General features: G+C 38.5%; 2 protein-coding genes across 3 annotated transcripts; one reads left to right on the forward strand and one right to left on the reverse strand.

Moving 5' to 3' along the window:
• Window positions 13747-67610, forward strand: RGS5 (regulator of G protein signaling 5). The gene is given in 5 exon segments (NM_214356.1): window positions 13747-13871; window positions 45794-45904; window positions 52322-52383; window positions 61230-61396; window positions 66029-67610. Coding segments are annotated over 5 exon segments (546 nt in total). The 5' UTR covers window positions 13747-13827; the 3' UTR covers window positions 66191-67610.
• RGS4 (regulator of G protein signaling 4) lies at window positions 110130-117272 on the reverse strand. Of its 2 annotated transcripts, NM_001185184.1 has the most exon segments (5): window positions 110130-112534; window positions 112954-113120; window positions 113734-113795; window positions 114107-114211; window positions 117096-117258. In NM_001185184.1, coding segments are annotated over 5 exon segments (618 nt in total). In that variant the 5' UTR covers window positions 117140-117258; the 3' UTR covers window positions 110130-112294.

The following is a 144179-nucleotide window of genomic DNA, read 5'->3' on the forward strand; positions in this document are numbered from 1 at the left end:
TTCATCTATCCAAAAAGGCCTCTCTTTCTTAATTCTTGTGAAGGTAATATCCCTGGACAAGGCTATGAAGTTTGGAGATATAGCCATCTATTTAATTATTTCATGTATATTTTTGTTAACAGTTTTTTTTTTTTTTTTTTTGTCTTTTTGTCTTTTTAGGGTTGCACCCATGGCATACAGAGGTTCCCAGGCTAGGAGTCCAATTGGATCTGGAGCTGCCATCACAGCCACAGCCACAACAACCCAGGATCCAAGCCACGTCTGCGACCTACACCACAGCTCATGGCAACGCCAGATCCTTAACCCACTGAGCGAGACCAGGGATTGAACCCGCATCCTCATGGATGCTAATCAGGTTCTCTAACCACTGAGCCACAAGGGGAACTCTGTAACACTGATTTACAAATAAGCAGTCTATCCTATGTTCTTTGGGAGACCCAAAGACAAAGGGTATTCCCTAGTTAGCCGCAAGAAACTTAGACAATGGTAAGGCTATAAGATACAAATTGTTGTAATCCTCCAGATTTAAAGAACCCTAGCATGTTAAGAATGGAAGGGGACTTAGAGATCACTGAGCCAAATCCCTCATTCAGATATGGGCACCAACAAAACAAAGCACAAAAACAAAAACTTAAGTGAAAAATAGAGATTAAAGATTGAAAGATTAATCCTCCATCTAAAAGACACTGCTTATTTCACGTAAAGAGAATTAAGTACAAGACTTTTTGGCTGAGAAAGATCAAAAAAGGCTTTGTTTTTAAATGTCCTCCAGTGCTAAGTTGGATAATATTTGTAGTGAGAACATGGACTTACAGAATGTTCTTCCAACAGAAATTATTTGTCAGGGGAGGATGCTGTTCTCCAGGGAAAGGGACAACCTTTTTAACAGCCACTACTGACCTTGAAGATAAATGCTACATAAGGGTAATTATACCAGAAAACCAGCTCTCACAGAACTATGTTGACTGTCTGTTCCCTTTAGCAACAAAATAGGACTCCTTGTTTTTAATGCTTCTAGATGCAGAAAAGCATGGGGTCTAGACCTCACTCCATTCGGCTTCTGATTTAACATATCTAGTGAAACCTTCCTAGAATTTCCATGGAAGTCATCTTCTTCTGTGGCTAAGCGGTATCTAGATACAGTGAGGCCGTCCTTAAACGAGAATTCCATCTACCAAAATATTTAATAATTTAACTAAATATGGGGTTTCTGTTTGCAAGTCTGCCATGAATCTATTGAAAAGAGTGAGGGAGCATCTTTCCAAAGATTTTCTATACCTTCACTCCTCCCCAATGGGTAGATAGGGGCTACCAAGGAAACCTCTTTATCTTCTGTTCCCTTTGCCATAAATACCCTTAGAAATATCATTCTTTCATTTTCCTTCCACTTTGCCTTAAATGCATCTACTTTTTTTAAAATTAGAGAATAGTTGATTTATAGCCCAGGCATATACATATATCTATGTCATATATGTGTATATATATATATATTCTTTTTCTCATATTATCTTCTGTCATATATATATTCTTTTATTCATATTACCTTCCATCATATATACATATATATACATATATATATATCCACACTCAATATTGTTTACCAGAAGATCCAAGAAGGAATAGAGACCTTTGAGAAAAGAAGCCATGTGCAGAGAAGAACGGCCAAGAATTCTTAAAATCGAAGAAAGACATGGAATCTCATTTTAAAAAGTCCTTGATATCAGGCAGATTAAAAACAAAGCCACAGGATGCCCTCTTTACTGAAAAATAGAGGGAAACCCTAAAGGTGCACAGAGAGATTGCTCACAACAGAGAAACAGCATCCACTGGAGAGTTTGCATCAGGAGCAGGAAAACAGTATCTATTTTCAAAGTGCTCAGTGCAAAAGATTGTGAACTAAAATTCTATGACCAGCCTGAGTTTTTTTTTTTTTTTTAGAAAAACAAGGATTTGTAAAGTATATTCCCACAGATCCTTGCCAAAAGAACTACAAAAAGAAGAAAAATGAATACAAAAGATAAAATAGGAGATGAAAAGCAACAGTACACAGAAAGCCAGTATGACCTAAGAATACACTTCCTTAAATAATGACTGTAAAATATTTTAAAGGAAACAATAACTTACTGTTTTATGTTTTTTTCTTTTACCTGGAAATTATTAACATGAAAGAAGGAGGTATTGTACGGAAGCTAAGGCTTTTGTTTTATTTGGGTGGGAGCAGAGAAATACTAAGTAGTGTTTAGACTGTTAAAACTCATTTACTATGTATATTAAAAATATATTGGTGGCCATTAAAATAATAGAATGTATAGCTGTTAAATAAGTAAAGCTTAATAGAAAGTGGTTTGATACGGGATCTCAGTTTCCAGACCAGGAGTGGAACCCAGGCCACTGCAGTGAAAGCGCTGAGTCTTATCACTAGGCCACCAGGGAACACCTCGCAGAGATATGTTTTTGAAAGAAAGACCCAGAAATTTAAAAACTCAGAAATGAGGAATATAGGCAACTACTAATCAAAACAAAAGTGAGATAGAAATGTTAATATTGGATAGTGTAGATCTTGGAGCAGGCAGTGACAGATATTACACATAGTTTTTTTTTTTAAAGCCCACTCAATTAAAAGATATAACAACTATGACTTTGCAGGTATCTAAAAATATAAAGTCATAATATTGTCTCAGTTGCTAGAATAAATTGAAAAATCCTTGGCATATTGAGAAGTATTAAGATATCTCCATGAGGACCTGATAAACATATAAAATAAATAAGCATAGCAAAAATTTGAATACAATTAATAATTATAATACAGGTGTATAGAAACTTGCCTATACCCAACAAAAATAAAATATATATTTTTCAAGTAGGTAAATATTTATCAAAAATGTGCTAATAGACAAGTTTCAACAGAATTTGAAATCTACAGACCACGTTATCTTGAATGTGATGTAATTAAAAGTCCACAATAAAAAGTTTTACGTTAAAAATTATACTTTTAGAAATAAAATACATAAACTAAAACTCACATATCTTTGTTATCATGGATTAAGAGAATACTATAATAAAAATCATGAAATATTTGTACTAATACATTAATACCTGTACAGTAAAAATAATGCAGGTATTTAGAAGACAATGTATGGCTTCAAATGAAAGAAAAACAATATAAATTAGCTGGGAGTTTAAATCATAAACCAATTTAAAAAATACACACAATAGAATAAACGTTTGCAAATAGAATATAGGAAACAATGAAGGATACAAACTCAAAGTAACAAAATAGAAAACAAAACAAAAGGGATGGCCACTGCTAATAAAAATTAGTTCTTTGTAAAGGTTAATAAGGTAGATCAAACTGGAAAACTGATCATAACAAAAAAAAAAAAAGAAATATACATTAGGAGCAAAGAGACGTAAAAATATGAAATAGAGATTTTTAAAAAATCAATAGACACACAATAAACTTGGACATCTAGATGAAATTGATAATTTTCCAGAAAAATGCAAGTTGTAAAAACAGATCCAAGAAGAAATGAAAGACTAAATTAAATTTGTAGTTGTTAGTGAAACTAAAGAGGTTAAAGTTATAACATAGTCAATGTATTTCAGAAAACATCAAGCCCAACTAGATTTTCAAGTTTTACTTATTAAAATTTTACAGAACAGATAATCTTTTATACAAACTTTTCTATGAAATAGAGAGGAAAATTTACTCTTTACCTTACTCATTCAAAATATTTTCTTGTTTCCATCAGGATTTTTTTCTTTGATCTATTTAAAATAGCACTTTAAAAATGTGTTGTATCAAGGGACAAGCCTTATCAAATGCTTATATTACTTAAAAGAGAATTAATTAAAATTTACCAAAGATCAAAAAGAAGATTAAAATAATAGAGAGTTCTTTTAACTTCACAGTTGGAGTGATGCACCAGGGGTTTGGGATGGAAATGCTATAAAATTTGGTTGTGATGATCAGTGTACAACTATAAATGTACATGAGTAATAATAAAAAAACTTTGCAGTTGGGATGCAGCAGTATGAAAACTGATGTAAATTGGTTTAATCAATTTTACTTTTTTATATCAGTCCTTAAGAGAGTGATAGATCAATGTGATTTGAATGAAAATACCAACAAATTCTTTAGGAGAACTTTAAAAATTGATTCTAAAAATTATATGGTCAAGTAATTATGTACAAGGGTATTTAGGACAATTCTGAAAAAGATAAAAAGATGCATTTACCTACTAGTATTCAAGATATTACAGATGTATACTAAATAAAATTTTGTGGTATTTGTCTAGGAACAGGAGCAAATAAATTGGTGCAATAGAAGACAATGGACCAAGTATATAGAGAAATATGATTCATAATAAAGATATTATTACAGATTAATGGATTAAAGATACTCTAAAATAAACAAGGTTGGGGAAAAATATTCCCTGTATGGAAAAAATATATTATCACTTCTCTACCTTATTCTATAAACCAAAATTGACTTCAAGCAGATTAAAGACCTAATAGTGAACAGCAAAAAATCAAATTATCAGGCAAAAATATAGAATATCTATGAGTTTGTTGTAGTGGAATCTTTTTAACATAAGATCAAAAACTTCATGTGATAAAGAAAAAACTAGGTACACTTGACAAAATCAAAATAAACTCTGCATGAGGTAAAATGATACACTACAAACTGGAAGAATATATTTGTCAAACAATGGATGAAGATTAGAATATATAAATAACAATTTATTATACCTGATATAATCTACTGGTGGGCTATTAAAATAATAGAATGTATAGTAATATATGTACTATACCTGTATACACTTTACCCAACTTCCCTTAATGTTAAAACTTATATAACTTAAGTACAATGTTCAAACCAGAATTTTAACATCTATAAAATATGGTCAGCTGATCTACAGACCTGATGTGAAATTTGCTGGTTGTCCCACCAATGTCTTTTTCTTTACTTAAGATCTAGCCAGGACTCCAGGTGGCCCATCTCGTCCAGTCTGTGAGGTCATCTCAGTTTTCTTCGCTTTTCATTCTCTAACACTTTTGAAAAGCAATGACCAGTATGTCTTTGCCCAGTTTTTTCCATTTGATTTTTGTGTTTTGGCCCTGTCAATTTTTTAAAGTTCATTATGGGGACTGGGGTTTGTGCTACAACTTTTCTTCTAGTTTGTCAGTCTTCTTTTGATTTCAGTTTTGAGATTTTTATCATGACATTATTTAGTGTAGTCAAATTTACCATTTTATTTTCTTTATTGTCCTTGAGTTTTGAGTAGCAGAGAGCTTTTCCCTACACTTTCCCTATACTAAGGTTAAAGAGGAATCCACCCATGTTTTCTTCTAGTTTTGGGGTTTCATTTTGTGCTTTTAGGTCTTTAATCCATTTGAAGTACATTCTTTTTTAAAAGTTTTATCGGGGAGTTCCCCTTGTGGTGCAGTGGAAATGAATCCGACTAGGAACCATGAGGTGGCGGGTTCGATCCCTGGCCCTCCTCAGTGGGTTAAGGATCCTTTGCTGCCGTGAGTTGTGGTTGTAGGTCACAGACATGGCTCGGATCTGGCCTTGCTGTGGCTCTGGTATAGGCCAGCAGCTGTAGCTCCGATTAGACCCCTAGCCTGGGAAACTCCATATGCCATGGGTATGGCCCTAAAAAGACAAAAAGCCAAAAGCCAAAAAAAAAAAAAAAAAAGTTTTATGGAAGGATAGTTGATTTACAATGCTGTAATTGAAGTATATTCTTCAATATGAGGTATGGATCTAATTTTACCTTTTTCCAAATGGCAAACATACTCTCTGGAACTATTTATTATGTCTATTTTGGTCCCAGTGTTTTGAGATATCTTTGTTATATACTAAATTTTCATAGGTACTTGGGTCTGTTTCTGAGCTACTTTGTTTTTCCTGTATATTTGTCTTTGGACGTACTCACACCTCACTGTTTTTAATTATACAGGATCAGTTGTATGTATGATGTCCTGGTATTCATGCGTGTTTGTTTTTTTTCCAGTTGAACTTTAGAAGGCTAACTCCTTAAAAAAGCTTGTGGGAATTTTTATGAGGATCGTGTTAAATTTAGAAGTTAATTTAGGGAGAACTGACATCTTTATAATGTTGAGTTACCCTAGTCAAGGAGAAGGATATCTTTTCATCTGACTCAACTCTTGTGTCTGCTAGAAATGTTTTAAAGTTTTCCTCGTGGAATTCTCTTATTGTGCAGTGGGTTAAGATCTGGCTTTGTCACTGCAGCGGCTTGGGTTGCTGCTGTGGTGTGAATTTGATCCCTGGCCCAGGAACTTCCACAAGGTGCCAGGGCCACCAAACAATAGTCTCTTGTGTTAGTTATATGCATTTCTTGTTAAGTTTGTTCCTAATTATTTAGTCGTCTTTGTTTCTATTGTAAGTCAATTTTCTCTGTAACATTGTGTCCTCTAGACAATTTCTCACTAATTGTATATTATAATAACTTACTGAATTTTTTATCATTGGAGTTGGCTTTATCATTGATTCTTCAGTATTTGAAGCCTACTACCTACAAAGATACTTTTCGAATTTTTCTTTAACAACTCTTATGCCTTAGATTGATTTCTCTTGATTACATTATATAAACAGTACAAAATTGAGAAGGACAACCTTTTGCACTATTTCTGATTTTAGCAGAAAATTTCTATTATTTACTCATTGAATAAGCCCTAGATTTATAGTTAATTGGATCTTTAATTTATTTTGGGGAAATATGCTTTTATTAAATGTGTGTGTATGTACATATAGATATGTATATATATTATATATATGTATACATGTATACATATATAGCACAAAAAATACATTAAAATATATGTGTACATATATTCCTATTAAGAAAATGTTATCAGTTATCCTGTTTTTTTCAAGAGTTTGAAATTTTGCCAAAGATATTTTCCAAAGCATATCTGTGCTTCCAGTGTAAGTCTATGTGATTCCAAATGTGAATGGTGGAGGCGGGGGTCATGTGTAAGTGTGTGTGTCTGTGTGCATGGAAAATTTTGCCAAAGATATTTTCAGCATCTATGGAGGTAATCATATAAATTTTGCCATTTAGATTTATTAATATGTTGTATGATATTAATGGGTTTACTAATATTGAATCAACCTTGCATCCTGGAATAAATTCCACTTTGATAAAGTATGTTATTTTCTTATGTTGATTCTTATGTTATTTTCTTATGTTGAGTCTGTTTGTTAATATTTTATCTAGTATTTTCATGTTTATATATTTCATTTTACTGTTGCACATGAGGCATGTGGAATTTCCTGGGCTAGTGGTCAAATCAGAGCTACAGCTGCTGGCTATGCCATAGCCACAGGAACACCATATCCAAGCCACATCTGTGACCTATGCCACAGCTTGCCACAATGCTGGATCCTTCACCCACTGAGCAAGGCCGGGAATTGAACCTCCATCCTCACAGATACTATGTTGTGTTCTTAATCTGCTGAGCCACAACAGGAACTCCCATATAATGTCTATAATTTTCTTTTTTGTTTCGTCTTTATCACATATAGATATCAATATTAAACATACTTCATATAAGGAGTTAGAAAGTTTTCCTTAATTTTCAGTGTGCTGAACAATTTAAAGAGCACTGGGGCTGACTGGTTTTTGAAGATATGGTTGAATTCCCCTGTGCAATAATCTGGGCCTTGTGCTTAGTAATTTATATTACTTTTTTTCTATGGAAATTGGACTGTTTAAGATTTCTAACTTGAAGTTCATTATAATAACTAATGTTTCCATTGAAAATTATCATTTCATCTAGGTTTTTAGGTTTATTTGTACAGAGTTCTGAAAATAGTCTCATTAAAAAAATTTTCTTCTCTTTCATTAGTTCTTTCCTCCTTGTCAATTCTTATTTATTTGTGCTTTCTCTCTTTTTATTGTTTGCTAGTTATTTACCATTTTTGTTCATCTTTTTAAAAACAGGAATTTGTTTATAAATTGTGTTTACTGTTTTTCTCTCACCACCCATTCTTCTGCTTTCATCTTTATTATTTCCTTTCGATCTTTTTGTTTCTTCTATTGTTTCCTTTTGCAGTTTTTTGAACTGAGTATTTAATAAGTTATTTCTGCTTTTTCATTAAAAATATTTGGTGCTGTGATTTTTTTCTGATCACTACTTTGATTATATCTTGATAATTAGAATAAGCTAGTGTTTTGAAACTATTATTTTTTAGACATTCTGTAATTTCAATTTGTATTTTCCCTTTTATTTAGCAGTGTTTTAGTAGAAGGTTTTTAGATTTCTTTTTTTTTTTTTTTTTTTTGTCTTTTTGTCTTTTTGTTGTTGTTGATATTGTTGCTATTTCTTGGGCCGCTCCCGTGGCATATGGAGGTTCCCAGGCTAGGGGTCCAATCGGAGCTGTAGCCACCGGCCTACGCCAGAGCCACAGCAACGCGGGATCCGAGCCGCGTCTGCGACCTACACCACAGCTCACGGCAACGCCGGATCGTTAACCCACTGAGCAAGGCCAGGGACCGAACCCGCAACCTCATGGTTCCTAGTCGGATTCGTTAACCACTGCGCCACGACGGGAACTCCAGGTTTTTAGATTTCTAAGTGAAAGGGCCATCTTCTTTTTGTTAGTCATTTCTAATTTTATTTCATTGTGATTACAGAGTGTTAAAATATTTCTTTCTGTTTATTAGAACATTAATTGCCTTTGTAAATAATTGTTTGCTCTTTTTTTTGTGAATATGCTATCTGCATTTGAGGAGAAGGAATATTCTCTGTCATTAGGGTATAGAGTTTGATATATGTCCACAAAAACTATCTTTTGTTTTTATGGTTTTGGACTTTTATCTCCATATTTATTTTTTGCCCTTTCACCCTTTTTCTTGTACTAAGAGTAATGTGTTAGTCTCTGATTATTACCATGTTTCTGTCTATCGGAAAGATGGCTGCTGTGTTATTTGGTACAAAATATTTAATTTAATTAAGAATTGTGGCTTTTTGGCAAAAGATACTTCTTTATCATGTTTAATACTTTTTTTATTTTTGGCTGTGCCCAAGGTATGTGGAAATTCCTGGGCCAGGGATCAAACCCTCACCACAACAATGACAATGCCAAGTTTTAACTGGTTGAGCCACCAGGGAACTCCTGTTTAATACTTAAGTCCTTTATCTTATATCAGAATTACTTCTCTTTCTTTGTCACTATTTTCATAGGTCCATTATCCCCTTGTCCATGTCTTTATTATTATTATTATTATTTTGTCTTTTTGCCTTTTCTAGGGCTGCTCCCATGGCATATGGAGATTCCCCGGCTAGGGGTCTAATCAGAGCTATAGCCGCTGGCCTGCACCAGAGCCACAGCAACGCGGGATCCGAGCCGAGTCTGCCAACTACACCACAGCTCACGGCAATGACGGATCCTTAACTCACTGAGCAAGGCCAGGGATAGAACCCACAACCTCATGGTTCCTAGTCAGATTCGTTAACCACTGAGCCACAACAGGAACTCCAATGTCTTTATTTTTAACCTTTCTAAATAACTTTTAGGCGTGTTCCTTGTAGACAGAATATAGTTGGGTCTTACTTTGTAAGCCTAATGGAAACTTGTTTTAGGAAATAATTTATGCCTATTCATGGTTTTCATATGACTTACATGTTTGGCTTGAACTCTATCACAATATTGTAAAATTATGTGTATTTTGTGATATGTCCTATTTTTTGTTTTCTACAAAATGTGTGTTTTTTTGCTCTTTAATCTATATTTTATCTTTAATTTTGGTATTTATGAGGGTTTGTAGTTTTGTCCTAATAGTTACCTTTGTACATATACTATTCTTAGTGATATTCATCTCCTGTTTCTTTTTCTTTTTGCTTTTTTTTTTTTTTCTGCTTTTTTTAGGGCTGCACTGCTGCATATGGAGGTTCCCAGGCTGGGGGTCCAATTGGAGCTACAGCTGCCAGCCTACACCACAGCCACAGCGATGCCAGATTCGAGCCACATCTGCAACCCACACCACAGCTCAGGGCAACACCAGATCCTTAACCCATAGAGCAAGGCCAGGGATCGAACAGGTAACCTCATGGTTCCTAGTCAGATTCATTTCTGCTGCACCATGACGAGAACTCCTCGTCTCCTGTTTCTTATTTAACTTCTTACTATCTGGCTTATCAGATTTTATTGGTCTCCTTTAACTCTCACCTATTGCCCATACAACAATCAATAATCTAATTTTACCTTTCTTTTTCTTGTCCCTTCTCCCATTTTTAGTTTCATTATTTATATAAAGAATTCTTGGAGTTCCTGTTGTGGCGCAGCAGAAACGAATCCAACTAGGAACCATGAGGTTGAGGGTTTGATCCCCGGCCTTGCTCAGTGGGTTAAGGATCCCATGTTGCCGTGAGCTGTGGTGTAGGTTGCAGATACGGCTCAGATCTGGCATTGCTGTGGCTCTGGCGTAGGCCGGCGGCAACAGCTCTAATTAGATCCCTAGCCTGGGGACCTTCATATGCCGTGGGTGCGGCCCTCAAAAGACAAAAGACAAAAAAAAAAAACAAAACAATTTTTCCACATCAGTACTGAAAAGTCAAACAGCAAAATACTAAGATTGTTCAAAAAATGTAAAAATACAACTAATGGAAGAAAAGAATTGCTGTGGCCAATACAAATATGAACAGAAGCTCAATTTCATCAGTAATCAAAAAGATCCAAATTAAAATATATATTTTTTTGTCTGGCAGTTGCAAAAAATTAAAGCCTGGCAAATGTTTTGTTTTGGGAAAAATCAGAAGAAAGCAACGCAGTCATACAGCTAATTCCTGTCCCTGTAGTTTCTAACATTTGGGCCTGAACCCCCGTGGCATCATTTATGGTGTTTTCTAAATTCTTTTCCTTGTTTCTTTAGTTACTACTCCTAACCATGTTTCCACCTCTCACAAAGAAATCATTCAAAACATGGTAACCTGTTTCCTTTTCTCTCTGTATTATAGTTTTAATCTTGTTTCATACATTTCATACATTTACTATCATTTTGAGGGATATTCAGGAGGGAGAGGAGAAAAAATGTTCATTCATTTTAAAAAGAACTTCAAACTTATTTTACCTGAGTATGATGGCTAATTTTATGTGTAATGTTCACTGGACTACTACGTGCCCAGGTATTGCGTCAAACATTCTGGGTGTGTCTGTGAGGCGAATGTGATAACCACCACACTAGGAAACACTGATGGGAAGATGTTTCTGGATGAGGTTAACATTTGACTCTGAAGACTGAGTCAACATGATTGCCCTCCCAATGTGGTGAGCCTTGTCCAATCCGCTGAAGGCCTGAATAAACAAAAAGGCAGAGGAAGGGACTATTCATCCTTTCTTCCTATCTTCACTGGGACATGGGTTTTCTCTTGCCCTCAGACTCAGACTCAATCTGGAACTTATATTACTGCTTCTGCTTCTCAGGTATTTGGACCAGGACCCAATACTATTGGCTCTCCTGGGTCTTCACCTTGCTGACTCCAGATCTTGTGACTTCTCAGCCTCCATAATCACGTGAGCTGATTCCTTATAATAAATCTCTGTAGATTTCTCTGCAGAACCCTAATACAATGAGCAGGCTCTTTTACGTGCTCTCTGGTTATCTCATCCTTATGAAGTTTTTAAAACAAATATATGCTGGATTCATACTTACTTCTATTGAAGTTTTTTCTTTTTTTTTTCATTTTGGGTTCTCATCCATCTTTGAATATGATTGATATAATTTTGATTTTTGAATAGTCCACTTATCACAATCAGTTCTGGGACAATCAGAAAACTGCTTTGATCTTCAGCTCTGCCTGAGGCATGGGTCTCTAATTCTCTACATTAATTTAATTTAATATTCTCTCTTCAAAGCCCCTTGGGTATCAAACAGTAATTTAGGCACTTGCTCCAAGAGTCTTCTCTACTAATTTTATGCATATTCCCACTATGAGACCCATGGTCAACAACAGTGTTCATACCTCTATGAAAACTGAGTGTCCTATCATGAAGATTAATTGGTTTGTTGCTGTTTATGTAGCCAGTAATGACAGAACTTGGATAGTTGCATTTAGTTCAAGCAATATTTGTAAATGTCTTTGTGCTTGATGTTGGATAAAGTGCTTGGGGTACAGAGGTAAACACAGTAGGTGTCCTTATTTTTAAAAATGTAAGGTATAAAGCTATGGCTTTCAAATCTTTTTGATTATGATTTATAGTTAGAGATACAGTTTATCTAATGACCCCATTCACATATACATATGGATAATTAAAACATAAATTTAGAAAACAATGTCTAAGTTTCTTCATGCAATGTAATTGGATATTTGCTTATTCTATTTATTTAACTTAAAGCACTAGGTCATAATACATTATAAGACTTTATAGGTCCTGATCGACAGTTCAAACAGTTTCAAACCAAAAATTTCAGATGACAGGGAACACTGTAAGAACCATCTTTAACTCCAGATTTTGAGCTTTTCTTACAAGTTATGTGATGCTGCTTATTTTTTTAGCTTGGACTCATGCCTACCCCTTACGCATTTATATATTAATTTATCAGCCCCAGGGGTCCTGACAGGATGAAGCACAAAGTAAATTTTGATGGAAATAATCCTTGGACGATGGAAGGCAGGAAAATGTTGGAGGGAAAGGGATGACAAATCTAGCCGAGGATGAGTGGGTTGATGAAGGTCATCCTCCAGAGAACTACTTAGTCATCAAAGTAAAGGATAATCAGAAGACCATTTATAGAATTTGGGGAACTGGGTGGATGTATGTGTAAAATCTAATAGATAGACTCATGTAAGTTATTTTGTCTCTTCCGTTACTTAGCTCAGGGGGTATTTCCTCCCAAAAGCTTTTAATTTCATGGTGGCCCTTGAAATTTCATAACGTCCTGGTCCTGCCTCCATCACTCACTTATATTGTCTTGTTATGATGTTTTGGGGTCTTGAGACAGAGGGAATGCCTTCTGCTTTGAATTCCTAGAACCCAGCTGAGTGCCTGGCACATCATAGGGAGTCACATACATGTCCCTTGGATGTCTTTAAATCTGTTTTTTTTCTGGAGTTCCTGTCATGGTTCAGCAGTAACAAACCCGACTAGTATCCACGAGGACGCAGGTTAGATCCCTGCCCCACTCAGTGGGTTAAGGACCTGACATTGTCATGCCTGTGGTGTAGGTTGTAGACATGGCTTGGATCCTATGTTGCTGTGTCTGTGGTGTAGGCCAGCAGCTGCAGCTCCGATTGGACCCCTAGCCTGGGAACCTCCATGTGCTGCAGGTACGCCCCTAAAAAAGCAAAAAAAAAAAAAAAAGTGTTTTTTTCACTATGAAACAAAGTTGGGCACAAGATCTGCAAGGGCCCTTGCAGTCCTAAAAGTCTATGACTTTGAGATGCCTGATGTAGCCCAAAACACTCTGTTTTATAACAAAGCCCACTTCTTTGCTGTGGTTGGCTCAAGATTGTTAGTTAAAACATGATGACCTGTGCACAGTTTAGGGCCACCCCTGCCCTGGCAGAATAAGCAACCCATGTTCTGATAAGAGCAGTTGAAAGCCTAATGCAGCAGCATTGCTCACAGCTGAGAAAATATTCCAGCCTCCACCTCCCACATAACTGCTGCTGCTCTCCAGCCTGCAATTTCCTCTGAGGCTCTGGATTGGTCCACAGAGTGACAGAGGGCTGGGAAAGATTCTCTATATAATCCTCAGAGAAAAAGGCAGTCCCAGACCATTTTGAAGTTTTCAAAGACTTGCTCTGCTGATAAGGACTTGTGCTCAAACCTGAGGGACTAAGCCACTTGCCAAAATGTGCAAAGGACTTGCAGCCTTGCCCCACTCATGCCTGGAAAGGTGAGAATGAGTTATTTTGTTTTAAGAGATGGAGATAAGGAAAATCTCCACCCAGGGGAGGATACCCAGAGGCAATAGAGGGCCATTGTAGTGTGTGTCAAAACAGGTGAAACAGGTGCTTGATTCAAAACTGGGAATTACCTCCTCTCTGTTAGTGACAAAGAGGTTTTGAAAGATCTGTGCTAGGAGACTGATACAGTATGAGATAGATCATACATCATTTAATATCCAGAACATCATTTCCTCTGAGGAGATGCCTATTTTAGAGGTGCTCTTTCACAGTCAAAAGTGTATGGTTAAGAGTGTGGAATCCATCATCAAACTGGCTGGGTTTGAATTTGGCTCCACTACTTACTATTTGTGTGGTATTGGGCAATTTATTTAAACTCTCTGTATCTGTTTCCTTAACAGTAAAATGAATCTGCTAAGTATCTACCTTGTTAACTGGTAATGGGGATTGAGTGAATTTCTGTATATGAAACACTCAGAACACTGTCTGGCACATATTAGAACTATATAAATATTAACTTTATTACGTACATGGACTAGGAGAGGAAGACTCAGGTTTTCAATGGGGCAGAGAGGATTTTTTCATTGTTCTTTGTATCTTGATTTCATCAGATAGAAGTAGCTGGATTGTTGGATAGAAGACAGCCCTTGGGACATAGAGATTATTTATTATCTAACATTGTTTTTTAGAGAACATCTTTGAGGCTCTGTGGTTGTCCTTATACTAGACAATATTCTGGAGGGAATCCTAAGCATCCAGACTAAATAAACAGAAGGAGAACAGACATCTGACTTGTTAGAAAATTTAACCTAACATTCCTACCTGATGCAGAGAAGTCGGGATGTTTCTCTCCTTCCTATTTCTTAATAATGGATTTGATTAAATTTTGTTTGCTCCAATGCTATTTAAAGGAAATAAAGGTGATCCTTGTACACCTAACTTCACCTCTAAAGGCACTGGCAGTAGTTGCTTAAGAAGGTTTTGTTGTTCAATGGATCTGTTCTCCTTTCTATTACAGGCTCAGGTTTTCTTTTTGATGACTTTGACTCTAGAAATAATCTCAAAATAATTCTTAAAGAGATAATATAGCAAAGGAATTTTTCTCTAGCAATGCTGGCTAGCAACTGCAAATTAGACCTATTCTCACTTCCTGCTGTCAAAAACACAGATTATTTTTGAAAGTTGTATGTAAAAGAAAGTAGTAGGACTTAGGTAACAGCAGTGAGATTGTTACTAGGCAGTTGATAATGACTGTTGGGCCAACCTTGGGGAGGAAGACAGATTTCAATGCTGGGTAACATTTATTGCTATCAGCCTACCCCTATCTCCATAGAAAGCCTGAGAAGTAGGCAGAACACAGGGAGATGAAAGACATTTCCTTGAACATGTATAATTCTGTCCTTTTCCATTTTTGCAACACTGAGAATTGCAAATTCGAATTTTACAACAATCTTAATGCTTGCCTTTAACCCACTTATTGTCGGACATGTTTGTACTGCACTATAATGGATAAATCTTACCTTATTAATTGGTGAACATTTGACTCTAGAATGATTATACTGGTCTGCCAATAATTTTGTGATCCTATGACCCACTGTTGGCATTTAGTGGAGAATCAATAATTGTTTGTTGAAAGTTTGGTATCGTTACTAATATTGTCCTGTTTGTTCTTGTAAATATGCATAATGTTTACTGAGACATATGGATGGAACATTCCTTTTATTGATTCCTATTGCTGTTTTATATCTGATTCATTAACAACATTGATGCTGAATCACTTTACAAATCTTTAAATTCTTCTGCCCCAGGATATAACTAATGTTCATGTAGAATACTATGGAACTGTGGAGCTGGGGAGCTGTCAGCACACATTCATATAAAGAACCTAAGATTGTAAGTTCTAAGGGAAAAATGACACCTGCATAAATCCTTCCAAACTTGCCTTCCCTGGTTCTACTCTTTGACTCTCACCTCCCTCATCCCCACAGGCTCCTCACTTCTTCATTTCTTCTCTTTAAGCTACAAATGAAACATGGATATGCCACAATGCTTAGATAAATGTATTTGTAAATCCATAAAATAAATTAGGGCAACATATAAGCATTATAAAACAAATCTGGTGTGTGTGTGTAAAGCTCTGCTGAAGAGGTAAATTGCAACTTCTCTATTGCACTGGAAATGGAATTCAGTTACAAAAATCTGCTTAACCTTGTCATTCATCACAGTGGAAAGGGTACTGGTTAAGGAGTAAGGAGCAAACAATTTTGTCTTTATCAGCAAGGTATGTCATTTACCTGGGATTTTATTTTCTTATTTAGTGAATGAAAGTTGGGTTAGTTGTTCTTTAACATCCTTTCCAGTTGTTACATGGTTTAAATAAAGTGAGATACACCTGGTTTCACTGACTAGCGAGAGATGCAATTAAAGGAAAAAAATTCCTAATTTACTTTAAAAGTTTGGGAGTCCATTAGTGCAGATCATTAAGAATTCAGTCCTGGGTTGAAATCATGGCTGTGGCAGAAGCAACCTACTCAGTGGGAGTCTGACTTAAAAGAAAACAACAGTTACTTCATCCAAAGGGGAGCTTTATAAAATAGACTTTCTCAATGTTTAGGGAAGCATTAAGCCAGAGTCAACTTTGACGTATTTGTTGAAACTATTCTTTCTTTATTTATTTAGACTTTTAAGACGATTGCTCATTAAACTCAAAGTTGACCTCACATATTTTTATATATTTAAGGAGACCAATAATCCAAACATTTGAGCAATAAATAGCCACTACCCCACAATTTTTACCTTCTGTCATATTGAAACCTGTGCTGGATGGGCGGAACTCTTAGAGAGTCAATGGAAAAGGAAAGAGTTGAGTCAGTTTAAAGTCTTATTTTTACCATTGATTCCCTGATTTTGAATTTTAGTCTTCTCCTAAAAATTCATTTTATTTTGTCTCTTGAATTCCTCTAAACAAGCTTAATTTTTAAGGTAAATACTGCTCTTTGGAAAAAGACGTAAGTATTCTAAAATAAAAAGTATTACTTTTATTCCCCAAAAGTTGTCATCATTATGTAAAGCAACCAGTGTGATTATTATTATTTTTTGTCCATCGGTGTTGACTACTCCTGACACCAAATTTACATTCTTTCTTTTTTAATTTAATTTTATTTTTTGTCTCTTCCAGGGCTGCGCCCATGGCATATGGAGGTTCCCAGGCTAGGGGTCTAACCAGACCTGTAGCCATCAGCCTAGGCCAGAGCCACAGCAACTCGGGACCTGAGCCATGTCTGTGACCTACACCACAGCTCACAGCAATACTGGATCCTTAACCCACTGAGAGAGACCAGGGATTGAACCTGCAACCTCATGATTCCTAGTCGGATTCGTTAACCACTGAGCCACGATTGGAACTCCCAAATTTACATTCTTGACTAAATTGGGGAGTAAAAGAGCAATGAAGTCAGCTACTGACAAAGTATTTTCCCTAGGCTTTTATTTTGTCAGTAACTTCCATAGATGTATCTTTAACTTCCACAGATAATCTGACATAGATCTGATTTCTGTTTAGGATTATAAAGTCTGCTAGTGGCTGAAATACATTCACACATCTGCCCATCTCAAATGTGTGGTAATGCTGGAAATTTCAGGGGCTATGGAAAGTCAATGGGGAAAGCAACGTTTTGTTTTGCTGTCTAGTATTATTTTACTAAATATTTAATTTTCCCCATCTCTAATTTATGTGGGTTTAAGTATGGACAATTTAGGGTAAAAAGACGCCTAGTAATCAGGACCCCGAATCAACTAATCTTTTAAGGTTGTCAAGCCACACAGAAGCAACAGAGTGAATCAAGTCTCCTGGGTCCATAGGATTAAGTAAATACAGCTTTTACCAAAGGTGTGAGCACATCCTTGGGCCAATTATAGAGAAAAGATAAGCACCTAGTGAATTAAAGACTAGCAATGAACTTGACTACATGAAAAATGAGTCAGAATGGACAGAGGATCATCGAAGAAGCCTAAAGAGTTAGTAGGGTTTAATATCATGCTCTCTGGAAGCAAGTGTGAATTTGAAGCTTGCTATTGTGGATAAAGTCTTGTGACACGATTGCAGATACTCCAGTGAAACTCTGTGATCTTAAGAAAGTGAATAAACTATTTAATAAAATCGAGGGGGGTGTCACTAAGAAAAACATTGTTTCAATTCTTACTGATGAAACAATTTCGATTGACTCTCTGGTTTGCCTTTCCAACCACCATACTTGCCTCATGCATACGAATGAAAGACCTCTCAGGGAAATTTCAGTCCAGGTAAGGAGATAAAGAAGAAGAAAGTTGCCCTCTGTGTTGAGATCCACTATGGAAGGAGAAATGCACTGATGGTTAAGAAGCAAAAAAGTGTGGGGGTGGGGGTGTCATAGAACTTTCGGTAATCAGGGAAGACTGAAAGAAATCACAGGGAATGATGCATGACTAAGGTTTATATTTATGAACTAAGCCTGAAAGGGTAGAGGGGTTGGTCAGGTCCAGATAAGAAGAGAGAAGGAAGGTATTCCAGGCCAAGGGGCAAGGACTGCCTGGGCAAAGACTTGAAGGTAATAAGGGCCCAGTGAGTTTGTCCGATACAGTGACATCTCTGTGTAATCCCTATTCTCTCCTGTTCAAGCAAGGAGGGAACTGTGAATTTCCAATAACAGTTAACCTCCTATGCAGCTCGTCCTGCATACTGTTTCCGTGGAACTTGTCCAGTGCCCATCCACTCTGAAGATTGAAAAGATTTTGCCTCAAGTCTTCAATTACTGAAAAGACAATCTGCACTTGCACATACATAATGGGGACTTAAGAAATATTTTCTCGGAGTTCCTGTGGTGGCTCAGTGGTTAACATGCCTGACTAACATCCATGAGGACATGGGTTCCATCCCTGGCCTCGCTCAGTGGGTTAAGGGTCTGGTGTTGCTGTGAGGTGTGGTGTGGGTTGCAGATGCGGCTCGGATCCTACATTGCTGTGGCTGTGGTGTAGGCCGGTGGCTACAGCTCCGAATGGACCCCCAGCTTGGGAACCTCCATATGCTCTGGGTGCGGCCCTAAAAGACAAAAAGACACAAAAAAATTTCTTAAAATAAATAAAGTGTAGCAAGCACAAATAATTGTGTAGGAAGGAGAGATAGACCTGCTTCCAGGTTGGCCCAATGCTTTTTCTGCTTCAAAGGAATAAGGAAGGATGATAGCAGTGATTTTCAGGCTACAATGGGAAAAAGAGTGTATGTTTCGAAAGGAAGAGGAATTCCTCTGGGGTAGAGTGGGAGTGGGGTTGGGAGAGGAAGAAAGCCTTTCTATTTTATCAGGAAAACCTTGTTAAAGAGGTGAGTCTTTCTGTTAATTTTGTTCCTAATGATAGCCTTTAGCTGTGGGGGAACCTCACAAAATTGTATCCCTTCCTCTGTTTCTCCTGCCCTTACTGTCACAGCTTCTTTAATGAATTACATTCTGTATTTAACTGTTGCCTCTTCTTATTCTTTCTTTCATCTAGTCAGGGCTATGTTGAAACACCAGACATCAAGTCAAAACACTTTTAGATCCCGGAATCTTAAGTCTGGAAAGATCCTGAAAGGTTATCTAGTTTGTTTTTCCTTCCTTAGCAAGGACTGCAGCACTGCAGTTATTGGCTGTTTAGCACTATTATCTAAAGAGGGAGTTTATATTTCTGGGGCCAGTGTTAATGGCTTTTGTCTGTTCTGATGGCCCGGAGGCAAAGGAACTAAACTTTAATTAGTTCAGTCAGGATCAATCCTTAGTAACAGGAACCAGAATGTGGCTGGGGGCCAGACGATAACATGTCTCCATCTCTTCTTTTCCTTTGAAGTTCATTCAAATAGGGTCTCAGATAACATTAAACCTACACTCTAGCTGAAAGGCTGAGTCACCCAGAGGATAAAGACAATGAAAGCCTTCATTCCCAAGATTACAGATTTTAGGAATATTAAAGAAAACCCAGAGTAAGGAAGGATGTAAGTTCATGGTCTGTCCCCTGCTTTAATGTCAGCAATGTGGTGGAGTGGAAAAAACATGGAAATGGTAACTCCCCTTCTATTCCTTCCTAGCTGTATGAACGTGTAAAAATAACTTCTCTGAGTTTTATTTCCTTGTCTGTATAGGAGGATATTTATCTTGTTGGGGACAGATGCTTTAAGAAATAAGTGAAATTGGAGTTCCCGTCGTGGCGCAGTGGTTAACGAATCCGACTAGGAACCATGAGGTTGCGGGTTCGATCCCTGGCCTTGCTCAGTGGGTTAACGATCCAGCGTTGCCGTGAGCTGTGGTGTAGGTTGCAGACGTGGCTCGGATCCCGCGTTGCTGTGGCTCTGGCGTAGGCTGGTGGCTACAGCTCCGATTAGACCCCTAGCCTGGGAACCTCCATATGCTGCGGGAGCGGCCCAAAGAAATAGCAAAAAAAAAAAAAAAAAAAAAAAAAGAAAAAAGAAATAAGTGAAATAATGTATATAAGGTAGATAGTTTTTAGTAATGTGCTCCTATTGAATATTTAATTTCCTTTCATCCTTCTTTTCCTCTTTATAGTCAGGAAAACATCATTTAAGTTTCAGTCATCTGCCAAGGCCTTTGATAAAACATTTCTTTCCATCCTTCCTCATCATAATCTCATCATAACTTAGTAATGATGAGTTTATATGATAGTACAATATTATTGCCATTTCACTTACGGTAGATATCTGTTTTTGAAACAATAAATCAGTTATGTACAAAACGTTAGAAGACATGCAAACCATGACCATGCTTAAGAAATTACAATCCTTTAATATCCTTAAATAGTCCGTAAGCCTCCAAATAACCTCAAAGGTCTTTTTGCAGTTAGACTGTTTGAAGCAAGATTCAAACAAGGGTCACACATTTTTGTTTTGTTTTGTTTTTTTGGACTACTACTACATTCTATTATTAGACTGATTAACACTAGTCACTAATCTAGTGTTCTTTCTACAATTACTTGGGCTCCAGTTATGGAAAACCATTTCTTGCAAACACACTTCAAGGACCCTTAGAGATTGAAAGACCAGTGCCTTCTATCTAGTGGGGGGACCTTACCCATCTTAATTTGGGCCTGTTTGTTAAAGCAGAATGTAGCGAAGCATCCATGGCTCATAAACAAAGTGATTTGAGGAGTGACCTCCGGTGCCTTTTTACCCAGCTCTCACATCCTGTTACCGAGTGCAGAAAGCCCCTCACAAGGCTCCCAGCAGCTCTTCTACCTCAAATCATGTTTGCTAAGCTCCTACAGTGTGTAGTACACCATGCCTGGAGGTGGAACACAGTTGGGGCACAGATCCTTTCCCTCCTCTTTCACTTCACGACAGTGATGAAACTAAGCCCTGGTCCCCGAGGTTGGTTTGCATGAAATCAGACCACTCTCAAGACTGAAAGAGTTACCCCAAGTCACCACCCCAGTACTGATATCCCATAAAGCCCAGGGTCACACATTGAGATTGGTCCAGAGTCTCTTAAATCTCTCCGAATCAATAGTCTTTAGTTTCTTCTTTTCCTGCAATTTATTTGTAGAACACAGATTTTTTTTTAGATGTAAGTCTCAAATGTTATGTAACACATACTGGGTGGCGAACTCTGGTATACTGAGCTGTAACCAAGGTTTCTACTAAGTGACAGAGGGCAGTCATGAGCCAGATCCCTTTCCAGGCCTCATTATTGCATTTGCAAAAAGTGAGAAATCAATTTCATGATTTGTCGCACTCCTTCCAACTCCACTACTTAATTGTTCTTGATTTGGACACTGTGTATTCTGAAGAAAGACTGCATTTTTTTTTTTTTTTTTTGTCTTTTGCCATTTCTTGGGCTGCTCCCGCGGCATATGGAAGTTCCCAGGCTAGGGGTCTAATTGGAGCTGCAGCCGCTGGCCTACGCCAAAGATTGCATTTTTATTCTAATTTTCCCAGCTCTTACCAAGTCCCATGAGAAGGCCATGGAAACACCAGAATTCTGGATGCAGCTTAAAGGCAGCAATGAAAAGTATTGAATTTACTTCCAGTCACTTAGGATCTCAATGGACTAAATTCAGTACCCTGTATTTCTTTTCTTTTCTTTCCTCCCCCCTTTTTTTTTTCTTTTGACCATGCCCACACCATGTGGAAATTCCTAGGCCTGGGACTGAACCTGCACTACAGCACTGACCAGAGCCAGAACAGTGGCAATGCTGGATCCTCAACTTACTAAGCCACCAGGGAACTCCTATATTTCTTAAAAATACTAGTATCCAATTCAGAATAAACTTCTGGTTTATGAAAAATATAAAAGTAGTGACATGTGATTCTGTTTTTATTTTGGTGAAATCCATGAAAGGAACAGTTGGTCTCAGTTTCTTATAGAATTTGAGGGTGAATTAATAGGATCAAAGATTATGGATTATAAGTCTATAATTCTGGTACTGTTGAACCTTGAACAACTCTAGGTTTAAGGGAGCCAACCCTCCATGGAATGGAAAACCCACTGACTCCCCCATATCTGTAGTTCTTCATCTGCGGATTCAACCAACTGCTGATGGGGTAGTACCATAGTATTAACTATTAAAAAAAATCTGCATATAAGTGGACCTGTGCAGTTCAAACTGTAGTTGTTCAAGGGTCATTGTATGTTATTTACAGTTAATTTAGTTCTCCCTTGTTTTAAGAGCGTAAGGTCCTTGAGGGCATGGAGGAAAAGTGAACCAAGGACACAGACACCCCCAACTTTGTGGATGTGGTGTCCTAAGCTTCTTTCACACTAAGTCCTTACGTGTTTCTCCAGAGAGTAGAAACAGTGGCCCACTTATGCCCTTCTGAATGCTGCCCAGAAGGAAGAAGGAGACTCATCCTTCAACTTAACTGTGAGAGTTTCCATCCTTGAGAGTGGAGAAGAAGGGCAAATTGAGGTTTCTACACCTTTACATAACTAGCCAATTTTCATATACCAGTTGAGCAGATCTTGGAGTACAGACAGTTCTTGATGTGACATGAAGACTGCTTCTGACTACATAAATCCATGTCAGACAGACTAACAGACAGACAAACATGCATGTATACATATGTACTGTGTAGTGACTGTGATTTCCAACTAGAATGAGGACCTATAGCTTGCCTCTAGACCGGGCATTAGAAATTGGATCTTTCCTAGAAAATCTCTAGGTGTGGCCAGCCTAACCATAGTTGCATGCACCACCGATATGGCTAATGCATATGCGACTATGAGCTTACTCACCCTGACCATCATGCTCCTGCAAAGTCCAGACAGGGTATTTCCTTTCAAAGCATGGTAATCAGTTGCCATGTTGAGATAAAATAACTTGGCCTGACACTTTTTTTTCTCCTTCACAAAGGAAATATTTTGGAGTTGAAAAGATGCAGCTTTGCACAGTAGGTACCTGATAATCACCTTGGCTTCATGAATAGCAGATAATGCTACCGTCGTTTTATATTCTACTTCTTTTTCTTTCTCTTTTCCAATTGCTTCCCCCAGACACCTCTCAAAACAATACCTAACCCATCTGCACAAAATATCCCTCAGATCCTAAGTTTACATTCTAGAGCAATGTTAGAACTCTCAGCTTAAGGTCAGAGGAAGAGATAAAACATGAAGTAAAATACTTGAAAAATGTGAAGTGCTCTACTATGCAAGTGCTCATTACTGGGAGTGAAATGTGTGGAGCTGTTTTTGTCAAGCTACTACTCTTTGACTTTTTTTTGTGTGTGCAGACCATCTGTTTTTCGAAGAGGGACTTGTCTTTGGGGATTCAGGAAGTTTAGAAAGAATGAAGATGTTTCATTACCAAACTAATTTGTTGTATTTTGGCAATTTATTTTAAGTATTTTAAGTTCACAACAGACACCTGGGTCAACAGGAGCGTGGGACTGAATGACCTGTGTGCTTTGGGACAAGGTCAGTAGTGCAGGTCACACTGAAGACTTTCCCAGGAGAGACTGCTCTCTAAAGTCTGGTGCTTTCTGGATGACAAGCTTCCAGAGTCCTGGACTTTGTTTCTGAATCCCCAAGAACAGAACATGTATGTCACTTGAACACACGCACATGCATGCACAAAGCATATGTGCAACCACACCCACACACATCAGATAATTTTTATGACCTGGAAAAAAAGATGGATTTGTTGTTGTAATCAGGGATCCATGCAGACAGAGTGTCTGAGCCTGTTAGGAGGAAGTAATTTTTTTCATATAGATGAATGCAGATAGATGGGGGATTATTTTTCTCCCTTTTAAGATTAAATTTTACACTTTCTCTTTCAGCTGGCAAGAGTGAAGAAAAGTACCTTCTCTAAGTTGGGATTTTCTGAAAATTCTAATTTGACAGTTCCAAAAGCCTTTAAAAATTTTTTAAATTGCCCTCTTTTATCTCCCAGATCCTCTAAGAATAGTTTAAACTTTCTCTCTATGCTTCAGACAGGCTCTGAATGTTTGCAATTATGCAAAATTTGAGTGCACATGGCTGGACTGAAGCTGAGGGAAAGGAATATGTAAGTTTCATCAGCTACTTATGGAAGATATTTTATTAAATGGATACCGGATTAAGAGCACAAAAAAGACAAGAATAGCAAAGACAACAGACAATTCTGACAGCGTAGAATTCAGTGCCTAGCACAATTTTGATCACATACATGCACACGATAAAGTTCTGGTGACTTAAATTCATAGATTCTGTCCTTTAAGATAAGATGGGATTTCCCTCCCCCCCTCCTTTTCTAATATGACCAGCTTAGAATCACAGAGAGAGAGAATAGCATCAGGGTCACAAACCAATTCCTTCTCTTAAAATAGATGTGGAAACAGGTCCAACTGGAATTCCCTCTGTAGCTCAGGCGGTTAAGAACCTGACATAGTGTTCATGAGGATGTGGGTTTGATTCCTGTCCTCTCTCAATGAGTAAAAATTCTGGCATTACTGCAAGCTGTGGTGTAGATCGAGGAGGTTGTGGCGTAAGCCTGCAGCTGCAGCTCTGATTCAATCTCTAGCCAGGGAACTAAAACAAACAAACAAAAAAGGTCCAAACTGTTTGGTAGCTTGTCCAAGACTACATAGCTAGAGTTGGAGGTAATTTAAAGTCTCTGGATTTACATACCACCTTCATTTTATTTTATCTGATGAACTTTAATTTATGAATTTTGGCTGTCTTCACTTTTGAAATATTTTTTCTTAACCCATAGACAACATCTTTCAAAAGGTTTTGATTAGGAAACAACCTGTAGTCTTTAAGAAAAAAGATGATTTAAACATTTTTAATTACCAGATGCTTATAGCTGTCAATTACAACATTGGAACAGCATGAAAGAGGGGCTATCTCATAGTAATTAAGGGCTCGGGAGCTGATGTGAGATTGGGTTGGGACTCCTACCACTCTCATTTACTGGATGATTTTGGACAGATCCCCTAGATTTTCTGTGACAAGTTCTCTCATCTACAAGATGGGGAGAACATTTACACCTCCCTCAGGATTGTTATGATCCTAAATAAGGTTATGATTATATGTGTTGAATGACTATCAGCTGGGGAACGTGCACTTTCTCTAAGTGTGTGATGTTTCTTAGTTATCTTCATGTTGGGAGATGTAGCCAAGTGTTAAGATTGGAGCCAGAACAGAGGACTGGAAAGCATCCAAAACTACTTTCATCTCCCTACAGAGCTTAATAGGAAGTATGTAAATGAGACTCAAAAGGAAGGGCCCATTACAAAGAACATTAGAAAGCAAATGAGACAACTAGATGACAGGAAGCAAGAGGGAAGGGGGATCAAAGGTAATCCTTCTGAGCCTGGGGGGTTGATGGAATAAGGACTATTGGCAGAATTTGGTTGCTTGCCAGGGATGTTCTTTTTAGGAGTATGTAATGAGTTTATTCCTCTGAACTCTGATCTTCTCCTTTAGGAATTCTTAGATGATGGCAAGTCAGAACAGCTTATCTTGACTTTCTTGACAGTTTTATAGTTACTAAATTAATTCAATTAAAGAAAAACCCAACTGTAACTTTGGGGAATAACTCCTAGATAGCTATGCCATAAAAATTAAGCCTGTAGGACACTGTGTCTGGTTTGAGCTTTGGGGGCTAAGGGAGAAGGTGCAAAACTAGAAAAAATAGCTGGTCCAGGGAGGACATTTAGATAACTAAATGTTGAAATACAGAGCATTAGGAAAGGAGAAAAGAATTAATGCTAACTAAAAATAGAAAATAGAATGCAGAAAAGAAAACAGTCTGACTGCCTTGTCTCTTTTCTGTAGTGAATCAACTCTGAAAAACAGAAGCTAGGAGAGGGTGTATTTATTCTCTATATGCTGCTGTAACAACTGCCAGAAGTTTAGTGGCTTAAAACAATGCCAACTTATTCTCATACAGTTCTGTGAGAACAGAAGTCTAAAATAGGTGGCATTCTTCCTGGAGGGTCTAGGGAAAAAGTCATTTTCTTGCTTTTTCTAATGTCTGGAAGCCACTTACATTCCCTGGCTCATGGTCCCATCCTTGATCTTTAAAGCCAGTAGTGTAGTATCTTCTATTACCTCTCACTCTGCTTCCTCTGGCACATAACTTTCAGACTCTGCCCTCTTGCCTTCTTCCCTCAAGGACCCTTGTGATTACATTGGGTCCACCCCAATAATCCAGGGTAATCTCTCCACCTAAAAATCCTTAACTTTATCAGCAAAATCCCACATGTCCTAAGAATTAGGATGTGGACATTTTGGAGGGCTACTATTTAGCCTTCCACTGAGGGACATGTGGGAATGTAACTTCTGTCTGTGACTCACTGCCCTTTCTCCTTCTGTGCCTGTGTCTGTGCCTTGCAGACCGTTCTTCTGTCATCTTAAGTGAATATTTAGATGGTAGTCTATGTCTCAAGGGTTTATCTAGATATTTTTCCTATAGAAGACATTGTTCTTCCCTTCTTTTCTTCCATGGGATATCCCAGGCACCCTCTCTGGCCCTGCTTCCCCAAGTTCTCAGGTCTTTTTTCTCTTGTTGCATTTTATAGTTGATGGTCTTGTATTGGCTCTGACTTGCATCTGCAATACAGAAAATTATATTTGCATTTCTCTAGGATTGCTGTGTCTTCAGTCCAGAGGAGAGAGCTCAGCTCAAAGATGGCTCTTTGGCATCTTTCTTGCATTTCGGTGGCTAGATAACCATCTGCTTGGTTTCTGGACCTATCCCCACCCTGAGTCCAGATTTCCAATTTAGTAACCCCTAACCCAGGAACCACACAACTGGGAGAAATCCAAGTCTCTATGTGTGAGTGCCACAGGGCAGAATTCATTGCTTGCTGGGAGAAAAAAAAAAAAGAAGGAATGCTCTAAAAATAATGGAGAGAAATTTCCAGGATTATGACCCTGTGACATATGCCTGAACCTTGAAAACGTCTTTGAAATTTTTAGAAAACATATTAGGACGATCGAGACTTCCATATTAAGGTTTGGGAAAGATTGCTGGGGAACTGGAGAAAGACAAGAGGAGAGCATCCACATCATTCTCTCTCCTCCTCTAGCACACAGGATTCCAGCCAAATTGCACATCCCACATCGCTACCCCTCTGAGAACCTCTCCCTTTTTTCTCTCAGGGAGAAACTAAGCTCTACATCCCTTGAACCCTCACGGAAAATTTTCATCTTGTACTTTTTATCACTTCTTCCCCTACTTTCCTCAGATTCAACTTTGGTTGGGTATTTGACAGTGTCTAATTTAATTCATATCCTAACTCTGCAAGGAAGAGGTTATCAACATTACTATTTTACCAGTAAGGAAGCACAGATAAGTTAAATGCCTGGCCCAGGGTCAGATAATACACCCCATGTGCCTGAGTTCTGGTGTTCTGATGTTCTTTTTTTCTTTTCTTTTTTTTCTTTTTAAGGGCTGCATATGTGGCAAATGGAAGTTCCCAGGCTAGGGGTCAAATCGGAGTTACAGCTGCTGGCCTATGCCACAGCCACAGCAGCACAGGACCCAAGCCACATGTGTGACCTACAGCACAGCTCACGGCAAGGCTGGATCCTTATCCCACTGAGCGAGGTGAGGGATCAAACCCACATTCCCATGGATGCTAGTCAGGTTCGTTGCCATGGAGCCACAATGAGAACTCCTGCTGTGCCAATTTCAAACTTGGGACTCATTTCCCCCATACCTTAATTCCATCCCAATAAGACTATGTATGTATCTGAGGCTTGTGCAGATTTGAACAACCAGGGATCAGAAGTATTCGGGGGAAAAAAAAATCCAGAAATCTCCAAAACACTTAGATTTGCTCCATGCTGGCAACTATTTTTCTAATATTTACATGGTATTTACAACTATTTACATGGCATATACATTGTATTAGGTAATATAAGTATCTAGAGATGATTTAAATGGGGATATGTGTAGGTTATATGCAAATACTATAGCATTTTATCTAAAAGACTTGAGCATTCATGGATTTAGTATAAGAGTCTATATATATGAGATTGTTTTAAGTTGTTGGTCTCTTAATTGCAAGTGCATCTCCAGTGTCCTGCATTCGTACACTCCTCTTCTCATGATTTCTGATTTTGGTGGCATAATTGTGCATGGATGATTTCATATCTTTACTATATATACCTTTACTGGTGAGCCTTGTCATTTGTGGTATTTTTGTTTCCTGTTGCAGCTTTTCCTTTTCTACCTAGAGAAGTTCCATTAGTATTTGTTGTAAAGCTGGTTTAGTGTTGCTGAATTCTCTTAGCTTTTGCTTATCTGTGAAGGTTTTGCTTTCTCCTTCAAATCTGAATGAGAGCCTTGCTGGGTAAAGTAATCTTGGTTGGGGGTTTTTTCCTTTCATCGTGTTAAGTATATCGTGCCACCCCCTTCTGGCCTGCAGTTTCTGCTGAAAAATATACCAATAACTTTATTGGGGTTTCCTTGTATGTTTTTTGTTTCTTTTCCCTAGCTGCTTTCAAGATTTTCTCTTTGTCTTTAATTTTGGTCAGTTTGATTAATACGTGTCTTGGGGTGTTCCTCCTTGGGTTCATTTTATGTGGTACTCATTGTGCTTCCTGGATTTGAATGAGTGGTTCCTTTCCCATGTGAGGGAAGTATTTGTCTATTATCTCTTTGAATAATTTTTCTGTTCCCTTCTCTCTCTCTTCTCCTTCTGGCACTCCTATAATATGGAATTGGTGCATTTAACGTTGCCCAAGAGTTCTCTGAGACTCTCTTCATTTGTTTTCAATCTTTTTTCTCTTTTCTGTTCCACATCCATAATTTCCACTAATCTGTCCTCCACCTTGCTTATTCATTCTTCTGCCTCCTGTATTCTGCTGTTGGCTGCTTCTAGTGAATTTTTTATTTCAGTTATTGTACTTTGCATCTCTTCTTGTGTAAGTTTTATATCTTGTATCTCTTTGCTCAGTGTTTCCTGTAAGTTATCCATCTTTGCCTCCAGTTTATTCCAATGTCGTGTGTCATCTTCAGCATCAACAGTCTAAAGTCTTTTTCATGGAGGCTGAGATTCTGCTGATCACTTAGCTGATTTTTGGGGGTTTTTTCTTTCTCCCTCATCTGAGTTATAGTTCTCTGTCTTTTCCTTTTTATAGGTTTTTGGTGTGGTGACCTTTTTACAGGTAATAGAGTTGTAGCCTCTCTTACTTCTGGTGTCTGCCCCCTTGTGGCTGAAGTTAGTACAGGGGTTTGCTGTAGACTTCTTGTTGGGAAGGACTGATGCCTGCCCACTGGTAGGTGGAGCTGATTCCTATCCCTCTGGTGGGTGGGGCTTTGTCTCTGGGTGAGATTAGAGGTGGTTGTATTCCTGGGGAGTCTTTAGGCACCCTGTGTACTGATGGGCGGGGCTGTGATCCCACCTGATTATTGTTTGGCCTGGGGCTTCTGGGTGGGGCCAGATTTTCCCAAAATGGCCACCTCCAGAGAAAGGCAGGCTGCTGAATATTCCTGAGAGCTTTGCTTCCAATGTCCTTTCCCCACAACAAGCCACATTCACCCCTGTTTCCCAGGAGGTCTTCCAAGAACTGCAGTCAGGTTTGACCCAGATTCCTACGGAGACTTTGCTTTGCCCTGGGACCCAGTGCACATGAAATTCTGTGTGTATCTTTTTTTTTTTTTTTTGTCTTTTTAGCTATTTCTTGGGCCACTCCCATGGCATATGGAGGTTCCCAGGCTAAGGGTCGAATCGGAGCTGTAGCCACTGGCCTACAGCTAGAGCCACAGCAACGCGGGATCCGAGCCGCATCTGCAACCTATACCACAGCTCACGGCAACACTGGATCGTTAACCCACTGAGCAAGGGCAGGGACCGAACCCACAACCTCATGGTTCCTAGTCGGATTTGTTAACCACTGCGCCACGATAGGAACTCCCTGTGTGTATCTTTTAAGAATGGGGTCTCCTTTTCCCCTGTCCCGTGGAGCTCCTGGGCACAAGCCCCACTGTCCTTCAACGCCAGATGCTCCAGGGGCTCTTTCTCCCAGTGCCAGATCCCCACATGTGGGGCTCAGAACTCTCACTCCTGTAGGTGTGTCTCTGTGAACCAGTTACTTTCCAGTCTGTGGGGCTTCCCACCTGGGAGGTATGGGGTTGCTTATATCAAGTAATCACCCCTCCTACCTCTTCATGTGGCCTCCTCTTTGTCTTCTGGAGTAGGATATCTTTTTGAAAGTTTCTGGTCCTTTTGGTTGAAGATTGCTCAGTATTTGAGCATTCATGTATTTGGATATCCACAAGGCAGGGGGGGGGGGGGTGGTCCTGGAACCAATTTTCCATGGGTACTGAGGGATGACTTTACATATCTTCTTTATAAAACTGGAGCTATTTGAAGTTCTGAAACAATCTCTTACTGATTTTGTAAAGCACTCCCTATGCTATCTAGTAGACTTCCTGACAAACAGTGGTTGCTCTATTTGAGTCTGACAAGCGGATAAATAGGAAGTGAATTTATGACCTCTTAAATAGGTAATTCCCATTTTTTTTTTTTTCTGTGCCCATGACACATGGAAGTTCCTGGGTTAGGGATTGAACCCACACCACATATATAACCAGAGCCATAGCAGGGACAATGCCAGATCCTTAATCCACTGAGACATCAGGAAACTTCATTTCTTGAAAATACAGATTTTGAGAATAATAAAGTATTGTAATAATATTTTCAGGGAGGGAGAGAAGAAGTGATTTGAAATAGAATTCTATGCTTCAAACAAGTAACAGTCCTCTTTTTCCTCATTGTTAGTCATTTTTTTTTTTGCATAACAAATAATTTTAATAATTTGGCAAAGATAAAGCTTGACCAAGTGTTCTGATATTTGAGGTAATAAATTGTATCTACTACCTAAATTCTTTGGGAGAAGACACTCTAGGTGCTGGGAACTGTAGTTTTATTAAGTGATGTATGATATGTTAACATTGATTAAGGTTTAGGCACCTTTTACTTATTCTTCTTTCCCTCCCTTCTTCTCCAAAAACCTTTATTTATTTATTATTTTTATTTATTTATTTATTTATTTATTATTTTTATTTATTTATTTATTTATTTATTTATTTATTTATTTTAGGGCTGTACCTGTGGCTTATGGAGGTTCCCAGGCTAGGGGTCCAGTTGGAGCTACAGCTGCCAACCTACCCCACAGCCATAGCAACATCAGATCTGAGCCCTGCGTCTGTGACTTACACCACAGCTCTGAGGGAGGCCAACGATCAAAACTGCAACCTCAAGGTTCCTAGTCAGATTTGTTTCCACTGTGCCATGACGGGAATTCCTCCAATACCTTTTATTACCCTTTTTATTTCCTTCTTTTCTAAGATATAAAACAGCTAGCGTCCATGTACAACTAGAAGCCTTCATTCGAGAAAGTCCCTCTTTATAATTTAAAGCAGAACCACATGGGGATGTTCAAACGCTGTGGGTCAGCCAGTATTCAGAGAAACTCTCGTGGGAATGCCTTCTGACCCCTCCACTTTTGGAACTCAAAATAAATCATAAAACTCAGACTTCCTCCACTTGAAGACCATTTTCCCACTGCTCATTATCTGGCTCCCAAACTGAATTACCAAAAGTCCAGAAATCCTGCCAACAAAATTTTGAATAAGGCGGGGAATTGAAGGTCAAAGAAAAAAAAAAGACTTCTACTGTCTTGTCCCTCCACTGTCTGTTTCCTTACCCCTAATAACCTTTTCTAAGTAATGACTTTCAGAGATAGGCTGTAAAAGCATGGGAAGTAGCTCAATTTCCACGGGAATCCTTGGGTAGGGAATAGCCAGTGTTTGGGAAAAAACAATACTATTTTTTTTTTTTTTTCATTTTAAAATAGCAGCACAAGGCAGACGATATTACAATGTAACTCTGAGCTATGCTAGGCAGCAGCAGAGGTCTCCCAATTTGCTTTCTTTGCCACTCTTTAGTAGTGTTCTCCAAAAATGAATATTCTCTCCATTTTCAGAATTAATTGCACTATTTCAAGGTGGAGAACATCTGAAAGGCGCTTATCTTACATGTCAGTCAAAAAGATCTTTGTTGAGATCTATTCCATTCTATTCATTCAATAAAGATTTATCCAACACCCATGTGTAAGATACTGTGATAGGGTAGTAGGACAAATACAGTAGCATGGTACTAATAATAGATACCATTTGTAGAATATTTACTATGTCCCAGGTGCTCTTCTAAATACTTTAATGCCTTAACATATTTAGCTCCATAACATGATATGGTAGGTACTATATTATCACTATTTTACATAGAAAAATGGAACCTTATAATTTAAATAACTTGCCCAAAGTCACTCAATTGGTAAATAAGAGTTGGGATATAAACTAAAGCAGTATAGATCTGTACTTTTATCCTCTGTACCATCCTACAAGTTAAAGCAAATTGAAAATATTTATTTATTTTCAATACGTTTTGGAAGACCAAGGAAGTAAAATTTGGTACCCACCCTAAAGGGGCTTGCTATCTTACTGGAAATACATACACATGGAATTCATATATACATTCATGAGAAACTAGGGTAATTAGTGAAAACGTGCTGTGTCCATAAGTTGAGCAGAAGAAAAACAGTCTATCTCTTGGTCTGTATTTATTAAGGATCTAATAATAAGACCTTATGAAATTTTTGAAAAATATTTTAATTTATACAAACCTCAGTTTTGCTACTTTTACATAAGGGGAGGGTAAATTAAAAGCTCTGTGAGGTCCCTTAAATATGCCTCCGGTTGGTGATTTTATGTTAGAGAAGAGAGAAAGAAGTTTAGGCTGGAGTAGTTACAGAAGTTTCAGGGGGAAAGTGACATGGTTTGGGAACTGGAGCATTAGAAGAATTTTAAATGTGTGAGTGGAGGGAGGCAGAGATAGTGTGTGTGCTCAGGGATGAGAAGGAGGCCAATGGGACTAGGTATACAAGGAGTTGTGGTGAGTCAAGGAAATAAAGCTAGACACAGAAGACACTGGAGCAGGAAAGTGGTCTTTGAGATTGATACAGGTGATCAGTGATTCTCAAAAGCATGAGTATAAACTCTCTGGTTTCACTTCAGACCTCTTGAATGAGACACTCTGGGATGGGGCTGAGAAATCTGTGTTTTAACCAGATGTCCTGGTGATGAGGGTGCACGTTCACGTTTGGGAATCTTTCCGGTAAATAATAGAGAGCCATTACAAGCAAGCGGGAAATTGTAGTCTGAGAGTGAGTGTAGGCTATATTAAAACAGAATGAAGGAAATGGTAACATGGGCTGTCCCGGTAATTTGGGCCTGGAGAAAGGTGCTAAATTTAGATATGGAGAAGAAAAGTCACTTTTAGAACAGGAAGAAAGGATGTTTGTGACAGGTTAGCTTTCGGGAATGAAGAAGACCTTTTAATGTGAATCAGAAAGTTTATAAATTATGAGAAGGAGCATATTGTAATTACAAATAAAAATGGGAGGTTGGGATAGAAAGGGAATCCATGGCACCATTCACAAGTCATCGTGCATCTCAGATCCTCACTTTCTCATTCATATCCTAAAGATGTTGAGTGTGATAATCTTGAAACCTTAGTGTATAATAGCTTAAGAAAATTTTAAAGGATTTCTCTAAACTTGGTTCCTTCTTTCCTTCCTTCTGCTCTCTTTTCTTGTCTTTTACTGAAGACAAGAGACCTCAAATAATTTTTCTCAAGATTGCCTGGCAATGGAGTTCCTGTCGTGGCTCAGTGGTCAACGAATCTGACTAGGAACCACGAGGTTGTGGGTTTGATCCCTGGTCTTGCTCAGTGGGTTAAGGAGCCGGCATTGCCGTGAACTGTGGTGTAGGTTGCAAATGCGGCTTGGATCCCATGTTGCTGTGGCTCCGGCGTAGGCTGGCGGCTATGGCTCTGATTCGACCCCTAGCCTGGGAACCTCCATATGCTATGGGAGTGGCCCAAGAAATGTTAAAAAGCCAAAAAAAAAAAAAAAAAAATTGCCTGGCAAATTAGTGATCGAGTCAAACATAGGGTTTAGTCAATTGCAAATGTTACCGTCATTGCGGTTTCTTCCCTAAGGTTTCTTCCCACTGTTATATGTTGTCTTTTTTTTTTTTTTTTTTTTGTAAATAAGCTAGATTTTTTCTTTCATTGCCACAAGATTTTCTATAAGTAAATATAATAATACTACTCTATCATTTATGAATTGCATTGTCACTATGCTCATCATTAATATAAATTCTTCACATATAATAACTCATTTCATCTTCATAAGAAAGCTTTGAGGCAGGTAACGTTGTTATCTCCATCATATAGATGAGAAACCTGAGACAAGGTAGGGTTTAGAAACTTGCCAAAGTCACACATGTAGTAAGATGAATCTGGTCAGTTTGGCTTCAACATCCACACCCTTAATCACTGTGCTAAACCAGCCTATTGCCTTTTAGGAAAAATTGCCTAGTTTGGGGATTAGCTGGATTCTCTGGGGGAAGAGCTCAATGGTCCACTTTACTTTCTCTCTAGGAACAGCCTTTTTGACCTGTATCCTACTGGCTTTGTAAACTCTTCCAGTTATATAAAACCAGTAGTTTTGCCACAATTAGGAGTAGGATATTTTCTCTGCCAAGCACGAGGAAAAGATTGAACACAATTCAACATGTTGCTTATGACTATAATAATGGACTAGGGATCTGGAAACTATCTTACAAAATCGTCTGGACAGATCCAGATGTCAGATGACTTAGCCGTTATCCAAAATAGCTGGTGTTGTCTTTTCTTGACGACTTCTCTTCAGCAATGGAGAGTTTGTCACGTATAGTTCACTCTTTCCATGGTTTCATCACCATATGGTTAGTAAGTTCTCCTGAACACTTCCTGTTTTTTTCTTTTTTTTTTTAAATGGGGGAGCTTTTTTTCATTTTAGGGACTGGCTTTTGAGCAATTTTTAATGGACGCATCATTATTTATATGTTTCTTGTTTGAAGCTTCACATGCTTTGAAGTCATTCTGGGAACACTTGCTTGGGTCTGGGTATCAGCTTGGGTGAAGCTGGGAGTTTGGGGCTAAGGGTAAAATATGGGCGCCACCACATAACTCTCCTCCTCTATAGTCCTGCCTCCTCCCTGGACTCCCACAAATGTCGGTGTGGCAGGGGAGAGCAGGGTGTTGATTTGTTGGAGAACCCTAAACCACAGTCCTCTGACCTTGTCTCAAGGATTACCTGTTTGATTGCCTCTCCATTTACCACTCTCCAAAGGCCATCCTTCTCTTTGGGAACAAGCCAGCTTATTTCCCCAGCTAGTACAGGGTCTTGGAAACAAAGGGGGGAAATGGGATACTGTCTTCAACCAATAACTGCTTCTGGCCTCATAACACATCTCCTTCAGAGGTAAGAAAGTGCAAATACCTACCTACCACCTTGAAAGTAAGAGGAAAAACTATAAAGGAAAACAGGAATTAACACCTCAATAAATTAATATTTTAAAAGCTATTATTGCCTTTAAGAGTTGCTACAGACCACCTGTTTTCTGCCTGTGTGCCCTAAGGGGTGACCTCTCACCCACAGGTGGAGTCCTTGCCTCTAGATTTAGGGATAATGTGATTAAAGTAAACATCCAATGAACTCACATGGTCTTCCCCCCTTGCAAGTAGCAAGGATGTGGGGAAACTGTGTTTCTCCCGCAGGTACAGGGGAAGAGAATACATCATCAGGTAGGGCCAGGCTCTATAAACCTGCGCACATCCGATCTGCATTTAACCGACAGGGAACAAACAGAGGTGCTGCAAAGACAGACTTTGCCACAGGACCTCACTTTCTTTTTTCATCAATGCTTTGCAGCCCGATACCTTTCTGGCTTTTCCATGTAGCTCTTCCCTTATCTGGTCTCGTCTCAAGTCGCCAGAAATTGCTTCTGACTTTTTCTAATGGTCTCACTGATATATCTTTGGGATTTCATCAGGAAAGCAGTGTATAAGGCACATAACTCACTCGTCCAGTGAGAGAACATGAGCTTAATGCAACCAACAATTAATATTCCAGTAGTTAAGGGAAACTGCTTCAAACCGTAGTACTGGGTGACATAGGATGGCTGTTAAGTAGAGGTGAGATGGTGATGGTGGTGATGATGATGACAGCGTTGTTGATGGTTACCATGTATGGCATATGCTATTCACCTGCCAGGCACTGCACTAACTTTTACACGTAGCATCTTGTGCGCGCCTCACAGAGACTTTTTCCAGCAGATGCTAATGTTACCTTCATTTTACAGATTATGGAACTGAGGCCAAGAGACATTGTTTACCTTGTACAAGGTTCCCTTGATTTTTAAGTGGCTATTGAAAACTAGCCTCAGTCAATTTAGTCATGTGAACTCTTAGGTTCTTTTTGGTAAATAACTGTAGCTATTAATGGTTAGTGGTGGGTGATGGTTAGTTAATTCTCCACAACTTCACTAACAGTTTATGAGAGAAAGACCACCATACATACAATGAAACCCAATTGTGCCATACTTTTTTAGGCAGAGAGTTATGAACCCGGCACAAAATATTTATATAATTTGTTCTGTAATTCAATAAAGGACTGATTCTTTGTGCTCTGCCTATAGCTTGAAGGAAATTTTCACTCTAAGGATAATGTTCTCAGGTGGGATTCTGATACTTTTGTAGCTGGGATCAGGCAACAAGAAATCTTCAGGATCAAGCCACTGGTGCCTTCTCTAAGACAGAAGAGCGAATTACATCATTCTTACAACCTTTCTTTTTTTTTTTGTTTTTTAGGGCCACACTGGCAGCATATGGAGGTTCCCAGGCTAGGGGTCCAATTGGAGCTGTAGCTGCCGGCCTACACCAGAGCCACAGCAACGCGGGTTCTGAGCCATGTGCGTGACCTACACCACAGCTCATAGCAATGCCGGATCCTTAACCCACTGAGTGAGGCCAGGGATAGAACCCGCAACCTCATGGTTGTTCGTCGGGTTAGCTAACCACTGAGCCACGGCGGGAACTCCTCTTACAACCTTTCTATGGAATGGGTGTGAGTTTCTACGTTAGTGTCTCCAGTACAGACGACTTGAATATCATTATTGTGACTAGAGAGAGTCCATTCCCTAAATGAACAAACCTGTGTGTAGAAATTCATTTCTCACATGCTTTGCCAATTGGCAAAGCTTCTCGTGATGCTGTTATGAGGATAGCTGAGGCACCTACAGCAGCCACCTCTGGAGCGTGGCCTTTTTAAAAAGCCTGCTGACCCCCATCGGCATTGACCCAAGAGCTGACACTCCAACTCTTACGCAGTGTCGTACTGTCGCAGTGACGAGCAGCTGAACATTTTCCTTTCATTGTCTGTATTCCTTATTTTGTGTTTGTCTTGTCCAACTGAAACATAAACTCCACGAGAGGAGGACCTTGTCTTTTTGTTTCACTGGGAATTTCAAAGCCTGTTATCGTCTATGGAACATGACAAGCATTTAATAAACATACTTGTAATTTGTTGAATAAATAAGTGAGCAAAAGGAGAAGCTAAGAAGGCCAGTCTTTTCTACCTCAACAGCGATCCTGTGGAAATAAAGTCAGTCAGTTTTTGGAAAGAATCCCTAGTCTTTTATTACAGATTGCCTAGAAGGGGCCCTGATAATGGGTTAATCGGGGCAGCTGAGGTAAGAGCTTGAACATTAAAATGAACCTAAAAATGAAATATTAAGACAACTAACTGAAAGGAGAGGTTAAAAATACCAAGAGTTGGAAGGTTATAAATAGACAAAGTTTCCGTCTATGCACACATTTACAACTAACCTAACCAACATTGTCAATTCCACTTTTTCAGCCGTCTTATAGTTTGACATGGCTGTGTTTTTGTGTTTTTGTTTGTTTTGTTTTGTCTTTAGGGCCACATCTCTGGCATATGGAAGTTCTCAGGCCAGGGGTCGAATCGGAGCTGCAGCTGCCAGGCTATGCCACAGCTACAGCAATGTAGGACCTGAGCTGCCTCTGTGACCTAACACCACAGCTCACAGCAATGCTGGATCCTTAACCCACTGAGCGAGGCTAGGGATTGAACCCATATCCCCAGGGATACTAGTCAGGTGTGTTACTACTGAGCCACTATGGGAACTCTGACATGGCTTGTTATGTAATTAACAGCTCATATAAGTGAAAACCTAAAGCATGACCAAGGAATGACCCAATTGTCGTTTGGAAACAGAGTTGTCATTTCTGGAGTTATATCCTAATACGTAAATAATAATAAAACCATGTATTCTTTAGCATTGTCTTCATCTTATCAGTTGGACCACCAGCAAGTATTTTATATTAACTAAAATTGGAGTCCTTTTCCATAATGTATCACATAATAATATATGTCAGGTTAAAAAAAAAAATACAAACTTTAAGATGGTATCACTAAGCATTAACAAAGTACTCTCACTTTTTGCTGAAGCAAAAGTTGGTTTTCTTCTGTTTAAAAAGAGAAAGCAGGTTAATTCAGGAAAATGGTAGATGCCAAACTCATACATTCTCTCTCCACCAAAATGACCAGGCACTGCCCTCTCCCTGCACTTGAGGGTCAACCTTGATTTTGTGGAGGACGTTTAGAGGAACCTGGGGAGTTGAGAATTTCAGTTCTAGAATTGACCTGGTTTTCCACGGATGTTTCTTTATATTCCATGAAGGGTTTTCAAGAGCACTTTTAAACTCCTGTGTCTCATGAACCATCTATCAGCTACAAAGTCTCTTGATTTCAAGTTTTCAACGAGCAGCCAACAAGAAGGCCTTTTCAGTCTTCAACAAAATGAATCTCTTCAGATGGGTCCAGCACAGTGAACACACGCCCTCTGGGCTCGCTGCCCTTCATCAGCCTCTGCTGGGGTTCTGTCTACGTGACTTGCATCTCGGCTGCAAGCGGGAACTCAGAGGAGTTCATTTCTTCCTCTGCTTTGCAAATCCAGCTGCCAGTCTTGTTTCTAACAAGCGTTTTAGGAACTTTTATTTATCTTTAATGGCAATTTATTCCATTTTTTGGAGCCAAGAAAGGGCATGTCTTTTTTGCTCCTGTAGAAACAAGCTTTGTGGTGTTTTTTTAGAAGGAAGCAATGGGAACTGAGATGCGCCTTTTTTTTTTTTTTTTTTCCCCTCACTGATTCACCTTCCCACAGTCAGGAGCGGGCGTCAGTAACACAGATTTAAGTTGGATTGAATTTAAATTGGCTTATCCTGGACATGGCATATGTTGGGACCTCTCTTTTGGAGATGCATTGTAAAACTCCTGTCTTACACTTGCCAAGTTTTCTCCATCCTGTCTTCCTTCCTTCCTTTTTTTTTTTTTTTTTTTTTTTGTCTTTTTGCCATATCTTGGGCCGCTCCCGAGGCACATGGAGGTTCCCAGGCGAGGGGTTGAATTGCAGCTATAGCCGCTGGCCTAGCCCAGAGCCACAGCAGCACAGGATCCGAGTCGCATCTGCGACCTACACCACAGCTCACGGCAACGCCAGATCATTAACCCACTGAGCAAGGCCAGGGATCGAACCTGCAACCTCATGGTTCCTAGTGGGATTCGTTAACCACTGAGCCACGGTGGGAACTCCCTGTCTTCCTTCTTGACTCTTCCCAGCATATGTCCAACCACAGTACTAGTCTGTGCCTCAGGGCTACTTCTGTTTCTTTTGAGTCTTCATAATTTATGGTCTCTTAATGGGCTCTGGTCAGACTGTTAATTATTGTGATTGCCCTCCCTGCCTCTTCTCATCAGAGTATGACCTCTCTGGTATAAGGGTCTGAATGAGCATACGCAGTTTGAAACTCCCTTGTCCATTTCCAACTTCTCTAACAGACAGAAACTGAATTCAGTTACTTTAGAATCCTTGTAGTCATTTAATGGCTTTACCTCTCCCCCAGTTAACCAAATCAGAGACACCCTAGTCCTTGATGACTTATTTTGTGCTACACCCCAATATTTCACCCACCCACTTCAAAATGCAGTTTTAGACAACCTCGCAAGTCAATTCCTTCATTCATTTACCGTTTCATCAGTTTATATAGTACATCTTTATTGCGTGCCTGTCAAGTGCCAGGCCCTGGGCTAAGTGATGAGATGGGAGTTGTGAGAAAAATAGATAGTGATCTTGCTCTTGGGGACCTGACATTCTAATGGGAGAGACAGACAGTATTCAAATAAATACACAGAGAAAAATGCAAATTGACAAGGGCTGTGAGGGAAAAATAAAGAGGGTTCTGGAGTTCCCATCGTGGTGCAGTGACTAACGAATCTGACTAGGAACCATGAGGTTGTGGGTTCGATCCCTGGCCTTGCTCAGTGGTTTAAGGATCTGGCGTTGCTGTGAGCTGTGGTGTAGGTTGCAGACGCGGTTCGGATCCCGCGTTGCTGTGGCTCTGGCGTAGGCTGATGGCTACAGCTCTGATTCGACCCCTAGCCTAGGAACCTCCATGTACCACGGGGAGCAGCCCAAGAAATGGCAAAAAGACAAAAAAAAAAAAAAAAAAGAAAAATAAAGAGGGTTCTGAGCCTATAGTAGAGGCAACTGTCAGAGCACGTCTCCTATTATACTGTCTTCGTGTTATCGCATCTGAGCTCCTTGAGGTGAGGGTCTATGTTCTTTTATTAATATTTCCTTTCCACTTTTATCAATGACTAGAAAAATATCTAACATAGTTTCCATGTATGTGACTTAATTTTCCTTTATTCCATGTGTCTCTGAGGCACATGTAACCCTTGTAACCCTTGAAACACCTAGCACTGGACTTTATACAGACTTGGTTATTGGTACATTTTACTTGAATATAATTGTATTTTTTAAAAAATCTGCTGTTTTTGTTTTAGTGATTACTTGTACTGTTTCCCACCTTTGCTCACCTCAAATAATAACTTTGACTCAATTCACCAATTAGCCAAAAGGACCGAGGTGGCCCAGGGCTTTTTGAAAGCATACCCTCTCAGGGCACAGATTTTAAATTGCACCACCAGACAATTATTCAAACCCTTTTCAGCTTGAAATCACTAACGTGAGTCATCTAATGAAAGGATTATCTTCCTCTGAACCCTTAATCAAAATTTCAGCGAGGCATTTCCAATGATTTTATTTCAAAACAAGTTTTTCTTTGTAAAACCAGAGGAAAACAAGGTTGGGGGTGGGACAAGAGGAGATAAGAATCATTTCTTGTTAATAAGCATTAGTGTCACATAGCCAGGAAAACTGCCTGGTGGGAGGTCAAATAGAGGCAAGGACTGAGTTGAAATCATAACTACATCAGAAAGATTTCATCTCTGGATAGGGTTGTTTTTGACATTAAATGAATATCAGATACATTCAAGTTTATTTGTAAAAGGGAAAATAAAATTGTAGGTTTGAGGTTTTTTTTGATTTTCCATTTGGGTTTTTTTCATTCCCATATTTGTATGTGTCATTATGGTCGGGAGGAAGAGTTGGGGTGGGAAGATGAAAGAGTATTCTGGGAACCTTTAAGGAGAAAAACAAATGTATTACCACCAATTATTCCTACACAAAGAGTAAGCTGTTTCAAGTGGTTTCGACTTCAGTATAGGTCAGCTCTTCAGCTTTTAAACTGTTTTGTAAGGAGAGAGACAATAATATTATTCGTTCCCTGTATTCTCTCAAACTCCTAATTCAACCAAATGGGCTTCTTGACTTCTTGACTTATACATTACTCTGTGACATTTTAATATCCTACATTTGTCCTACATTTGAACCTATTCTAAAACCATAGAAAAAAGTATTTTCTGAAGCACTGCATTTCCTCTCTCCCTTACATTCCCGGGGCAAGTATGAGGAAAAGAGTAACCTGATGTTCTGGGATGTTTCTCTACTTTGAGGAAGTGGAATGTAATTTTTTTTTTTTTGTAGACAGTGTTATAAATGGCAGTTGATTTCTAGATTATCCTGCAAGAAGACAATTTGAATACTGATATAGATGAATTATACTAGGTTTCTGATTCATTCTGGTTTTAAAAGACTTTTGTGGGACACCTCAGAGAATGTAACCACCATTTATAGACTGTTTTTATGAGAAAATCCATCCTGAAAGAGTTTGCAAAGAAAAATTTGAAACAGATTTGTAAGACAGGATGCCACATGTTCATCTAGAGACAGCCCTCAAAGGCACCTTTCAATAGTTTTAACTCCTTTTTGTTTTCATATGAAATTTGCTGAAGCTGTGTAGTCTGCAGAGGTTCTTCCATCATCTAACCCTCCAAAAGGAAGGGAGGCAGAGGGAGCAGTCTTCATCTGACATGGCTTTCTGCTCTCCTCAATCAAACTTTACATTCAGCAATACAGAGGAACTTTTGCACCCCTTCAAATGATATGACTATTCTCCTCTTCCTACCTGGAAGCTTTAGCCCTTTCTTGTCCAGCTAGCTAACTGCCATTCCACCTTTCTCTCCTCTGAGAAGCCCCCTTTGACTCACACTTGTGGACACTGGCATCCTCCACCAGTGCTCTGCTGCTCTCTGGGCATCTCCTTTGTGAACAGTTGCTTGTGATTGTTTACAAGAGTTTGAGGCTGCAATAGGCTATATGCACCTTGCGGGCAAGGACCAAACCATTTACTGAGGACATAGTAAACATGACCAAGGAGTAAATAAATGAATTTTTAAAATGCTCAACTCATTCACTCTGATGACCTCTTTGTATCCAATTTACTCTTTTGGAGGCAATCAAACACAAATATCTCTCCTGATTTTTACAGAAGCAAATAGTTCAAGTGGAGCAAAAGAGAAAAATAAAGAAACAGATATTGGAGGGGGGTGGAAGAAGTGAAACAAAAATCTAAAAAAAAGCCCAACTGAAAACAAAGAAAATGATAAATATTCATTAAATAATATTTTAATATTGGTGAGTGAACTACTGGGTCAAGGTTGAAATGGAAAAAGTTGCTTCATGCAGGTCTGGATGGGATATTGGTTTCTGATGGAAAAGCTGAACCTGGTGTTTCTGGCTGTAGTACTGCATAGTAGCCAGCAGAGGGCAGCCATATGTATTGCAGGCTTCCCCCCTACATACTGTTTTCTACATAATTCAAATAAATATAAAATTGGCAATTCTTGTCTTCAGAGGTAGTATATGAGAGGTAATGGGTGTATTAATTCTTAGTAACATGTGGGAAATGTTTGTATATTTTAATTTGGTACTCAAAGCTAGGGAACGTGGCTTGAGTTTGGCTAGAAAAAAAAACAATTATGCAGTTAGAACTAAATTTGAAGAACTTAGAATAAGTATTATATGCCAAATGATGTTCTAAGTGACACACATGCATTGGCATATTTAATTATCCCCCAAAATTCTATGGGTATGTACTATTTTATCACTCCCAATTTCTAGGCTTCTAAACCAAACATTAGATAGTTTAATCAACTTGCAGAGCCTAAAATCAAGGTGACCCTTATTCTCATTTTTTTTCCTGTTGTTTTGGGGCTGCACCCATGCCATATGGAAGTTCCCAGGCTAGGGGTCGAATGGGAGCTGGAGCTGCAGGCCTATGCCACAGCCACAGCAGCTCTTGGCAATGCTGGATCCTTAACCCACTGAGTGAGGTCAGGGATCGAACCTGCATTCTAATGGATACTAGTTGGGGTCTTAACCTGCTGAGCCACAATGGAGATTCTTATTCTCATGTTTTGCGTAAGCTCCCTCAGCAGAACTTTCTCAGTTTCAGCCATAACATTGTACTCAGCTGAGCTTGATCTGCGGTAGTGTGGTATCCAAGTTGGCTTAGCAGGAGACAGGGTCCTGGGGAAAAAAAAAGAAGCAGGAAGAAATGAAAAGGAAATAACATTGTGGAGGTGACTCGTTCTAAATCAATATTTCAAAATACTCTTTCTATACTAAAGGTATCTATGATGCAATATTTATGTTTTTTCAAGTTATAGAGTATATTTCTGTAAATTTCTCTCCCTAATATCCATAATTGTTAATATCATGCATTTTATTTATTTAAAATGTCTCACTACTGTCTCTGTGTGAACGGGTGAGGAAAGTGTATTTATAGTAACAAAAACCTCTCTGGCCACTACACATCATCATCTCATTACAGCTCAAAGGCTTTGGTGATGATCAGCATTGACTAGGAGATAATTGTGAGCAGTTTTTTGAGGAACAAAATCAAGATATTTTTAATTCACTTTGGCACATATTTTTGAATGGTCTATACCGCTAAGCATTGTGCTATACACAGGAGTTAAAATGTATTTAAGACTCAATTTCTACCTGCAAAGTGTTATATCCAGCTTAGAAAACAGATACATAAGTCAGTAACTATAATGTGATATGGTAAACCCAGTCTCTCTCTCTTTCTCTCTTTTATTTCTTTCTGGCTATGCCTGAGGCATGTAGAAGTTCCCAGGCCAGGTATCAAACCAGCTCAACAGCAGTGACCTGAGCCATTGTGGTGATAATGTTAGATCCTTGACCTGCTGAGTCTCAAGGGAATTTCTAACTCTCTCTGAAATCATATATGAAGTGCCAAGGTGACAGTGAAAGGACAGCATTTTGGGTCTCTCAATATGTAATGGCTGGTTTTATGGATTAATGCTTAAGATTTGCTTGATGCTCTTTGAAGTCAGACTCGTGATGAAATAATGGGTAACTCAGGAGGTTAGTTTTGATACTGATCATGAAACAGTTGAATCCTAGGACATAGAAGCGCTTGGAATTCTGACCACATCTATTCACTAAAATATTAAAGATAGAAAGGAATAGTATAATGCTGCTCTAGTCAGTCCACTGGTAACTAATACTCATCCTATGAAGACTTATTGCCTGTAAAACATGACAAGAGCCATTGTGGAAACAATGGGTAATAGATTGGAAAAAAAAAAAATCAAATCCATATAAATGTAGAACACTTTTTAGAGAAGTAAGCATCAATCAGAATAATTTAATATTATAGCTGGGAAGGGCTGAAGGAAACATCTAGATTTAATCTGTCATTTTACAGATGAGAGAACTGAGGTCTGGCAATGAAATGTGATTATTTTTTTCAAATGTTACATTTCTAATTAATGGCAGAGCTGGGACCAGAGCTCTCAGAAGACTGGTAAGCAATTCAGTGAGTTCCACCTTTGGACTCAAAAATCAGACAGCTTGGGGTCAAGTCCCCATCCCTATCACATACTGTCTGGCTTATTTTAAGCAAGTTATGTGAATTCTCTCTCATTGGTTTCTTCATCTAATGGGAAATGGGAATAATACTATAGTATCTGCCATATGTAACATGAAAGTATATGCATAAAACAATAATTAATATTTAAATGCATATTATCCAGAGACATAATAAGAACTTGATAAATGTTAGTAGATCTCAGGTATCCCAATTTTCACATCAGTACTCTTTCTGCCGCAGTAATGAAATGGCGTTTTGCTTATTTTTGTTTCTCTGACAAAGAAAGAAACCTCTTTTTTAGAACTTAATGCTTATATGGTGCATCTTGTACATCTTTCCTTTCAGGGCCAAGGAAATTAAGATCAAGTTGGGAATTCTCCTCCAAAAGCCGGAGTCTGCTGTTGACCTTGTCATTCCGTACAATGAGAAGCCGGACAAGCCAGTCAAGATCCAGAAGTGAGTCATGATTATGGATTCCATTCTTTTCCTCCAGAGGATGGCTACTTTTCAAGTGCATAGCACCATCCCTCCTCTGTAGAACTCCCTCCTTCAATTACTCATTGAGGATCATAAGAGTCCTCAGGGAGTTGGCTAGTAAATAGGGTTTTTTCTTCTTTAACTCTCCTGTGTTTGGAACATAATATTATTTACTGGGAGGATACTTAAAAAAAAATGAAGATGAGGTCTTATCTTGGGACATTGTTGGAGAGACAGACCATCTCTTATAAAAGAGTATCAGCCACCTCATAGGTTATTGACCACACGGAAATGTAGTTAGAAATAACTGTTCACTTGCTGTGTGTCCTTGAGTCAGGTAAGCTTTCCTGACCCAATTAATTATGATCCCTGGATGCTCACCTGCTCAGGAAGTAGTCAAGACTTCTTCTTTGGCAGGGAGATACAAGTGGGAACATTTCTCTCAGGAAGACGTGAAGATCAAGGCAGTCAATTTAAGTCTAATAGTTCCTTTTCTGAGATATTGTCCCTTCAGAGGTCCAAGGGAGAAAGAGAAGACTGTTCCTTGACAGAAGAATGAGGACTTGACCAGATACTTCTCTTTAATGCACATCAAGCTATTTTCCCCCAGCCCATAAATGAACATCCCTGACAGGACTTTTTCAGTCCTCTCCCACCACCCCACATGCTTCTATCAATTTAGGCACAGAGGGGACTACAATTCCCAAGATGTAAGATGTTACAGCCATGAATCCAGCTCACGCTGCATTGGCTGTACTCGCAATAACTCAATGCACAAAATTCACAGTGTTTGCTATTGTTCTGCTAGCTACACAGTCCAGCATTGACTAGACAAGTGCATTGCATCTTCCCTTCAACGCAGAGACACCCCTGAGAATCAGGAAAGGAGGGGGGGAAGAAAAGCCAAATGTATTAAAAACTCCTTCACTCTACTACCTAAGACCTTTGAGGAGATGACAGAAGTGTGGTAAAAATACCACACTTTAACCTCCCCTTTCAAGGCATCCCCTTTAACCTCAATTTCTTTTAAGATTTAACATTCATATAAATTGGCCAATCTTGCCTCCGAATAACCTTCAAATTAGTATAGCTGGTTGGGAGATAGAGAGACAGGTTATTCCTTTTAAATATTTTTTCATCAACCGAAGTGGATATTTCCCCTCTCTTCCTTTTATTACTTCAAAGTGATCCCAAAGCGGAAGTGAGGCATAATTGGGTTTTCTGGGTTTAGGAAAGAGAAACTAAAATTCAACGTGGAGTGGCAGGCACCAGGCACTGGTAGAGAGTAAGAACCACATTTCATAATAGCGAAAGATCAAAAAGTCTATTTCGAAATAAACAGTGTGGTTGTTATTGATCTGTTGGAATTAACTTTTAAAAAATAAATATAGTGCTTTGTTTCCTGCTTTGATTCTCTGCTTTAATATCCCACACAGACACTTGAACTATTTGGCTCAATAGGGATTCAGAGAGAAGCAGTTTTGGAAGAAAACCTGGGGCTGACATTTATTGGATTATTATTTTTTTTTCTTGCCTTCCACCCACCCCCTTCCTTTGAGGAGTTTGAATTGTTTAGGAAAAAAATCCATCTTTTCCTGTGAGAATATTTGTGTGTCTCATTTTTAACAGTGGCCACTACAAAGCTTTCCCATCTTCTTCCAAACTCCTAAATCCCATTTCACCACCTCATATTTGGCAAATTTCCATGCCTTTTAACTGGCAGAAAAAGACTGTCTTGCATGAGCTCAATTGATTTCTCCTCTCCTCACTTTAAAGTTTCTCTGTATTTTTTTTGCCCATGTTCTTCTCAAGGAGAAGAAAATAAACCTCAGAGGAGAAAATAGACCTTCTCCGGATAGAAGGTATTTTTAGCTCCTCTCATCTTTTTTTAAAAAGCAATCCCTTCTTTAAAAAGCATTTTCTCTTTTTTTAAATACATTTTTATTCTTCTCATTTAAAAAACAAAAACAAAAACCAAACCATTGAAAAATAGAAAAAACTTTCCTATATCTCTACTGCCTAAAGCCAGATGCAGTTACTATTTTAGTGTTATTAACTGCTCGTTTTCCCTCTGGACCGTCTTCCACCAGAACAAACAAATACGATTTCCACTCTGAAAAACATTCTCCCAGCCGCTCACCTCTTCTATTCCATCCCTTCCTCTTGCTCTCACTGCATAATTTTAGAAATGGAAAGTCACTGCTTTCAATTTCATCTTTAACTCCCTTTATCACGTTTAAACCTTACTATCTCACTGAAATTGTCGTCACTAAGGGCTACCTCCTGCTTCATGGGCAGCATTGGGCTCTGCTCACCACTTGACCTCCTTAAAACTCTCCTCCTTAATGTCTCACCTTAAATTCTCCCATAAGGGCTCCCACTTTTGCCCATGCTCTCTACGTGAGCATTCCCTCAGGCTCTGCTCTGTGTCCTCACAATAAACAATAAACATATTACTAAACCATACAAGTTTAGCTTGCAATGGCTGTCATCATGGCTCATAATATAATCAATTGCAAAATTCTCAGGAGCTGATGATATGTTTATAGTTTATCTTATATGTTAGACGTTCTTTTTCTATGTGTAGAAGTCACTAATTTTTAACTACATTTTTGTTGTGGTGGTTTTCACCTCTTTAACTCTAGATTGACCTCCAAACAGAAACAGTCCCTCAACTGTGCACAGGGGAGAAAACATTACCAGATGTTGTGCTATGCTTACTCCAGCCAGGTAAACTGCAGAGTGAGCCTTATTGTAAGGATTAAAAATGGATGCACACTGTTTGGCTCTTGGATAGACATCAAAAAGTAGCAGGCGTATTTATCTGCAACCCCATCCATGGTGTCCAGGTCACCATTGGCCGTGGGGTGAGGGCTCAATAAATAACTATGGAGTTGAAACAAGACATGAGCAGATATATTGCAGGAAGGAAAGCAGAGCTAAGCAGGCACTTAAATGCCAATAAATAACTTGGATTTCATTTTCTTGTCAAGAGCAAGAGCTTGTGGGAACATTATCAGGAGTGCTTAAATATGTGCCAGGCACCATGTAAATTTTTTTTAAAGAAATAAAATAAGAAAGAAAGAAAGAAAGAAAGAAAGAGAGAAAGAAAGAAAGAAAGAAAGAAAGAAAGAAAGAAAGAAAGAAAGAAAACCACTGGTGCTTAGAGAGATTAAAATATTTTCTCATGATTACGGCTAATAAGTGCCAGTTACCTCTAGCTGTAGTCATGGGGCTAGAATTTTTGTAAGTTTTGGGTTATTAGTGTCTTTCATCAACCAGACTAACCCTGGGCAAACTGAACCATGACAAATTTACGCATTAATCTGACATGTGTATTGCAGGCAGATTAATGCTGCAGGGAATGCACCTTTGGACAGGGTGGGATGAGGGAAGTTCTCCAGGGCTGACAAGCTATATCTCTAGGCAGTGAGTGCATTGCAGTTGCCATGTAAAAGATTCAAGAAGTAAATGTGGAAAGAGTACAGTAAAGGGAGAGAGAGTGCTTCCTGGACCGGGTGGCATTTACATGGGCCATTATAAAATCGTTAATCATCTCTATAAATGTTTGTTTTGCCTTTCATTTGGACTGACTTCCTCCTTCCCTCCACACCCCCACACAGAAACTCCATGCCCACTCTCTGTGGTCAGCTATGACCTTGCAAACAAGGATACTTATGGGTCATTTAGATCTGCATCTATCTTGTTTCAAAGAAGTCAGACTTAATGGCAAATTCTGAGAACCAGGACAGGATGAACTTGTGGTCCTTTCTAGGCTGGTAATCAGCATACTGGGCTTCATGCTGTGGGGGATGTATTCTGCTTTACTGTGTCCTTGAATCAATTTAGACTAATTTTACCCCCAATCAAACTCTGCACAGGTCCTTTTCAGGAATTTAATCTTGGCTGTGATGTGCTTCGGATAGTGACCATTAGTCTAGTTCTAACAAGACCATTTGGGACAAATTGGATATGGTAACATGCTTAAGTTTTGTGCACCTGCTCATATAATTTCTTTTTCCTGTGCCCCTCCATATTAACTAGAGGAAAAGAGGGGAGGGAAGGTGATTTCATTTTACAGGGGTATTTACAAAATCAGAAAGGCTGAATCTTCAGCCTTCCCCTTTCTCTGTGGCTTTTGTCCAATTAATGTCTTGTTGTTTTTGAAAAAAATAAAAAGACTTTCTGAGTGTCATATGCAAAATACTGAATCCACTGCAATGAAGAAATTAAGGTGTGTAAGGCCATGTGCTAAAAATATGGGTACAAAATAATATATACAGAGGAAAAGTTCTCAGGATGAGGTAATATAGAAGAGCCAAAAGGTGTTATTGACCGCTAGAAAACGGCTCCTTTTCTGGTTAGGAATAAAATGAGGCAGAAAAATATAGGGACATGCTTGTAATCCCTTCTTCATGTCATTTCTCTTCCCTGCATTCCTTCATACTAACCAGAAGAAAACAAGAGGAGAGAAGGCAGTACACTCATTAAAAATAAATTTCCAAGGAATTAGCGTGGAGTTTTTGATCTATGATGCCTATGTTTCTAGCCAGGAAAATGAAACCACTTTTAAGATGATTTCACCAGCGTTGGTTGCTCTCATTTTTGGCATGTTTTAACCTTCAAGTAGTAAAAACATAAACCTTTATAAAAATCATATATTTAAGACTCAAAATCTGCACGTGTTCTGCAATGAGGAATAGAGAAGTGAAGAAATTATTCACAGTATTTTAGCCACAATGTCTGCTGTCACCTTGGATTCTTTACATCGATTAAATGAGGCTGACTCTGAGCCATGAGAGCAGAATGGAAAGTAAAATCAGCAATTATCTTATCAATCTCACTGTTAATTTAAATAATTAAAACCCCAAGACATTATTTTTTATTTTTATTTTTTTTTCTTTGGCTGTGTCCTTGACATGTGGAAGTTCCCGAGCCAGGGATCAAACCTGCGCCACAGCAGTGACCTACATCAATGCAGTGACAATGCTGCATCCTTAACCCACTGTGCCACAAGAGAACTCCAATATATTATTTTTTTAAAAACCAGAAGTAGGAATTTTTCCTGGGTTGTCTGAAGAGTAGATAAACAAGTTAAGAGCTAAGGCAATTCCAATTTAGGAAAAACACCTTCATGGGTCTTGCCATTCTGGTAAATGGCTTGTTAGTCTTTCAATTTGACAGTGAAGAACTCATATCATAAGGGAAGAGTTATAGCGGGGGGAGCCCCGGGAGAGCCCAGCCGTTTCTCCCCAACAACAGTAGCCCCACTTGACAAAATTACTAGTTAAAACGAAATAGCCGCAGGGTGTCTGTATATATAAATGTCAAAATAAGAACAGCCTAAGGGGAAACTCCATGTTAACTATTATCTTCTCCTTTAGAATCAGCAATCCAGAACATTTGCCGACAACCTTCTCATTCACAGTGTCTGACCACTTTTTTGGTCAGGAGGAGTCAATCTTTTAAAAGAATCATTGTCCTGTTCTACTCGGGCAGGAAACTGCACCTAGGTTTTTTAAACTGTAGATGTACTGTGATCACATTCCCACCATGAGGCAACTTCCCACCTTCCGTCTTCTATCTGCCCCAGTGAGATGGCAAGGGGTGTGGATATGGAATCAAGCACCCTTTGCAGATTAAGTCCGTGGTTAAAGTGCCACACAAGTGAAGAACAGGGAACGAGAGCCCAATCCCTATAATGGGACAACTGGATTTTATTCAGTTACATTTGGACAAAACAAACAAACAAACAAACAAACAAAACCACAATGGGAGGTACTGTCATGGGATGTACAAGAATATCAAGACACAGCTTCATGACAAATAGATTCTACTTGTAAAAAGGGTCAGTACTCTGTATTTCCCTTGTGGCTCAGACTATTAAAAACTTGACAGACCTAAAAAAAAAAGGATCCCAACACAGTGTCTGTGAAGATGCAGGTTCTATCCCTGGCCTCCTCCAGTGGGTTAAGGATCCTGTGTTGCTGCAAGCTATGGTGTAAGTCGCAGAAGTGACTCAGATTCCACATTGCTGTGGTTGTGTCATAGGTAGAAGCTGCAGTTCCAATTCAACCCTTAGCCTGGGAACTTCCACAAGCTGCAGGTGGACGTTTTTCTTTCTTTCTTTCTTTTTAAAGATAAGAAAAGAGAAAGTGATAGGACTAACCAAATTGTTCAACAAGGGATGAAACTATGCAAGACAGATGTAGGAAAGCAAACCCAGCTCATTAAAGCCACTTGTTTAGAAAAAATAACTCTACTTCCTTTGTCCTGAGAATGGGTCATTGGTTGTATCATTTGGAAGAAAAGCAGGTTTAAGTCACTGTTGGTGTATGTGGTTAACCAAGGGATTCTCATGGCCATCATCTTTTTCTTTCTTAATGTTCGATTTAGACCCTCACTGGATGAGGCCCTGCAGTGGCGTGATTCCCTGGACAAGCTCCTGCAGAACAACTGTAAGTCTGAAGGTCAGGGTAACAGCCTTTGGTTGCCCATGAATTCTCCCCCAATTTGATGTTTCTTTGATTTTGGAAGGATGCCAAGGGAGTGTGGCTAAACAGCTCACTGCGGGAGAATGTGAAAATAAGGTGTCCCGAGGACTTGGGAATGCAGATTGTATTCCCATCTGTCCTGCTTACTTGTGCGAGCAGAGCTAGTGGCTTGACCTGTGTGCTTCTTAAAATTTGCATCAGTAAAAGAGAGATACTGCCTCTTCCAGTTTAGCCTCATAGTGGCTTGATACAGATTGGATGTAACAGTGTAATTATCACTGTCCTATGAGGTGTGGGTTGGGTGCTATGTCCTAGTTCAAAATTCTATTAATTGCTTTTGTAACCTGATGTGGGTTGTTATCTCCCCAAGCCTAAATTTCCTCATCTGGCAGCAAGCCTTTTGTATCTTCATTCAAGACATGACAAAATTGCCAACAAGAACCCCTCTCGAAACTAATGCCAAAATACCCGAGCGCTATTTGCCTTTTCCCTAATGCAAAATCTTTACTGATTCCCGAGGCCTAAAGTGTCCAGTTCAAACTTCCAATGTTTAGGATTCTCCATAATAACTACATGGCTGGTCTGCAGTCAAATTGAACTGTTCTCCATCCCACCTAGGATTTCTATATGTAGTATCTTTGGCTAAAATAGTTTTTATTCATATCTCTATCTGTTGAAATTCTCCTCTCCTATAGAAGCTAGTCTAAATACTAAATGCCTAGTCTTCTTGACTATCCAGAATGACTTTTCTTCCTCTGAGTTTCCAGAGCAATTTGTCTGCACAGCTTTTATGCCGCTTAATACTTGCCACATTGTACTCTATAAAGCCATCTCCCTCCTATGACAAACTATAAAATCACTGACAGCCAGGGCTTAGTAACAAATATTTGTCAGATTGTTCACTCTGCAAATATGATTCAGTGTAGGACATCTTACCTATATTTTCGCCACAAGAATGGAACATGAAGCTTTGTTAAATGATTTGCAAAAATAAGGATTAAAAAAAAATACCTCTCACAAGACTATTATGATTAGTAGACAAAGAGTAGATAACAAAGAATGTATGTTGAACTATATATGAACATTTTTTTTTTGTCTTTTTAAGGCTGCACCTGCAGCATATGGAGGTTCCCAGGCTAGGGGTTAAATCAGAGCTGTAGCTGCCAGCCTACACCACAGCTACATCAACACCAGAGCCGAGCTGCATCTGCGACCTACACCACAGCTCATGTCAGTGCTGGATCCTTAACCCAGTGAGTGAGGCCAGGGATCAAACTAGCATCCTCATGGATAGTAGTTGGGTTCATTAACCACTGAGCCATAATGGGAACTCCTGTATGAACATTTTTTATGTCCTGTTTTTGGTAGGTTAAGTTTCGCTTACCTGTTATAGAATCAATCTCTTGTATTTGGAGGCAGAACACCAAAGCCTATATTTGGAACTTTCTCAACATTATCCATCTTTGATTTTCTTTTTATTTCTTGTGCTAAACAGTACCTGGCCTGGACACATATAAAGTGTTCATTTAATAAATGCTTATTGAATAACTGGGTTAATGAATGACTTTGTTACCCTTTTTGGACACAGAAATTCCATGAAGTCAATAAGGAGAAAAAATATTTGTGTTTATTGACTTATTTATTGTGTTACACAGAAGGTTTTAGGGCCAATAGCAACCTGATAGATAACGTATTATATATTATGAATTCTAAGTACCCTGGGCACAAGTATTTATTGTTACACTCAACACATCTGAAGATTAGCAGAAATATTTTCTATGCTTTTAAAACCATTAAGCAGAAGAATATATTTATGTGCCTGTATACAGTGCTTTTCAGTCATACTAATCCTTAGAGCCACACAGGCTTTATATGTTTCAGGCTTTTAAGAGATAGACAGCTATTGGGATAAGAAGGAGAGAGGTAGAATTTAAGCCAGAGGCAGTTAGTATCAACACCTTAGCATTTGTTGAGGGACTGAAACCTTCTATCTTGTAAACAGAGGTGTGAGCTTGTGGCTTGAGATTTTTCACAGTAATATTTTCTGCTTTTTAGATTGGAAATATATGGCATGTTTTTGTGAATATATACATATGGTATTCCCACTATTTTATTTAGACATTTTAAAATTATAATATAAATTATATGTAACTATATATAATTTTAAAATATATATACAATTTTAAAATATATATACACTTTTTAAATATATATACACTGGTATGTGTGTCTGTGTGTATGTATATGTAATCTTAAGTTCCACATAATTTTCCTCTTAAGTAATAAATATTTTTCAGATGGGCAATTTCCCTAAGCAATAAATAGAAAAACATTTGATATCTGTTCTAGTCAAAATTCTGTGAAAGGGTGTCTATTCAAACTAGCCTGAATAAAAAAAAGAGACTTTCTGGTAGGGATATAGAGCTCTCATGGAAACAAAGGAGAGCCATGCCCTATGGGAGTTGATACCATTAGCAAATAAGACAGCCTCTCCTTTCCTCTGTTCTCCCTTTCTCTGTTCTGTGTCTTTGTCTCTCTCTTCTGACTTTCCATTTCTCCCTCTACTTCTGTCTGCTTCTATGACTCTCCCTGCTTGTCTCTCCATTCCCATTTTATCTCTGCTTCTCTCTGTCAGGCTGTGCCTAGAGATGGGCTAGTGGAATGACAGACATGTCCATGTAGTTCTACTCCAACACTGTCAACCTGAAGAAACAATTTTTTCAAATACCAGGTTTAACACATCATGAATAACTTTAAGCCAGACTATGGCAAGTCAGTTCTTAATGTGATATTCTTATTTGAATCGGCTAAAATTAGCCATCTTTAGTCAGAATTATTATAGTTCTGACATTAGCTGGGATTGGTGCAAAACAGGTAATGAAGAAAGATAAATTTGAAAAACATGCATGTAAAACTTCACGGTCCCTTCTTATATGTTTGAATTGATAAATTGAACATCTTAACCTCAAGGAGCAGCATCTTGTTGATTTATGAGAAACATTTGGCATTCTCTTGTGCTAATGCAGGATACAGTTTCTTAAGAGTTCCTTAAATTGATACAGTTCCCCAAGCATTCCTTAAATACACATTTTCATACATTTTCTTTAGTGGAAATGATATCAATTGGCACCAAACCTCTGGAAAAATAAGACCGTTAAGCTGCTACTCAATCGTTTATTTCCCAAATAACATGACTCCTTTTTCTTTCCTCATTTTTTAAAAATCTTTTTTTAAATTGAAGAATAGTCGATTTACAATATTGTGTTAGTTTCAGATGTATGGAATAGTGATTCATGTATTATTTATGCGTATTATATTCTATTGTATCTTATTACACAATAATAATCTATTCAACCTGTTAACACCTAATAGGTATTCCCTAATAACATATTAAAAATCATTTTGAATCACCCAGTGTATTTGACTCTGTTCTGAAAGAACATCAATTTCTTACGCTTTGTCTTCAGCTTTATACGTGGCACCATCTGTTTTCTTTTGGTAGGTCCATGGGGCACATAACTGGTATGTTGCTTTTTAAACACAAAACAGATTGCATGTGGGAGTTTAAATAAGATGGTGACATTAAACTCCTCCATGTGACTGTCTCTAAGAGCAGAGGAAGAATGAAATACAGCCCAGCTGCAGCAATGTTTTTATGTGAATCTCTTTGCCCCAGGAGCTCCAAAAGGTCAGAACATTTCCTTGAGACTCCCCTGGGATATGGGTTCCTGCATGGGGGAGGGAAAGCCTGGATCTGGGCTCCTCTTTTTGTTTCTAACTTTGCATTCTCCTTCTGCTTCTCTTTTTTTGGTTTCCTATCTTCCCCCTTCTCTTTCCTGGCTCATCTTTATCATCATCTTACTCACTGGTAACCACAATTTCCCTTCTAGAAACAGCTATACTAATAAAAGCAATAGCTTACATCATATTCATAGCTTACATGGCATTACAATAATATATGCACTTTGCACATATTTAGTTTAATGACTGCAATGATTTTAAGACTTAGGTACAATAACAGTCCATATTTTTCAGAAAAGGAAATTGAGACACAGAGAGGTTAATTTGCCCGTGAAATAAAATACTACAGCAATAGCAAAATCAGTAAATCAGTAAATTTCTTTTTCTTCTTTCTTTTTTGTTTTCTTTTTGCTTTTTAAGTTCTCATCCATGGCATATGGAAGCTCCCAGGCTAGAGGCTGAATCAGAGCTGTGGCTGCCAGCCTATGCTATAGCCATTGCAACATAGGATCCGAGCTGTGTCTGTGACCTAAACCACAGCTCATGGCAATGCCAGATCCTTAATCCACTGAACAAGGCCAGAGATTGAACCCAAGTCCTCATGGATACTGGTTGAATTCATTTCCACTGCACTACAATGGGAACTCTTATTTTTCTTTAATTTTTGTGTTTTTCAGTTTTGTAACTTGGTAAGAACTCTTTTCTTTTCTTCTCTTCTCTTTTCTCCTTTTTAGCCACCACATGGCATATGGAGTTCTCAGGGCAGGGAATCAGATCTGAGCCGCAGCTCTTTCAACACCGGATCCTTAACCCACTGTGGTGGGCTGGGGATCAAACCTGTGTCCCAGTGTTCCCAAGACGCGGCTGATCCCATTGTGCCACAGTGGGAACTCCAGGAATTGTTTATTTTAATGGATTTTATTTAACTCCATTTGAACCTCTATTAAATGTTAGGCTCACAGATTTATACTAGAAGGTGGGATGATTTTTTTATTACTTAATGAATTTTATTACATTTATAGTGTACAACAATCATCACAACCAAATTTTATAGCATTTCCATCTCAAACCCCCAGTGCATCCCCCTACCCCCCAAGGGAAGATGAGATGATTTTGAAAGAAGGTCAAAGATCAGTAAAAACTTGAAGTCAAACCTCAAAGTCAAAGAATTAACAGCCTCCAGGGAAAGACAGCCATAAAAGCCAACAATCCCAACAAAAAAACCTGAGAAAAGTGAGTTCCCCTCAGAATGATAATAGTCCTCAACAGCAAGTTGCAGGTACTAGGAAAATACCGCCTTGTATATGAGGCAACATTTGAATTGGGTTTGGTATGATGATAAAGATTAATTTCAAAGTGGGTATGAGTAATGCTGATGAAAGTCAGCATTCATGGTTCAACTCTATATAAGAGCTTTACATGAATTATGTAACCCTTATAACAACCCTGTCAGGTAGGTTCCATTAGTACCCCCATTGAACAGATGTGGCAGACTGAGGCCTGGAGAGGTTAGATTACTTGCCTAAGTGACTGCAGTAATGTGGGATGTGAGGATCCACCCCCAGGTAATCTTAACTCAAGAGCCCATGCCTTGAAACTGTAAATTCTGTAATGAAACTTATCAGCGATCAATATTGTTTCACTATGTTTCTCCCAGAAGAGGTTTGTGCTAATCTACTTTTCAACATTATGCCTTTATACCAATCTGACTTGGATTTGTCTTATATCCCTTTTATTTTTAAAGTGGTTTTACAGGTGATTTCACTCTGTTCTCCGGCAGGGCTGCTGCTACTTTATTTCACATGATGTCAAAAGTGACCTCACGCATTAGCGATTATAGTGTAGGTCACACCTCAGAGTATTCTCACCAGATCAGAGGATCGGATGGGTTTCACCTGCTTCCTAGGCAGTGGATGCCTGCAGAGGTGTGTTGAGAGGTATATCGAGGCTCTGTGCAGACTTGGCAAGGAAGGATGTAGGGATTTACCAGGACTTTGTCCTGGGAGCTCGCCTCTACCAGGATGTGGAGTGGACAGGGGAAGGTATCAGGCAAAGAAGATGTGTAGGTTCCTCGCAGGACAGAGACATTTGGCCTGGAGTAGATTTGACTCTGACCCAAGAGGACTTTCTAAAGGGTAATGGGAACTCAGCAGAGAGCATCTCTGAGGAATGGAACAGTAGAAAACCAGAGGTTAAGGAGGAGAGTGGCATTAGAGGGTCCTAGGAAGGGACTCTTTGAGAGACTATTCAAAATCCAGATGAGAGAAAGGACAGCTTTAAACAACTCCCAGACCATAGAGTATAAAGCCATTGTATGAAGTTTTGTTTAAAGTGCATACATCGACAAAAAAAAGCCTTGAAATAGTATCATGAAGTTCAACAAAGGTAATGAAACCAGCACCCAGGAAATGGACTCACTATACTGGAAAGTTACGTCCCAGGCTAATTCCCTGGATCTGACCACTTGGTAAAGGTTGTGTAAATGTTAATATGTGGTGGAATCCTGTCATATTTCCTCAAGTCATAAATAACAAAGTTTTGGGAGGACTGGGATTTTTATCTCTACCCTTTTCAAAGACGTGGAAAGGGTGATTCAGAGTGCCTGAATCACCTTGTTGTGAGGACATGGGGCCAATGAGAATAAATTGACCCCAGACTTATTCTGTGAAGTTATTGCTTCCTACACAGTCTCAGGCCTGATTGTGTGGGAACTCAAGGCTTCATTCCTCTTGTCATTTCCTGGCAGCTAGAAAATGCTTGGGAATTTTCCCATTTCAACGAAGACTCCTTGACACCTTATGTTTAAGAAACTATGACAACTTTAAGGATGACAGAGAACAAACTCGGTCTTATGTCTTCTTTCAGCATATACCATTGACTCCCATGTTACTGAATTATAACCAATAATGCTGGAGATATAGTAGGAAATATGGGCAGAGGGAAAAGCGAGCATTGTCAAACGTCTTTTTTGTAATTATTTTTTTTTGCTTTTTAGGGCCACAGCCATGGCATATGGAGGTTCCCAGGCTAGGGGTCTAATCAGAGCTACAGCTGCCAGGCCTAGGCCACAGCCATTGCAACACCAGCTCCGAGCTGCGTCTGCGAACTACACCACAGATCAAGGCAATGCTGTATCTTTAACCCACTGAGCGAGGCCAAAGATCAAACCCACAACCTCATGGTTCCTAGTTGTATTTGTTTCCTGCGCCAGGATGGGTATTCCTCAAATGGTTTTATAGTAGTTCTTTTAGCGAGGTTTTTAGAGAAAATTTTTTCATACCTACCATTGCTCCTCGGTGTATTTTTAGGTGTTGGTGAATAAAAAATATGTTTTTTAGGCTAAGTACAAAGAGAGGAAATTAAAATGCAAAATGTCTTGTTTGGATCCAGAAATCACTGTTGACCCTAATCCAAGAAAATTATAACTTTTAAGCCATTTCGTTTCTTTAGAATTGAATATAGTTGCAAGAGACTGCGAAAGGCATGAAAACAATAAAAATGTATAGGAGGAAAATTGAAAAAAGACATCTGTATGTTTCTGGTTTAATCATCACATTTTGTGCATCTTGTATGAAATCAATGTATTAGGCAAAGACGACTGAATGAAAATTTAGTCTATAAAAAGGAGTAGAGAGAAATATTCAACGGAAAGGGAAATAGATTGAAACTAGGTCAAAAGAAATGAATTCAGTACATGAATATGTTTTCCAAGTAGAGCTAATAAATTGCATCAGTGTCTCCTAATGGGGAACGAGTCAGAGGAAAAGTGGACCCTGAAGTGCTGGTGACATTCACTCCAGCCTTCTGCCCTAGAAGGCAAATAGCATGCCAGGCACATGACTATATTACAGGCTGTGGAAAACCAGAATGTTCTCCCCTCCCTCTAGAAATCTATTTCCTGAGGTAGTAATGGGCACGGATTCTTTCGCAAAATATATGCATTTGTTAGCATTTGGGTATTTTTTTTTTTTAAGCATATATAGTCAGCTTTCAAAGGACGAAAACACTGAAGGTATAAAGTGATTTTTCCTTTGTCCCTCTCCAGTGCCTTCCTAAATCCTGACCTTGCCTTCTTCTTATCTCCCACTTTGGAGGTTAGAGCTGGAGGAGTAGGAGAGCAAAATAAAACAAGGATCAGGCCCGAGAATCCCTAATATATATGTTCATATAGATATGTATGTGTGTGTGTGTGTGTGTGTGTGTGTGTGTGTGTGTATTTACATTATAAGCTGAAATATATTCCATTTGAGCAACAGTACACAGCAAACAGGATCCCATTAGTTATAATCACACTAAATTTAATATATTTTAAAGACTGATGTGTAATTGATTGGCATAGAAACTTCACCGGGCCCTTTCCCGCTCCTCCCTCACGTCTCAAATTGAATTGAACGTCACTTCCTCATGGAGGCCTTCTCTAAACCTAAACTAAGGCGAGGACACTTCTGTTACTCTCTTTCATACAGCTGTATTTTGTTGCGTACATTTTTATGTGTATTTCTTTATTTTCTTTCTACCTCTCGCAGAATCTGTAAGTTTCATTAGGGCAGGAACCATGTCTATTTTACTTACCTGGAACATAATTGCTCAAACATCACCTGTAGAAAGAAAAAAAAAAGAGAGAGACTGTGAGTAGTTTATACACAACAATCAACAATATTACTTGCACTGATAAATCAAGTTTTAAACGCATTTTTTTAAAATTGATAAGTACCCAGAATGGCATTAGTGTTCACAGTGTTTCTTGATGCCAGATACGGTGAACTTCATCAGCCGAATATAGACTTCCTGGATCTGAATCCCAGGTGGCAACTAAAAGCAAGTTACCTGGTCTCTCTCACTTCATTTGTAAAGGAAGATATAGCAGTACCTGCCTTGTAGGTTTGTAATAAGGCACAAATGAGTTAATTTTGTAAGGTTATTATATAAATGGCAGAAACATATAGTAAATAAACCTATATTATACCATGGAGTATAATGTTATATAGATAGATAGATGGATAGATAGATAGATAGATAGATAGATATAGATAGCAAAAATTTCCTCAAGTAACACTTCTCCTTGCTAGATGGACTTGCCAGCTTCAAAAGTTTCCTGAAGTCTGAATTCAGTGAGGAAAACCTTGAGTTCTGGATGGCCTGTGAGGACTACAAGAAGATCAAGTCCCCAGTCAAGATGGCAGAAAAAGCAAAGAAGATTTATGAAGAATTCATCCAGTCGGAGGCTCCTAAAGAGGTTGGTCCTGATGAGCAGGTGGGTGGTAGCCGTTGGTGGGGATCAGCTCACCAACTTCCCAGGAAGGATTTCCATCTGTGATACGGTTTGCAGCTAAAGGCAGGTTCTATTACAGAGTGCACAACCTTTCTTAAGCATCTACTGAGGGCAAAGATGAAGCAATATGGTCAGATATGAACTTGAACTCTGTTCCGACCACTTTCTAGCAATGTGCATCTTACTTCAGTTGCACGATATTGCAAATAGGAATGATACTAGTTGTACGATCTTGGCTGAATTATTAAGTCTCTAAACTGAGCTTCTTTCTTGGTGAAAATGAGGACAATCAGACTATTTTCAGGATTGTTGTGAGGATGAAACTAAATTATGAATGTGAAAATATGTATCTCAGCCTTTGAACTAATTAATGTCTAATGTATATTCCTACCACTTTATCTTTTCTCTTTTCCTCTTCCCCTTCTACCCCGCCCCCCGCTTTTTTGGTGAAAAGTCTCTCCTCTTCCTTCTACTCTCCCCTCTTCCCTTTGTTGCTCCAGGCCTTTTCCATTCACACTGTAGTTAGGAAAATCAAATGGTTATAAGATAACAGTGCTAGAGATATCAGAAGACAACACACCATTAATTGACTGCTAAAGACAAGGCATGTGTTGATTTCAAAGAAGGTTTGGGGGAGTTTATCTGCCCTTTGCTATTTATGAAACTAAATTGAAAAGGCTTATTATGTGGAATTCAGGACCTCAGCAAGACCTGTCCATCATGTTTTGGTCAGGTCACTAATTTCATATGGCACCCCATAATCCAATTTGGACATGAAACATTTCATCAAGATTTGGGGTCAAGCATAGAGGTGATCCAAGGAAACCCTCTAGGTAGGATGTAATTAACTTAAGATGATTTGAGAGGGTAAAGTCCCCAATATCTTTTTTCTCTCATAGATGCCTCTAGACTCTTGAGGTTTTACCATTTGATATTTATTCCTTTGGTAATGCATTACTCATCACTGGTCCTTCTTATGGGGCAAATGTATTTGAATGATGGATAAATTATATACCTAATACCAACAGATGAGCTTCCTCCATGACACAGGAGGTTGAGGTCAGGAGCACAAGATTGTAAAGGACCATGGGTCGAGGTGGAGAAAGTGAGACACCTGGAAGGGAACTGGTGTTAGTCTTCTGTAGAAATTATTTTGGAACCCTCTCCAGATATTCTCTTCTATATCTCAGTCTCCCATCCCATGCGTATATGTTAACTTTCCCCTACAACTAATGCCATTAGTGCCAGCATGGAATTTCTATGTGTGATGTTGCCAAGGAGATTTGACACATATTTACTGACTTCAACTGATTTTCCAGTTCCATCCTGTCTTCCTACCAACTTCATTCCTCTTCACAGACTTCTAGGATTTGTTGCAATGTCTGAAAATGGTGGTGACCCATCTGGACAATAGCTGGTTGCTCTGAGCACTAGGAAAACATTTTTCTCTAGGTTCTTCACTAAAACATTAGTGGTTATCATAAAAATATGAGACATTAAAAGTGGAGTTTCTAATTAAAATAGCCCCAGCTTCCAATCTCTGAGCTGGGCATCAGAGAGAAAGTAAATCCTTCCTTTGGCATATAATACGCATTCAGTGAATATTTCTGAGATGAATGGATGCAGATATCCAGACTCCAGACCTTTCTCGATGTGACTTTGGGCAAGTTTCTATTTAAATCTTTCTAATTCTCAGTTCATTTAGCCATAATCATCTCACATATATGTATGTACACCTAGAAGATGCTTAATAAATTATAGCTATTAGATAAAAAATTCTCCAAATCTTGGAGTTCCCGTCATGGCGCAGTGGTTAACGAATCTGACTAGGAACCATGAGGTTGCGGGTTCGGTCCCTCCCCTTGCTCAGTGGGTTAACGATCCAGCATTGCTGTGAGCTGTGGTGTAGGTTGCAGACGCGGCTCAGATCCCGTGTTGCTGTGGCTCTGGCGTAGGCTGGGGGCTACAGCTCCGATTCGACCCCTAGCCTGAGAACCTCCATATGCCGCGGGAGCGGCCCAAAAATGGCAAAAAGACCAAAAAAAAAAAAAAATTCTCCAAATCTTGTATTTTGACCCTGAAATTTACTGTTTCACTTTGGTGAATAGCAGATGATCTGCATAACAAATTTACCCAGGCAAATAGTAATTTAAATTTTCTGTCTCTGAATATTCTCCTCAGCTCCTTAGGAACAGGAACTGAAGGAGAGATACACTGTAAAATTGGAATTAAGAAATTTTTCTTTTGGCATCACCCATGGCATGAGGAAGTTCTTGGGACAAGGATTGAACCAAGCCACAGCAGTAAGCTGAGCCCCAGCAGTGATAATGAGTCCTAACCTGTAGGCCACCAGACAACTCCCCGAAACTAAGATTTTTAAAAAGAGAAATGGCCCTGTGTGGTTCAATAAGTAGATAATTTGTGTATTGCAAATTGTCAACCTTCCATATTTTAAATTAATGAAAAATATTTTCTTGGCCCAATAGCACACAAATGAGTATTCATTAACATGCTTCATTAGAGGAGGCCCAGGCACATAAAAATAACAAGATAAATAGCTGTTATTTGCTGGTGGATACAATGTGTTAGAAAGTTTAAATACAGTACTTTTAAAAAATACTATTAGGAGGATTAGGAGGTAGTTTTACATTTTTTTGGTTTGTTTGTTTTTTAGGGCCACTCCCATGGCATATGAAAATTCGCAGGCTAGTGGTTGAATCAGAGCTACGTCTGCTGGCCTATGCCACAGCCACAGCGATGTGGGATCCAAGCCACATCTGTGACCGACTTACACCACAGTTCACTGCAACCCCGGCTCCTTCAGCCACTGAGCAAGGCCAGGGATCAAACCCGCATCCTCAAAGATACTAGTCAGATTCATTTCTGCTGCACCACAGTGGGATCTCCAGTTTTATAATTTTTAGAAATTCAGCTGTTGTAAATAAGGCTGTTCACCTAGGTCAGTTCACATTTAGAAGGAAGAAACATTGCTTTAGTGTGGTAGGAAGAATAACAGACTGAGAATAGAGAAATATACATTATAGCCTCACCTCTATCCCCCTATTTATTGGACATGGAACTTGACCTCTTTGGGACTCTGAGTCACCTGTTGAAGGCAGGCATGAGACCACCTCTCCTCTGAGGCTGTCTCCAGTGTTGCTTGTATAGTCTCCTGCCATTTCTGCACAAAGCACACAGGCCCCTCTCACCTGTGGAAAACCTGTCATAGTCTAACTCACTTCATCCTGGACCTTCAACCCTTCTGACTCCTCCTGTCTCTTCTGGTCTGGTACTGCCAAATAATGGCTTTGTTTCTGACTCTGCCCTAAAGCCGCTCCATAATTTTCTGAGCCCAAATTTCTTCTCTCAGTATCAAGAACCTCTAGCATCCCAGGAGAGACCTAAAACATTTTCTAAGGTTCTCAGAACCATTGCTTGATCTGGGTCCTGTTTCTTTCTCTCTTACACTCAGACATCTTAGGAGTCACTGGAACAGAAAGCATGAGGTATAGGGATTTCTCTCAAGTCAGACTCAAGCAAGCTCAGGCAGGCTGCATACCACACAACTCCAGGGGACCATTCACATGGACCTTAACCTGAATGGTGTTCCTAGGAGTGGCACAGTATAACAGTGCTGCGTTCAGACAATAGCTTCCAACACTGCAGTCTGCTGGGTCAAAGGAACATTGCTGGGATTTTGAATCTTCTCTCTACCACTTAGAACCTTGGGCAAATCATGTTAACATTTTTGCTCCTCGGGTATAAAACGTAGATGTCAGTATCTGTCTCCTAGCACTGTAAGATTGAATGAATTCACCAGCACAGTGCCTGCAAAAATAGTTCTCTCATGCATTTGTTGAAGGACCAGTGGTCTTAATCCTTGTCTATAAAATAGAAATCATATTAGCTGCCATTGGTATTATTGTACTGGGACCACCGTTTCCTGGTTTGTTTCAGGAAAAGACCAAGTTTCCTTATTTCTCGGGAGCATGCAAAAGGTCTTGGATTGCTTGTCAGAATTTCTTTCTCCCTCTTCCTTCTCTCTACTAGGTGTGAAATCAAATACTGTGGCAGGACAATTGTGGGATTAAGCATCAAGATACTTAGATTCAAATTCTGAATCTCTGCATTCAAATACATTTATTAGCTCTATGATCCCAAAGAAGGCTCTGTCTATGTATGTATGTATGTATGCATATACCTGTCTATCTATCTATCTATCTATCTATCTATCTATCTATCTATCTATCTATCTATCTATCTACCTATCTATCTATCTATCTTCTACACATCATCTTTCCTCTGCAAAAGGAAAGACTCATTCTTAGGATTATTGTGAGGATTAAATGTGTTAGCTGCTCATTTCTAATGCTGGGTATGTAACACTGGTTGGATCTTAATCTGAGTCATGCATTTGTTGAAGGACCAGTGGTCTTACCCCTTGTCTATAAAATAGAAATGATATGGTATTTTTCACTTTCTATGACTCTCTTCTTCTCATGTGTTATATTGGTGAGAAATTCTTCTTCTCTCCCTCCCTCACCTAAAAACCCCACAACCTGGTCTGACTCAGTGACCCTGTCTCCTGGCTCACAGGTGAATATTGACCACTTCACGAAGGAGATCACAATGAAGAACCTGGTGGAACCTTCCCCAAGCAGCTTTGATGTGGCCCAGAAAAGAATCTATGCCCTGATGGAAAAGGATTCACTGCCTCGCTTCGTGCGCTCTGAGTTTTATCAGGAGTTCATCAAGTAGCGATTCAGTTGGGCTGTGAGAAACATCCTGAGTGTTATTTCCTCCATAATAACCCTACCTTTCCCAGCAACTCACATATCTTCCTCTAGCAGCTTGCTCAAAGATTCTCAAATGGAAAGTCCCAGGGAGTGGTGCTTACTCTTTGCCCACATTGTCTTGGATGTGTAATCTATTACCCAAATCAAATCCCTTCCTTATCCAGTTTCCTTTTCCTGTTCCCATTCTTAATTACACTCTACTCTTGTATGTTGTTGTAAAACTCAATCAGAAAGACAGAAAAACTCTACCTGAGGAAACATAAGACAGGAATATGATACCACTGAATATGGGTCTGTTGGATTTAGATAATGGATCTCCCCCTAAACTGATATGAAAAAGAATATGGATGTGGAAAGACCAGTTTCAGGTGAGATGAACTGATCTCATTTGTTGTTTTAATTCTGATCCAAGTGTGTGTGTGGGGGGTCACTCCTCTCATCTCCGAACTTGGTCAGTAAAAGGCAGTAAGAATTTCATGAGGCAGCACTATTTGATTTTTGAAGCAAATATATAGTTTATAAATTGATTTTCCTCTGAGAGCATCTTTGTGCTAATTGGAGACTATAAACAAGAGATACATCCATGAATATATTTTGTTTATACAAAGTCCATCTGAACCCAGTCCATATGGTTTCTTTCCTTTCACTTCCCGTGTACATCCCCAGGCATAAAGTTACCAAATTTGGTATTAAATCAATATTTTATAAATGCATCTATGCCTCTATTATGTAGGCCTACAATGTCAGTTTTTAAAGTATTTAAAATCTGTATGAGTGTAAAATTCCAAAATTTTTCATTTCAATCATCTAAAATAAAAGCTACTCCTATCGCAATGCTCTCCCACCTAAATATTAAGAGGGCTGTACACTAAAATGGGGAAATCTTGTTAAGCCTAAAATGGTTAGTTGTCCTATGATGCCATCTGTTTGTTAAGTAAATGATTATTGTCTTCAAACTATTTCAGAAAAGTTAATTTGATTAAATGCAGAGACTCTCCAAGTGGGATAGAGTTTTAAAGTACCCTGCATTTTGCAAAATAATGTGATCTTTTAGCAACTCCGAGTTCCTTCCCTATTTCGCTTGCTGCATTACTGAGCTGTATTCATAGCCAAAATGCACTTTTATACCCCTAATATGCCTTACACACTGTCGATTGATAGGCCATGGTAAATTTTTTAGTAGGTTTAAACTTTTAATTCTGTATTTCATTATTATAAGTCTTGCTAGATTTTTTTTTGCATATCTTTATATTTTATTAAGCAATAATTTACATAATCTAGTGATGAAGAGACTCAAACTATGTATGAGGGCAACCAAAGTGAGGATACTGAGTTAAAAACGTATTTTGAAAGGATTAATAAAAATCTGAAATGTTTAAGTAGAAGATTACATTTAGTCTTGTATTTCCTCCTTTTGTTTCTCTTTTTCATTCACCCACTCCTAGTTTCACATGCTTGTTGAACATTTATTCAGTTATTTCCTAAGAATATTGAAAGTGAAGCAACAGTATTACTGTATCCTTTGAGTAAACACTGACTGTATTTGTTGAGTTTCCTTATTTTTTTTAAATTCAAAGGATAATATGCCCTTCCTGAATACTTGCCATTTCAAACTCTGAAAATGGGTTGGAGTGACGGTTTTGTGCCAGCTGTTGCTAGTCTGGTATGAGTTCATTCGTATTTGTCAATATTGCTCACTTCAGAGAAACTCTGTCATCAAGCAGTCAACAGCCAGGCTAGATCAACATTGTGAGCATAAAAGAGAAATTCTCATCATGTCTATTTGTGTAGGAGTAACAAGAAACTCATATCAAGAATTCCTGGAACCACTTTCTCCAGCATCTACCTACGTGGCCCCAAATCAGTATAAAATCATCAGTCCTTTACTTACTAATGTAGCCTGAACAATTAAGAACTGAAGAAGATGGGTGAGTTATTTTTTCCTGAATGCCAAAACATTTTTAAGGAAAATTTTGCTGTCGTTAAAATGTCAAATATTTTATTCATGTTATTCAAAATAGCCAAATGTTTGAACATACCCAGAGAATTTACTGGAGATTACATAGTTCACCAAGATGGATGATGTTACACAGACTCAGACTGACTGTATCCACAAAGTGATTGCTCACCCCCTGTAAGGGGTAGACTTGTCAGTGAAGGACAAGAAGGGCCTTCACTTTTTTATGAGATGAACCCAGGAGCAAAGGGCAGGAAAAGCACCAGGCGGGCAGTACTTCGAAGGCTACAAGAAGAATGAACGCGTTGCACTCAAACTGACACGCAAATATATATGTAAATATGACTTTAAATTTACAGCAGTACACACACACATTAGACACTCTTCTAAGTAATAAAATTAAAAGGAATACAAATGTCACAGCCCCAAATGAGAAAGCAAACATATGAACATTGCCCTAGAAAGTTCTTTGAAATCTTTTGAACATGTTTTTAAACTTGGAAAAAAAAAAGTGCTGCTAGAAATTTCCATGGTAACAAAAACAAAATAACATTCTTTTACATTTTGGGAAATTAGGAAACCTGGGATGATCTTTCCAGGGGGAAAAAATGTGTAACATCTGTTTATCACTGTCTTTTCTATCTCTCCTTCCCCAGTCTCCCTTGAGTAAATTGCCTGGGAAAGTATGAGACTCCATGCAGGAGCCCCATGGTCCTGGCATTTTCCTCCCTGGTGAAATGTAACACATAAGTGGCTCTGGGATGTAGAGAGGTGGTCAATGGGATTAGGAGTATATGCCTCTAGTTCTTGAGAGAAACCTAAGATTAGGTAGGCCCATAACCTGTTTTTCTGCCTGGGTTTGAAAATAGTTTGCAGTTGGCATAGATTAGGATCTGAACAGGACCCAAACAAAGAGACTATAACTCTAGAGTAAATCAGAGGCTGTGTTCTGTGTTTAACTGCTAAAGCAGTGCTTGTTCATGTGTACAACCCCCAACGCAGACACACACACACTCTCTCTCTGTCTCTCTATCTCTCTTTCTCCCAGATACCTTCTCAAATGCAGAACTGAGGCATTTCAGTAACTTTGCTTTCAAATCAATAGAATCAAATTTATGAAAACATTTTACACCCTGCTCCCCACACCACCCCATGTACTCTAATTTTCTACCTTATAAATTATGCTTTAAGCAGATTTCAATGTTTAGTACAAAAAGAGATGAGCTTGATAAAGAAGTTTTTTTTTTTTTTTTCCCTCTATAAGGCCATGGATTTTACTTGGTTGATGTGTTCTCTCTCTACACTCTCTTTCAATAGGGTGGCGTTATTATTTCCTGAAGAATAATAAGATATCTGGGATTTTCCAGTAAAAACTTTACCATTGGCAAATCAGTGGGTAAACTGATAAGCATTCCCTGCCAGGGCTTTTTCAAGCCATTTGTCCCATCACAAATTTGATAATTTGAGAATTATTTCAAAGGCTGTTTATATCTCAGGGAAATTATTTTTACCCCTGAAATCATTCCCACCAGCAGGCCATTTTCTCTGTTTCTTTGTGGTTTAGCAAGTGTGGGGAAAAAAGGGTCATGAGGCAAAAAAAAAAAAAAAAAGGAAGGGAATTGGTGAAGAGGATGCACCCAGACCTACAAAGTGAATCCATTCACCAGGAAGCATTTAAGAACATCTCCACTTGATTGAAAATCAAGTAGTTTCTTGCTGTCACCATCAAGATTTGCAAGAAGGCATTTCTTGACTAATAATGCAGCTAGAGGTGAAATTCATTTTAAAAGGGAGTCCTGATTAGATAAAAGCAGAAATATGAAGGATTTGCTTTCCCAGTGGGCTTGCAGATGCCAGAGAACAGAGCATGAAGAACTCCGTTTCTCACACCCAAATGTCCAAACCTAAGGGCCAGGCAACTCTCTGTAGGTTCTGGATGTGAAGTCCTGATGCATCTCAGTATATGGATTTTCTAGTCTCTCCATTCTATTAGATATATGTGTGCTTAAGGGACAAGACTTTTTGACAGCTTAGCAGCAGTTCCTTGTGTTAAATGTATTTTCACCCAAATAGGTCATGTGGCAGACTAGAGCAACAGACATCCAAAGAAAGACTTTCCCCAGCATCCTGGAACTGAAACTTGATCCTGGATCAAGTCTTCTAACTAAAGAGACAAGTATAGCTTTGAATAGAACTCATAGCAGAGAGTGAAAAGACACAAAGAAACAAATTTCGGAATGTTACCCTCACCTCACAGTTTAATAGTAATCTTAGTTTTTTAGAGAGAAAGCTACAAATCCAACTCAGCATTATATCTAGTTTGATAGACCTCTTGTTTTCTCACCTGAGATAATTTTCCTTTCCGCCTCACACCTATACTTCCCTGCTGCATGAGGACACATTTGAAATAGTCGAGTCTAACCAGTTATGTAATCATGAATACAACTAAAAGCATTTAACTTCTTATCTAGGAAAATGTATAAACTAAGGCGTAGACAAAACAATGGGTATTGCTGAACATTTTTCAGTGGAGAGAAGTAATCTGGATAACTTGTTGCCAAAAATTCTTTTTATATAATATACTATTAGAATTTGGGTGGAGGGGATGACTAAATTTTTCAAAAATGCTATAACTCACAATTCATCTTCAGGAGACCAGCCCAGAGAAAGGAGCAGAAACGAAAGTTCAGAAATCCATTTTTCAGCATTTATCCCATAAGTTTTTCATTTAGGAATAATTGTGTTTAGCTTCTAATTTTGTATCCAATATATTGTATACTGTGTGACTTATACTTCTTGATAAAGCACCAAATTTGTATCTGTAACACAAGCACATATATTTTATTAAATATATATCTATATAACAACTTCATATGAGTCCTTCTTGACTCCAGAACATTCTTGATATGAAACTCTTCTCTAAGGTAGGCTTGTTTGTCCACTACACTCGTTTCATCAAGTGAGACCTTGGTTAACTGGGACAATCCCTCTGTAGTGAGCATCAACTGTAAAACAGCCTGACATGCAAAACTCACAAAGGGAGATACAAAGTGCCCAATATTCATACACTGTTTTGACTGCTTTCCCTTGGGTTCCAATGGCGACAACTTATTGCCCCAGGTGTTCACAGTTAGATCTGACTGAGCACATTATATCCTTTGGATCCTACAATATTCAGTGAAGATAGTCATGCATTTATCTCCCAGAACCAGTGATAGATCTGAAATTCATGGGCCACAGTGAGCAGCTCAATTCTATGACCTTAGATTTGGTGCTCAGATAGTTTAAGTATCTGGTTCATATTATACAGCTAGAGGGGTTGTGACTGGCTGAAAGGAAAAGTGTGTATGCAGAACGAAGCATAAAGAGAATCAGTTTAGAGAGAGAAATAGTGATGAGAATCCATGCCAAAAGAGAGAACTGCAGAGAGACATTGAGAGATTGAAGAGAATGTCTGTCTTGGTCTCTGACAGTTTCTAAGTTCCCGTAGAGCCCAGGCATATTTAATGCAGATGTAAACACCTTGAATCTCATCAGTACCATCTGTCCTCTTTTTTATTTTAGTTATCTTGGGTGATTTTTTCTGAGTGTCTACCAAGAAGCTTTATTAGAGCAAAGATCATGAGCACTTTTGTCCCCCTCACAGAGAAGTGGTAACTTGAAGTCCCCATGTGAATCTGTGGCTGGATAAAGCTTAAGGGTCAAATTGCCTCTCAGACTTCTGTTGAGCCATTCGACCAAAGGAACCACACGTGATCCCTCAAAACATCAAGATTACTGGTTCTAACTTGAATAAAGCAGGCTAAATCCACCCCTGGCCTGGTAGGAATCCATTCTCTCATCTGTTAGTGATGTAAGGCACCTTTTCCAAGCTATATGATCTCCAAAGTGTCTTTTGCTAATTTTACACTTTCTGCATAGGCAATATCTTGAAAATGATTCAGATGGCTTCCCAAAAATGTGAATGGAAATTATTAGAAAGCCAAACTTATTAGGAGGCCACTGTCATTCAATACTTGGCAGCCTGGCCTCATGACCAGGTTGCCAGGTCTCTTTGTTAATGAGGTCACATTTCCAAAGTATTCTCACCTTGGGAGAATGAAGAGTGGGAGGCAGACCAGCGAGGTGAGTGTACCCTGCTGTAGGTGACTTTCGAGGTCTTATATTATGTCTTGAAGAAGTAGTGCCTTGTGATTGCCACTGGAAGAACTGCCTGTGACATGTGAAAAATAGATACTTGCATCACATTATGCCACTAATGGCCCAAGGCCTTTTGGCTTCCAAGTAGAATTCTTGAAAAGCATCAAGAAAGTTTTTGGAGACGGAGGGCTTTAATGAATACAGATAAATGGAGATTGATGTTCCCTTTTTTCTCCTAACAGAATATTTATTTTGGCTTCTTTCAATTTAGCAGTGAAAGTCATAAAGTCTGTCTACTAGAGTTTCACTAACAATTATAACGACAATGAGAAGTGATTTTGTTATAGTCAGGTCTGTTTGCCAGACACACAGCAAGCCAAATGCTGAGATGCCAAGGTTTGTGGCCAAGAAATAATTTATTCACAAGGCAGCCAAGTGATGAGATGGGAGAACAAGTCTCAGATCTATCTCCCTGAAATTGAGAGAGTTGGGATATTTTTGGCATGAGCAGGATGGTTTTAGACATGGGGAAAGGTGGTTGGGCATAGGGAAAAGGTAGGGTAATCAGGCACAGCTGGGTTACATGCTTTTGCATGTTCAAGATAAAGGGGCTTGGAGTTCCTGCCGTGGTGCAGTGGTTAACGAATCTGACTAGGAACCAGGAGTTGGGGGTTCGATCCCTGCCCTTGCTCAGTGGGTTAAGGATCCGGCATTGCTGTGAGCTGTGGTGTAGGTTGCAGATGTGGCTCAGATCCTGCATTGCTGTGGCTCTGGCGTAGGCCGATGGCTACCACTCCAATTAGACCCCCAACCCTGGGAATCTCCATATGCCACAGAAGTGGCCCTAGAAAAGGCAAAAAAAAAAAAAAAAAAAAAAAAAAGAAAAAAAAAAAAGGGCTTGACAGTTCCCATTGTGGCTCAGTGGAAATGAACCTGACTAGTATACCTGAGGGTGTGGGTTTGATCCCTGGCCTCACTCACTGTGTTAAGGATCTGATGTTGCCATGAGCTGTGGTGTAGGTCACATATACAGCACAAATCCTGTGTTGCTGTGGCTGTGGTGTAGCCTGGCAGCTGTAGCTCCGATTCGACCCCTAGCCTGGGAACTTCCATACACCACAGGTGTGGCCTTAAAAAGCAATAAATAAATAAACAAATAAATATGCCATTCATCAGACAATTGTGCATGGTTAATGGCCCCAATTAGCCTTAGCTGTCTTGCACTGGACAAAGGCTGACCCCAAGTTCCTATAAAACAGCGGGGCTATGTGATGCTGTGAAGGTATACAATTAAAGAGAGGTGAGGAAGAAAGAAAGGAAACATAACCTGAAGTGAGATTAATAGTAAAGGCAGTTTACAAGCAGAGGGCTTTTAACAAGCTCTTCCGTTGTCTGTTGCTCTGCAAGACCAGATCAAGAATTCCTGTTATCCATCACCTTCTGCTATGTCTATGAGGCATGATTTCAAGGTGGTAAGAAAAATCCAGAGTCAGAAATGTTGGAGCTGAAATACACATCACAAATGCTCTCAGATGCTCAGGATAAATGTCCTGTCCTCCTCTCTCTGCAAAGATTCTCTTCAGCTGAGATACCAGCAACTTGGGATTTGATGGGTGTGGGGAACACCTTGGACCCCTGGGAGCAAAGGACACCTCCACTTGGCCCATCAGATCAACCCAACTGCCCTGAGTGATCAGTCTAGCAACAGCTGTCATACACAAAACCCCACTTTGCCATCCTCAGAAATTCTTCCTCCCCATCTTCATTTTAAGAAAGAGGAAATTGAGCTCATTGAGCCAAAATGATTTGTCCAAAGTTATACTTCTGGATAATAGCACACCTCTATGGTATTTTTTCTTTACTTTTTTTTTTTTTTTTTTTTTTTTAGTGGCCATGCTCAGCATATGGAAGTTCCCAGACTAGGGTTGAAGTGGAGGTACAGCTGTTGGCCTGTACCACAGCCACAGCAATGAAGGATCTAAGTTGCATTTGTGACATACACCATAGCTCAAGGCAACTTGAGATCCTTAACCCACAGGGATCGAACCTACATCCTCATGGATACTGGTTGGATTTGTTTCTGCTGTGCCACAATGGGAACTCCCAGTGTTTTTTTCTTTGGAACAGTATTTGAGTTATGCCTTATTCATATATCTATAATAATAGGTATTCTTAAATTTAGTATTGAACAACTGCAAGGAGTTACCATTTGGCTCAGTGGGTTAAGAACCCTACATAGTGTCTGTGAGGATGCAGATTCAATCCCTGGTCTTGCTCGATGGGTTAAGGATCCAGTGTTGCTGCAAGCCGCAGTATAGGTCACAGATGTGGCTCGGATCCCAAGTTGCTGTGACTGTGGTATAGTCTGGCAGCTGAAACTCTAATTCAACCCCTAGCCTGGGAACTTCCATATGCTGCAGGTGTGGCCATAAAAAGGGAAAAAACAAACAAAAAAACCCCCAAAATAAACAAAAAACTGTAAGACACTAGAGAAGTTGTAGGCTAAGTTTGGTCCAGAAAAATGGTACTGTGCAAAATTATACTCTTCTTAACTACCTTTATAGTATTTTTCCCAATTAGATAGTCTTCATGTTTAAAAAACTACTCCTTTCAAAGTAAAATATCCTGTTAGAAGTTATTAGCTATCCATACTTTAATGTGACTAAATCCTATAGGCTGATATACATTGCTTAAATCTTAAAACTTTCCTGAAGACAGCCAGAGGGAAAAGGTGTTTGGTTTAGGGGAAGATAGTATTGGTTGAGGAAGATTAGAGGCATGTCTATTGTTACATTATTTTTTAAAAACTGATCATCCTTATCTGCTATACATGGCCTCAGAGCTTGACAGCACCTAGGAATAAGTAAAGATTTACAGACACAGAAGAGTCTTTTATCATATATATTATTCTAGCAGCTATTTTGTTGGTTTTACTCTTTACCAGATTATGAAGATCTTGCAAAGTTCGGGTGCTCCATTTATTAGCTATCAATTACAAACTACCATCTTTAGTTGATTCCATTTCGTTAAGCATTGTTTATCACTTAAGAGTTCCTTCTCAAAGGCAAATTCTCCTAAAAGGAGTAACACAAAGTCTTTAGTAGTGTAGAGTACTTAACTGATTATGTTACTCCTCTCATGACTGATTCTGCTATTCCTCTGTTTAAAATCTTTCAATGACTCTCCCTGCTCTTAATAGCCTCCACACTCAGGGGATAGAGAAAGACTTGCAGAGCTTGTAAAGACATATGTGCACTGTTCACTATCCATCGCTTGAATGACATCTTACACATATCTATGTACTATTTTAAATACTCACATTTTATTTTATTTTATTTATTTTATTTTATTTTATTTATTTTGTCTTTTTGCCTTTTCTAGGGCTGCTCCAGCGGCATATGGAGGTTCCCTAATTGGAGCTGTAGCCACTGGCCTACGTCAGAGCCACAGCAATGTGGGATCCGAGCCGCGTCTGCAAACTACACCACAGCTCATGGCAACGCAATCCTTAACCCACTGAGCAAGGCCCGGGATCGAACCCGCAGCCCCATGGTTCCTAGTCGGATTCGTTAACCATTGCGCCATGACGGGAACTCCTAAATACTCACATTTTAAAAACAAATACAGATTCACTTAAAAAAATTCCTGCTTGGCTTGGGCTTATCAGACACAACCTAGAATAGATTTACAAGGAGATCCTGCTGAATAGCATTGAGAACTATGTCTAGATACTCATGTTGCAACAGAAGAAAGGGTGGGGGAAAAACTGTAATTGCAATGTATACATGTAAGGATAACCTGACCCCCTTGCTGTACAGTGGGGAAAAAAAAAAAGATGTAAAATATACAAACAAATAATGACAATGAAAATAGCAGCAGTATCTAAGTATATTTTTCTATTTCAGTAAAATTTTACCTACTCCTTAAGTCAAAAAAAAAAATTCCTGAAAATTTTTACTAACTCATTCTTTCAAATATTTCAAGTTAATAATGATATTACATCTACTGGATATTACACAGATGATATAATATCAACTATTAGTCTTACATTTAAAAATTTAACTCTAAAATTTGGATTGCCAGTGCCTTGGAGAATGGCGTCCTGAATCCTTAGCCTAATACATGAATTTCTCTAAACAAGCCAGTCTTACGTGATGTCTTGCAGAACACCGAGGTATCATGTTTTCTCAGACAGCAGGCCTTGCATAGGGAAGTTCTTTTTACTACATTCCCTCAATCTCACGTAGCTAACACCTATACATTTTTAAAGAATTAGAGCAGAGATAACAATCTTCCCCAGGAAGACCTCCTTTGCACCCATTTTATGCCACCTAACTAAGGTGGATGACATTCCTCTCATCTGGTATGTTGCTGCTAAAGTCACATCTCTACATTAGATAGGATACTTGTGTGGGACAGTTAGGGAATTCACTTCTTGGCAAGTGTCGGAAAAGCAAAGGTCTGGTATTCTAACTTCCGATAAAGTCTAGACGTGAGAACTTCCACATACTGTTTTCTTCCCAAGTTCCTAGGACAGACCATGAAAGGAAATTTAAATTACTGTGGCTTTTAACTATGCCTTCAGGAGACAATATCCCTCCCATAACCCACCACTTTCATTGTCTAATACAGTAATATCAAGTCTGAGAGGAGGGGAGGCTGCCACTAAGACAGACAGGAGGCTTGTGGGACCTCAGTCAACCCAGACCCATCCAGACAGATACAATCTCCTCATCTTCTTCAAGGAAGCTATGCATTGAATTCCCTTGGCTCTGTGGCTTTGTTCCTTTTCTGTATAAGAGGTCAGATATCTCTCAGTTTATTTATCCCTGCACATCCCAAGGCAATTTGCTAACCATTAAAAAATAGAGAAAAGAAATAAATTATTATTGATTTTTTTATGGTGGGTAGCTCTTGTGACTTTTCATCCTAATATCATTTCTGTTTCACTTTAGGAGGTAAGCAGGAACGGGGGGCTAATCTTACCTCTTTAAAACTGCACTTTATTCCTCTGAAAGAGTTTAGTGGCATTTGGTGATTGCATGCTTCTTATCTTGACAAATGTTCCCATCCGAGTCCTTCCAGAATGAATAAGAATAGATAGAAGAAGCAAAAGAGAGTATATTTTTAGCTTATGTGAGGGACCTTCTATTTTATTTATTGGCCACCTTTAAAATGTCTGCATCGTAAAGATAAAGACATTTGGAATCCAAATGACAGCATTTATTCAGATCTTAGCTCCTCAAGACAGGGAACAGAGTTGCAAGAGGTTTAACAGATACAGGATGGCATATTTTGGTGAAAACTAAGTCAATGTCATTTTGAACTGCAAGTGCAAACTTCAGAAAGTCATATGAAGACAATATGAAGCTTTCAAGATGGAAATATGGCTTTTCTAGTTACAACCATCATTTCTCTCTTATTGGCTCAATATATGTGGTTAAGAGTCACAAAATTTGAGTTGGAGGCTAGGTTTTTCTTCTATACCATTTGGGACAGCAGAAGTAACTTTCTGAGACTCTTGTCTGTGAAAATGGGGCTACTCAATTTTCTATAATACAGAGAGGTGATGAGGAGTAAAGTAATATGTATGACAAGATTTTGTAACATGTAAAATGAGATTTTTTTTTTCTGATCCTCATCCAGGTCAATATTCTTCCTGCTATGTCTTACTAATATCAATCATCAGAGGCATGAGTGGAGAAAAGTAAGCACTTCTTAGATATCACCAGGATAAAGAGCAATAATATGTCTTTGTTGCCATCCCATTGCTCCCTTCCCACAGCCAGTTCCTAACTGTGAGCTGAATAAAGGCTGGGGCCATTTCTTATTCCTTGGTATCCACGTGTTCTGAGAGTCTAGAATATAATGTAACCAGTTGACACAGAATCATGTACTGGTATACCAGGCGTCTACATGAGATATTTTGGCCTCTTCTATACAACAGTCTACTCAATGACCTAAAAATAACTGTTCCTTGAACAGCTTTTCTAAACCTTGTTTCACTGCATAATGCTGTGAAGTGGTTAATGTAGGCAGGATTTTTTTTTTTTTTTTTGTCTTTTTAGGCTGCACCCAAGGCATATGGAGGTTCCCAGGCTAGAGGTCAAATTGGAGCTGCAGTGGCTGGCCTACACCACAGCCACAGCAACTCAGGATCCAAGCCATGTCTGAAACCTACACTGCAGTTCACAGCAACACCAGATCCTTAACCCACTGAGTGGGGCCAGGGATCAAAGCCATATCCTCATGGATACTAGTTGAGTTCACTGCTGAGCCACAAAGGGAACTCCTAAAGTAGGTAGGATTTAAATGGTCACATTTCATAGGAGAAGTCTGAGGCCCTTAAATCTAAAGGACTTCGCAAGATCACACAGTTAACGTCATAACTGAGCCTAGAACAGGGATCTTCTGGTTCTGGCTTTAGAACCTTTTTTTTTTTTTTTTTTTTTTTTAATGCTAGACTCTGCAGGATGCAGTTAACAAACTCAATGTTAAAGCATATATATTCAGGGTTGGTAATATGGCAAAAAGTTTAAATAATGTCTATGTGCTCTTTACTGAAGATCCGTGGATAAATGTGTACATATACAGAAAAATACAATTTTTCTTTTTTAATCCTTCTCTTTGGAAGTTGACACTAATAGAGTCAGTTTATCTAAGTGGGTAAGAAAACAGAATGATGAAGGAGTGAGTGCAGACATGAATGTTTTCCTTTACTCTGTGGCCAGGCTTATTTATAAAGTCTCTGCCTATTTTCTTTGTTTAAAAAGGTATTTGATTTCAGATTTCAGCCAGCTGGGCTATCTGTCCATGTTTCTCCAAATCTGGAACTCTGCACTGATATCTGATGTTATACTTTTAAGTCCACTTGGAAAAGCCTGATATTGGCTCATGGTTACATTGCTTTAATATTTATTGACTCCTCACATCTGAATGTTTTCTTTGACTTTTCAAATCATTTTTAATATGAGATTGTATTAAGTTCCTACTTTCAGTTTCTCTTGTCTCAGAATCTTTGCAGCTACTCTGTCTCTGGTGTCACACAATTCTATTTTGGGGTAAGACTATATCATTCATTCTTGGGGTTAATTCCTTCCTGTCTTCCTCACAATTTGCTTTTTTTCTTTTCTTTGACTCCTTTCTATTGCTTTTTCTAATTTCTATAATATAGCTTTCTAACCTAAATGTCCATCAACACAGGAATGGATAAAGAAGATATGGTACATTTATACAATGGAATATTATTTAGTCATAAAAAAGAATGAAATAATGCCATTTGCAGCAATATAGATGCAACTAGAGATTATCATACTAAGTAAAGTGAATCAGAAAGAGACAGACAAGGAGTTCCCGTTGTGGCTCAGTGGTTAAAAAATCCGACTAGAAAGCATGAGGTTGAGGGTTCAGTCCCTGGCCTTGCTCAGTGGGTTAAGGATCTGGCATTGCCATGAGCTGTGGTGTAGGTCGCAGATGCAGCTCAGATCCCACGTTGCTGTGGCTCTAGTGTAGGCTGGTGGCTACGGCTCAGATTAGACCCCTAGCCCGGAACCTCCATATGCCGTGGGAGTAGCCTTAGAAAAGGCAAAAAGCCAAAAAAAAAAAAAAAAAAAGAAAGAAAGAAAGAAAGAAAGAGACAGACAAATATCATATGATACATGGAATTTTAAAAAGACAAAAATTAGGAATTTTGAATTAACACATACATAGTATAGATAACCAACAACAACCTGCTGTATAGCACACAGAAGTATAGACAATATTTTATAATAACCTATAAGGGAAAATAATCTGAAATTCTTGTATATAACTGAACCACTTTGCTGTATATCTGAAACAAACACAACATTGTAAATCAACTACACTTCAAATAAAAATTAATAAAATAGGAGTTTCTGCTGTGGTGCAATGGAGTTGATGGCGTCACTGCAGTGCCAGGATGCACGTTTGATCCCTGGCCCAGCACAGAGGATTAAAGGATGTGGCATTGCCGCAGCTGTCATGTAAGTCACAACTCTGGCTTAGAAGGGAACTCCATATGCTGTGGGGTGGCCAAAAAAGAAAAATAAATAGTAAAATATAATACAGCTTGCTTCTTACTCCAAATTTAATTTGCGTATATTTTTGGTGGATACATAACATGATTTTATTACAGCAGAACTTTTACTCTATTTTTTCCTCACGAGGAAATAACACTCAAAGACAGTCAGTCGTGAGCTCGTGGTCACGCAGAGATGTATGGTAGCTAGCAACACTGAGCTTGACATTCTCTTTTTCCTTTCTTCTTTAGTTTTCTTTTTACTCCTTTGAACTTGTTTTGCTCTGAAGAAGACCTGGATTTTCACTCTGAAGTTTTTGGAGGCATATAATCCACGTGCAGGGTGCATCTTCCATTTCCTCTTCCTACCACCTCCGTGTTTTTGTTGATGTCCTGCACCTCTATAGAATCCCACTGAATTCTGCTTACCTCCAATTCTCTTTATCCACCACAGACCATCACTTATGGGGCCCTGAGGAATTCACATATTCTTTAGGCATGAAGAAGTAATAGACTATGCTAATAGCAACCAGAGGTCAGGGAGATTTTCCAAGGCAGTTGCCATTTCAAATAGCCTATTCTTTTTTTTTTCCAAAAGTACACTTGTCAGACCATGTGTTCTGGTTTGGGGCTAGAAAATATATTTAGTCCAGCTAAGCTTTAGTTCTGCCCAGACAGACCAGGTTTGTATAACCTTAGTAATGTTAATAAATCAGTAGCTGTAGAAACATTCATTCCTAAGCTTCAAAGGACAAACAGCTGAGTTTTCTAAGTCTTAAGAGATTGCTGGAATAAGTCACATGCTGCCTAAGAAATTTTCTCTTTGAAGATGGTGGCCTAGTAGGATAAATACAAAAATCCTGATATGATCCTTATGAACACTCTTTCTCGTGAAGCCTGTGGCCACATGCTCAGCAAAGTCAGTGGCTTCCTGCTTTTCTTCATATTAACACTTTGTTCTGAATCTGAATGCTGCACTCACCGCAGTTGTTCAATATACACATACATATTGATTTCTCTGTGCCAAGTCCTATGCTAGTTCAGAATACAAACATGAATTAAACCCAGCTTCTGCTCTCCAAAGGGCCTGTGATCTAGTTGGGGGGATGTATACATAGATAAGGGTTCCAAAAAGGGGTGATAAATGACATGCTAGAAGAGCTCATGAATGTGGCATCCTAGGGGAAGCAGTCCCCAACTTTGTATGGTATAGCAAGGTGGGAGAATTTGATGGTGTATTTACACAGTCACTTCCTTATATCTCCTACCTAAATGAATTAATCAAATAGATGCTACACTGCAGGCAACCATATCCAATCTCTTCACTCCTAGTGCTATGCCTTCTCCTTACCTGCATGAACTTTCCATTTTCCCATCTTTACACAGTTGAATCTTTTTTTTTTTTTTTTTAATTGTACCCAGGGCAGGTGGAAGTTCCCAGGCCAGGGATTGAACCCACACCACGGCAGTGGCCTGAGGCTCATCAGTGACAATGCCAGATCCTTAACTTCCTGTACCACCAGGGAACTCCCCTCAACTAAGCCATTTCTCTTTTTTTTTTTCTTCTTTTTATGGCCACACCTGTGGCATATGAAAGTTTCCAGGCTAGCAGTTAAATCAGAGCTGCAGCTTCTGGCTTAAACCACAGCCACAGGATCCAAGCTGCATCTGAAAACTACAAAGCAGTCTTGTGGTGAATGTTGGATCCTTAACCCACTGAGCTAGGCCAGGGATTGATCCTGAATCCTCAAGGACACTATGTTGGGTTCTCTATCTGCTGAGCCACAACAAGAGCTCCAACCAAGCAATTTTTAAAAGACTCTCTGGAGGGTCACTTATTAATGGAGATGTTCTGACTACACTCCCTACAAAGTGAGATCAACTCCTTTTGCTTAGCACGTTCTAAGCTATTAATATTAATAATATTAATATTAAGTTATTTGTAATATATGCTAGACATTTTTCCAAGCTCTTTCTTTTCATTATCATAATAACCCCAAGGGGGACGGGGCATGAGCTAGTTGTTAGCAAGTCACTGCATTCTGTACTTTTTCTTTTCTTTTCTTTTTGTAGCCACACCTTTGGCATATGGAAGTAACTGGGCTAGGGGTTGAATTGGAGCTGCAGCTGCTGGCCTATGCCACAACCACAACATTGTGGGATCCAAGCTGCATCTGTGACCTATGGCAACACCAGATCCTTAACTCACTGAGTGAGGCCAGGGATCAAACCCACATCCTCTTGGACACCATGTCAGGTTCTTAACCCACTAAATCACAAAGAGAACTCCTCACTACATTCTGTTATGACTCTACTTTTCTTAACTACATTTTAGAAAATTCCCTTGTTTTAATTTGGACTTTCCACATCTTTTGTATGCTTATTTTCCATGAATACTTATTTAACAAACATGAATTAATCATCATATATAAGAGCTGTGCTCCCAAATTGCTGCATATATAGCTTTTTAAAGTATCCATGGAATATTTAGTAAAATTTAGTATATGCTGGGACATAAATCAAACCTCAAAAGTTTTCAAAATATTAAAAACGTAAAGTTAAAAGGAATTAACAATCAGTAATGGTAACTAGGAAATTCCCAGTTTTTAGGAAATTAAATAATATACTTCTAAAATATCCATGTGTCAAAAAAAGAGTCAAATGAAAATTAGCAAGTATTTTAAATAATTAATTACAAAATTATTACATACAAAATTTGTGGGATATAGCCATGTCTGGACTTACAGAATCATTGACAACTCAAAATGCTTATATTATAGTGTCTAAAACAAACAAAAAGCAAACAAAAGCAATGGTCTAAGCAGACATCTCCAAAGGAAAGAAATAGAAAAGTATAGTAAACCTAGTGAAAGTAGATGCAAGTAATTAGAGTGAATTTTGCAACATAAAATAATGGGAAACAAAGTAAAATAGAAAGAATAAAGAATGCTAATAGGTTGTTTTTACAAAGACTAATGAGACTGAACAAGAAGAACATTGAGAAACCTGAAATTACCAGTATTAGAATGTCTTAAATGGACACCAAGGCAGATCACACATGTTTAAAACAACAGAAAAGAATAAAATGACAAGCTACAGACTGGGAGAAAATATTTGCAAATCACATATCTGATAGAGGACTATTTCCAGAATATATGTATATGAAAAATCACTAAAAAACAACAGTAACAGAACAAATAACAATAAAAAATGGCAAATGTGTGTCAGGCTGAAGAGTGTATCAGACTATATACCAGACTACATCTTCACATTTTAAATTATATTTACAATTCTGTAAATGCTGAAAAATGTTGTTATTAAAAATGCATGATCAGTATCTATAGACGTACTTTTAAAAAATAGCCAGTATCTACCTGCTTGTGATTCTGTGTTTTTCATCATAATTCTCCTCTAAGGAACTGGTTTTAGAAAATCAGTGCTCTCATTCCTCTATGATATCTATTCGGGGGTCAATTTTATGTTTTCTTTAAGTTCTCATTTCTCCAGGCTCAACTGTTCTCCATAAAATTTTATTTTTGGATTGTTTTCCATCCTGCTTTCAACTTCATTTTTTTGGGAGGAAAGGGTTAGAAATAAACTTTCTTAGTTTATAACCTCCATTTCATACTAAGTTAAACTTATAGAAATTTTTAAAGTTGGAGATTGATCTGAAAGAACAAATAATTGAAACAGAAATAAGTCCCAAAGGAAACAATCATAATTGTAAATTACTCTTTTGCTTTTCTTTACAAGTTTATCATTTACATGCATCCATAAATAAAACATTGTTTTGTTTTATGTTAATAAAATTTATCTAAATGGAATAGTATATGTTTTGCTTTGCTGTTGCTCAAAAGATGCTTTTGAGATCATGCTGATGCATGTAGCTTTAGTCTACTACTGATTTTCATTGCTATATATATGACATGATGTGAAAAGAACTATAATATATTTATCTATTTGAATTTGAATAGACTTCTGAGCTGTTTCTTTTATCATCTACCATGCATTTACTTAGTTTGATGCTATGAATAATGCTACAGGGATATTTGTTTACAAATCTAGGTGCATATGCACAGGGATTTGCCTAAGGTTGTGCCTGCAAGTGTGCAGCTGGGAGCTAGTTTATGCGAGTGATAAAACTTAATAAATTATATCAGATAGTTTTCCAAAATGGTTGTCCAGGTTATACTCTTACAAGCAATGTATGCTCTTACAAGAAATGTGTTCTTTTTTTTTTTTTTGGCCATGCCCACAGAATGTGGAATTTCACAGGTCAGGGACAGAACGTAGGTGCCACAGCAGTGACCTGAGCCACAGCAGTGACAACTTAGGATCCTTAACCTGCTGAACCACCAGGGTACTCCATATATTTTCTTTTCCTCCTTGCCAATAGTTGCTGAAGCTTGAAATTAGATGATTTATTAATTTCTTGCTACTCTTTAGGGTAGAAAATACTATTTAATTGTGGTTTTAACTTACATTTCCTTGACTGTTATCGAGTCTGGACATCTTTTAATATGTATATCAACCCTTTATCAGACAACTTTCTTTCTTTCTTTCTAATTTTTGCTTTCTTTCTATTGATATGTTGATATTTTCCTTTCCTGTGTAGAAATGTTTTTTTTTTTTTTTTTGCTTTGTTTTATTTTGCTTTGTTTTGTTTTTTTGCTTTTGAGGGCCACACTTGCAGCATGTGGAGATTGATATGTTGATATTTTCCTTTCCTGTGTAGAAATGTTTTTTTTTTTTTTTGCTTTGTTTTATTTTGCTTTGTTTTGTTTTTTTGCTTTTGAGGGCCACACTTGCAGCATGTGGAGATTCCCAGGCTAGGGGTAGAATCTGAGCTGTAGCTTCCAGCCTATGCCACACCCACAGCAATGACAGATCTGAACTGTGTCTGCAACCTATACTATAGCTCATAGCTTAACACACTGAGCAAGGCCAGGGATTGAACTTGCATCCCCATGGATGCTAGTTGGGTTGTTAGCCACTGAGCCACGAAGGGAACTCCTGCTGTATAGAAACTTTTTAGTTTGATAGAGCACTATTTATTTATTTTTGCTTTTGTTGCTTGTGCATTTGATGTCATATCCAAAAAGTAACTGCCAAGACCAATGCCAAGACGATTTATTTCTATGTTTCTTCTAGGAGCTGTATTGTTTCAGGTCTTACATTTAAGCTTTTAATGCATTTTGAGTTAATTTTTGTGAGTGGTGTAAAATAGAGGTCCAGGCTGATTCTTTTGGTTGCGACTATCCAGTTATTGAGCATGGCTGTAGACTGAGTTACATGGCTCAGAAGTGCCATGAACTGAGCTCTGAGGCTGGCTGGGGTCAGTGTTTGTTCTTCCTGCTCAGACAGGACAAAATGTTAGACTCCACAGTTGTAGCCTTCATAAAAATAATTCACTGAGATTTACTAGCATGATAATGTGAGAAAAAAGAATGTATATATGCATGTGTAACTGGGTCGCCATGCTGTACAGTAGAAAAAAAATAATGTATTGGGGAAATAAATAAAATAAAATAAAATACTTGAAACCATAAAAAAAGAAATTTATTAGGATTCATTTTATACCCTAATATGGTAAATTTTTGTAGTTTTCCAAGATGGCTTGAAAAGAATATGTATTCTCCAATTTTTGGCTTTAATGTTTTAATTTTCTAAGTGTTCAAATGTTCAAATTATGCTATTTAAATCTTCTAAATCTTTACCTATTTGTTGTTTGTTTGATTAATTCTTTGGGGAAGGGTCAGACATCTACGACAGACTAACTTGTACTGTACCAACCTTCCTGATGAAAACAATTATAAAATGTTGGAGAAATAATAATAGTTGTATGAAATCATTAAAGAGCACCCAAAACAGAAGTCAAAGGGTAAAATTTGGAATGAAAGAAAATGTATTCAGGTAAGTCCTACCCCTTTGCAGAATTTGCTCCCCCCAACATAGAATTTTCAGGATTCCTTCCCTCCCCCATATAGAATTTGCTGATTCCTGATGTGGAGCATAAATCCTGAAAAGAGAGTTGTAGCCTAGAGCGTTCAGCCATCGCTGGGCTGAGAGATAACAATGAGTGATCCAGGAGTTAAGGGGCCAATATCACTGAAGGGGAAAAGAATTCAGAAAAAATGAACCTAAAATTTTGAGTGCAATTTTCCCTGTGTCTGTGAAGGATTCCTATGTGGCAAATGTGTGGAATGGAGACTGAGAAGCCAAGTTGAATGCATCTGCTAAGGCAGAGATTTTGGCAGTGTTGGGAAGTTAAAAATAAAATCTGTCACATTTAGAAAGACTTTATCCAACTTAAAATTATGATCTAATGGCCCAGTCATTTCTTCACATAAATTTATGATTTCACCCTTTTCCACTAAAATTCTGGTTCATTTGAATTTTATCCTGGCATAAGGTCTAAGACAGACTTTATTTCAGGCCATATGGTTTGGTTGTCCCCCAAATAATTATTTGACAATCAACTCTCTTCTACTGATTGGTGATGCTGCTTTACATATACAAAACTGATGTCTTAAAATAAGTAAGACCAAAATCAGAGTCAGACATTTTGTTCTCAAAGCAATCCCTCCTCAAATGTTCCCTTTTTAATGAATAATATCATTACTTACCCCTTACCTTACACCAAAGACTTAGTCTCATCTTTTATTCCTCCTTCTTCTGCAAGAGTCCTCCCTATACCTATACTCTGGACCTCAGCACAGAGGGAGCAGACAAAAACACTCCACTCCCAGTTTATCATGGAAGGGGTTTAACTATATGCTTTCCCAGCTGCTGGCTGAAGATCCAGCTTCTGTTTGGCCTACATCTTGGTGCTGACTCTGATTCTCCCTTTTGAGATACTGACAGGTCACACCTTCAACCACCAGGAGCCACTAAGAAGAAGGACAATAGCAAGGACAATGTCTAAGTTTTGAGAGGTAAGCAGTTGCCTGGGCCAGGCTGATTGACCAGGTTCATCTCCTACTGGAAATTAGTCTGTCAAGACTCAGAGAGGTGGCTTTTTACCTAAGGCTCAGAAACCAACACAGAAAGTCAAGGAATATGAAGAAACAGAGGGATGAGTTCCAAATGAAAGAACAAGATACAACCAAAAGAACAAGATTCTTCCCCCAAAAAAGAACAAGGTAAATCTCAAGAAACTGATCTTCATAGAATGGAAATAAGTGATTTGTCCAATAAAGAGTTCAAAATAATGGTCATAAACACGTTCACTGAGGCCAGGAAAACAATGCATAAACAGATAGGAAATATTTTTAAAGTACCAAACAGAGGGTCTTCTCGCCACGGTGTGGTGGGTTAAGAATCTGACTGTTGTGGCTTGGGTTGCTGTGGAGGTGTAGCTTCAATCTCTGGCCTGGCACTATGGGTTAAAGGATCTGGCATTGTTGCATCTGTAGTTCGGGTCACAGCTCAGGCTTGGATTCAGTCTCTGGCCCAGGAACTTCCATATGTTGTAGGTGTGTGCCCATAAAAAGTAAAATTGGAGTTCCCATTGTGGCTCAGTGGTTGACAAACCCAACTAGTATCCACGAGGACATGGGTTTGCTCCCTGGCCTTGCTCAATGGGTTAAGGATCTGGAGGTGCCATGAACTGTGGTTGAGATCACAGATGCGGCTTGCATCTGGAGTTGCTGTGGCTGTGGTGTAGGCTGGAAGCTATCGCTCTGATTCGATCCCTAGCCTGAGAACCTCCATATGCTCAGGTGCAGCCCTAAAAAGACAAAAGGCCAAAAAAAAAAAAATAAGTAAAGTAAAGTACCAAACAGAAATCACAGAGCTGAAGAATGCAATAACCAAATTGAAAAATTCAATAGAGGGGTTTCAACAGCAGACTATAAGAATCAGAAGAATCAATCAGTGAATTCCAAGACAAAGCAAGGGGATTCATCTAGTCAGAGAAGGAAAAAAAATAAGTAAACAATAAAGAGTAAAAATAGCTTCAAGGAATTATGAGATTCATCAAATGGATCAATATGCACATTATAGTGATCCCAGGAGAAGAGAGAAACGAAGGGACAGAAAGCTTATTCAGTGAAATGATGGCTGAAGACTTCCCTAAGCTGGGGAATGAAATAGATCTCCAGATCCAGGAAGCAAAAAATAATATGAATTTAAAGAGACCCACACAGAGACACATTAATATTAAGCTGTCAAAAGTTAAAGACAAAGAATCTTAAAAGCAGCAAGAAAAAATAACTTGTTACAAGGGAAACTCCCATTAGATAATTGGCAGATTTTTCAAGCAGAAACTTTGCAAGCCAGAAGGATGTTGAAAGATAAATTGAAAGCATTGAAAAAAAAAAACAACCTGCTAACCAAGAATACTCTATCTGATAAAGTTGTCCTTTGGAATTGAAGGGTTCTTTATCTTGCGTTCTCCAGACAAGCAAAAGCTGAGGACTTTTGTCTTTATCATCATTAGGCAGGTCTTATAAGAAAAGTTAAAGGGTGTTCTTCAAGATGAAATGAAAGGATGTTAATTAGTAACATGAGGACATATAAAAGTGTCAGATTCACTGGCAAAGATGGAAGAAGTTTGCAACTTTATTTTTATTTTTAATTTTGATTTTTAAAAGTTGTATTTATTTAGCATATGTTTCCCCAATACAATTTTTTTTCCCACGTGGCTTGCAACGTTTTTTAAAAGTCACAGAGAGAAAATGATTCGGCATATGGTCATATTTATTGTTAATGTTCCGTGCTGTGGTTTTTAAGAATGAATATCTTAATGTATCATCTGTGTGATTAAAAATTGGCAAAAATTAGAATTAAGCAAAAAAGCCCAGTGGACTAGAATTTGATTAATGGGGAAATCAGGGCAAAGAGAGGAGAGGAGAGAGAGAAGAGCACTGGGTTGTTTAGCAGAGCGGACAAAGTGCTTTTAAGAACAGGGACAACTAATACAGAATTTTAAGCCTTATATATTCTTGAATTGAAAATCCCGTCAGCCTCTTCAAGACTTCATAAAGTCTCAAATACACGTTTATGTCCTACAGGCTCATTTTTGTTTTACTTTGATTTTGTGGAATTCAAGAACAAGAAATTATGTTCCCTCTGGCTGGGGTGTGCAAGAGAAAGCTAAAAGAGTGGTATGGAATTAACTACTGAAAAAATAAACTATGAGACAGAACTGACTATAAACTGTAAGCCCATTAGAATGCACAGAAAAGAGGAGGTGAACGTAACAGGATATTCAAGCTGCTCTTTGGATCTCTTTATATTTTTTATTTTTCCTTGTCTTTAAGAGGGGAATGTTCCAATCAGGCAGGCATAAATGTAATATTCTAATAAGTATTTAACATGTTAGAAGGCATTCCATTTATAAATATAAGCCTTATGTTAATTCTATCAATGTTAGTTTTCTTGACCTGAACTCAATCAGATAATTTACTGGTTTTCTCAGAATCTATAATACTGTAGTTTGTCTCTCTTTTTAAATTATAGTTGATTTACAATGTTTCTTCAACTTCCGTTGTGCAATAAAATTTGTCTCTTAAATCATTCTGAATTCACCACAGAACCTGTTAGTGTTCATTCACTCTTTCCAAGAGAACCCTCTCTCATGCCTTGTTACTAAACTTCTATACTGCTACTTTTTATTTGCCTCCTCTCTGTTCTGAGTAATTTTCCATGAAAAAAAAAACTGGGTTATCAAATCATACCAACTTTTCCTTTGAAGTGTATATATATATATATATATATATATATATATATATATATAATTATCTCTCTCAAATATATACCATACATCTGACTACGCCCAGGGTTGCCTTCTTGCTGGTGACCTCAGTCATTTAGTCTTTATGAACCTCAGTTTTGACTTCTATAAGGTAGAGAGAATAGTAACAGCCTCATTAATCTAGCAATAATTAAATGATTATCATACTTGGCATAGTGCTTAGAACTTTTGTAGGTACACAGTCATTCCGTCTCATCATTTAAGGATTTGGTTAATCACCATCAAGCTCTTTCCTAGCTTCAGAATAGCCTTTTTCTCTGCAGTGGGATTGCCATCAAGGCACAGTGAGAAATTACTCTCCTTGCTGTTTCTTGATGAATGACACTTCTCTGTCAATGACACTTCTCTGCTTTTATGATTCTTGGTTCAAATAACAGGTTAATTCTCCACAAACATCTCATAGCTCGTTAATTACATTGGTGGGAAATGTTAGTACCCTGAAGGGAAAAATTTTATCCTTCCATTCAGCAGTTTGTAAAGGATGAGGCCATGAAAATGATTTGACCAACATTCACACTAGGGTATGTATGTTAGCAAGCAAGAAGGACTGGAAAAAAATGATAGCTATTAGTTTTGTAGTAACATTTTATTGATTTATAGATATTGCATAGGGTTTGATATACTTAACGTTGAATGGCCAGAATGTCCATCACCAAAAAGTACACAAACAATAAATGCTGGAGAGGGTGTGGAGAAAAGGGAACCCTATTACACTGTTGGTGGGAACATAAACTGGTGAAACCACTGTGGAAAACAGTATGGAGGTTCCTCAGAAAACTAAAAATAGAATTACCATTTGATCCAGAAATCCCACTCCTGAGCATCTATCCAGAGAAAACCATGACTCAAAAAGATACATGTACTCTGGATGTTCATTGCAGCTCTATATACAATAGCCAAGACATGGAAACAACCTAAATGTCCATCGACAGAGGAGTGAATAAAGATGTGGTACATATACACAACGGAATATTAGTCATTCAAGGAAAGAAATAACAGCATTTTCAGCAACATGGATGGACCTAGAAATTATCTTGCTAAGTGAAGTTAGTCAAACTGTGAGACACCAACATCATATGCTATCTACATGCGGAATCTAAAAAAAGGACACAATGAACTTCTTTGCATGACTCACAGACTTTGAAAAACTGATGGTTTCCAAAGGAGAAAGGTTGGGGGTGGGGAGATGGGCTGGGGGTCTGGGATGGAAATGCTATAAAATCAAGTTATGATGATCATTGTACGACTATAAATGTGATAAAATTCATTGAGTAATTTAAAAAAAGTGCTGAATTTGACATGACAAATGCCATCATATGGAACATTTTAGAGTTTACTCATATGAAAGCTTTTAGAATTTAGTCATTCTTTCTTAGAAAACTCTGTCATGTGTCCGATATAATTAAACTGCCACATTGTTAGCATTCATTTTCAGAACTTCCCATCTCTTTTGAGTCATTTCCGCTTTCAAAAAGCTGGACTAGCTGACCATACCTACATTTTCTTTCACTCTTATACAATCTTTTTTCTTAAAGACTACCACCAAGAGTTCACCTCTTGCAACTTTAACCCTGCCCATCTAAAAATCCATAAAATGTGTTGCAAAAATAGAATGTTGAAAATGAGTTTTTTTTTTTGTTTTTTTTGTTTTTTTTTTTTTTTTTTTGTCTTTTTTGCCTTTTCTAGGGCCGGTTGCAGGGCATATGGAGGTTCCCAGGCTAGGGGTCAAATTGGAGCTGTAGCCAGCGGCCTACGCCAGAGCCACAGCCACTCTAGATCTGAGCCTTGTCTGCAACCTACACCACAGCTCATGGCAATGCTGGATCCTTAACCCACTGAGCAAGGCCAGGGACCAAACCTGCAACCTCATGGTTCCTAGTTGGATTCGCTAACCATTTCGCCACAACGGGAACTCCAGGGGTGTGTTATTATAAAACTAAGAATTAACAAACAATGATCCCCTGCCTGGAGCAGTGGGTTAATGGATCCAGCGTTGCCACAGCTGTGGTGTAGGTTACATCTATGGCTCAGATTCAGTCCCTGAGCTAGGAACTTCCATATGCTATGGGTGTGGCCATTAAAAAAAAAAAGCTTGTGAAAACTTTAAGTCCATAGTAATGCTCTACAAATGCCTAACTGCACTAGTTCTAGAATAGAATCCTACCATATAATTTAGTCAAATAAAGTAACCTCTCTGGGAAACCATGGGGGGGGGGATGAATTAGGATGGGCATAACATAGGCACACTCCTGTATAAAATAGATAATTAACAAGAACCTACTGCGTAGCACAGGGAAATCTACTAAATAATTTTTAATAACTTGTGTAGGAAAAAATAATGGATATGTGTGTATGCATAACTGATTCACTTTGCTGTACAGTGGAAACTAATACAACATTGTAAGTCAACTGTACTCCAATAACATTAAAAAAAGTAACTTCTCTGAACCTGGTTCTTCTTTTCAAACAATAGCAGGATAATTCTACCTGATCTACTAACTTTCCAGAAAGACGTCTATATAAATGTGAGCTGTGTTATTTTTAGCAATGTTCTGACTCTCCTCAGATCTTTGGTTCAGTTTAGCTGAAATAACGCTTAGAGTAGACAAAACAATTTGAAAAAAGAAAACTGTACTTCAGTGGAAATTGTTTCTATTATCTTTGCCAGTATATCAAATGATTAGATAAAATAAGACTCAATTTCTCCACAGGCAAATCAAATCCATCAAATTAATGTTTTATTTGAATAAAGAGAAGTAAAAAGTTCCTACTTATCATAAAGAAAACATACAGATCTGCTGTTCGTTGCCATCTTAGAGAATTTAGCATTAGGTCAGGAGGAGTGAATTAAGAATGTTAAGATTTTCCAAAACAAATATTACTTATAAAACTGTGACCCTTATTTAGAATTTTCCCAGGTCTCCAACATGTCACCATCATGAGGAGTTCACAGCCTCATCTGAGAAAGAGGAAAGTCTATTTATGAAATGTTTTAGGAAATGTATGAGGGAAATGTTATGAGAACAGATAGAAGGATTAATCAACTCTTCCTTGGGAATCAGAAGAGTCTTCACACAGAAGGAAGCAATGAAGCTACGTCATAATTATTTAAAAATAAAATGTAAAGGCTTTGTCAGATAAAAAGAAGGATGTTAATCCAGACGGAAGGAACAGCATGGGCTAAAGAATGGCCTTCCAGAGAGCTCCAACAAGAGAGGGAAGGCAAGGAGACAGCTGGGTCTGCTCTATGTCAGAGATGCTGTTCAGAGAAGTCTGTTGACTTTAGCCAAGAGGCTGATAAATCACTTTCCTCTCATGTTACAAATATTTGTCAAAGCTGTTCTCTTGTGAAGTGTCAGCACACTTGTTGTAAGCCCAGAGCATGACATCAACATTTTCTTTTAAACATTTTCGAGTTGATTTCCTGTACTTTTCTTTCTCTTTACATGACCTCGTATTGGTTGAGTTAGTAAAGATTAGTCTGTTCTATGAACAATGGATTGGTAGTCTGTGAAGATGAAAAACTTATAGTTCCTGAGAGAGAGGAGAATACAGAGAAAGAAAAAAAAAAAAAATCCTGCCATCATATCTGGATGCCCTACTAGGTTGGCCTTACATCCTAGAGATTTAAGTAACTTACTTAGTGGAAAAAATAAAAAGGAACTCCTATGTGCCAGGCTAGGGGATGTACACGTTGTGTCTGATTTTCAATCTCAGTTAGTAAAGAGTTTTCAATGGCTTAGGACTGTGATCCTCCCCCCCACCTGCCCAGGCTCATTGCTAACCGTTCTTTCCATCACTCATTATACTCCAGTCAGATTGGCTTTCTAGCTGGTCCTTAAATGTGTTAAGCATGCTTTCTCTCTGCCCAGAACAATCTTGCTTCAGAGAGCCACCCTCACATCCTTCAGGTCTTAACTCAAAGAAGACTTCCCTGATCACACGCTACAAAACAAGATCCACCTGCCCCTTCCCCTGTCACATGCTAACCCCTTCTCCTATGTATTTTTCTTCTCTAAGCATTTATTTCCAGTTGAAATTTGATAAGTTTTTTATTGTATACTTCTTCCCACTGGGGTTTAAGAAACTGTTGAAGAAGGCATTACCCTGTCTTGTTCAAACAAAGTCTAGAACAGTTGACATTTAATAGTTGGTTAATATATCTTGAATAATGGAAAACCATTTACATTAACATGATTAGCAACATTTTACTGATGATTAGTCTGAATTTCAGGCAAGCAAAATAATATGTCTGATGTCCCATGACTCATAAATCATCTGTACTTGAGTATACAATGTCTCCTAAATCTTTGATTTTTCCATTACACAAAATTTTTTCCCTAAAAGGATGCTTTCCATGAGACATATCTTCAGATATAACCAACATAATAATACATACTGTATTTATCAGTGTTCCAAAATGTAGAAACAAAATTCACTGCAATTAGTTTGAGTAAAAATGGACTTACAAATAATTACAAACAGTTCACAGAATGACTGGCAGAGCTGAAGAAACAGACTTGAGCTGAGCTTCCAAAAATGACTATCAATCCACACCAAAGAACTGGTCTCCCAAGGAACAGCTGCTACCCCTCCCACTTTCAAGGAACTGCAGAAGCATGAAATTAGTTGCCATGGCTTCTGGATTCAGGGTAAGACTACCTCTGCTATAAACAGAAAGCTGCTCAATTGGGAAAGTCACACCAAGGGTCCTGGATCCAGAATTTTACCACCAGTACCATGATCCTTGCCAGCAACAAAACTGCCCTGTCTCTCTTTCCATAACTCTATTCTGTATCAAAGACTCATACAAATCCATCTGATTGGTGGAATTGAAATCACATTCAGAAATTTTGCTGCAAAGTTTATTGAGAAACACGGTTCCTTAGTTTCCAAGCTAGCAAGATTAGAAGTTATCAGGGGATCATGACTTTTGTTGGCTAAGTAATATTTATGAAGCATGTACTATGTGGCAGGCACTGCAATATATAATTCCTTACAGATTTTTATTATTCCCCCTAAAAATCTGGCAACTGGGGTTCCATCATTGAAAACAAAGGTGATAGAAAGCTTAATGATGTGGTACCACAGCAGTGTGATGTGCATAAAGTGCCAGTAATTTAGCCTAGAAATGGGGCATATCTAAAAAGTAGCTGTGACTATGCTTTTGGCATCATGGAATTGTTTGGAATAAAATACATGAGGAACCCATAAAGTTTTCAAAGAGTTGAATTGGTAAAAGTGCTGCCAAACTAGACTAAAAACAGATTGATACTGTTTAATATGTAGAGAACCTTCATGTTCCCAAATTTTTACAGGTGGAAGAAGGCAGAGAAAGCTGCTCAGTGACAGAGGGTAGATTTACCATACCTTTCTCAGAAATAGCCAAAGAGCATGATGGAAAAGGAAAAAAATGAAAAAGAAACAGAGTGACCCAATCACACACAATTTGAAGAAACATTGTAAATCAACCACTTTAAAATAAAATAAAATAAAAGGAGAGGGTAGGGGGAGCTCTCAGAGGCTGGGCTCAAGAGCTGTGGAAAACAATGACCTAGTATAGAATAAAGGAACTTTTCTACCCTCTCGAGAGAGGAACTTGACCATAGTTGCTCAGCACGATTTCAGAATTTCTCCCAACCAGTGATTACTATGAGTCTTTCATTCATTCTCTTTCCAAATATTTATTTATTTCCAAATATTTATTATATTTGCTATGTCCATACCCCATTATATATTGCTATGTGTGGAGGGCAGATCATCTTGTAAATGTATAGACCTATGGAATGAGATAATCCTTATCTGAACGTGAAGTAGATCAGGATATTCTGAATCTCAAGCTCAAGGCTAGAATTGAATAACATTTAAGTGTCTTGGGATGGAGTGAGCATATTTTTTTATGTTTCAGGAATATTAAATATGAATGAAAAGTATAATGTGATCATTTAAATTATTTCATAGCAAGTATTCACTCTCTTCTCCTGCCACTGCTTCCCAGCATGGCATCCTAGCATGGCTTTCACCATATGACTTTCTGACTTTTTTTTCGTTTTTGGGTGCCCTTTGGCATATGGAGTTCCTTGGACAGGAATCAGATCCTAGCCAGAGTGTGACCTACTCTACAGCTGCGGCAGCGCTGGATCCTTTAACCCAAGGTGGTGGGCCAGGGAATCTAACCTGCATACTGGCACTGCGGAGACCCCTCACATCCTGTTGCACCACAGCAGGAACTCTGGCATATGACATTTCGGCCGATATCATGTCAGTGGTTGAGCTATTAGGAAAGTCTTGAAATACATTTGTAAAATGGATCTGGCCATTTTTCACTTCTGCCATGTCCATGAGAAGAACATGATATGGATTACCTACTGGCCAAGAAGAATAGGAAGGTGGTATGTGGAGAAGACCTAGACATTACATGCAACCTAAGAACAAGCCCAACTGTGCCTGGTTTAGACCAGAGGAACTTCAGCAATTCTCCTGGCATTGAGGTTAGAGTAAGTACAGGCAGACCTTGGATATATGGTGGGTTTTGGTTGCAGACCACCACTATAAAGCAAATATCATGGTAAAGGGACTCACACAAATTTTTTGGTTTCCAAGTGCATATAAAAGTTATATTTATGCCACACTGAAATCTACTAAGTGTGCAATTTACTATGTCTAAATATGTATATACTTTAATTTTAAGATATTTTATTGCTAAAAATGCTAACCATCATCTGAGCCTTCAGTAAGTTGTAGTAGCAACATCAAGGATCACTGATCACAAATCACCATAACTAATATGATAATAATGAAAAAGTTTGAAATATTGTAAGAATGACCATAATGGGACACACAGAACTGCCAAAACGAAGTGAGAAAATACTGTTGAAAAATGGCTCTGATAGACTTCCTTGACGCAGGGTTGCTACAAATCTCCAACTCGTAAAAATTGCAACAACCGTGAAGTGCCATAAAGAACAATAAAACAAATTATGCCTGCAATTATTGTAAGTCATTGAGTTTCAAGTAATGAAGTGGTTTGTTATGAAGCAAAAGTTAATTGATACAGAAATAAATGGGTATTTTAAATGTTCTGGAAAACTGCCCCCATGGTTCAAGAAAAAAGAAAGCTGAATTGATAAATAGAAGTTGCTTGAAACACACACAAAATCTAAACAAAGAGAGGTTGTGAGTTTTATGTAATATTTCCACCTGCCAGAACACATTTTTGCCAGTGACAATGTTATCACCAGTAGTGGTTTCTGGTTTTAAAGAATAGAAATCAACTTTGGCAAACTTAAAAGAGATTCAAAGGGAATGTATCAAAAGTACTATATAGTTTACAGAATTGAAAAAAGAGCTGTGTAACCAAGCTTTGAAAAGTTCAGGACCAGGAAAGATTCACAGATCCTAGAAGCAGGAACTCATGGGTATTTTTGTGTCAAAATTCAAACAACATAGTCTGATTAGCCTTTTTATTTCACGTGTCCAGTTGCATGAAGGGGAGAAGGGACCACACTATTATGACTGATAGTCCCATCAGGGACACATGAGATGGAGGAAGGACAATGGATTGTCAACAGTTCTCTCACAACCAAATGGCCTAGGTAAATTCTTATTCTCTTACTGTCAGTATTTTCCATCAGTATGTTACCCAAGGATCTCAACATTAAAACATAACATCATGTTCCAAATTGCATCCAAGGTGTATCAAGTCAGGAGGTGCTTGATTTTTTATGGAATGATTTTTTAATCATATTGCAAGATAACCTATGACTTCATAAATTCATTGTGCATTGAATGTGGTGTCTAGTCTACAACTAACACTGGATTTTATACTTAGACTCCAGATTGTCTTTACCTGAGGCTATCCAGTACTGTATCCATTCCTTACAAGCTTATCAATAGCACTTTACATAAGTACATCACCCGATTCTTTTCAAGGGTTTCGTGGTCAATAAATATTTTAATTCTTAGGAAGCCACACTGGAGTTCTAGCTTTCCTTCTTTGATTATAGTATAGATGGCTATTTTTGAAAAACTTCTTCAAACGCTTTTCCCTGCCCATCTTTGATGTTTTCCTTGATAAATTGTGGCTAGTCTCTAGAAAATATGAATTGTGTTATCCATTATTTTTTCCTTCCCATTTTCTCTGGCTGTAGGTAATTTTTTTTGATATTGCATTTTTTATTACTCAATGAATTTTATGTTTATAGTTGTACAACAATCATCACAACCAAATTTTATAGCATTTCCATCCCTGTAGGTAATTTTTAAAAAATATTTGGGGAGTTCCTGTCGTGGCTCAGTGGTTAACGAATCTGACTAGGAACCATGAGATTGCAGGTTTGATCCCTGGCCTTGCTCAATGGGTCAAGGGTCCGGCGTTGCCGTGAGCTGTGGTGTAGGTTGCAGACACGGCTCAGATCCCACGTTGCTGTGACTCTGGCGTAGGCCGGTGGCTACGGCTCCAATTGGAGCCCTAGCCTGGGAATCTCCATATGCCGCATGTGCTGCCCTAGAAAAGGCAAAAAGACAAAAAAAAAAAAAAAAAATGTTGGGAGCAAGGGTATAAATATCCGCCTTGGGCCTCTATGACATTATCTTCACATTAATTAATAATTTGTGGAAAAAATAGTTTGTGGATATGAATTTCAAGAACTTCCTGTCCTTGCTTAAAGCAGTGAAGGTGGAATTGAGAAATATTGCTAACCAGACAGGATGATAATTTGGTCATGGCTAAATGACCCAGGTAACAGGCATTTTTCACACTCATGACTCATTGGAGATTAAACAAGGTGAGCTTATCTTTATTGCATTGCTTGCCCCATCCCATTCCAAATTAAAACTGATGAACTATAAGCAGTAAGAGATTTATTATAGTTCCATTTTCAGCTTGTACAGGTAATAAGCTCCCTTTCCTCACTTTGTTTCTCTGACTCTCTTTTCATCTTGAACGATGATCAATGGGGAGGAAATTTTTATTTTAATGCCTCAAGATCTTAAAGAGAACCATCTTGGGCAATAGATATACCTAGGTCTTTATGGTAACAATAGAGTTTTCATCATTGTCATATGCTGGTGGGTGATGAAAAATCAGCAAAATGAATTCAGCAGTTTTTTTGCTGATAAAGATACTGTTCCTGAGTGGGTTTCTCCCCACTTTGGAGTCATCAGAACTCAGTAAGAAAAAAGAACTGATTAAAAGGACAATCTGTCATCTAAAAGAAACAATGCGACAGCCCAATATGCCTAAAAATTATTTGGAATAGTCCAGCTCCTGAAATAAATTAATTCAGATAAATAATAACTAAATGCAAGAGAGAGAGAGAGTTCTTGTACACAAAGGCACATTGGCTTGACTAGAACCACTGGGACAACTTTTTCCCAGTGATCTGTAAAAGTGAAATTCAGATGGCCAGTTCACCTCTTCCAGTAAAGCAGGCTATCTCACAATACCTCTTAATTAAACTGTTTCTAAAATCATTTAACTGGGCAGTTAGTGTTTTCATTTGAGCACCAGATGATTGCCAAGCATACGCTGTTACCAATTTAAATATATCCTCCTTACCCCTAATTTTTACTCATATTGAAAACATTTGTACGTTTTTGACATATATTCATAGATTTATTCATTGACATGCCAAGTATATTCAGCTGGTGCTTAATAGCTTAAATTCTACAGCTTGCTCGCTTGCTTTCTTTCTCTTTCTCTCTTTCTTTCTTTTGTCTTTCTAGGGCTGCACCTGCAGCATATGGAGGTTCCCAGGCTAGGAGTCCAATCGGAGCTATAGCTGCAGGCCTATGCCATAGCCACAGCAACACCACTTCCGAGCCGAATCTGTGACCTACACCACAGCTCACAGCAATGCTGGATCTTTAACCCATTGAATGGGGCCAGGGATCAAAGCTGCATCCTCATGGATACTAGTCAGACTCATTTCCGCTGAGCCACGCTGGGAACTCCCAGCTGTCCCTAGCTTGGTCTTTTCCTAATAGATAAATTATATGAACACATAATACAGAAAAACCTCAACATTTCTCATGGTACCAGTGCTCTTTATAGCAAACACATTGCTTTATGTCAGTTTCTTTAACTAATTGTGCATCACACATTCTTAAACCTACAAACCCCCATAAAAAAACATGGGCACATTCTCCTATGGTGGATTAGATATCCTAAACAAATCTTCCATAGAAATAATAACAAGTGTTGGATAACATATAAAATAAATCCTACAAAATGCAACAGTGAGTTGTCATAAAATATGAATTTCTCAAAGACCAATAAACAGTGAAAGTGTGAGTCCAGGGAAACATCAGCAAGAGTTGAAACTGACTCTCTCTTTGAGAACATTATTATACCCTGGCAACTCTGAATTTTCATTCTGATTGCAATATGGATGTCAGAATATGTAGCCAGTTGTCACATTACCATTTATCAAAATATTCATCATTTTCCTATTGAAATAAAATATAAGTTCTATAAACATTTTTTATCTACATGAACTATAAATTGGGGTTTAATTCAGTATTTTGTGTTATGCTCCTTGATCTTTTTTATTCATCAAGTTATATTAGCTTTTAATGATATGGATACAGTCACATCATGTCTGATATTTGGTAAGACAAGTCTATCCTCATCCCATTTATTTTTCATACTTTTTCTTGACTAGTTTTTGGACATTTATTCTCCTACATGACAGTCAGGAACATTTTATCCAATTCCAAAATGTCTTGTTGAGATTTTAATTGATAACTGCAATATAGGGAAAACTGATTTTCATTACGCTAATATGAATGCCTTTCTAGTTGTTCAGTTTCTTGCTTTATGGGTTTAATAGTATTTTAATGGTTTTCTTCATATGTGTCTGATAATTTTCTTACTAAATTTATTCTTAAATGTAAATCTTAAATGGGATATTTTTCATTTTTATCTATGGAAATATCAACAACCTGTGGAAATTCCAAATGTCGACAAGGATGTAGAAATTAAGGAGGGAGGTGAGTGAGCTTGTTATGCTGGGGATGTCAGTACAGCCCTGGTCAAGGTTAAGTTTGGTTTTAGAAGTCCTGGCTGTCACTCCAATGACAGGATTATCTTGTGTAGGTCATGGGAGAAGAGTTTGAAGGAAACTTGGAGTGAGGTGTTAGACAATACAGTGGTAAGCAAAGTATTAAAATTTTTACAAGAAGTAGAGGAGACAAACAGAAATAGGAGCATACCAAGAAATGACTGTGATACAAAATTAGCAGAAAAAAAATTCAAAGAAATGTTTTTTGAGGAAAGAGTGGTCGATTAATTGTTTTTGCTTGTTTGTTTGTTTGTTTTTGTCCATCATTAGGTTCACAGAACTCCAGGCTTATGTGAGAGACAGTGTAGCAAAAAACATGGGCTTTGCAACCACACACCCTGGGGTCAACTCCACGTGCCTCTGCTTATGAGATATGTGATCTTGGGCAAAGTACTTGCCTTTCTGTGCTTCAATCTATCATCTATAAAAGGGAGGTGATAAATTTTAGTGCCTCCTCATGACAAGGTTGTTAGATGCATTAAACTAGTTAATACACATAGAGAGGTATTAGCAGAAACTAAACAATAAATGTTCTCAATTTTATGCCATGAATATGCAACTTGTGCATATAAAGGAACATAGTGGCTTTAATTATATATATAATTTTATAAAGTATATTAATTAAAATTTAATTATAAAGTTTTAATTGCATGTACACAATAGACACAGGAATACACTATTTGCAATCTTGTAAATTCTTTTAAAAAATCTTTTCTCTCTAAAGTGGCTCCAATCAACTCTTCCCTACTCTGGTTATTTCACCCCCAGCACACAGCACAAACCTGGGAGAAATGCCTTTGTGTTCTCCAAGAGGAAGACAGCAAGATTACAGTAGACTCTGAGAGCATTAGGTCAAATAAGAACTCAGGCCACAGTAATCACTCAGGAAATAGGAGAAGCTGGACAGATCCAGGAGTATGTAAAAGTGAAGTTGGTCACTCAATCAACAAATAGTCACTGTCTATGTATTAGGGTCATTACTTGGTACAGACGATATAAAATTAAGTGAGACATGATTGGTAACCTTGAGGAATTTGCAGTGTAGTTTGGGAGATACACTTATAAATCTATAGTTACAGGACAATGTGCTAGTCATAATAAAAACACGACAGACTATCAAGGGAACCCCACAGAAGAACACTGAATCATGCCAGAAAGTGGGAGAGTTCTCCATGAGGTTAGGTCTTGAGCTGAGTTTAAAATAAAGAGTAAGAGTTTATCTAGATAGAGGAAAGTGTTAGAAGACTCATTTGGACAATGACAGGGGCAACTAACAACATGCCAGGTTAGAAACTACAAATTGTGATACCTGGATCAAGGGAGGAATCATGGGAACGAGACCAGAAAGTTATACAGAATTCAAAAAGTTGAAGAGTCTTGAATACTAGCCTAGAGAGTTGGGAACATTGCAAATTTTAAGCAGCAGAGTGGGGGATCAAATGTACATTTTGGAGCAGACTGATGATTATTTGGAATGAAGAAGAGGATATCGGACTAGAGGCAGAGAGACTAGAAGCAAGGCCAAAGCAATAAGCCAGGCCATGTATGATGAGGGCCTGTATGAAGGGCTTGCTATGGCCATGGCAATGATGAGGCAGGAATAGGCTTTGAGGTATCTCACCCAGAGGATTCTGTAGAACTGAGTGACTATCGGGTGTGTGGAATGAGTGAGAAATAATTAAAAGGATGATTCTGCAATTTCCAGCTTGAGGGACTCCACATTAGGAAAAACCATCTCCAAGAAAGGAACTGGAAGATAAGTTGATCTGGAATTTGAAAACTTCCCTTACAGTTGGCATTTCTAACACCCCAATAGTATGGAATTACTAGCAATAAGGCAAGGGTGGAAAAATACCAAGTATTATATGGAAGAAACCACAAGAGGAGGAGGAAGGCAGCACTTACAGGCATGGTAGTGAGAGAAAATAATGAGAAAGACTTGTCCTTAGTATGACATGACTAGAATTTTTTTCTCACAATTTATTGTCAGTATTGAGGAGATATCTCAGGGATAGACTGTCCTAGGAGAAGACAGCTACAGAAAGGCCAGATGGATTGGTGGAATAATCTGGGAATTTTGCAAATAGCACTTTGAAAAATCAACAAAACTCTTTTTGGACTTTCTTCAGAAGCAATGCCCCCAAAGTCAATCCTGGAAGGTCACTCTCAAGAGGTCACCCACTTACCAATTCCCATGGCCTAATTCTGCTGATTTGCACAGACTCATGTGGGGGCACTATCCTTTAACCTAGAGTCTGTGGTCAGCACTGGCTTCCCTCCTAGAGTGGGGGCAGGAGCAACATGACCAGAACCTTGTGACAAATGCCTGTTTCCATCTGGGGTCTTGTCTGTGCATGCCTCCATCAGGGGGTGAATGACTTGGATTTCCTGTGCATGTCATACCAAGGCAGAGTTGAGCTGGAACCAAAGGAGGGTTGAGCCATTCTCTTATCCTTTTTCCTTCTCCCTTCAGGCATTTGAAAAACAAAAAAACAAACTCTTGCTCTGGAGAATGGTTCAAGATCTGTCAAATTTAGAGAAAGAAATAAAAGAAAATGGAGAATTAATTCTTAATGAGGAACCCAGCTTAGTATTTACCTCTTGCTCCCCAAACTCAGTTTTCACTAATCCCTGAGACACCTTCCACCTGCTCCTGCTTAGGCAGGGTATAAGATAACCAGTATCAGCACAATCCTCTGGGGTTGGGGGTAGCCATTCAGACATGAGGGCTGATGAGTGTTGGCATTTTGTTCTTCACAATGTGTATTTTTAATTCCTTTCTTCTGCTATATCTTTCATGTTCCTTTCTCTCATATTTTCTTTCCTGTCATTCCCTTGTTTCCTTCCTTTCCTCTCTCCACTCTTTTCGTAATTTTTACCTCTTGTCCCTTCTATCTTTATTTCTTTCTGACATTATTCCCTTGCTTGCTTCGATTCTGATTCCTTCTTCCTTCTCTTCCCACTTTTCCCTTTCTTCTTGACTAGAGTAATAGAGTATGGACTCAAGGCATATTTCTGGGTTTGACTCAAGTCTATCACTTCTATGGTATATGATCATGAGTAAATATCTAAACTTTCCTATATCACATTTTCCCTATCTGCAATGGGAAAATACTAATCACATCTATTTCAGTTTTGTTCCAAGTGTTAAATGAGATCATGTGATGTGCTAGGCATAGGCCTGGCAATTAATAATCATGCTATAAATGTAAGATGCTACTGTTAAATTTTAGGCTTCCTTTGGAAACCCAGTTCTTTCTCCAGGCATTTTTTACCCCATTGATATGTTTAAGAATTTCAGTAGTCCCTGGCCACACCTCCCTCATTATGATTTTGCATACAAACTCTAAAAAATTGTACTCTTTTTCTACATGAACCCTTCCTGAGCCATCTCACTCAAATTTTCCTTTTCTCTATACTACAAAAAGGGCAAAACCCAGTATTTTCTTTATTATTATTATTGTTGTTTTTAATAGTTATTTTCCCAGTACAATTTTTTTTTCTACTGTATAGCATGATGACCCAGTTACACATACATGTACACATTCTATTTTGGCACATTATCATGTTCCATCATAAGTGACTAGACATAATTCCAAGTGCTAAACAGCAGGATCTTATAGCTAATCCATCCCAAAGGCAATAGTGTGTATCTATTAACCCAAAGCTCCCCAACCACTCCACTCCCTCTTCCTTCCCCTTGGCAACCACAAGTCTATTCTGTAAGTCCATGATTTTATTTTTGTGGAAAAGTTCATTTGTGCCTCCTTATATTAGATTCCAGATATGTGATATCATATGGTATTTGTCTTTCTCTTTCTGACTTACCTCACTCATTATGAGAGTCTCTATTTCCATCCATGTTGCTGCAAATGGCATTATTTCATTCTTTTTTCATGGCTGAGTAGTATTCAATTGTGTATATATACCACATCTTCCTAATCCATTCATCTGTCAGTGGACATTTGGGTTGTCTCCATGTCTTGGCTATTGTGAATAGAGCTGAAATGAACATGCGGGTAAGTGTGTCTTTTTTAAGGAAAGTTTTGTCTGGATATATGCCCAAGAGTGGGATTTCTGGGTCATATGGTAGTTCTATGTATAGATTTCTAAGGTACCTCCATACTGTTCTCCATAGTGGTTGTACCAGCTTACATTCTCACCAACAGTGCAGGAGGGTTTCCTTTTCTCCACACCCCCTCAAGCATTTGATATTTGTGGACTTATTAATGATGGCCATTCTGACTGGTGTGAGGTGATATCTCATGGTAGTTTTGGTTTGCATTTCTCTAATAATCAGTGATGTTGAGCATTTTTTCATGTGCTTATTGGCCGTCTGTACATCTTCCTTGGAAAAGCATCTATTCAGGTCTTTTGCCCATTTTTCCATTGGGTCTTTGGCTTTTTTGCTGTTGAGTTGTATAAGTTGCTTATATATTCTAGAGATTAAGCCCTTGCCAGTTGTACCATTTGAAACTATTTCCTACCATTCTGTAAGTTGTCTTTTGTTTTCTTTTTGGTTTCCTTTGCTGTGCAAAAGCTTGTCAGTTTGATTTGGTCTCATTGGTTTATTTTTGCTCTTATTTCTGTTGCTTTGGGAGACTGTCCTGAGAAAATATTCATAAGGTTGATATCAGAGAATGTTTTGCCTATGCTCTCTTCCAGGAGTTTGATGGTGTCTTGTCTTACATTTAAGTCTTTAAGCCATTTTGAGTTTATTTTTGTGCATGGTGTGTTCTAGCTTCATTGATTTACATGCAGCTGTCCAGGTTTCCCAGCAATGCTTGCTGAAAAGACTGTCTTTTTTCCTATTTTATGTTCTTGCCTCCTTTGTCAAAGATTAATTGACCACAGGTGTCTGGGTTTCTTTCTGGGTTCTCTATTCTGTTCCGTTGGTCTATATGTCTGTTTTGGTACCAGTGCCACACTGTCTTGATGACTGTGGCTTTGCAATATTGCCTGAAGTCTGGGAGAGTTATGCCTCCTGCTTGAAAACCCAGTATTTTCTTTTCTTATGTCATATTTTTTGTTACTTCTGGACATCAGAGAAGCAACACAATGCATATTATAACAATAGGTTTTGATGATGAACATTTTAGTTGATCATCAAGTAGTTAAAGACCTAAGCAAGAGCAGGCTCATGTTTTGAATTCAGTCTCTGAATTAAATGAATGGAGCACTTTAGTTCTTATACCATGCTTGTAAGTTTGGCTGGTCACATGAGCCAATTTATCTACTGGCTTTGCTCTGATGATTATTTTTTTTTTTGTCCACATGTTTGGCTTAGGCTAATGGGTAGTCCGTTTTTCCTGAAGGTAGTTTTTTTTTTTTTTTCTTGCTATGTTTAGATTTTTTTATTGCATTAATTTTTAAAACTATAAATAAAATCTTTCTCATCTGTGGAAATAAAACTAAAAGTAAAACTAGGGAAGAATGTTGTCTTTATGTCAAGAATTAAAACTTACAAACTACAGGGTAATATTGGAATAGAAATGGGTATCATTAGACAAAATACAGAAACAAGGTTCTAGTACTTAACAAAATTTACTGAAATGATAAGATGGCATTTAAGTTAAATAGAAAAAGCAAGGCTTATTCAAAAAATCATATGGCATTGCTTTTAGCCTTATTTGATATCGTATATAAAAATAAATTCCAAATATATTAACATAAATAAAACTTAAAACTAAGTAAAAAAATACTAGAATAAAACATAGAAGAATATTAGTAAAACACCCTGATGAAGGTGGCTTTTGTAAGCTTGCTGAGAAACTTGGATCGTAAAGCAAAGATTGACAGATTTAGTTTCATAAAAAGTAAAACATTCTCATTTGCAAAAGACACCATAAACAAAGGCAGAAAACTATTTGCAAAAAACATTGTAGACAGAAAATAAATATAATTATTATGTAAACTTCATAAGCACATTTATAAAAAAAGAAAAACAAAACTATTCGGAATGGATATGAGAAGTAGGCAAAATGTAGATATGGCCAGTGAAAATTTATAAATATGCTCAACTTCATGAGTGGAAAAAAGTTAAAATGTTAAGATGTCATTTTTACTCCATCAGATCAGTAAGCCGAAAAGGACTTAGCTAATGCCAGTAAAGATATGGGGCAATTGACATTTATTTATTTATTTTTGTCTTTTGTCTTTTTTTAGGGCTGCACCTGTCGCATATGGAGGTTCCCAGCCTAGGGGTCTAATTGGAGTTGTTGCTGCCCACCTACACTACACCTCACGGCAATGCTGGATCCTTAACCCACTGAGCAAGGCCAGGGATTGAACCGCAACCTCATGGTTCCTAGTCAGATTCGTTTCCGCTGTACCACTACAGGAACTCTGCTATGGACATTTTTTTATACTGTTCACAAGAATGTGAATTTTTAACATTAAAAAATGTACTTACTCTTTATCTCAGCGATCTTTTCTTTCTTCTAGGAATCCATCCTACAGAAAATACCAATACATAAGGATGAAGAACAAGGATGTCTATTATTAATAACCTATATGTATGTTGTTAATATAAGTTAAGGTGAACAGCATAATAGTGTAACTTACCTACATTGTGAAATGCACAAGTTTAATAACTTTCTATCATCCTATAGATGCAAAATAAAAGAAAAAGAAAAAGAAAAAATATTTCTTTCTTGTGTTGGGAACACTCATGATTTACTCCATCAGCTTGCATGTATAGCATACAACAGTGTTAGTTATATTAATCATGTTGTATATTACATCTCTAATACTTATCTTCTACAACTGAAAGTTTGTACCTTTTGACTACCTGCATCACCATACAAAAATATTACATTATTATCAACTATATTCCCCACTCTGTACATTTCATCTCCGTGACTGACTCATGAGGCATTTTTTTTTTTTGTAACTGGAAGTTGATACCTCTTATTTTCCCTGAAATATTTCACTCATCTCCCACCACCCCCTCTGACAACTACCTGTTTGTTCTCTGTACCTATGACGTTTCTGGTGTTTTTTTTTTTTTTTTTATTTGTTCATTTGTTTTTGTTCACTTGTTTTGTTTTTTGGATTCCACATAGAAGTGAAATTGTCTTTTTCTTCCTGACTTATTTCACTTAGCATAATACTTTCTAGGTCCACTCATGTTGCAATGCCAAGATTTCATCCTTTATAATGGCTGAGTAACATCCCTTTGTGCGTGTGTGTGTATATACACACACATATATACACCACATCTCATGTTTTATATCCATTTATCCTTGGGCACTTATGTTGCTTCCATATCTTGGCTATTTTTTTTTTTCTTTTAAGGGCTACCCCAGTGGCATATGGAGTTTCCCAGGCTAGGGGTAGAATCAGAGCTATAGCTGCCAGCCTTTCCCACAGTCAGTCCAAGCTGTGTCTGTGACCTACATCACAGCTCTTGGCATCGCTGAATCCTTAACCCACTGAGCAAGGCTAGGGATTGAACCTGTGACCTCAGGGACACTAGTCAGAATCATTTCCACTGAGCCATGATGGGAACTCTTTGGCTATTGTTAGTAATGCTGCAGTGAACTTTAGGGGTTAATATATATTTTCAAATTAGTGGTCCCTCCCCCTTTGGAAACATACCCAAGCTGTGGAATTGCTGGATTGAATGGTTGTTTTATTTTTAATTCTCTGAGAAATTTCTGTTTTTCAATCATGGCTGCATCAATTTATATTCCTACCATTAGTGCACGAGTCTTCCCTTTTTTCAAAATCTTCATCAAAACTTGTTGTTTGTTATCTTTTTGGTAATAACCATTTTGACAGGTATGAGGTGATATTTAATGGTTTTGATTGGCATATTCCTGATCATGGGTGATGTTGAACATATTTTCATGTGTCTGTTGGCCATCCATATGTCTTTTTTAGAAAAACATGTCTATATGACTGTTCAGATACTTTGCCCATTTTTTTTTTTTTTTTGGTCTTTTTGCCATTTCTTGGGCTGCTCCCGCAGCATATGGAAGTTCCCAGGCTAGGGGTTGAATTGGAGCTGTAGCCACCGGCCTACGCCAGATCCACAGCAACGCGGGATCTGAGCCGCGTCTGCAACCTACACCACAGCTCATGGCAACGCCGGATCCTTAACCCACTGAGCAAGGCCAGGGATCGAACCCGCAACCTCATGGTTCCTAGTGGGATTCATTAACCACTGAGCCACGATGGGAACTCCACTGCCCATTTTTTAATTGTTTTTTTTGTTTTTGATGTTGAGTTGTATGTGCTAGAACTGCACGCTCTCTGTGAGAGTCTGACAAACATATTGTGTGAAACAGATGATAGCCTTGTGTATTTTGAGGTGAGTTGTAAAGATTCCCTTTAAATATTTATAGGAAATTTAGATTTCATTGTGTAATTTTCTCAGGAGACAGTCCATAGTTTTCATCAGCTCCTTAAGAGAATCTCTTCCTCAAAGTAGTTTAAGATCCTCTGACCCTAACACCTTGTAAGTATGATGGAAGTAGGAGTCTCATGATATAATAGACATGGTGTCCATACCTGTGAATATGAATGTTCTACGACCTCGTTTCTAGGAAAAAGAACTTGTAAAAGGAGAAAAGGACTTTGAGTAGTTTGGACAGGGGTCTGCCTCTCAACTCCCTGGAGCTCCCTTCCATCTCTTTCATCTATAGTTCCCATCTTTTCTCCATCAGGCTGGTAACTGGAAGTAGAAGAAGAGCTGCTCTGAAGGGTGAACTCTTTTCTCTGAAAACTTATTAAGGAACTGCAAGTCCAAATATGTTCAGCAAAGTCTCTGAAGCCAACACTGCCTCAGTTCTGTGACTAGGGGTAGGCAGAGCCGTGGCAGAGACTGAAGAATGTACAACATTCACCTTCCATTTTCTTTCCCAGAACCAGCATGGCAGAGATAAAAGCCCTGCTATTTCTCATAAGATGTCTCTATGGATCATTAATGTGTTTACAAGCAGATAGTTTTGTATGAAGCATTTATTTACCTTTATGATTCAGATGCAGGTGTTTCACTGGAAGCATCCACTCTGAGGCCTTTAAAGCACATTGTGATAAAATAGGCATGCATATAGCAGGAATATTCTGTCCAAGGACTGTGAGCAGGTAAGCCTAGTATGTTAAGTAGTGATGAAAAAGGGGGCAAATACAATTGAAAAACACACTTGAAAAATGTATTACATAAAATAATTTACTTCTCATTCAGAATGACCTTCCAGACATACTGGTGAGACAGCAATCCGTGAGTACAGATACAATCTGAAAGTCACAACAGTTATAATAGGGCAAGACCAATAGAGTTACACAGTTGGATCTTGGAGTTAATTAGAGACAAAGCATGGAACAGTGTAACAGAAAGGGATGCTGATGAGGAACTCTGGGGATACTGAAAGCAAGACTGTCAGAGAGACCAAAAGGGTAAAATTGAGGAAACCTATACAATTTAATATAATGAAATTTGTATACACACACTCTGGTGTCTTTATTTTGCAGTTCAGTCTATTGGCTTAAAAGCCACAAAGGTGCCCATGCCTATAATTTATACTAGAGAAATTGGTGCAGTGTCCATGTATGCACGTGTGTGCACTTCAAAGGCAGTAGTTTTAGACGAATGAGAAGAAAATTACTTCCTGGCCATTCATTAATAATTCAGGTGATATCCTGCACCTCCATTTATAAAATAATACAATAATAAAAACATTGTACAAAACATCATAAATAACATAAACGAGACATTTTCAAGTATTTCATGTGCCTTGAAAAGTTTCAAACAGTAGTTCTAGCAATTGATATAATTTTTTCCTTTTCTCTTTCATTTCATCTCAGAGCCTTCAGTTTCTGTTTGTCCTAATGTTTGGGATGGAATAAACAAAATTATACCTTCAAAAGAGATACACTTATGAGGGCTTTTCAGTTTGTGAAACATGTTTCCCTGTATAAAATATAATCTTCTCCCGAAGCTGGTTTACAAGGAATAGGCATATAGCCTAGAGCTATTATAGGGAAACAAATAACAACGGTGAACTAAGGAACCTCATCTGATGGCTAAAGTTCTCAGGAAAAAACAAAATGTGAAGAGCACCTTAATCAGAAGAGGAAACAAGAGTAGGGGATAGGAAATTAACCTTTAAATTCTATGCCCTTACTCAGCCAGCATTTTATAGTATGTAGAGCTGGCGAGGCCCCACCTTTGTTACTTCATTCAGTTCAAACACCCCATCTGCAACTCCATACCAACCTGGCTGCCGATATTATGCACCAAGCACCCAGGCAAAAAGGGGGAGGCCAGCAGCTTGGGCACCCCAAAGTGCCTTTAGTGATAACCCACCCAAGACAGCATGGTGTCATTCAGGCCTACGATTTGTCCAACTCGGAGGCTGTCAGTGGTTAAATTAAGCATGAAGTCCCTTGGATGCTTCTCTAGCAAAACTCATGGACTTTCCATAGGTTAGTCTTCCTTTCTTAGCCTTGTAGGGCAGCTGGTTTAGTTTGCCCTGTTCAATTGCAGACTGAAAGCCTGGGGATCATATGTATGTACACACACTCTAGTTATGAGCACCTAGGGTCTTTCTTATATATTCTTGCAGAAATATGTATGTATGTATACATGCACACATATATACAGAATGTGTGTATATATATATGAGTGTGTGCATATAGATATACACACATGCATACACATACATATGTACACAAAAGAGATCAACCTCATCTAAGCATCTCGAGTTTGGAGAAAGTGCTGGTTAACAGAACACACGTGGCTGTAGATGTCAGATAGAGTGTGCCAACCACCAACCCACCAACCTGAGGTCACACTGTTGGGAGGAGAGAACTGCCAACAGTCTGAAAATCCAGACACACAAGGCCGTTATTTGGATCCTTGCTCACATGGCACCCTAAAAGAAATTTGGGGAAATGGGACTGGAATGAGGTCCTGCCCTGATGAACATAAAAATAACCAAAACTAAATCTAGTTTCTTTATGGGAGTGACTCACACATAGCCAGCAGCATGAACACTAGGCTACAATGTGGAGAAAGGACTGGTGCTTAATACAGATCAATACGTGGCCTCAGGTTTTCCAGGTGTAGAGTCTTGGCATTTCCGCCCTCCACTGCTGAGCCGTAACTAGGCACACTGGGGGACCAGGGAAGGACAGTCTGTAGAACTCTTGGCTCCTTTCTGCTTCTCTGACCCACAGCTGGAAAGGTTGGCCAAATCAAGGTAGAATCGGGATTTGAGGAAGCGGCGATAGGAATCCTTTTCCATCAGGTTGAAAATCTTCTTCTGAGCCTCGTCAAAACAGGTTATCGTGGGCTCCAGCATGTTCCGGCTTGTCTCCTCCCTGGTGCAAGAATCCAGGTTTACCTGTGGGGCAGAGGCCAAGGCTCCATGAGACATTTTACCCTGTAAGGATGGGAGGCTGCATGGGATTTGTACCAAATAGGTGTGCATACTCTATATCCCAGGAGTGAACAAAAGCACATTTGGCTCCACCCCGGCACATGTGAGAGAGCAGAAATGGTTCATTTGCTTCAGGGTGGACAGGGCAATATCTTTTGTTCTTTCTCACAGACTGGGGAGATTCATCAGAAAAATTCATGAAGGGAGATCATCTATGTCATCTGGATGAAACTGCTTTTTTCTTAACAGATTTGGGGTTGTCAAGGATTGTAATAACCTGTTTCACTGCTGTATCTTTAACTCATATCATCTAAGGATCCATGCCATGGAATTTCTAGAAAATTTCACTAAGATCCAGACAGTTCTGTGCCATGAAGACCTACCTCTTTGGTTGCCTGGACGGAGATGAATTCATTGTAGATCTTTTTGGCCCTGGGACTTAGTTTTGAGGGTGATTTGATTTTCTTGTACTCTTCACAGCTGATCCAGAAGTCAATGTTTTCCTCACTGTATTCAGACTTCAGGAAAGCTTTGAAAGCTGCCAGCCCACCTGCGACAGAGCAGAAAGAACCACAGTTCTCATTATGCTGACCACCCTTGTGGACAGTGCATATTAGATAAAGATGAGGTACTTGAGGGGGACAAGGCATCAGCTCAAACAATCTTCTTTTCTACTCTTTTTTTTTGGGGGGGTCACTTGTGGTCAGGTAATCCTATGTATGTTTAGTATCTGTGGGATCTCTTTTATACCCAGTGTTTCTTTTGAAATCTCTTTCAAGCAAGTATTATCTTTCTGAGATGCTCATGCTGTCATCAATTACCAACATGAGTTGGGAAAGAGAAACTAAAAGAAACTGATTTTCTTCTGCAAGAAATCTCAATATTTGGGTTTTTCTCCTCACTCTTTTTCCATGTGGTGAGAGAGATGGTGTTCCACATGAATTATGTATGAGCTTTCTGTTGTATATCACAAAGCTCCAGGATATGCAAAATTTTAAACAGACTGGTTCTCCTGAGTCTAGAAGTCTGAAGTCCAAGCTTTTCTGCAATTCCTATTAGCTCAAGCGTAGGGTGAAGTAAATTGTCTACCTGGTGTGTTTAATCCTCACCCCACTGAGCGGGGAGGGTGAGGGCTGGGGTGGGGGGGAAGCTGTCATACTTACATTCATGACTAATCAGGTTTTCCAGGGATTCAGCCCATTTTTTGACTTCCTCTTGGCTCACCCTAGAAACATTGCAGAGAAAAAAGAATAATGTGAAGGCTGAGATACAAAGTGGGGGCAAAAAATGTAAGATCCTGAATAAAATGTAGAGATTTTATCTTCCATCACTACAATGAGACCTATTGTTGATTAGGGCAGTCTTTCCACTAGATGTACGGAAATTTCAAATGCAAGTATGATTTCCTTGGAAAGAGAGGCCATAGGGATCCAATTCTAACTTAACTAGGGACAGAACTTCCCTTTCTCCTCATAGAACATCTCTGACATCAGAGAGTTAATACTCAGTGGATCTTCCCAAGGCCTTTTTTCTTACCTCTGACAAATCACCACTTTGTCCTTCTTGCTGTGAGAAGAACTATGTTCACAGGAATCAGACTTCTGCAGCAGAAAACCTAGCCGATGTTTCATATCTTTTGCACTGCAGAGAAGAGGGGGAAAAGAGAATAATAATAATTAGATCTCTTTGAAAGATACTCTAATGGTAGAGTTTAAAGAGTTCATTACTAATAAAGGGGCAAGAAACAGTTTATTTAGGAAATAAGAGTTGAAGTTGGCATAACTCTCAGGAAAACAAGATACTGCTTCTTTTACTTATAACTTCCTACAAAACCTGGACCATGGCTTCCTTTATCAGTACCTGGAATTCTGACCCTTTGGTCTACCTGAGGACTCTCTTCTGTAAACCTGTCATTTTGAGCGATGGAACACTTAGAGAGCTTTAGCAGAAACACATTAAAAACTCAACTGAGCTCTGAGTACTTTAATTGGAGGGCAAGCCATAAACTGTGAAATATGGCACCTTATTGCTCGCCACCTGCTGGAGGGTGGTTGCTATTTCTATCTGCCTCACTGCTAACAGAGATGTAGAAGCACCTCAGGAAGTAAAGGTCTGTTCAATTCCAGCCTGAATGTGGTAAGCAATTCAGGTTATGGGATATACAAGGAGATGTGCAGCTTCAGCAGAGAGGAGTGGGAAAGGAGGGAACCTTTTCCATTGAACACAAATGCTCAGGCTGAAATCTGAGCTCCTGCAGGTTTGCTTCTAAAGACTCTCCTGCTGCTGCTCTCCTTTTGAATATCTGCACTAGAAGGATATTTACAGCATAAAGAATATGTGAGGATTAAAAACAATAAGGCTCAAAAAAAAAGCAAGGGTCATCATTGAAGCTCGTGACTGTTTAATTAAAGCAGCACTTCAGTTTATAGCCACTATTTAATAGGTAGCTAGGGTATGGCAGGCCATGTGACCTACTCAAAAAGAAGGAGCTTTTAATAAGCTTTTAGCTCAACTTTTTCATTCTTTATTATTTATTCCTTTTATCTCTTGTAAAAGCCAAGACATAGTTACAAAAGAGAAATGTCATTTTGAAAGAAATAAATGAGCAGGCGTTCCTACTTAAAGGAAGGAAAATGAAGCCACAAGGATAAAAAGACATTTAAGAATGGCTACTGATACGTTAGAGGCTTATCTACCCTCATTTCTCCAGAAAGTTTGAAATCCATAATGTTCTTGGACTGCCCCTAAAATAGTACAATAGCATCTTATCTCCCTCACAGGACTCTTTTTCCCTCTTCTGCTTTTCTGTCTGGTCAAGGGATACAAAATCTTCTTTCATGATAACAAGATCTAATCATGAAGACTAAGGAGATTCTAAGACTATGGCATAAGTATATTGTGACTAGGTTAAGACAGAAATCATTTCATGTTTTCATGTGCCAGGTCCAACTGAAATCCGACAGATACTGAGCAATGCAGAGTCATTTCATGAAGACTTGAACGTATGCTTAGCAAGTATACTACACTTGTCCTTATAACACAATACAACCCTAGAAATAAAAACCAACATGACTCCAGTGACCTCTGAAGTAAGAAACCTAGATTTTACCACTCTCTGCCACCCACCACCTATGTGACCTTGAGCTGCTCACATTCTCTCTGGAGCCTCAGGCACCAGTGTCAGAATGAAGGTGTTGGACAAGATGATTCACAGTTCACCAGCAAGGAAAGGGAAGAGCAGTTTACCTGCCGACACTGAGTGTACCTTGCCAGGTTAGCCTCTGAGCTCCTTGAGGGTAAAGCTCTAGAGCAATTACTCATCTGTCTCCTGAAATATTTACCAGAACAAAACTTTCTCCTGACACTCCTGTATTTTATATGATTAATTTTATATATGAGGCAACTGAAGCTTGGAGTAATTTGTTCCATTCAGTTCAGGAAATTAATGGTGAAGGTCAGAACCTCTGTTTTCATAGGTACTCTCTGCCAGACACTCCTGCTTCATTGTAAAGCAGCCGTGGCAGAATGAAAAAGAAAAAAGAGAGTATTTTTCCTATTCCTGCATAACAGGAAGTAAATTGCTTAGGACTGCACAAAAGACTGTGCTTTCCAAAATAATTCTAAATTGAAATTTAAGGTGATTTCTATTTGCAGAGGAACAAGACAGGGGATGGTACATCTACAAATTGACTTTTTAACTTTTAACTGTAAGATTAAGTAACGTAATATGCACTAGCTTTGTATTTTTTTAACTAGAAAACATATGAGCATTCTCTGAAAGCATTTGTGTATACCTTTTTATAAAAAAATGACATAAATAGTTGCATATCTTTTTCTTTTTTTAAATGAAGAGATGAAACATTGACAAAACAATGTCTTAAAGATGAGATTTTTTTACAGAGCCCTTCACTGATTTGTTGTGATCAATACTTCTCAACCACCACTCACATATGACATTTCAAGAACTAGAGGCAGAGGCAGAAAGAGAATAGACATATACTTTTGAAACTTATTTTATTGTAGCATTTGCTTTTAAGAACATGAGGCAAAAGATACTGCAGCATCACACAGACAGCATAGTGCTTTTCTGGTGATGTAGTCAAACTTCATTCTGGGGTGTCCTTCTCAAAATGAAATCTAGTATACCATCAGAAAGCCCAGAACCATGATTCTAAGTAGCTCAGTGACATTCAAATAACAGTAATCACAGGTAGAGGTATTGCAGACTGCTGTATAAAGCCCAAAAACCTTATATCACTTCTCAATTTGAACAAGCTTGGCCAGAGGAACTGAACAGTCCTCCAAACCAAGGTCATACACAGCAACACATGAGTTCCAAATTTGGGGGAGAACACTTTCCAAGTCACAATTTCTAGCTAGTCTTGGAGGAAAGCTAGGAGGCTCAGGCTTTCCTGACCACACTGTTTCTAACTCTAAACAACCAGGTTAGTAAATAGGATACGCACATAACTAAAAAAGTCTATCTGAAAGTTTAACACGGTTTAGTGCGTGAAAATCATCTTACCTCCTCAAGCAAGAAGCCGGCAGACCTGCGAGTCCTTTGCACATCTTGTGAAGTGTGGGATTCACGTTAGGAAAGAAATGCAGCAGGAGGAGCTGTGGCTTCTGTTTTGAGCGCACTTTGCCTTTTCTCCCGGAAAGCTACTGTCAGAATCCTCTGAGCTTCTCCCTCCCAAGCCTGTAGGGGTCTCTTTTATAGCCCAGCCACGATGGTCCAGCCAATCAGAGGGCAGTTCTGCAATGCCATCTCCTCTCAGCCTACTTCTGCCTCTCCAGCCTCTGGAAGAGATAAGGAAGAAAGCACTGACGCAATAATGCAAAGTGAGCAGGCAGAAAAATCCTTCTGCAAAGTAGACATGCAGAAAATAAAAACTTGCTTGATGTCTCCATGAATGTCTGAGGTTTTGAATTCCCTGAAAAGGAAAATAGAAATTTATGATGCTACAAAAAATGGGGTTTATTCATTTGCCTGTAAAAACAATGTCAAAGAAACTTGCCTCCTGGAAGGCAAGGGGCCAGCCAGAGGTCATGGGCTTACTTTGAGACTGACTCTCAATGCACTTCCTATTTTGCGTTGGAAATATTATACCATACATGATCCAAAATGTGATCTTCACTGTTTCCAAAAGGGAGGGGGTAGGATCTTTGTTTCCAGGAAAGGGTTTACAGAATTTGCTTTCATGGTTGTCACATTCACACAGGGAATAGCTAGATGATAGACAGTTATATGCCTGGCAACATAGACAACTAGTTTAGAGAAAATAGATTAGCTACATATGTAATCAGCCTGACTGTGGAATACTCTTCTAAAACTCTTACTAAGAAAAAGATTCAGTCAAGCACTGACAATCTCTTTTGTACATGCATGCCTCCTGCAAAAGCTTCCAAACAGCAGCTTGAAGACAAGAGGAGGGAGTTAATAAACAAATATAGACACCTATTCTTATTTTCAAGTGGGTTTAAATCTTATTATATCTTATGCAATTCTAGGTATTCAAACTAGTATTTCAAAATATTGAGAAAGAGTGAGACAGAGAGAGAAGAAAAAATATGTATTTTGTTTTTCATGTTACCAGGGCTCACAGTGAAAATAAAAATTTCCAACCCCACAGGTGCTTCTGAACACCTAGTATCTTTTGTACACAATATGATGGATTGAATATTTCAAAGAATCATGCAGGTGTTTCACAACCTGTAGTTGTAGCTCAAATACTCACATCAGAGTTATAGAGGGATCTTCTCCATGTAGAAAGGCTATGAGTGGGGGGAGGAGAAAATTAATTGCTATGTCAGAACTCAACAGCTTTCTTTTTTGTTTCTGTTTTTGTTTTGCTTTTTAGGGGTGCACTCAGGCACATGGAGGTTCCCAGGCTTGGGATCTAATCGGAGCTATAGCTGCTGGCCCACGCCACAGCCACAACAATACCAGATCTGAGTTGTGTCTACAACCACACCACAGCTCACAGTAACACCAAATCCTTAACCCACTGAGCAAGGCCAGGGAGTGAACCCAGAACCTCATGGTTCCTGGTCAGATACATTTCTGCTGTGCCACAATGGGAACTCCTACTAAACAGCTTTCATTTTTAAAGCAGAAAGGACCTGATTATAAGATACAGTGAGTTGTACTTTACATATAAGAAGCTGAGTCATCTAATGGTTAGGTGAGGAAGATGAAAAATAAATGGGTTCCAGAAAGATGCAAAGGCATCCAAGAATATAGAAGGGAAAGCGGTAAAGAGCAATGCCCCCATCACATACATAACATCCCTCACTACCCTCACCTGTGCCCCAATCCCTATCTGTGCCTGCAGAGCAAGAAGATGGCAGAGAAATATAAAAAGATGTTGGGAAACATGATCTCCAGAAAATGCATTTAAATGACAGGAAAAAAAAATCTTTGATTTTCTCCTGTGAAGATAGGGGGAAACATGTATTAGATTTGCTACTGGACAACTTTTCTTTGAAGTACAACATAGAACAAATGAATTTATTTGTGAAGTCAACAGCCATATTTGGTGGTGATGTGGAAGGGACTATAGTGCAAAATAACAGGCCAAGGAAGGTAGAGCCAGGGAGATGGACCAGTCAGATGGCATTAAAAAGGAGAGACTAATGAAAAAAGAGAGGAGATTATCCAAAGATGGACCTACGCCTTCTCTGCTTACCTGGGCACCCAAGATAATGATCATTCAAATAATTTGATTTGGGGAACATTAAGTGAAGACCTAATAGGAACTTGATATCTTCGATCTAGACCTAAAAGAAGCCTAATTTATCATGACTTAAATATAAATAGCCTCAATAGATGAGTTGAGTGGGATTTAAGACAATATAGACTAACACCTTCATTTTATCAAAAAGGAAATTGAAAGGGAAAGTGGCTTGCTTAGGTTACACCTTCTTACCAGTAGACCTACTTTCTTGACACAAGATTATGTGGGTTTTCTATTGTGTTATCCTATCCCTCAATTGTCTTATCAAATGAGATAACTATGTAAACAGAGGTATTTCTAAACCGTAAAGTGCTGGGCAAATTTTTTTATCGATATATATTATGCACAGTAGATAACAAAGCAAATGATTAATTGTATACATTTCATTCAAGGAAAACTCACTCTGCTCAATTTTCTTTTGCTCTGTGACATCGGAAGCTGCTTACAAACCTCACTGCTCTAGTTTTCTATTAAAACCAGGTCTTTTAAACTTTGTGATTTGTCCTTTAATCTCTCAAGAAATTTCATATTTATTCACTATTTAACTGTGATTTCTTTCTTTTGTGTGGTTTATTTCTTTCTTAAGAGTTTTAATATTTTAAAGAATATTTTAAAGAGTGTCAGGAAAAGCTTTTCATAAGTAAACTTATTCGCCGCAATGGGACTTGTTGATTGTGTTTGAGGAGGCGAAGACTGGTACATCATGATATCTTGACAATGTTCCACCCTCTTTCTCTGACATACACAAAGCATTAAATTCTATTATTCTATGACTTGTCATTCCCGGATGATTCTGGTAATGTGGAAGACTTCTATTCTCAAAGGATTTAATTTGTATTTATTCATTTATTTGTTATATCTTTTGAGCTCCTACTCTGTGACAGGTACTGTTTGAAGAGTTGTTAGTGGGGCGAACATGCAGGCAAAATCCCCTCCCTAGTGGAGTTTTCATCCCACTGGAAGGAGTCAGAAAATAAGTAGTTCCAGATTCATCCTTGTCATGAAGAGAATAGGCAAGTAATGCAGATGGCAAAGGGCTGATTTAGCCAAGGTGGCCAGGAAAGGTCTCCTTGAGCAGGTGAGAGCTGAAATGAGAGAAGCCTAGGAAATATATACCAAATAGAAGTAAGAGCAAGTGAAATGTTCTTTATCTAAATTGAGAAAGAAGAAAAGGGGGACAACATGGCTAGATAAATGAGAACAAGAAAAGAACAGCATGAAATAAATATGGAAAGGTAGAGGCCAGGTCTCACAAGGACCTGTAGATCATACTCCAGAGGCTGGACCTTTTCAATGTGCTGTGGAATCCACTGAAGGGATTGAAGAAGATGATGGGCATAATATGATCATTATGGCTACCTGGGAGAAGGGACTGAGGGGAGCAGGGAAGCTGGTAGACCAGTAGCAGAAGTAGTAGTCTGGGTTCTAGCTCATGAGCTTCTACATTACAAAATGGATATTTACTTTACAAATATTTACTAGAATCTATGTGCTAGACATTCTGCTAGGTTCTAGTGACCTGAATATAAATCAGAAATAGTCTATGCTTTTTAAGGAACTCATACTCTCATGGGGAGGATATTTAAGTAACTGGGAAACACCAGGATGAGTGCCATTATTTTAAATTTGTTTATACAAAATTTGAGGAAAACACAGAAGATGCAAAATAAATGCAAGCTTTGAAATTTGGAGTGGTTTTCACAAAGGCGATTCCTAAAGAATGGATGCTTAGGTGTATAAAGAGGAGAAGAGAATTATAAGAGAGGGCAAATAATAACAGGTTATTTTATTGGGCACTTATAATGCAAGGCACCATTTTAAGCACTTTACATTTTTAATAATTAATTATTCCTCACAGTTCATTCTAAAAGAAGGTCTTACAATGAACCTCTTTTACAGATGAGACATAGAGGGTTTAAATAACATACCTGAGGTGGTGGTAGGAGTTTAGCTCAGACAGTCCAGCTTTTCCTCAATTAACCTCTATGCCATTAACTTCTATGCTACCCTGACCATAAAGTTGAAAGAAAGCCTTTTTTTTTTAGACCATAGAGATGTCAAGTGTGATAATGGATTTTTGGGGGAGGCAGAGTGAAATGAAGTTAGATGTGTACTCCAAGATCAAAGAGTGTATCTCATCACACTGAAAACTAGATTTTACCCTGTAGTTGTTGGGGGGTGGGTAGCCAAAGTATTTAAGCAGATAATATTAATGTCCTAGACATAGAACTTGGGCAGCACTGTAAGGAAATAAAATAGACATGAAAGAAGCTGGCAGAAAATTTGAAGTCCATTGCAACAGTCAAAGTGAAAAATGATGATCATAAAATTAATACTTCACTAGATAGTTCAAGAATCAAATGTGATAATATATATAAAATTTCTTTTTTCTTTTTTTTTGCTTTATGGCTGCAGCTGAGGTGTATGGTAGTTCCCAGGCTAGGGGTTGAATCGGAGCTGCAGCTGCTGGCCTAAAGCAATGCCAGATCTGAGCCACATCTATGGCCTACATCACAGCTCAAGGCAACACCAGATCCTTAACCCACTGAGCGAGCCCAGGGATTGAATCCACATCCTTATGGATATTAGTCAGGTTCTTACCCCTCTGAGCCACAATGGGAACTCCAATACATATAAAATTTCTCCTTAAACTGTAAAATGCAGAACATGAGGACAGTATTATTGACAAAAAAGATGAAGGAGCACTGTTTCCTATGGAGTGACATTAAGCCACAGCAGGATGTGAGCTGTTTGTGGTATTCAGGTAAGTTTCTAATTTCCCCACCCTTAGCTAAGGGAGAACAAAGAAAAGCATTGCTCAAGCTCTGAAAGGATCCAATACAAGGAAATAAGCTATTTGTTGGCACTGGATTCTTTGCTTCTATCAGGTTTTAGAAAGGGGTGTCTCTCTCCACTAGGGCAGGATGTGGGCCTGGGTTCAGCCTTAGATGGCATTCACACCATCTCAGATGACAATTTCCTCCCAGCTGTTATAAACCTTCCCCCACCCAGCCGGCTACCCAGTATTGTTTACTATAATGGCCTGGACATCAGTGAGAGTTCACAGTTATTGATTTTTAAAGCCACAAAGCAAACATACACAGATGGATGATGCTGTACACGAGGAAAGGGAACAGGGACTTCCCCAGTCGGCTTCATGTTTGGGAAATGTGTCTGACTCTCTGCATTCAGCTTGGGGGCACATGCGGTAAATCAGAGCCTCTTACCCTTGACACTTAATTAACTGGGGGTGGGGAAATCTTTCTTCCTAAGAAGTAAGGGAAGAACAAAAATATCTCAATACCAAAGATTTAATCTTTCTTAGCAGAGCTTAGCCCAAGATAGAAACAGCTGTTTCGTAAGAATTCATTTACCTTGTGCCAGTGGAAAGAGATGACATGATGTCATGGAATGAACTTGAACTTTATGGTCAGGCAGACTTGGATTGTACTTCTAGTTCTTCCACATACAGGCTGGGTGGTCCTGAAAGTTGGGGTATACTTTGTGATGTCTAGCTTCCTTAATGTGTCAAGTGGGATAATAGTAAATCATTTAATAGCAGGTGCTCGGTAGTATTTGTTGAATGGATGCTGTCAAGATTATATGATAAAATGTGTTTAAAGTTATCAGGAACACTTGGGAAACTCAAAAGTTGCAACTTTTTAAATTAGGAATATGTTACACAATTTTATATTGATTAGCATCATGATCACTAGCTCTTTAAAAATCAAGTGAAAATGTGAACTCCTTAGCATGACACCCCAGTACTTTCATTTGATGAAAGCACAACATTCATCCCCCCACTTCACTCTATTCTTAATTATATTCTACCCTGCAGCCATCACAGACTATTGAGTAGCCCTGCACCCCGGTATATTTTCCCTACACTGTGCATAGGCTGATGCTATACCATCAGCCTGGAATGTCCTCACAGTCCCCCACCCATCATTCTCTTTTCCTCTGGCCCCAATCTTTTTTTTTTTTTTTTTTTTTTTGTCTTTTGTTGTTGTTGTTGTTATTGTTGTTGTTGTTGCTATTTCTTGGGCTGCTCCCGCGGCATTATTGTTGTTGTTGTTGTTGTTGCTATTTCTTGGGCCGCTCCCGCGGCATATGGAGGTTCCCAGGCTAGGGGTTGAATCGGAGCTGTAGCTACCGGCCTACGCCAGAGCCACAGCAACGCGGGATCCGAGCCGCGTCTGCAACCTACACCACAGCTCACGGCAACGCCGGATCGTTAACCCACTGAGCAAGGGCAGGGACTGAACCCGCAACCTCATGGTTCCTAGTCGGATTCGTTAACCACTGCGCCACAACGGGAACTCCCCAATCTTAATCAATTGCTAGTTCTTTGTTCTTCCCCAGCATAGTGCCTGAACCTGACCTCTATTTAACTCCTTCTTAAATCTTACGTAAGGTTTACATAAACACTTACCCTGAACATCTTCTATGTGTCTGAAAAGGTGCTCACTCTGGAGACATTAATATAACAAATATAGACGAATACCATCTGTGTGCTAAGTACTCTGCTAGGCATTTGGGACAGAACCAGACCCTGTACTCTTTGATCTTACATCCTGATAGACAGAAGAATAACGAAAATCAAGTATATAGGCTAATCAATAAAATAATTATCAGCTGTAATAAGTGCTTTCAAGAAAATAAAAAACAGGGATGTTTTAAGAAGTAAGAGGTTAAAGAGTCCTACATTATATTGAATGAAAAACCAAGGCTTCTCTAAGGAGGTAAGATTTAAACTAAGACCTAAAATATGGAAAAAGTGCTAGTTATGCAAATAATGAGGCATCCAAGGCAGAAAAAAAAATGCACAATAGGTCCTAAGCCCATCAAATATTTTGTTTTAATTGAAGTATATTTGATTTACAATGTTGTGCAGAAAAATTTGATGAATAGAAAAACCACAATGGCTAGAATGTGGTGAAGAGAAACAGGAATAGGATGAGATAAAGTCCAGGAGTTTGACAGGAACTATGGTAAGGGGTTGAAGTTTATTTCACCTACAATCAGAGGGACTGGCATGTTTCATTTGCAGCTTATATTTCAAAGTTCTCTAGCTGTTTATGGGAAATAGACTCTGGGGAGTTGGGAGGTTGTACAGTAAACTATAGAAATTGTCCAGATAAGGGATAGGGGAAGTCCACAGCAGAGAGTAAGATCCCATTTCTAACACTGAAGAGCTTGTATTCTGATGTGGAGAAAGCCATTCAACCATTAATTTCAGCAAAAGTTCAAAAACAGAGATAAACCCCATGCAATGTTGCCCCTCTGTGGGTCATGCTTCTCCCTGGCCATAAAGAGTTTTCTTTCAGAACTAGCATGATGGAGTCAACCTCTCTCACATCACTGAATTAATATTCCCATGAACATTTTTTTTTTTTGGCTGGCATATAAAAGTCCCCAGGCCAGGGATTGACCTGAGCTACTGCAGTGACAACACTAGATCCTTAATCTGCTGTGCCACAAGGAAAGTCCCCCGCAGCACACTTTGAATTTAATGACTTTAATCTTCACTCTTCAACTGGTGCTAATATAATTACATAATGTAAATCGGGCAAGATAAGAAGGAAAGGACAGTTCTAGAAGCCTCATTAATTCATATCATAGTTCCTGCCAGCATGAGTTTCTCCAAGTACAAACCTTATTTTTAAAACTACATGTTTTTAGTAAAGTAGCAGGATATAAAGTTAATACACAGAAACTGACTGCATTTCTATATGCTAACAATGAAAGATCAGAAAGACAAATGAGAGAAACAATCCCATTTACCACTGCATCAAAAAGAATAAAATACCTAGGAATAGATCTACCAAAAGACACAAAGACCTATACCCTGAAAACTATGATATTGATAAGAGAAATCAAAGATGACACAAACAAATGGGAAGATATATCTTGCTCTTGGATTGGATGACTCCATATTGTCAAAATGATTATTTTACCCAAGGCAATCTACAGATTCAGTGCAATCCCTTTCAACTTACCAATGGCATTTTTCAAAGAATTAGAACAAAATACTTTGAAGTTTGTTTGGAAGCACAAAAGATCCCAAAGCAATCCTGAGAAAGAAAAATGAAGCTGGAAGAATCAGGTTCCATGGCTTCAGATTATATTACAATGCTACAGTCATCAAAACCTTATGGTATTGGCACAATAACAGAAATTTATATAAGTGGAACAGGATAAAAAGCCCAGAATTAAACCCACACACCTATGGTCAACTACTTTATGACAAAGGAGGCAAGAAAATACAATGGAGAAGAAGGTGTCCCTTCAATAAGTGGTGCTGGGAAAACTGGACAGCTACATGTAAAAGAATAAAATTAGAACACTACCTAATACCATACACAAAAATAAACTCAAAATGGATTAAAGACCTAAATATAAGACTGGGTACTATAAAACTCTTAGAAGAAAACATAGGCTGAACACTCTCTGACATAAACCACAGCAGTATCTTCTCAGATCCACCTCCTAGAGTAATGACAATAAAAAAAAAAAAAAATAGACAAATAGGACCCAATTAAACTTAAAAGATTTTTCACATCAAAGGAAACCCTAAACAAAATGGAAGACAACCCATAGAATGGGAGAAAATATTTGGAAAATGAAGTGATTGACAAGGGATTAATCTCCAAAATATATAAACACCCCCTGAAGCTCAATACCAAAAAAACAAACAACCCCATTGAAAAATGGGCAGAAAATCTAAACAGACAATTCTCCAAAGAAGACATATGGATGGCCAAAAAACACATGATTATTAGAGAAATGCAAAAACACATGATTATTAGAAAAATGCAAATCAAAACTACTATGAGGTACCACCTTATACCACCAAGAATGGCCATCATAAAAAAGTCCAAACAATAAATGCTGGAGAGGGTGTGGAGAAAAGGGAACCCTATTACACTGTTGGTGGGAATGTAAATTGGTGCAACCACTGTGTAAAACAATATGGAGATTCCGCAAAAAACTAAACATAGAATTACCATATGATCTAGTAATCCCACTCCTGGGCATCTATTCAGAGAAAACTAGGACTCAAAAATATACATGTACCCCAATGTTCATTGCAGCACTATTTGCAATAGCCAAGACATGAAAAAACCTAAATGTTCACTGACAGAGGAGTGGATAAAGAAGATGTGGCACATATACACAATGGAATATTACTCAGCCATAAAAAAGAATGAAATAATGGCATTTGCAGCAATAAAGATGGAATTAGAAATTACCTTGCTAAGTGAAGTTAGATTGTGACACAAACATTATGTGCTATCACTTATATTTGGGATCTAAAACAAGGATACAATGAACTTACTTTTAGAACAGAAATTGACTCACAGATTTTGAAAAATTTATGGTTACCAACGGAGACAGGCTGGGGAGGGAAGGATGGGCTGGGGCTTTGGTATGGAAATGTTCTAAAATTAGGTTGTGGTGATATTAAACTATAAATATAATAAAATTCATTGAATTTAAATAAAGAAATATTAAAAAATAAAACTACATCTTTACTTGTAACTAAATATTTGACCTGACAATTAAGTTATGAAGAAGTAATTGTATCTGCTTCTAGAAAGGTCAGGTTTTAAAAAAATATTTCGACAAAATCCTAAAAAGAGGATCCCTCTGAGAAGTACCTATCAGGTTTGCCCCTTGCTCTGAACTCAGTGTCACCCAGTTAAAGATCATCATCACCGACAAAATATAGGACCAGCTGCCTCTCATTTCAAGGAAAATAACAATTATTGAAAAGGTATCATAATATGGAGATGTTGACCTAGAAACAGGATAGGGTGCCCCACAATATATAGTTCACCTGCTTTCATTGTTTTTGTAGGAGTGTTGATGGGTTTATGTTGAGTCATAAAATGGTCTCAGCCATTTCCTCTTAAAATAACCCTTCCATTTCTATAACACTTCACAGTTTGTGAAGCACTTTTTCCTGCATTATCTCATTTGCCTTTCACATCAAACTCAACATATCCAAAATTGAAATAATTTCCCCTCTCAAAGCTCTGCTGCCTTCAGTGTAGTGTCCTTTATTCCCATCAATCCACTCCTACAATGTTTTTCACTCTGCTCTCCCTCTCCATGCCTCATTGCCCTAGTTCAGACCCTCCTCGCCTGACCTCTGCAACAGACTCTACATTTATTTTACAAGTAGGAGTGCTTTTGTTTCAAAGTCTTTAGGCAGAACACTAGTATATAGAGCAGAGTGACATGAAGCAGCCGGAAGAAATGAAGAGCTTTCCACCTGCTCAGGCTGTCTCTTGAAAGCCCCAAGGTTTTATTGGGACATAGCCATGTCCATCTGCTTATTTTTTTTCCTATGTCCGTGTTCATGCTACAATGGCTCAGTTGAGTAGTTGCAATACAAACTGCATAGCTCACAAAGACTAAAATTTTACTCTCTGGCCTTTTACAGAAAAAAAAATGTGTTTACTCCTAGCTTACACTATAGCAATACTATGCTAAATGGATTTCCGTATTAACTCAATTAACTCTCCTCTCTGTAATTCATCTAATAAACTGCAGTTGTACTGGCCTCAAAAAGTTAACACTACTAATTTTCTACAAAATAAAGTGCAAAGTTCAAATATCTTAACTGAAACTTCTCAAAACACGATTTCCAAGTACCTACTCTACATTAATTTCCCTTTACACTAATTAATCCTTTCACAAACAAAGATTTTGTTTTTCTTTCTATGTGGTCCATGCTTCCTCATACCCAAGTCATTTTTACCTGGGAAAATCCTCCTTGCTTTTAGCTATCCAATCTTCAAACTCACTACTCCTTTAAAGAGTCTTTTGAGTTCACAGTAAAAAGTGAATTTCTTCTTTCCATTTCCGAAAGTACTTTTTTCACTAACTAGCATAGCATTGAGCAATTTCTGTCATAAACTCTAATTACAGACAGTCCCTGACTCAAGATGTTTCAACTTACCATTTTTCAACTTTATGATGGGGCTAAAGTGATATGCATTCAGAATAAACCATACATTAAGTTTTGAATAATTTCTCAGGCTTGGGATATGAGGTATGATGCTCTCTCATGATACAGGGAAGTGGTAGCCAAGGCTCCCAGTCAGCCACATGATCACAAGAAGTAGACAACCTATACACTTAAAACTATTCTGTACTCAGATGATTATTCTGTTTTCTCCACTTTTAGTACAGTTTTCAATAAATTACATGAGATATTCAACACTTTATTATAGAATAGCCTTTTTTTTTTTTGTCTTTTTGCCATCTCTTGGGCCGCTCCCGCGGCAAACGGAGGTTCCCAGGCCAGTGGTCCAATTGGAGCCGTAGCTGCCAGCCCACGCCAGAGCCACAGCAACACAGGATCCGAGCCGTGTCTGCGACTCGCACCACAGCTCAAGGCAACGCCGGATCGTCAACCCACTGAGCAAGGTCAGGGACCGAACCCTCAACCTCATGGTTCCTAGTCGGATTCATTAACCACTGCGCCACGATGGGAATTCTAGAATAGGCTTTGTTTTAGATTATTTTTGCCCAACTAAAGGTTAATGTAAGAGTTCTGAGCACATTTAAGGTAGGCAAACTAAGTTATCATGTTTGGTAGGTTTGATATATTAGATGTACTTTTTTTCATTTAAAAAATTTTATTTAAGTATAAAAGTTGATAATTGAAGTTGATTTATAATGTGATAATTTCTGCTGTGCAACGAAACAATTGTTATACATGTACACACATCCATTCTCATTCATATTCTTTTCCCACATAGATTATCACAGAATATTGGGCAGAGAGTTCTCTGTGCTATACAGCAGGTCCTCATTGGCCAGTCCTTACATATACCTCAGGGTATATATGCCAATCTCAAACCCCCAGTCCATCCGTTCCCCTCCTCATCGGTCCCCTTTGGGAATCATAAGTTTTTCAGTCTGTGAGTCTGTTTCTGTTCTGCAAATAAGTTCATTTATATCCTTTTTTTTTTTTAGATCCACATATAAGTAATATTACATGATACTTGTCTTTCACTGTCTGACTAACTTCGCTTAGTATGATAATCTCTAGATGCTTTTTTGACAATGATATTTTGGAGTTGCAATGGGTTGATTAGATTGTGACACCATTTTAAGTCAAGATATATGTATGTATATTCTTCATTATCTTAAAAACTCATTGATGATGAGAGGCTGACCATATTTTCTCCTTGTAGAACCTACTGGTACCTAACATATGTCTTGCAATTAATAGGTTTCAGCTAAAGAGTTGCTGAATGAATGAACCTGTAATTCTATGGCGTAAAAACTATTGTAACGTGAATTTTACAGATGAATAAACTAAGACGTAGAAGATGTGTGTCAGTCAGAATAAGTGAGATTGTGCTGCAGTAACATACAACCTCTACCCAATCAAAACGCACTTTAAAGAACGAAGCCCTATTTCTTTCTCCTACTACATGTCCTTTTCATCAGTGTGGCCTATTCACTGTTGTCTTGACTCTTGGACTACAGGCTGTTGTCTTAATTTGGTGCAGCCTCTGTCTGGAATATTGCTGGCATTCATGGTGGAAAAAATATAGTGAAATATGCACTATCTTTGAAAGCTTCTGCTTAGAAATGACGCACATAGTTCTGCTTATGTTTTATTGACCCAAGCAAATCATATAGTCAGGCTTGATGTCAAAGATAAGGATAATCTTCCTCCTAGGAGGGGCAGCAAATAGCAGTTCTACCACAAGGAGTTTGAATGATTTTTCCCAAATAACACAACCAGCAAGTAACAGAATAGGCCCTTGAACGGAAGTCATTTGATTTATAAATACTTTTCATTGTATCATAAAGCAAATAATCAGAGGGAATAAAGCAGTCCTATAGTAGTGCCTATGCTCTCACCACTTGAACTGTCCTACCAACTAAGAACATTTGAAAGAACAAATGAGATCAGTGATTTCTTTAGGTCAGTTCTTTCAGCATGTCAGTATCAAAGAATCAGCCATGAGGCCATAGATGGATAAACAGGAAGTGACAGCTTCTATTATTGTTGATTACCTTGAGAGGATGCTGGAAGTGGTGAGAATGCAGTAAATGGAATAAAGCTTCAGCGGCATTACCTGCACTTTAAATACCATTACCAGCACTCAGGAATAAAAAGGCCGGAGGAAGCTTGACAGCACAAGTATTAGAGGGACATTTATGAGGATCAAGGTGACTTTGCTCACTGATGTCTCTTTAAATTTATCCATTTTCCTATTAGTGGCAAAATTATTTACATTTGGTTTATATAAGCAGAGCAGATTTCTGGCCATTTCTATAGAGAATTCAACAACCATTTAGCTTCTACTATACTGCAGGCACCATGCTAGGACAAGGGAACAAGATATATAATTCCTCACTTCATGAAGAGGAGAATATAGTACAAAATGAGGACATTGGATAGCCTATCATTACAGAAGTGTTGGGAACAAAAAGGGGAAAATGGTTGTAGTAGGCACTATTGGTGTCCCTGACAAGATCCCTTTGAGTTTCTCCCCCTGGCTTCTGAGAGCCTTTACTAATTGCCTATACTGACCCCCTTTTTTTTTTTTTTTTTTTTGGAGGCCTGCTTTCAGGAAACCAGAAGAGCTTTGTCAGATGAGTACAGAAAGGAGGGGCTTCCTAGGAGTTTAAGTGTCCTTACCTGATGACTGAAAGCAGAGCTCTCTTGCCTTCCAGGGGAATAAAGTCAGAGGCATAATTCACACTACAGAGTTTCCCTGATCAGGCTGAGGCTGGGCTCTTGAAGAAATTATGTGCTTTTGGATGTCATGGCCCTGAGAATGTGCCTCACAGACATCCAACTGTAAAGAGGATAGTTGACTAGTGGCCCCAGCTGCTGCCTCTGGAAGTCCATCACTGAGTGTGCCAAGGCCACAGTCCCCACAGGCTGCTCCCTGCCAGAGACTGAGTGGGACACAAGAGTAGGAGGAAAGGGACTCCTGACAGATGACTTTGCCTCAAGAATGGAAGTCTTTCCTTATCTGGATCTCAGTCTATACTCTTCCTCAAACCCTCCTTCCATTTCTCCCTCACTTGGAATCAGATCTGCATCCCAGTCCTCTGTCTCCCCAGCCTGTTCTGCCCCCCAACTCCAAGCATTTCATCATATAGGCATTTCCCCACTAAAACCCTCAAGTGCTTAATCCCATCTTGGAATCTGCTTCTCAGAGCATCTGGACAAACGCATTGGGCTTCCTTATACTTTCCTCCATCCCCCAAATACTTTCAGGTTTCTCTTATGAGCACTTGCACCTGGATCCTCATCCATGGTCTACTTCCTGGGAATTCAGTGTGAGACAAGGGCTCAATGGGGACCTATAATAAAGAGAACCTAATTAATAATATGATGGTCATGTTGAGGTTTAAAAGAATAGCAAAAGTCAATAGGTAGAGGGATAAGAATGTTCCAGGCGAACAAAATATCACATTCAGACAGCCAAGTGGAAAGAGTGAGAATGTGTTAAGGAAGGAGCAAGTGATGATTAGTGTGGAGAGAGATGGAAGAAGAAGACATCTCTGAACAATCTGCTTGGCTGTGCTAAAGATTTTCAACTTTCCCTAAAAGGATAAAGAGGCCATTGTTAAGACTTTAAGCAGGGAGGGAAAAGGGTCAGGTTTTCACTCTTTATAACATTGTTCTGGATCATGACTTGCATACTAGACAGATGGATGAGGAGATCAGATAGAAGGTTAGGCCATGGTCTGGGCGAGGGTTTAGGGTGGTTCTGACTAGAGCAGAGATCTATAAACCACAGCCCACAGGCTGTTTCTGTTATGGCTCAAGAGCAATGAATAATTTTTTTTTAAAGGGTTATAAAAACAACAACAAAAAGGAAATAGAAAATGTATGTGGTGCTAAGATATTTACTATCTTGCCCTTTACAGAAAAAATTTGCTAACCCTGGACTAGAGCAGTGATGATGCATTTGGGGAAATGTAGTTGGATCCAAGAAATATTTTGGATATAAAATAAAGCAAACTTTTGATCTGTTGGATTTAGAATAAAGAGGCAAAAAGGCCTCCCAAAATTTATCCTGCATTTTCAACTTGGGAAGGTTGATAGAGGCACCATTTACTAACAGGGAATATGAAGTGAGACTCCAACTTGAGAGCGCCTGCAAAACATTCACATTGCATCAGAATTTATTTTTGCTGTTTTTAACTAAATTCACTTCCATAGTTTTAAAGTGCAGACTTATACAGATGAGAAAATTAGAATCTCTCCTCCAAGGCACTTTACAGTTGTATAGCAGGAAGAAATTTAAAAAGAAGTTAAACATAAAAGAGTGTCAGATGAGTATCACAAGAGAGGTACAAAATGCCAGGGGGGGTTCAAAGGAGGAAGAGAGAGAGAGATTAAGATCATATCAGTTTAGGAAAAACAGGAAGGATTTGATTGAAGATGTGTCATTTGAAGTACGCCTTGAGGTATAACGAGGATTTCAAGAAATACAGCAAAGTGTGAATTAATCCCAGGGTCCCTCTTGATGCCACATTCAAACATCCACAGAAAATCAAGCAAAACTTATTGAAAATTAATTCCAATCATAAATATTACCAATTCGTTACCAAAAGACACACATACTAAATTCCTCCTTCTTCTGCTTGTCTAGTATCTGACATCCTCAGAAGTTTTATTCGCTTTCTCTTTTCCACTTACACCGTCGGCCAGAAACTCAGTGATCTCAGGAGATTTAGTCTCTCTTTCCCTCCTTTTTTTCTACTTTGGCACTTGACACCCTTGATATTTGGTTTTGCTCCCACGAAGTCCTTCGGACTATAGTGGCTGGAACAGAACTCTTTTTAAAGGGTTGAGTTGGGAGGAGGGAATGAGGGCTGGCGTGTTCCAAGAAAACTGAGTGGACAGCATGGAGGCCTGTGTTCTAAGAAAATTACTTGAGAGTTGTGTGGGCATAGGATATACAGAGACAGACTGACCACATGTCTCAGGATATACTGCCTCGATTTGTCCTCCTTGGTTCCAACAGGTGTTATTCCATGAAGTTTATTTGGATGCAAGAGGAATGGGATTGTACTTAACTAAATTGGAAAAGGAAAGAAGGCAGGTGAAACCTAGATTTGCTGGACTCCACACACCTTCATTTTCTGTTATATGTTGAAACAATATTCAACTTTTAGGAGAAAAAGTCAAGTTATAGCTTCCAAGAGTAGGATTTAAAACAAGCATACACTGGCCTGAGTTCTTTCCTTGGATTTCCCTACCCCCTCCCAAGGATTCTATTGCACTGATAATTGAGAATTAATGGCCATGCTTGTGTTCCTACACGCCACTGAGAGACAACTATGCTCTTCACACGTTCTCCCTCAAGGCAGAAAATGGATGCATGCACTTTAGAAAGATTTTTAGTCATCAGTCTTAAATCTTAGATGTTTTTCAACTTAAATTTCAGGTCATTAGAAAATGAGGCCACGATTATTATCAACTACATTTTGGGCCTAATTCATGGTGAAAAATATAGTGCTAAGTATTATGGCTGATGTGAAGACAAAGAAGATAGGGCTTCTAGTCTCAAAAATAGGCACACGTAGACGATGAGATAGAAGGGAAGGAAAGAGAGAAAGAAGAAACATTCAGAGTGTGAGCTCTGATAACTTCAATGTTTCATTTTAAACATTGGTGCTATCATGAGTTTCAATTTTAAATCCTGTCATGATTTCAGCAGCAAATTAATATCCCATCCAAAACTAGAGGTGGATGTCAATAGTTCCAGTTTTATGTTTTATTATTTTTCCTCCTTATCTTTCTGACTTGTCACTGAGTAAAAAGTGGGACTGAAGGAAGAGAGTTGACATGGTAGCAATTTCCCCTGCTCCTTTCTTTTCTACTGTTCCTATTTTTACTCAGTCACTCCATGACTCTTATCTAACATAGACACCTGTGTCACCACCTACCCCAAATCACTGCTTTCCATCCACAGAATAGGCATTTATTGAGCACCTACTGTATATATTCTAGCCCCTTCAAAACTTGAAGACACAATCTACTTGTGTCAAAAGACTAGTAACATTAGTCCCTTACATATTTACAATGTTTTTTCAGTTTCCAAAATGATTTTACTTTTTTTTTCTTTTTACAGCCACACTGGCAGCATATGGACGTTTCCAGGCTAGGGGTCAAACTGGAGCTGCAGCTGAGGCCTATGCCACAGCCACAGCAACACTGGATCTGAGATGCATCTGTGACCTATGCCACAGCTTACAGCAATGCTGGATCCTTAACCCATTGAAAGCCAGGGATCAAACCCACATCCTCACAGAGAAAATGTCAGGTCCTTAATCCACAGACCCACAATGGGACCTCCTGATTTCACATTAAAAAAAAAAAATTATCGGAGGATAGTTGATTTACAAAGTTGTGTTAGTTGCAGATGAATGGCAAAGTAAATCAGTTATACATGTTCATATACCCATTCCTTTTCAGATTCTTTTCTTGGGTAGGTTATTACACAGTATTGAATAGACTTCCCTGTGCTATATAGTAGGTCCTTGTTACTCATCTCTTTGTATATAGTAGTGTGTATATGTCAGTCCTAACCTCCTAATGTATCCCTCCTCTCCATGTTCATGATTTCACATTTTGATCAAGGAAATATTGCCTAATTTTTTTCCTCTTTGGAGGAAACAGGATGAGTTTGCTGTTGGAAATCTTTGAAAAGCAAGTTCATTAATGTTCGATGATATATTCAAGAAAGGAACCTGGGGATTTTTCTCACTCTATCTGAAGTTGTACTCTCGAATTCACAATTCTTTCTGCCCAATAATCCGAAAAGGAATGAATGGCTTATACAAAAGCTTACAGCTAACACTTAGAATTAGACCCGAAATGTAATTAATAATAATCATGGCCTCATTTTCTAATGATCTGAAATTTAATTTGAAAAACCTCTAAGATTCAAGACCGATGACTAAAAATCTTTCTAAAGTGCACCTATCCATTTTCTGCCTTAATAGAGAGTGTGTGAAGAGTATAATTGAGAGAACTTTATAGACCCCCAAGAATCAGAAAGTATGCATGGACTAGGTCTTGGAGTTTCAGAAAGCTGTCAAATCCCAGAAAATCCATCCCCTCTCTCCACACCCAGCACAGTGCCCACAGGCTTCCACATGCATATTCTGTGTAACCCTCATAGTAAGTTGTGTGCTGAGGGTGGGATAAAGAGAGGAAAACAATTTCTAAGTCCATTTCTCTGATCAGGAAAATACAGTTCAGAGAGATGAGGTTAGGGAATTATCAAAGATAATCAGTAATAACTAAGACTAGAGTATAGGTCTTCTGACTTCAGTCCTAGTGGCCCTCTCAATGACTCATAGCTGCTCTCTGAAATGTCGCCTCTTTGAAGCCTGGTTAGAGACCCATATAGAAATGGCAGGGATTTTTTGACAATGACCATCCAGTTTCTGCTCTTACTTTGTAGAAAGTGAGAAAATGCACCGGGCTTCTGGAAATTATGCCACTAGAGTATTGGTGATGGGAATTGTGGGTGATTAAATCTACTAGGAGATACCAAACCACATCCAAAGCAGGTTGCTATGGCAATACTACTCTTATCTTAGTGGCTTTAAACAAAAATATCTCAAGGGCACAGTAATTAGGTAAGTAGAGCAGTGAGTCTGCCTTGCTTCATGCAGTCATTTTACAATGATTACCATTTTATTGTTGTGACTTGTGATCATAGCTCCTACCTTATATAGCAATTCTCCTTTAAGGGAGAGTATATGTGTGTGCATGTGTGGGTGTGATGGGGGCAGTGTCTTTGATTAACACCTGCCCCCTAAACTCCTTTAGCAGATGGCACCATATGGCAGGCTCCTATTCAAGTGCAAATGTGACAAAAGGAGAATATGTAGGACTGAAAGAGAGACGCAAAATCTCAAACTAGGCTTGCCGGAGAGTTATGACTGCATGTTATGAGAATGATGTTCTCTTGTACCTTCCTTTTCTCCTTCTAAATTAAATTCGAATGCAGGTTAGTGTTGCTTGTTCTAATTCCTTCTGACTCAGATTGTCATTTCCCAAGGCTCTGGAAAGGTCTTTTGCTTCTATTTCTAATGACTGACATCCCAACCCATCCAATCAGGTGCCATCATTACCCTCCCCTTAGCCCTGAAAATATAGAACTCCCTGCTTGAATTGCTTATTCATCCCTGGAGAATGTTGCCAGAAAGTATGTCCAATTCCCTGGGCTTCCTGTTGCATCCACTCCTAATGTCACAAAAAGGATGAAAGAAACTGATTTTTACTGAGCACCCATTATGCGCCACATCTTTAGTTAGTCTTTGGATGTTTTCTTGGTAGGTCCATCCTCTCAATAACTCAAATAAGAAACTACGATGCACAGAGGTTAAAAACAAATGCCAGACATACACAGCTAGTACGTAGCAGAGCTGGGATATAAACTCAGGGCTGAATGAGCCTATACTCTATGTTCTTTCCTTCATGCCAAGCTGCCTTCCTGAAGGAGGGTTTCTATATTTAAAATATGGACAGGCAATAGCTCATCACTCCACTCTATTTTGGTCCACTTTCTAGCTTTTGAAACACTGTCTCTATCCTTTTGGATCAGCAGCTCTCAGCCAGGCTGACTTTGCCACTGAGAGGACATTTGACAATGTCTGGAGTAATTTCTGGTAGTCATAACTTCGGGGGTGGGGGGTGGGAGAGGAATGCCCCTGGTATCTAGTGGTAGAGGCCAGGAAAGTTGCTAGTCATTGTGTAATGCACATAAACAGGTCCCACAACAAAGAATTATCCTGTCTATAATATCAGTAGTGCCTAGGTTGAAGATTCTCATTTAGAAAAACCCTGTGGACTCTCAGAAGCTGGGTCATATTGTGCATAGTCTTTACCTATGGAATAAACTTACTGATTTCTACACAGTCTTCAGTCAGTTGGGAGAGTCTAGAGCACAACTGTATTTCTGGGCAGACTCTGACCATCTTTCTTTCATTAACACTCTTGTTAAGTGTAACACAAATGTTAAGAAATACCAGTGCAGTGGATAGGAGAATAAGAAATGTTACAGAAAAATGTTATCACTTCTCAGGGGATGCTCAGGGAACATACTCTGTCTAGGATGCTTCCTTCATAGGAGTGGTGATACTTGAGCTGAGACATAAAAGGAAGGCACTCTCCAGGTAGAGAAGTGAAGAAGCAGGCATTCCGAGAAGAGTGGGCAGTGTGTGCTATGTCGCGTGGGGGTTTGAAAGAGTGTGGTCTGTTTGGGGAACATGGTAGCTCAGTGTAGTGGAGCATAAGGAAGCGGCAAGATAAGAAGCTGGGCAAGGAGTTAGGAACTGATACCAGGAAGCTTGCTCCACTTGTTCTCAATTTCCACTTAGTATAGCCATGAGCATCCCAGCCTAAGGACCACCTACAATTCCCCATCCAATAACAGCTCATAAGAACGTGCTGATGGTGAAGTTCCCCATCGTGGCACAGCGGAAACGAATCTGACTGGGAGCAATCAGGTTGCTGATTAGATCCCTGGCCTTGCTCAGTGGGTTAAGGATCCGGCATTGCCGTGAGCTGTGGTGTAGGTTGCAGATGCAGCTTGGATCTGGCGTTGCTGTGGCTCTGGCATAGGCCAGCAGCAACAGCTCTGATTAGACCCCTAGCCTGGGAACCTCCATATACCGTGTGTGCAGCCCTAAAAGGATGTAAAAAAAAAAAAGAAAGAAGAAGAATATGCTGATGGAGTTCCCATTGTGGCTCAGTGGGTTAAGAACCCAACATAGAGTCTGTGAGAATGCGGATTCCATACCTGCCCTTTTTCAGTGGGTTAAGGATCCAGCATTGCCTCAAGTTATGGCTTGAGTCACAGATGCAGCTAAGATCCAGTGTTGCTGTGGCTATGGTGTAGGTTGGCAAGCTGCAGCTCCAATTTGAGCCCTGGTGCGGGACCTTCCATATCTTGCAGGTGCAGCCATAAAAAGAAAAAAAGAATATGCTGATGTATTTGTTTCCTATGGCCATCATACAAAATACAGGCTGAGTGGCTTACAACAATAGAAATTTGTTCTCTCAGAGTTCTGGACATTAAAAGTCTGAAATCAAGGTGCCAGCTGGGGCCATGCTTTCCCTGAAGCTTCTGCAGAGGACCCTTCCTTGTCTCCTCTAGCTTCTCATAGTTGTAGGCAACCTTTGGTATTCCTTGGTTTGTAGCGACATCACTCCAGTCTCTGAGTCCATCATCACATGGCATTCTCCCTCTGCGTCTCTGTGTCTAAATTTCCCTCTTCTTATGAGGACACCAGTCATAGGTTCCTAGACTAGGAACCACTCTAACCCAGTATGACTTCATCTTTATTTGATTACATCTATAAAGACCTTTTGTCCAAATAAGACCACATTAAGAGGTTCTGGGGGTAAGGACTTCAACATATCTTTTGGGGGCACAATTCAACCCACAATAACTGATTAGGTAATATTTCCTTCCTTATAGAAGTCAAGCCCTTTTGAACTGGGACTAACATCTGTTTTGAGACTTGTCTTTGTTTTCACATTTATGTTACTATATGAAATGGGATGAATAAAATCTACTGAGTAAGATTTTTTAGAGGAATTGAAATAAATTTTATGTCTGAGGCTGCTTGACGAAGGCAACATTTCACAGTGCTGAGTCTGATGAGGGAAGCTGTGCCCTGTCTTTGCAGGACTACCCCTCTGGCTTTTCCAGCCTCTAGAAATGGTCTACAGAGTATTTTTTTTCCCTAAGAAGTGGCCTCAGGGGGGAACATTAGCATCAGAAGCCTGGGAATTTCCATATGCCACCAGCCCTAGGAAAGAAAAAAAAAAAAAAAAGGAAAAGAAAATTATTATCATCATTATCTGGAACAACATAGCTATATTGTCCCTAGGTGGGTGCCTTTGGAGTTTAGGTGTTATCTTGTTCTGTTTGTTTTCTGTTTGTTTCTGAGACTGTTATCTAAATAAAAATGTTCCCCTCAGGAGAAACCTGTGAGCTGGTTTCACACCTCATGGGCTCCAGCTTGCAGGACAACACAGTGTCATGACTAAGGAGACAGTAAGGTATGTTGGAATGGACTCTGGCATGAGAACCTGGGCTCTCTTCTTGCAGCTGCCATGAATCTGCTGTGTGACATTTAATTAGTCAGCTTCTTCTGAACCTCAGTTTTCCTATCTTAAAATCTAAGACCTTTCCATGTCTAACACAAGCTCATCCTGCAGAACTGATCTTTTAGTGTCCAGCTTCTTTTGCTCTAACCTGGAACATGGTAGTTAGCAACATCTGTGTTTATCTTTCATTATTGATTTCCATATACTCCCACCTCATTTATTCCATATGATTAACTATGAATTCTTTAAACCACCTATTCACTTTCTTAAGGGAAAGTTGATATCTTTAAAAAACCAGTCCATACCACCAGGCATATGCGTTCACATGGCTCAGCACATACTCATTGACCCTCTCAGGATTTTCCTTAATCCTCAAAAGTTGATCCCATTCCATTGAGTTCATGCCTCAATGCCAAGTCTTCTGTAAGCAAAGTAAACTATGTTTTATAAAGCAAAATAACATCAAATTCTTAATTTATCCATATTGTTGGCATGTACCACAAGGCTCAAAGCTATGCATGTATGTTGAACACTTCTAGGAAGCACAATGGAAGCCCTATTTGCCCATATAAAAGGAAAGGTACACACATAAGGAGATGTGACAACATTAAGAAGTCATTCAAGTTTGTATTCAACTTTCTCTTCCATCTCGTTTAGATATTCTGACTTCTCTTTAGCCTATAGCTCCCTTAAAATCAGAAAAGTATTTGATACTATTTATTTATTTAAAAAACAATTTGCTGAGTACTTCCTGTGTGCTAGTATTGGGATTGCAAAGATCAATCAAATGTCTTACACAAATCAAGGAGACCACAGTCTAGTTAGGACAGAGAGTCAAGCAAATTAATAATGTGTAATAGAGCTGCATATACTAGTTTGGGACCAGTATAGTTGAAGGCACAGATTATGGTTAGTCCTTTGCTCTTGTCATCTGTTTCTACTCACAATACTTCTGACATCAAATATGTGGGGTTTCATTTTCTCCTCTAACCAGCCATGTTCTCCAACTCTACAGAGACCAACTGAGTGTCCTACAACTCAGTTCAATTCCAACATCAGCTACCTAGAGTTAGTGCACAACTCACAGGCTAAGGCTTCTTACTTCAGACACCAGACTAAGTCCCAGGTTGCCGTCTGTACTTCTAAACAAATGGCTATAAATTGAGCGTTCCCACAATGTCCTCTCCAGGTTTGATAATTTGCTAGAATAGCTCACAGTACTCAGGAAGTGCTTTATTTACTATTATCAGTTTATTATAAAGGAAACAAATGGACAGATGGATAAAGAGATAACATAGAGTGAGGTCCAGAGAGTCCTGAGCACAGGAGCCTCTATCCCCATGGAGCTGAGATGTGCCACCCTCCCGGCATATGGATGCATTTAGCAAGCCAGGAGCTCCCTGGACTCTACCATTTAGGGGTTTTTCTGGAAGTTCCATCACAGGGATATGATTGATTATTAACTCAATTATCATCCCTACTGCTCTTCCTGGAAGTCGAGGAGGTGGGACTGAAAGTTTCTAGCTTCTAATCATGGCTTGGTCTGTCAAGTGACCAACTCCCATTCTGAACTTATCTAGAGATCTAGAAAGAGTCACCTCATTAGTACAAAATATGCTTCTATCATTCATGAAATTCCATGGGATTTAAGAGCTCTGTGTTAGGAATGAAGCACGGATTTTAGGAGCTCTGTGGTAGCAACTGGGGGCAAAGACCAAATAAATATTTTTTAATTATACCACAGTATTACAGCATCCAAGGAGGTGATAATTGCTCTGAGTTCTGAAAAATAGATGTTTAAAAATGTGTAACGTGAGTAGAAAAACATACCTAAAGTATATTAATACCTACAATATATTAGTAAAAATATGTATACTTAATTTTATCATGTATGTTAATTTTAATTTTTTTTTGTAAATAATTGGCAACAAATCCAACCTCTAACATTTATTTTCATGATTTAAAGTGAAAATACAAACTGCAGCCTTTTTTTTTTTTCAGGTGAAAATCATTTTTCATGAAAAAAAGCAGGGCTAGTTCATCTTCCAGATCAAACAATTACACAAGTGCTATTCCTTGAAGCAACCATCGCATCTCAGTCTATGGCAGAAGTACTTCATGAAAAATTTCTAATTCATCTTACAAGATTTAAAAAAACATGAATTCAAGGATTAAGTTTTAAGAAAATTCATAATTTTATTATCTGCAGTTTATATAAAGAATATTTTCAAGAGAAATTGAGTTTTTTTCTCTAAGTGAAGAATATAATGACTATAAGGACAATTTGGTACTTTGATTTCTGTGAAGTGCTAGAAGTTTTACCTAGCATTTCTTTTACAACATCAGTTCAAATGTCAACATGATTTTTTTCCTGAAAAAAGAAACTACTGCCATGTAAACTAGGGCAATTTAGACTTGGGTATTTGGTAGACATTTTCTCAAAAATGAACTAAATGAGCCTATTGCTTCAAGGAAAACTGCTGACAGTATTTGTTGTCAAAGATAAAACTTGAAATTTCAAGTGAAAATTAAATTTTGGAAAACTTGTATCAGCCACCATAAACTTAACAGCTTTCCAATACTTAATGACTTTTCTGATGAGATGACTGGTGATATTAATGGATTTTTAAAATATCATATAAGGAATTTTTGTCAGTGTTTGGAAGATCTGCATAACACAAGGAACCAATATTTTTCAAAAGACCAAAATCATGCTTGGGTAAAATAATCACTCAAAGTGCAAAAATGACTGTGTTTTAACATAACAAAATGTTAAAACTTCCTTGATATGGTTTCAGAATTTATGCTCCAAAAAAATGTTTTAAGAAATTGCTGCTTGTCAAGTTTTGGTGTAGAAGAAAGAAGAATATCAAAAATTATGTGAAAAGGTTATTAAAGTATTCTTACTTTTGCCAACTATATATCAAGCCAGATACTTCAGTCAGGACTATTTATTATGATAGATTGAATACTGAAGCAAATAGGAGAATCTAGCTGTCTTCCTTTAAATTAAACACTAGAAAGGTTTGTAAAAATGTAGAACAACAATACCACTCTTTGCCCTAATTTTTTGTTTAGAAAAATATTGCATTTTTTTCATAAAAATGTTATTTATGCTGACAGTAATGGGATTTTAATTATTATTTTAAAATATAAATATTTAAAAATTTTTCATTTTAAATTCTAAAATGATAAATATAAATAGATATTTTCCACATAAACAAAAGCTCTTTGGGGTCCTTAATAATTTTTGAGTTGTAAAGGGGTCCTGAGGCCAAAAACTTTGAGAACTACTGGTCTAATTTTTTATACATATAAATCAAGCTATTAAACTGTTAAATAAAATTTATTTTCCTACATTAAAGATTCAAGATTAAATTTAGAATTCTTCTACTCCTCAGAAAACTACATTGGAATATGAGAGTGTGGGGAAATCCAGTCCTTAGCCCTGCTCTGAAGCTTGTCCCCCTCTCCTCCATGCACCACATGGGCTTCAAGATGTGTAGGGAACACACAGATCATACAGCTGATACCAACCTCTTACAAACAACTAGTCTTTGGCCACTTTTGCTTTGTTTGTCTTATTTTGTTCTGTTTTTAATCGTTTTGGCCATACCCATGGGACGTGGAATTCCTGGGCCAGGGATTTAACCCATACTACAGTAGCAACTCAGCCTGCTGCAGTGAAAACACCAGATCCTTTACTCTTGGGTACTCTTTGGACCAAGGCTATGCATATCTACAGCAAGGTCCACTCTCAGGTGGACACTCTGAAGAGACCCCTGTAGATCCTAGAGCAAGGTGTTGGGCCATTTAGGAAGAATTCCAGTGTTCCAGGTGCTCACAGTTCAGTCTAGATAGAAGGTGGTAGTGCACAGATTCCAGAGCAGCACTTCCCCTTTGCCCCGTAGACTCCTCACGTTGAGGGAGGATATGGCCAGAGAAGGGCACAAGGTCTTTTACTATTCTTTCTGAGTATAAAGGCAGTACTCATTGGCAAATCTCCTTTCTCTCTGAACTTCAGTTTTCTCTCTCTAAACTGAGATGGTTAGACTAGATTCCATGTAGTGTTAACAGACTCTTGTTTTGTTCCTGACCCAATGGGCAAAGGAAGATAGCAATCAATTTCTACTTAGTGATCAAAATGAATTTGAAAGAAAAAACACAAAAACTTTAAGTATACATTAAGTGAGATTGATAGAGAAAACCCCTTCTCAACTATAACAGAGAGACTATAAAGCAGCTCTAACTCTTCTTTTTTTTAACCAATCTTAAATTCAAAATCCAGTGAGGAAATATTTTCTCTCCATAATTTTTCCTTGTTAGTCCTTCCTGTCATCAGAGTCTTAGTAAAGGAAAGTAAAGGGGTACAAATGTGTCATCAGAAGGACAATAAAGTCTGATTAACCTTACTCAGTCTCCATACAATCTACTCTTAAAATCAGTTCTGCTTCCGCTGCTGGCCTGGAGTGAGAAAAATAATTCAGTTGTGCCTAAGTGTAGCTTAGTGCAATGATTCAATTGCATCTATCGTCACTTCTGGAAATAACCTCCTCTGAGGTCTTCCTAACTAACTTGCTCACCCCTAAATCAAACTTAAATGATTTTTTGCCCCTGTGCTTCTATAACACTTATATTTCTATTAATAACATATATCATTTTTTGTGAGATGTATTTTTATATGTCTTTCTCATCATTAGATTATCAACTTCTTTAAGATGATAATTGTGTTTTTATGATT

This window comes from Sus scrofa, chromosome 4 (assembly GCF_000003025.6).
Source record: "Sus scrofa isolate TJ Tabasco breed Duroc chromosome 4, Sscrofa11.1, whole genome shotgun sequence".
Lineage (NCBI taxonomy): Eukaryota > Metazoa > Chordata > Mammalia > Artiodactyla > Suidae > Sus > Sus scrofa.

What these genes read in the sequence shown, in the direction of transcription:
- RGS4 (XM_021088597.1), bottom strand. Translation starts at nt 117,139, where the DNA reads ATGTGCAAAGGACTCGCAGGTCTGCCGGCTTCTTGCTTGAGGAG. An exon ending in CCGGCTTCTTGCTTGAGGAG is followed by an intron (nt 114,212 to 117,095) that starts GTAAGATGATTT and finishes TCTTCTCTGCAG; the next exon opens with TGCAAAAGATATGAAACATC. An exon ending in AAACCTGATTAGTCATGAAT is followed by an intron (nt 112,535 to 113,733) that starts GTAAGTATGACA and finishes TCTGCCCCACAG; the next exon opens with GTAAACCTGGATTCTTGCAC.